The 144,179-nt window shown below is 34.0% G+C and overlaps 1 protein-coding gene across 1 annotated transcript; it reads left to right on the top strand.

Annotated features, from left to right (window-relative positions):
* The first annotated feature begins 38,927 nt into the window (after nt 1–38,927).
* Nucleotides 38,928–132,413, top strand: TMTC4 (transmembrane O-mannosyltransferase targeting cadherins 4). The gene is made up of 18 exons (XM_012546242.3): nt 38,928–39,122; nt 51,906–52,121; nt 59,878–59,993; nt 61,454–61,667; nt 69,688–69,775; nt 93,458–93,558; nt 99,347–99,439; nt 99,682–99,846; nt 100,725–100,927; nt 103,010–103,181; nt 103,260–103,391; nt 113,671–113,750; nt 113,997–114,104; nt 114,211–114,352; nt 121,389–121,503; nt 123,535–123,647; nt 131,004–131,073; nt 132,101–132,413. Exons 1-18 carry the CDS (start codon nt 39,015–39,017, stop codon nt 132,247–132,249), a joined length of 2,385 nt encoding a protein of 794 aa, XP_012401696.2. The 5' UTR covers nt 38,928–39,014; the 3' UTR covers nt 132,250–132,413.
* The last annotated feature ends 11,766 nt before the right edge of the window (nt 132,414–144,179 follow it).

Below are 144,179 nucleotides of genomic sequence, written 5' to 3'. Positions count from 1 at the left end.
AGAGAGTTAATGGGCAAAAATAATTGATAACCATGTAATATCAATAAAATCAATTATTGAACTATTAAATGAGTATTGAAGCATTAAATGAACTGGAGATTAACAAAAACCTTATATTTCATTGCATAGAATAATAGACCTGATAGGATCCTTAAAAATCATGGAATTCAAACCCCTCATTTTCTAGATGAGGAAACTGAGAGTGAAATGAGACAATGTGAGACAGGGTAGCAAAATGGATAAAATATTGGATTTGGAATCAGAAAGACTTAGGTCTGAATCTTCTTCCAACATTTACTTATGCTATACTTAAGCTTTCTTAATGTTAGTTTCTTTATCTGTAAAATGGGCATAATAATATTTGTAATAGGTACTTCATATGGCTGTTGTGAGGCTTAAATGAAATTGTATATGTTAACCATTTTATAAGCCTTTAAAAGCTTTTTAATGTGTCTTAAAAGTCTTAGTTCAGTTTTAAGGTTTAACAGCTGTTGGGAGACTCCAAATATGTATTAGCTATGTTGATGATGATCATAAGTTGACTTGCCTCTAGTTCACCCAGTTAGTGCCTGAGCTAGGATGAGAACCTCAGTTCTTTGACTCCCCATCAAATGGCTTATTCAAATAATAGTATTGCATTATATAGCTGGAATCTTAAGATATGAGAGTTTAGAAGGTGAAATCTTTTCTTCACATATTATTATAAAGGATGAGAATAAAGGAATACAGAGGGAATACAGCAGGAAGTAAATGATGTAAAAATAAAAGCTATCAGGTTTTTTAAAATTCTCAGTAAAAAAAAAAATTAAAGATTGTAGAGGTCACCCATTTTAATCTGTTTCTGAAGAATAAGGCAATATTATTGATAAATAATGGTTCTATTTGATGACCTTCAGCAAAAAGTAATTCTATTTTATACAACTAGAATTGTAAGTAAATTTTTCTTTCTGTGGAGCTGATATTTTGCTCCCTATAACTTTAATCTTATTATTTTACTTCTACCCCTAGAAATAAATAGGACAAGCCTAATTAAGACAGGGATCATGCCCTAGATCTTTTTTTGTCCTAAATAAGTATCCTCAACTTCAACTAATCCTCTTACAGGAAGGTTTCCATCTCTTGACCCTTTTGCATCCTATGAATTTTTATAGAATCCTGGGTATGTGGATATAGAAAATAGGTATACAAATAAAACATTTAGTGATAATAAATTTCACAAACCCCACTTTCAGTTTTACAATACCATGTGGGGTCATGACCCACAGTTTAAAAAGCTTTATTTCAGGGCATGGTTTTCTTTTTCCTTTTTTAAAAAAATTTCAACCATATTTTGTTTTTCCAATTATATGCTAAGATAGTTTTCAATTTTAATTTTTGGAAGATTTTGAGTTTCAATTTTTTTTTCTTTTTCTCTCCCTTACCTCCCCTTCCCCAAGACAGCAAACAATCAGATATGTTACAAATTACAATCATTTTAAATATATTTCCATATTAGTCATATTGGGAAAGAAAAATGTGAACGAAACGGAAAAACCATGAGAAAAAAATATAAGAAAACAAAAAAAGGAGAAAATAGTATGCTTTGATCCATATTCAGTCTCTATAGTTCTTTCTCTGAATGCAGATGACATTTTCTATCTCACCTCTATTGTAATTGTCTTCACTGTATCGCTGAGAAAAGCTAAGTCTATCATAGTTGATCATCAAATAATCTTGCTGTTACTGTGTACAGTGTTCTTCTAGTTCTCTTCACTTCATTTTGCATTAGTTCATGTAAGTCTTTTCAGGACTTTCTGAAGTCAGACTGCTCATCATTTCTTATAGAATAAAAATATTCTATTAGATTCATATACCATACCTTATTCAGCTGTTTCTCAATTGATGGTTCCTTGTTACTACAAAAAGTACAGCTACAAACATTTTTGCACATATGGGTCCTTTTTTCTTTTATGATTTCTTTGGGATACAGACTCAGTAGTGACACTGCTGGATCAAAAGGTATGCACAATTTTATAGCTCTTAGGGGATAGTTCCAAATTACTCTCCAGAATGGCTGGATTAGTTCACCATTCTACCAAAAATACATTAATGTTCCAGTTTTCTTAAGGCACAGTTTTCATTAAACTCTCTACCCTAATCAATTTCCTCTGGACATACTCCAATTTACTAATGTTGCTTCTAAAATGTGCCATCAGGAACTGAATATATGATTTTACATGTGATTTGAGAAAAGCATAGCTTTCTTTCATTTTGGATGTTATGTATTTTTTTAATTAAGATACTAATAACTACGAAGATTCTGGGAAGATGACACAATAGGTCAGAAAATTTCAAACTTTCCAGATTTTGCTAAAAACAGAACAAATTTGCACCTCAGACCAGTGAAAAACAAAGAAGATGTGAGGCAGAACAGGGGTCCTTCCAGAACAATAAAAAAACAAAAACAAAAAACAGAAGGTCCTCAGCACAGGAGGACCTCTAGGCTAGCTCCATAGAACCAGGAAGCTGAGAGCCCTGGAGCTAGATAGATTCAACAGGAGCCTCTGCCTGATCCATAGGAATTTTCACCCCTCTGAACAGCTAAGGAAGTTGAGGGTCTGAGTCCAGAAAGACTGAGGGAACTTCTGCTGATTGGGAACGCCAGGCCCTATTGTAATGCTGAGATACATCCCTGAGAGAGAAAGAACCAGCACACCTGATGAGTGCAGAAAGAGTGGGACAGGATTGGCTTTTGGTTGGAGGCACTTGCAGAAGAGTGGAGCTTTTGTTTTGGGGTTCTGGTCAGAGGAAGGAGATGAAGTGAAGCTAGAGACACCATCCCCCCAACTCCAGATTTTGAGGTGTAGACACTGTCACTTTTATTTTTAAAAAAATGAACAGTCAAAGAAGAAAGAAATCAATCATAGAAACTTTCTATGGAAATAGGGAAGACTGGGCTTCATCTTCAGAGAGAGATGGTGAAGTAAAAAAAAAAAAAAAAAAAAAAAAAAAAAAAGCTTCTTCTTCTATCCCAAAGAGTAATATTAAATGGCTAGCTCTCCAGAAAGAATTTATAGAACTCTAAAAAGACTTCAAAAATCAAATTAGAGAGATCAAGAAAAAAAAACTAAAAAAAAATAATAATAATTAAAATGAAATAAGAACCATTCAAGAAAACAAGATTATGATAAAAGTTAATCAACTAGAAAAGGAGATAAAGATTCTTAAAGAAGAAAATTCTTCTTAAGAAAATTAAGTAATATGGGAGCAGCTAGGTGGCACAGTGGATAAGTGCACCAGCCCTGAAGTCAGGAGGACCTAAGTTCAAATGTGACCTCAAACACTTAACCCTTCCTAGCTGTGTGACCCTAAGGCAAGTCACCCACCCCCAATTGCCTCAGCAAAAAAAAAAAGGAAAGAAAGAAAGTTAAACAATATATTAAAAATGAAAAAAAAATAGAACAGAATGTGAAACATAAGAAAAACAATCTGGAAAACAGATCAAGAAGAGAAAATATAAGAATAATTGGACTACCTGAAAGCTATGACCAAAAAGAAGAACCTTGACACAATAATGCAAGAAATAATCCAAGAAAATTGTCCTGGAATTATAGAACACAAGGGAAAAGTTGAACTAGAAAATATCCACTAATCACACCTCAAAGAGATACTACATGGAAAATATATAGGAACATTATTGCCAAATTTAAAAACCCTCATATCCAAAAAAAATTTTTGCAAGAAACAAACAAAACATGCTAGAGCTACAATTAGAATTGTACAGGATTTATCAGCAGGTACAATAAAAGATCATAGGTCCTGGAATAAAATATATCAGCAATCAAAAAAAGTAGGTCTGCATCCAAAAATATCACATCCAACAAAACTAACCATAATATTAAATGAAAAAAAAAAAGGGCATTCAACAAAAGTGCAGATTTCTAGGATTTTTGTCTCAACCAAACCAGAAATGAATAGAAAATTAACATAGAAGAGCCAACATAAAAGATTAATTTCAAGGGACTCAACATGGATAAGTTGTTTATTTTTTTTCATGGAACTTCAATATGGAATTGCATGGAAATGTATATCATACTTTAATATTGATACCAGTTATTGGGTAGCTCAAAAAAAAAAGATTGGGGCAAAGTTGAATATGATATGATTCTAAAAAATAAAATTGTCTACAAAAAGGTAAAAATAGTAATTATGTTATACGAATGAGGTACTGAAGAAATTCTTCAAGAGAAGCATTAGAGAGGGGAGGAAGGCTAGTAGTTTTAAATGGGTTAAATAGGGAACACCACCATATATTACATGAAGGATATAGCACCCTCCAGAATCTATAAAGAAATAAGTGGGAAAGGAATAGATTAATGTAGAATATAGAAGGAAGTGTAGACTTATGACAGTGGGACAAGATATGTAGATTAATGGCGAAGGGATAAAGACTAAGGTGGGGTATTGAAGAGTGTATAGAGTTCTAGTAGTGGAACAAGGTGTGTAGATTAATGGGAAATGGAAAAAGGTGGCATAGGATAAAGTGGAATACAGAAGGATGTTTAGATTTAATGGGAGTGGGAGAAGGTGTGTAGATTGATGGGAATGGGATAAAGACAGAAGAAAGGGGGGAGAAGATAAGAAAAGAATACATGGGTAGGGGAAGATTATGTAATAGTAAGGCAAATTAAAGACTAGAATTAAAGTAAGAAAGTACTTACTTATCCCTATAAGCAAGGATAGGAAAACACAAACACTATAGAATTTATTAGAAACAAACAAACAAACAAAAAAAGAATGGCTAAAAATCACTGACCTCAGATAAAATCAAATTTAAAGATTAAATTAAGAGAAAAATCTATGTCAGCCATATTAATATTATTTTAGATTCTTGCTTACATATGTACAAATGAATCTGCATGTCAGCCATGTTAATGTTTTAGATGCATGTTTACATATGTGCAAATGAATTTGTTTAAATATTTGCATGCGTGTAAGTATATGTATGTGGGTGCTGATGTGGGTGTATGAAGTGTGGCTGGGGTATGTATGAATATATATGTATATGTGTGTGTATGTGTTTGTATGTATATTTAAATATATATGTCCTTCACTATAGATTGCTTAGAGGAGATGGGGGGAAGAAAGATGAAGAAAAGAATAAAGTAAAAAAAAAAGTGCACAGCAAATAACAAAAAAAAAACCTACAAGGAAGCAAAGAAAAAATAGAGAGTCATAAATATAATTTCTTCTATTATTATATATGTTTTCTTCAAAGGGATTATTGCATTTATTTTTACATATTTTGAATTCTCCCTGATTTTCTGCTAGTGATATGACCTTTTGTTTTATTTTTTTAATTTTCTTTTTCTGTCTTTCTTTTTCTATTTTGTTTTTTTAATTTTGTATTTAGTTTCAAATAAATAAATATTTTTAAAAGATGATAATAACTAGTGTTAATATAGTACTTTAAGGTTTGTAAAAATGTTTTTCACAATTGATCTTCACAATAACCTTCTGAGATAGGTAATCCCATTTTACAGATGAAGAAACCGAGGCCAGGAGAGGTTAAGTGACTTGCCTAGAGTTATACAAAGTGGCTCTGGGAGTATTTGAACTCAGGTCCTCAGGGTCCAACCCTCGAGCTACCATGTTACCTAGAGGTCTAGGTTGCATTCATTTTCAGGGGCTGTCACACCCCATTGTTGATTTGGATTTAGCTGATAATTCACTAAAACACCTAAGTCATGATCACCTAGACACACCTCCCATGTATTGAAACTTCTTCAACTGATAATTGAACCTAAGTGAAGAAAATGCTAATTAAATTGCATTTTATTAATTTTGCATTGTCCCAGCCTGTTGGCATCTATCTGGATCCAGATATCCTATCTAAAATATTAACTATTTTTCCCAGCTTTTTCATCGGAAAATTAGATAAGCATTCTACCTAATCCTTCATTCAGGTGTCTATGAACAGCCCTAACACACTGGGGGAAGCTGGACCAGCTTTGGTATCCCAAGCTAAAGTCTATAGATGTTCCCAAAGGAGTCCAATAAAGGACTGTAAGCTTTCTGCTCTGGAACTTTTCTCTTGACCTGCCTTGTTTCCCAACTTCCTGGTTTAATGCTTTGGCACTCAGTTCTGATTTCCATCTCTACTCTTGTTTTCCCTCAGCTCTTTGCTTTCTTCTACTTTTTGATAAATTACATAGATAGATTCTTTCAGACTCTATTTGGCAGATGTGTGGCTGCCCTCTTCCCATACAAATAAGCCCCAGCTTCTTTGTGAAGATGGTCTTACCTAATCATGATGATTTACTTGCCCCAAGGCCTTGATACTCTGGCCCCACATGGGTAACCGACATTAACTGACAATCTGGAAGATTTTCAGCTATTTTAACCTTTAAGTATTTAGTATTTAATTAAATATTTAGTATTCTTAGTATTTAAATATTTAGTATTTGTAGTATTTAACTATTTAGCATTTGTAGTGCTCAAGTATTTAGCATTTTTAGTATTTAGTTTTTAAATTAGTATTGAGTATCTAAATTAGAAGAGACTCTAGTGATCATTTATCCCAGGCACTAGACTGCACTTTCCCTGTTTTTCTATGTTGTTCAGTTATTTCTCAGTTGTGTCTTATGTTTCATGACCCCATTTGGGGTTTTCTAGGCAGAGATATTGGAGTAGTTTACCATTTTCTTCTCCATCTCCAGTACATTTTACAGAAAAGGAAACTGAGTCAAGGAGGGTTAAGTGATTTAAGTATCTGAGGCTAGATTTGAATTCAGGAAGATGAGTCTTCTTGAATCCAAGTCCCTGAGGCACTTAGCTCTGACAATATTGAGAAAAATATTCAACAGAAGAGAGCCCTGCAGAATTCCACTAGAGATTCTTCTTACCTTCCATCAACCACCAGGTTGATATCAAATTATTAGGTAACACTCATGGGTTTCCTAACTCACCAAACTTCATATGCCTTCTTTGAATTTGATTCTGTATGCAGCTTTTATGTATCTGGTTATTTACATATCTCACCCATTAGAATATAACACAGGTCTGTTTTTGCCTTTTATTGTATGATTAAATCAACTTGTATTTATTAAGTGCCTACTACAGGCACTGTGCTAAAATCAGGGATACAAAGAAAGTTAAAATATAATCCTTGCTCTTAGGTTGCTCAGAATCTAGCATAGGAAACAGCATATATACAAATGAGATTGTATGGTGCCTGGCACATAGTAAGCACTTAATAAATGTTGAAGATTAGGATATGCAATTTGAAAATGTTTTTTAAATCAGCTTATCATCTCTTTGACTCCCTTGCTTCAAACTGTTAGAAATAGGAATTACTGCCTTTGAACTCAGGAAGAAAGTGAAGGTCATAGATTTAGAGGTCTCATACAGCACTTTGAGTTTTTCTCTGCTGAAATAACATAGTTTTGGATGATGAAAACAGAAAAAAAGGAGAATGAAAAACTAAGGTCATCTAAGGTAGAAAACAACAGATATAATCCTAGGAAATAAGGCATCATTTATTTACATTTCCACTCAACCTTAAAAGTGAATAATGCAGCAGATTAGATGAAACTTAGTTCAGCACAAAATGGAAGTACAATAGAATAAATAGAATAAGAGATGATAGAGTTGTTCCTAGAATAATTATCTACAATTAGGAAAAATATTTTTAAGCATAATTATGTGTGATTGCTTCATTATACAGTCTTTTTAACTAAACTTGTTACAACTTGCAGGATCTTTTATAGCCAGAAGTTCCAGGACTGTGTACCAATAATCCTGCTATGCAAGAAAAAACAGCTTTGAAAGAAAATCAGGATTTGTTCTTTCAAGTTGTCAGAGAACACAACTATGTAGTTCTAGTTCTTTTTTTTTCCATGCAGTAAATCAAAGAAAATATTTTGAGGATATGGACTCACTTTGAAAACAAATGTTATGGAAAGGTTTTTACAAATTAAGATTTTTACGGATTGAAAACCAATCCAAGTTCATCCTGAAAAGAAATGGCCATAGCGTGAAATTTGATAACCCTGCTCTCATGAAAATCTGGAACTAGTCTTAGAAGGCCAAAATAATCCCTTCAAGAAAGACAAGCAAAAACTAGAAAGTATATTGAAAAGTAAACATTTGACAAAAAAAGAATCACCTTCTCTGTCTGTCCAACATTTAATAGTGAAAATTATCTAATGACTGTAATAACAAGAAAGATTATGTAAACCTTTGGAAGAAAAATTCCCAAGGGTAAGAAAAAATTATCTTATCTTTGAGGCTAAAAATGATCATGTATTCTCTGTGACTATGGATATCCCACTGTACTCAATGAAATCAGAAGGGAAGAATTAGATTAAAAGATCTCAACAAAATGTTGCTAACCCCAATTCCCTCTTATGTTTTCAAAGTATTCCATGGGATTGCTGTCCTGAATCTGTCCCACTGATTCTGGGAAATGTCTACTTCTGCTCACTACCTTCTAAATCAATGGCATGACTATAGTCTGAAATAGGTATTGGAAATTGAAATTCCTGAAGTAAATAATTAGGTGTTCTTATCCCATATCATAATTTTTCATTCAGTATATATTTGATAGCTTTTTATTGGTAGTTGTAGTGTCTCAAAACTATGATTTCATTTATAGTGTGGGGAGATCCCATAAAAGAAAACAACTGACATTGCTAAGTAATTATTCAATAACTTACTTTGGGATTCATCAGGGTACTGAAAGGTTTAGTGTCTTGCTCCAAATAAAACAGTATATTTTGTCACAAAAATATTTAATCTGAAAAGACCCTTAAAGATTATCTACTCCAACTCCTTTATTTAACAGATTAAAAAAAAATGAGGCCCAAGGGGGATAAATGGACTTACTTAAGATCACAGTATTATTTAGAAAAAAGATCTCCTGTCTCAGAGTTCAATTTCGTTTTACTACCTCCTCCAATCATTTTAGACAGTCTAAGTGCCTTAGGATTTAAATATTAGAATTAAATATAATTGCATAGGTTTCAAAAGATTATTTATTTTATTTAATACCCCCATATTTCATATAAGAAATTCTTAAATTAAACTTATACATTTATAGAATCACAGCTGAGAACAATGTGATAGAAAGTAAGTATGAGATGAATAAAAGAATTTCTGTGCCTACTATATTATAATAATATTTATATTATTAATAATAATTGAAAGAAAATCAGGATTTGTTCTTTCAAGTTGTCAGAGAACACAACTATGTAGTTCTAGTTCTTTTTTTTTCTATGCAGTAAATCAAAGAAAATATTTTGAGGATATGGACTCACTTTGAAAAATGTTATGGAAAGGTTTTTACAATTCTAATATTCTAATAATTTGGCCTAATAATAATTATAGTAGGCCTAATCTATAGATTTTATAAATTTTCTGCTGGGGAAGAAACTTAAAGGCATTTGAAATGCTTTGAATTTTAGCTCTTGTAGGGAAAGTAAAGGGAACAAGCATTTATATAGCACCTACTCTGTGCCAAATTCTTTGAATTTAGAAATATCTCATATGATTTTCACAATAACTCTGAGAGGTAGTTGTCATTATTGTCCCATTTTACAGTTGAGGAAACAAAAGCAAACAGATGAAGAGACTTGCTCAGAATCACATATTTAGAAAATGTCTGAGATTGAATTTTAATTTAGTTTGTCATGATTCCAGGCCTCCCACTCTATTTAATGTTCTACCAGCTTCCATTAGAAGGAAGTGTCTGTACAAAGTAAAGGTCAATATGAATAACAAAGTCAAAGGAAATTGTATGACTTTTCAAATAGATGCAGAAAAACATCTTTGACAAAATACAATACCCATTCCTGTATATATATGTATGTATGTATTAGAGAGCATAGGAATACAGGGAGCTTTCCTTAAAATGATAAGGAATATTATTTATTAAACATATAAACATATACTTATGTTAAAATAAATATGTGTAAACATATTTTAAATATAATTCTAATATTATTGGCTCAAATTCTAGTTTGAATACATACTTTGTTTTGCTTTTGGATCTGCTTATTACATCCACTTTTTTTTAGCTTCTTAAACATTTGCTAATTTTGAACCAGAAGGTTAGCTGATCTGATCCCTGCAACCTGTGAACTCTTTCATAAATTTTTGTTTAATTTAAGGATGTATCAAAACAAATGCCATCTATGCATTAAAAAATATAAAATGAAATAAAATGATAAATAATATTTATCTAAAACCATTGGCAAGCATTATCTGTAATGGAAATAAGCTAGAAATCCTCCCAATAAGATCAGGGATGAAATAAGGATGCTCATTATCACCTCTATTAGTCAATATTGTACTAGAAATGTTAGCTGTACCAATAAGAGAAGAAAAGAGAAATTGAAGGAATTAGAATAGAGAGTGAAGAAACAAAACTATCACTCTTTATAGATAATATGATAAAACTTAGAGAATCTTAGAGACTACATTTTAAAACTACTTAAAATAATTAATAACTTTAGAAAAGTTGCAACATATAAAATAAATCCAGTAATACTCATCAATATTTCTACATATTGCCAACAAAATTCAGCAACAAGAAAGAGAAATTACATTTAAAATAACTTTAGACAGGGGCAGAGCCAAGATGGCAGAGATTCTTCCCCTGTCTAAAGTGAATCTTATTTTCATCAGATTTGGCCCAAGGAAAGAATATTAGCTATATTTGGTTTCACCAAGAAACATCTCTCATCTTATAGAAAAGTGGGAGGGAAAAGGGGAAAGGAAAGGGGTGGGCTAAATAGAAGGGAAAAGAGAAATAGTAGTGGAAAGATATAAGAAAGGAGGAGGATCTCTAAAGGGGGAGGACTGCTTGAGTCAAATAGTGCTCATAAGTAAAACTGGGGAGCAGAAAAAAGGGAAAAGGAAAGAGAAAAGTATAATTTGGGGTTAATAAGATGGCAGGAAATACAAAATGAGTAGTTTTAACTATAAATGTGAATGGGATAAACTCTCCCATAAAACATAAGTGGATAGCAGACTGGATTAAAAGCCAGAATCCTATAATATGTTGCTTACAAGAAACACATTTAAAGCAGGGTAATATATACAGAGAAAAGATAAAAGACTAGAGTAGAATCTATTATGATTCAGGTGAAATCAAAAAAGCAGTGGTAGCCATCTTCATCTCAGATCAAGCAAAAGCAAAAGTTGATCTGATTAAAAGAGATAAGGAAGGAAATTATATCTTGCTAAAGGGTACCAAAGTTAATGAGACAATATCAATATTAAACATATATGCACCAAGTGGTATAGCATCTAAATTCCTAAAGGAGAAGTTAAGAGAGTTGCAAAAAGAAATAGACAGCAAAACTATAATAGTAGGAGATCTCAACCTTGCACTCTCAGAACTAGATAAATCAAACCATAGAATAAATAAGAAAGAAGTTAAAGAGGTAAATAGAATCCTAGAAAAACAAGATAGGATAGCTCTTTGGAGAAAATTGAATGAAGACAAAAAGGAGTACACTTTCTTCTCAGCAGTTCATGGAACCTATACAAAAACTGACCATCTATTAGGACATAAAGACCTCAAATTCAAATGCAATGAGGCAGAAGTAGTAAATGCATCCTTTACAGATCATGATGCAATAAAAACTACATCAATAAAGGCCCAGGGAAAAATAGACCAAAAAAGAAATTGGAAACTAAATAATAATATCCTAAAGAATGAATGGGTGAAACAGAAAATCATAGACACAATCAATAATTTCATCCAAGAGAATAACAATAATGAGACAACATATCAAAATTTGTGGGATACAGCCAAAGTGGTAATAATGGGAAATTTTATATCTCTAGAGGCCTACTTGCATAAAATAGAGAAAGAGAATATCAATGAATTGGACTTGCAACTAAAAAAGCTAGAAAAAGAATAAATTTAAAACCCCCAGTCAATTACCAAACTTGAAATTCTAAAAATAAAAGGAGAGATCGATAAAAATTGAAACGAAAGTAACTATTGTATTAATAAATAAAACTAAGAGTTGGTTTTATGAAAAAAATGACAAAATAAATAAGCCTTTAGTTAATTTGATAAGAAAAAGGAAAGCAGAAAATCAAATTGTTAGTCTCAAAAATGAAAAGGGAGAATTATCCACCAATAAAGAAGAAACTAGAGCAATTATCAGGAGTTATTTCGCCCAACTTTATGCCAATAAATTTAACAATCTAAGTGAACTGGAGGAATACCTGCAAAAAATATAGAATGCCCAGGTTAACAGAAGGGGAAATAAATTACTTAAATAGTCCCATTTTAGAAAAAGAAATAGAACAAGCTATTAATCAACTCCCTAAGAAAAAATTCCCAGAACCAGATGGATTTACATGTGAATTCTACCAAACATTTAAAGAACAATTAACTTCAATGCCATACAAACTATTTGAAACAACAGGGAATGAAGGAGTCCTACCAAATTCCTTTTATGACACAGATATGTACTGATATCTAAACCAGATAGGTTGAAAACAGATAAAGAAAATTATAGACCAATCTCCTTAATGAATATTGATGCTAAAATCTTAAATAAAATATTAGCAAAAAGATTGCAGAAAATTGTCCCTAAGATAATGCACCATGACCAAGTAGGATTTATACCACGAATATATCTTTCAGAGGTATGCTAGGGCCAGCTTAAGCCAGTTCTAGAGAGCTGGTTGTTAAATTTTCAGTGTGAACATTTATGCCATGAATATGAGCAAATTCTACAAATTGGACCCTTTATATTGTTGATTGTCTTGATTTAAGAAAGTGATGTAGAAAATGTTAAAAAAAATATACAGATTAAATTTAAAAGTGTCAGTGAATTTTTTAACCTTTCAGAAAATCAGTTGTTAAACATTTACCAGCACACTGCTGAATCTTCTATAGATTCTTTAGCCTATATGTTTTAATATTTTTCTATAATAAACTTATCTTGAAAGAAAGGCCTAAAATGTCAATACTAGAAACACCTGTTCTGACTCTCTTATATAGTCAATCTATTTTTGTTTTTTTGAAAAGCATAACAACAGGTATAGGAGGTTCAATTCTACACAAATTCCAGTACTTGGAATTGGATAATTGTTTCTTTAGGTAGCAGCTGTATAGTTTCTAAAAATAATAATTTAAATTATGTTGTTCTTAAGCTTGGATAATTCATAATTTAGTGCTTTATAGAGAGGCACAAAAACATTTAAAATAGTTTTTCTGGCACATATACTCTAAGTGCCTCTCTGTTCACATCATAGCTTTAAAAACTAGGGCTTAAAAACAAAAATAGGTCCAACACTTAAGTAAATACAATTTCTAACCACCTGCTAAGTGTTTGAGTACTTTAGTCTGCAGAATTGCACCCTAGCCAATGTTTTCTTTTTAAGTTTTAAATTTTAAAATGAAAGTAATTTGTTAGGAAGAACCTGGGTTTTTCATAATGTTGTACGAAGTATAATTTATCTATAATGCTGCTTAAGGAAATTTCAGATAGAATCTTTTCTGAAAAAAGAGCTTTGTTTTTAACATTCTATCAGAAATTTTGGAAAGGTCAACACGTTTGCAAAGTGTTTTAAATGTATTTACTGTTTAAAAAAAAAACCTTGCATGTAGAAAGCAGAGATGACTGTGCAATCAATCATTCAACAAGTGGGGATACAAAGACAAAAGGGATAGCCATCTCTGCCCTTTAGGAAATTACTGTCTAAGCAAGGGAAACGTGTGTATAAAATATATCAAGCTGATGAGGACTGGCTCAATATAGTCTGTACATAGACTATAACAAAATTATTTAGCAGATGCAAGAATCAGGAAGGTCTTTATATTAAAGGTGGTGCTTAAGCTGAGCCTTAAAAGAAATTGAAGATTCTCAAAGAAGTCAGTGAGCTGGGAGGGATTCTTGGCATGGGAGACAACTAATACAAAACCTGGAGGTAGGAGGTAGATTGTCATATTTGAAGAACAATAAAAAGCTAATTTGACTGGATTCTGGTATATAAAGGTGGGGGGGGAAGGCTGGAAAGTAAGTTGATACAAGTTGTAAAGGGTTTTAAATGCAAAATAGAGGTGTTTGTGATTGATCTTTCAAGTGACAGGAAACCACCAAAGTTTATTGTGAATAAGAGAGTAACACAGACAGTTAGATGACACAGTGGATAGAGCACTGAATTTGGAGTGAGAAAGACTCATTTCATGAGTTCAAACCCAGACTTGGAACTTACTATGTAACACATTTACTTCAGTTGTTCATTTGTAAAATGGTCTAGAGAAGGAAATGGCAAACCACTCTAACATTTTCATCAAGAAAATTTCAAAATGGAGTCACAGAAAGTTGGATGTGACTGAAAAACACTAATCAACAGCAACAAGAGGTGGAAACTGGATTTTATGAAAAAATCACTGGCAGCTAAATGGGAAAAAAAAGATTGAAGTAAAAAGAAGAGATGAGGTAGATAGATCAATTAGGAGGCTATTGCAATAGTCCAAGCAAGAGACACTCAGGGTCTCATCTAGGAAAATCACTATGTAAATAGAGAAAAGGGAATGGATATAAGAGATGTCATGGACATAAAAATGATAAAATTTGGCAGTTCATTGAATATATAGATATAGAGTCAAAGATAGTACCAAGGTTAAAGCTGGTTTACTAGAATCATGGTGGTACTTTAGACAAAAATACAGGTTTATACAGGCTATTCACCAATTGATAAATGATCAAAGGATATGAACAGGCAGTTCTCAATGAAGAAATTAAATGTAGAGGGCCACAGATAGTGGGGAACCCTGGGGAAGGTATAAGATCCTTTAGTTCAGTCAAAGGAACCTGCTGACAGTGTCTGGTTCAGCTCCCTATCTCTCCTAAGAGCTCTTGGCCTTCCTGAGAAGTCAGAGGGTGGTGACAATCTGTATTGTAGTTGAAGCAGAGTGATACCAAGTGGCAAAGAGTCATCTATACACTATAGCAAGTTGTTTATGTAGTCCCGCATGGGCAGTACATATTTAGCACATGCACAGTATGCTATAATTATATAAGAGTATTAGGGTATATAAGGCTGAGAGAATTTGGAATAAATGGACTCCATGTTTGACTATCCTTGTCAGTACCACCTCTTCATTCCTCTTCTAAGATCATGACCTCAGGCTGGTACTGAGATCCTCCAGAGAGCTACTCCGGGCATTACAATTAAAGCTAGCTATTGTCATGTGAAAAATGCTCTAAATCACTATTGATTAAAGAATTATACATTAAAACAACTCTGAGGTACCATCTTACACTTATCAGATTGGCTAAAATGATAGAAAAGATAAATGATAAATGTTGGAGAGGATGTGGGAAAATGATCCAACCATTCTGGAGAACAATTTACCACCCATGCCCATAAGGCTATGAAACTGTGTATATCCTTTGATCCAATAATACCACTACTAAATCTATATCCCAAAGAGATCAAAAAAGGGGGGAAAATCCACATGTACCAAAATGTTTAAGCTGTTCTCTTTCTAGTGGCAAAGAATTAGAAATCAAGGAGCATAAATTGGGGAATGGCTGAACAAGTTGTATTACATGAATGTAATGGAATAAATGCAATGTGCTATAAGAGATGATGAGCAAATGGATTTCAGAAAAACCTGTAAAGACTTACATGAAGTGATGCTGAGGGAAGTGAGCAAATCTGAGAGAACATTGTACACAATAACAGCAAGATTGTGTGATGATCAACTTTAACAGAATTAGCTCTCCTCACCAACCATTGATAAAAGACACTTCCAAAAGATTCACAGTGGAAAATACTATCTAGATGCAGAGAAAGAACCATGGATGCAGTTTTCACGATTTTATTGTTGTTTTTTCTTTCTCATGGTTTTTCCCTTTTGTTTTGATTCTTCTTTCACAACATGTCTAATGTAGAAATGTTTTTAATATGCTCATATATGTATAATTTATATCAGATTTCTTTCCATCTTGTGAAGAGAGATGGAGAGGAAGAAGAAAAAAGAAAATCAAATTTGAAAAAAATTGAAAACTCTTTTTACACATAATTGGGAAAGACAAAATACTATTAAGTGAGAAAAATTTAAAGCAAAAAAAAAATGTTGACAAAAAAATCAAAAAAAGGGAAAGAAAGCAAATGCAATGAATGAATAAATGAATGTACTTAATAAATGCTTTCTATGTGCTAGAGCTACGGAAAAAATATGAGTATCTAAAAGAGATATCCATAAGTGGATTGAAATAAAAGAAAATATGTTTAGTTCTGGACACGTGAGATGCCTATAGGACATCTAGTTTGAAATGTCAAATTAAGCAGCTGTCAATGTGGGACTGGCATTCTGAAGAGACACTAGGACTGAATACATAGATCTGGGAACCCTCAGCAGAGAAATATGAATTAAAGTACTTATGAGGTATGAGTGAAAGAGAGAATAGCTAGTCAAGACAAGTGCCAGGATAGAGCCAAGATTTACATCAAAATTAAAAGATGAGATATGGATCCAACAAAACAGACAGAAAAAATGGTCAGAAAATAGGAGAACCAAAAAAGAATTGTATCATGAAAACTCATAACTGGGTTTTATATAATGTGAATGCCTAAATAAATGAACTCGAAAGCATTTATTAAAAGCTTACCATATACTGAGCATTGTAGAGTTCTGGGGATATAAAGACCTAAATGATGGAAGTCGGTGATGAGCTGCTTGAGCTCCAAAAAACAGAGATGACACTACCCTTTGATCCAGCAGTGTTACTACTGGGATTATATCCCAAAGAGATTATAAAGAAGGGAAAGGGACCTGTATGTGCACGAATGTTTGTGGCAGCCCTTTTTGTATTGGCTAAAAACTGGAAACTGAATGGATGTCCATCAGTTGGAGAATGGCTGAATAAATTATGGTATATGAATATTATGGAATATTGCTGTTCTGTAAGAAATGACCAACAAGATAATTTCAGAAAGGCCTGGAGAGACTTACACGAACTGATGCTGAGTGAAATGAGCGGGACCAGGAGATCATTATATACTTCAACAACAATACTATATGATGACCAGTTCTGATGGACCAGGCCATCCTCAGCAACGAGATCAACCAAATCATTTCCAAAGGAGCAGTAATGAACTGAACCAGCTATGCCCAGAAAAAGAACTCTGGAAGATGACTAAAAACCATTACATTGAATTCCCAATCCCTATATTTATGCACATCTGCATTTTTGATTTCCTTCACAAGCTAATTGTACAATATTTCAGAGTCTGATTCTTTTTGTACAGTAAAATAACGTTTTGGTCATGTATACTTATTGTGTATCTAATTTATATTTTAATATATTTAACATCTACTGGTCATCCTGCCATCTAGGGGAGGGGGTGGGGGTGGGGTAAGAGGTGAAAAATTGGAACAAGAGGTTTGGCAATTGTTCATGCTGTAAAGTTACCCATGCATATATCCTGTAAATAAAAGGCTATTAAAAAATAAACAACAAAAACAACAAAAAAAAATAGAGATGACACTCCTTTTTAGAGGAATGGTAGTCAAGCAGGGAAATTTTGGTTGGAATATTATAGGGAGGATGAGTAGAGGAAATAAAGGCAAGTAAATTGATATATCTTTTCCAGGAGTAATGACAAAATTAATGTGACTATGATCCCAGAACTGGAGGAAATGTTGGAAGGTGAAAAGAAGTCCAGGAAGGGAAATAAGTCTGGTATACATGTAGTAAGCAAATGAAGCAACTACTAGTCAGGTACTAGGGTAGGAGTTCTGTATGTGAAATGGTTAAGTCCTCTAAAGCTAGCTTCTGAATTGGATGGCATACATAGATAGCTTAAGAAGAAAAGGTTTAAAATAGCTTCAGTGAGGAGTGGAATAAACAAACAATTAGGAAGGAGTAAAAGAATTGACTTGCAACAGCAAGGATTCCATAGAGGTTAAATAACATGTGTGCCTCTGAACACAGCACAGTTTCATGTCCTTCTTTAGTTCCATTCACTAGCAAACAGGTAGAAAAAGAGAAGGCAAGGAGCAGCTAAGTGGTGCAGTGGATAGAGCACCAGCCCTGAAGTCAGGAGGATCTGAGTTCAACTCTGGGCTCAGACATTTACCACTCACTTCCTGGACAAGTCACTTAACCCCAATTGCCCCAGCAAAAAAAAAGAAAAAAAGGAAAGGAGAAAGTACATAGATGGTCTAGGCAATCCAGGGTTTGCATTTGGTAAGGTATGTGTGGCAACTAATCAAGGGAGAAAGTTTGGAAAGCAAAGAACAATATGGAGTTAAATTGATTAATTTAGAACAAGATTGGGAGGGGGGAGAGAAGAAAGTAAATCAGAATAGAGGTAATGATCTAGAAAAGTACTTGGGGAAGAAGGTATTCAAAGTTGTTATGACAACAAAGATCAGTTTTAGAAAGAACAACGAGAGTTAGAATGATAGGTTATGATAAAAAAATTTTTCCTTCTTTTTCAATGAGAAGGAAGAAGGGAAAGAAAGAAGGGGAAAGAATTTGGAACTCAAAAACTTTTTAAATGAATGTTAAAAATTATTTTTAAATGCAATTGGAAAATTAGCATTTTAAAAGATTATAATCAGGTAAAGGAATTTTTGAATTCTTAATCATGGACATGGAAAAATTGTTGATAATGGCAGTATTATGGGTGTTATCATCTCCATGTATAGTGAGATACAGTGGAGGAGTAGATCACAGGAAAAGGATAGCTTGAGGAAGTGAGAAAGTAGAATGTTTGAAAGTATGGAAACATATTTGTTTAAGTCTCCTGATATAATGAAAAAATAAAGGGAATAAAATATTTTATATCATCTGTGTCAGGCACAATGCTTTTTATAAATATTATCCCATTTGATAGAAGGGCAGTAGTTAGGATAAAAAAAAAAAAAACACAAACATAAGACATATAATGAAGTCCTTGAGAAAGGAAGGAGAATGACCTGAAGATCAGTAGATAGATAACAGCCAACAAAATCTGACTTAGGGAATACATTTAGATAAAATGAATATCAGAAGAAAGATTGCTGAGTGCTGGTGATAGAGGGAAAGTCCACAAATGGCAATGGGGAGTGTATCATGGCATATGAGGGAAGGTGCAACCAGTGCTAAAGAGTATGGCTAGGATTGTAAAGTATTTGTGATGATATAAATCCATGTGATAGCCAGAAGATAGAAGGAACATGAAAGAAAGACAGAGGTCTAAAATGAAGAAAAATGTGTTAATTGTGAAAGGATAATTCCAGAGGATATAGTAGATGGAATGGTAAGAGCCTCAGGGTAAGGTTAGAGTAGATAGAAAGCAGAGATTAAGAAATAGGGTTTGGGGAAGAAGATAGCTTACTCTTAGGAGCCAGAGCATTCAATATCAATGAGACTATGAGACTAGGTAAAAAGGGATGGTGACAAAGAGATCATTAAAAAAAAATGGAAAAGGACCCATGTGTGCAAAAATGTTTATAACTGTCCTCTTTGCAATGGCCAAGAATTGGAAATTAAGGGGATGGTCATAAATTGGGGAATGGCTGAATATACTGTAACATATAAGTGTAACAATACTATTGTGCTATAAGACATGATGAGCAGGCTGATTTCAAAAAAGTTTAGAAAGACTTATATGAACTTATGCTGAGTGAAATGAACAGAACCAGGAGAACACTGTATACAGTAACAGCAACCTTGGGCAGATGATCAGCTTTGATACACTTTGTTCTTCTCAGCAACATAATAGCCTAAGACAATTCTAAGATTGATAATGGAAAATGATATCCACATCCAAAGTAAAAATTATGGAGTCTGAATGCAGATTGAAGCATAGTATTTTTACTTTTTTGGGGTTTTTTTCTTTCTCTCATGGTTTTACACTTTTGTTTTGCTGCTTATTTCACAATATTATTAATGTGAAAATATGTTTAATAAGATTGTATATGTATAATCTATATCAGATTGATTGCCCTCTTAGAGAAGGATGAGGGGAGGGAGGAAGATAAAACGTAAATCAAAATTTTATAAAACTAAATGTCAAAAACTAATAAATATTTTTAAAAGAATGGATGAAAGGCCTAAGTATCAACATGGAATAATTTGAGATTTAGTGCTTATGCTAATTGGACCTATATTCCTGACAAATCAGATCCAGACACACTTCTAGAGAATCCTAATACACAATCTTGGTTGGTGCCAACTAAATACTAAGAATGTTAATATCTCTCACTTCAATCCCATAAAAATCTGTCTAATCAAGGAAATATCAATGTTTACTCTCTATATATAATGAGAGCTACTTAAATTTTTTCCTCTCACAACCCCTTTTTGCTTAAGAAATTTTTATGTGATATCAGGTATATAGGTATACAAATCAACACTTATTGACATACATCATAATTTCACAACTCCCACATTCAGTTACAAGACCCTATAAGAGATAATGAATCACAGTTTAAGAAGTTGAGCTATATATCAGTGTCTACCTTATTTTGCTTTCCTTCAAAAAGACCCTCAGTTCTCTTATAAAAATTAAACTAATAAAAGATCACAGATAGCATGATATTATTTGACCCAACAAATAATGCTGAATAGGTTTGAATCTGATCATCATGAAAAGTTTCTTCTCTACCTTCCATACAATACTGAACAAACCATTTGTAGATCTCACCTTTTCCTGGAAACTTTATAGTCCACATGACACACAATATCAACAAGGGTACAAATACAGGTTGCTCCTTAAAGCAAAAGTCCTAGATGTATCCTATGAACAAGAAAAAAGGGGCTAATTTACATTCATAATCTAAAGATCTGTCACAAGGCCTTCTTTATCAAAAATATCACCCATGTTGATCTGTTACATGGCTATTTCCTTGATTTGAAGTCATTTGGAGTATAGCAAATTTTCTCTCTCAGCAGCTGAAAACTACTTAGAGAAATCACGAATTGGGCTCTGATTGGGCCCACTGCAAATTTATTTCATCTAATTTCATTTAGGTCCATTTTAATGCACAGAAATTCTTTTATTTGCATCTTTCTAACATAACTCCTGTCCCAAATGATGTCATTTCTCATTAAGCCCCCTTCTCCACCTCATCTTTCTAGCACACAATCCTTTCTTACTTTCCTGAGATTAGACCATTTGATATGAATACATTCTTAGAAGCTAAGTTGTTCAGTGGATAGAACACTGGAACGAGAGCAGGAAGTTATGAATTCAAACCCAGCATTACATCCTTAATTACTGTGTGAGCCTCATATAACCTCTATCTGCCTCATGTAAAATGTGAATAAATAACAACATCTTCCTCTCAAAGAGCTGTTGTAAAGGTAAAGCAAAATATTTGTAAAACATAATACTCACTAAAATTCTCTTCATCTTTATAAAACTTTTTGAGAAATATATATTTGTGTTTTAAGAAAAAACAGTTGGCAGGCTTTCCACAAGAATTTCTCTATAATACTATATATTTTTCCACTCATATATTTACTGAAGGGTACCCCCAAATATAAGATCCTGTGTATTTATTATATAGTTTATCAAGTGAGCATATAGAACAAAATGCAGCCTTAAAATCTCTCCTCTGTATCCTTGGGATCTCTTTTATTCTCCTTCTCAATCTCATTATTATTAGTAGTAATATTTTATAGTCTATTTGTACCCATTATGACCTATAATTTGATTCTTCTGAGATTGTGGTATTCCATAATTGGCAACTAGCTAGCTGGGACTTGTAGGAAACCAGGGAAGTCAGGAAGTAGAGAGGAGGAAGAAGAGCATTACAGGTATGAAGGATAGTCAGAGAAAATTCCCAGACCTAAGAGATGTTTTGATAGTGGAAAAGCAAAAGGCTAATATTACCGAATCAAAGAGCATAGGGAGGATGGTAATATGTGAAATGATTAGAAATGTAAAAAGGGACAAATCATGAAGGTCTTGAAGGCCAAATAGAATATTTTGTATTTGATGCTGTAAATGATAGGGAGTCATTGGAGTTTATAGAGTAGGAAATAGCATGGTCAGGCCTGCACTTCAGGAAGTCACTTATGTAGCAGAATGGAGGAAACATTAGAGCAGAGAAGAACTGAGGAAGACAGACGCACCTACAGGCTTTTGCAATGGTTCTAACATGAGGAGATGAGGACTTGTTCTAGGGAAAAGGGGTGTTTTAGAGAAATGTTACAATTGTCAAATCAACAGGCAGAGATAAAAATAGGGGTGAGAAATAGTGAGGAATGGAGGATGACACCTAAGTTGCAAGCCTGGGAGATTCAAAAGATGGTGATATCTTCAGAAGTAATAGGGAATTTGGAAGAGGTGAGGGATTTCAGGGAAAAGATAATGAGCTTGTTTTAAATGGGTTAAGTTTAAGATGTCTGTTGGACATCCAGTTTGAAATAAGTTGGAGATGTGAGTCTGGAGGTCATTAGACCTGAGCTAGATAAGTAAATTTGAGAATAATCATCAGAGAAATCAAAATTAAATCCATAGGAACTGATAAGATCAAGTAAAATAATATAAATGGAGAAGAGGGCCCAGAACAGAGTTTTGTGGGATACCCAAAAGTACTGGGTATGACATGAATGAAGATCTAGTGAAAAAAAGCTAGAAGGAATGGTCCCATGGGTAGGAAAAGAACTGCAAGAGAGTAGTGTCCAGAAAACTCAGAGAGAAGAAAGTATCAAAAAGAGGGTCATTGATGGTGTCTATTACTGCTTTAGGAAAGAATTATGAATATGAAGAATTCAGAAAGACATGAGAGGACATAAAGTGTTGCTAAGTGAAGAAATCAAAATGAAGTATGCACAACATATACAAGTAAAGAAAACACTAAGCAAAAACAAAACTCACATCATGTACAATAGACAGTGCTGTTAACCACTTCTATTTCTCCTGTTAACAATCAGTAGATTACAAAGGAGAAAGGAGCATGTGCTATCAGTCATCATTAAGCATCAGGCAGTTTTGTTTAACTGTTTTCAAGGAATGTACTTTCTAAGGGGTGATATATGGGGCAGGGAAAATAGAAAGCATCTGTTGTGTCAAAACAAAGTGTATCAAAAAATATTATTCAATAGGTATCTATGAAGTCTCCACAATGTACCATATCTTATGCTAAGCACCAAGTGTATAATACAAAGAATGAACCGTGCCTACTCTGAAGAAAGTTATAATAAACACACACACAAACATACACATACAATTGAGCTTTTGCATCGGGGAGCCATTTGAAATCATTGAAAGGTATGGTTCAGTTTTCACAAATGTTATTCATCCTAATCTCTTATTCAGCAATAGGCCTAGATCATCTGCAGTATGTAACAAATATTTGTTAGATTGAATTTACTTGAACTCTATTAAATAATAAGAATATTTCTAGGTAAGCATTCCTTCTCCTTCCCAGCATGAAAACTATGTTCCCTTCTTTATCTACAACTATTTCCAAAGTAGGCTTTTCTTTCTCCCATTCCTTCTTTTTTTTTTTTTTTATTTAATAGCCTTTTATTTACAGGATATATACATGGGTAACTTTACAGCATTAACAATTGTCAAACCTCTTGTTCCAATTTTTCACCTCTTACCCCCCCCACCCCCTCCCCTAAATGGCAGGATGACCAGTAGATGTTAAATATATTAAAATATAACTTAGATACACAATAAGTATACATGACCAAAACATTATTTTGCTGTACAAAAAGAATCAGACTCTGAATTATTGTACAATTAGCTTGTGAAGGAAATCAAAAATGCAGGTGTGCATAAATATAGTCTCCCATTCCTTCTAACATTCAGTAGGTGCTTCTTGCTTCCTGGTGCCACATTCAGACCATAATTCTACCAGTATCACTCAACAAAGTCTCCCTGAAGAGTGGACCAGTTACTTATACCTATCACCTTCCAGGACCCTCCTCCATGATTCTACATTTCTTTTATTATCCTTTTCTTCCTTCCTTTATCTCACCAACATCCTTGAGGATACCAATATGCATGTTAATGACTTATATACTATACACACTAATGTATAAATTCCTTGGTTTCAAATCTTAGGATTTTGTCTCTAGCTATTTACTGGTACAGCTATCTAAGACTATATTATCACTCAATTGCTTTTATCTCCAAGAGGTCAAGCACCCTCAGCATAACCACAATCCTTATATTAATCATCTCTTCTATTCCTTTATCATTGTAAATCTTGTTCTTCATTCTCATAGCAACTTTGATTCCCTTGACTCAGGGTATACAGAAGACAGCTAACAATGGAACCAAAAGCCAATTGTTAATTTTTTCAGTGTGAGCATTTATAGTCATGGAGAAAATGTTAGTAATGCAGATTTAACTGACAAGTATGTTGAATAGAAAGTTGGTTGTTAAATATTTACCTTGGTCCATGTTTAGTTGCCTAATCTATTAGCCCATTTTTGACTGCACTTGCTTCCCACACAGATTGAAGCTCGTAATGTCATATCAATAGTACACTATCTAGAACCCTAGAATTCTTTTTCTCTCCCTCTACTTTGTCCTTCTGCCCTTCCTGTTATGTAATTTAGTGTCTAGATCATACATTCTTCACTTTCTTTACTTCAGATTTTGTGTTCTGAGAAAATAGTGTAAAATCATCTAAAGTTTATGCTATGTTACCTCAACTAACCCTTATTGCCATCTGGTGGTCCTTTTTTAATGTTTATCAACTTGAATTCCTTATACCTTCTATTCCAAACTTATTCCATATTTCTCAGGGTTCTAATACTACTCAATGTCTTCATTATCAGAAGACCTTATTTCCTACTTTAATGAGAATGCCATACCAACTAAAGTCTATCATTTTTTCGACTCTACACTTGTTATCATACTTACTTCACAATCTCAATTTTTTTTTCTGAATCTTTCACTAAATTTTCTTTCATTCCTTTTGTCTCAGAAGAGGAGCTTTTGATTCTACTTTTTCTGATCTCTTTGAATACATTTTTCACTAATTATTTTCAAATCTTAGTTTTACCTCCGTTTTCATCAGCTCCATACCCTCAATCCTCAAGCATGTTCAAGTCTTCCCTATCCTATATATTTTTTTCAACTCTGCTACTCCCTCTCCTCTCAAGGTATCATTCTATTTCTCTTCCTCCATTTGCCAACAATACTCTTGTATAAGCAGTTTATCAACTAAAGTTAAGTAAATTTCAGCACATTGATATAATTGGATATCATTGCACATAAGAAATGATGAAAGAGACATTTTCAGAAAATTCTGAAAAGATATATCAACTGTACAAAATGAAGATAGCAGAACCAGGAACACAATTCATGAAATGAGCATAACATTGTAAAGGAAAACAATTTGCAATGATCAACCATGAATTCAGAAGACTAGTTACAAATCATTCTTCCCAACTCTTGGCATAATAGCCATGGATTATATAATGGAATATATATTTTCAGGCATGAGCATGAGGCATGAGACTTGTTTTGCTTGACTGTTCTTATCTTTTATAAAGGAGGGTTTTCAATTTTTCTTGGTGGGATGAGGAGAGCTATTCAGGATATCAAAGAAATAGTATTTGTGATGGCCAAAAAAAAAAAGAAGAAGAAAAGTAAGTCAAAGAAATATTTAAAAGTACACAGAAAATAGTAGAAGTGAAAAAGGGCCCTCAGACAAATGGACAGTATGAATACTTCCATGTTAATTTTTATCTATGCATTTATATTTTATAAATCAGGCTTGATTTGTTGTTTTACTGATTTTCTACACATAAGAAAATGACAGATAAAATGTCAATAATGCAGATTAAATTGAAAAATATGTCATACTTTTTTTCCCTTGGGAAGTCATTTGTTAAACATTTACCAGATTAGAAACTAAAATATCTTAATATTATGAAAATAGTTTTTACTTTATGGATCCCCAGAAAGTGTCAAGAATCTTTAAGGATCTATGGGTCACACTTAGAGATCCCATTTAACTATGATAATCAGATTTTTACTGCAATCTTATATGGCCTCCAAGTATATTAAAATCACAAGGATTCTAACCAAAAACCCATTTGGAAATTGTTTCCAGATTTCTCCTTGGACCTGCTCCATGCCTAGAGCAGGAAAAGTGTCTCAAAGAAGATTGTCCTGATAGGACTTCAATTTTGATCCCTTGGAAAATATCCTCCCTCTCTCTCTCTCTCTCTCTCTCTCTCTCTCTCTCTCTCTCTCTCTCTCTCTCTCTCTCTCTCTCTCTCTCTCTCTCTCTCTCTCTCTCTTTCTCTCTCTCTCTCTCTCTCTGTGTGTCTGTCTGTCTGTCTCTCTCTCTCTGTCTCCTCCTCTTCCTCTCTTCCCCCTCTCTCTCTTTTTCTCTCTCACAATAATAATGATATTTTATTTTTCCCCAATCACAGGTTAAGACATTTTTTTTTTTACAATTTGGAGGGGTTTTTTTGTTTTGTTTTGAATTCCAAAATCTCCCCTCATACCTGTCTCCCTACCTGAGATGGTAAGCAATCTGATTTAGATTATACATTTACAATCATGTAAAAAATTTCCATATTAGTCATTTTGTAAAAAATAGAATTGACTAAAAAAAGAATGAAAGTGTAAAAATCCATCTATGTGTTTTCAAATCAAACTACATGAAATTGAAAATCTTAGTTTCATGTACAATTCCCTTTGTTTTTTGTATATACATTGGTTTATGTTTCCTGATGCTTATCAAATACATAATATATTTTTTAGAAAAAAGATAAATTAGATACTTACTACTTCTACTTGTCATACCCAATCTATCTAGTATCTGATTTGAGAGAAATATGTGAAAGTAAATAGTAAAGCCTGATCCAAATGTAACATATTATCATTCACCACCAGGACTAAAACTGCCCTTTCAAAGACCAAAAATTATCTCCCAATCATCCAAATGCCATGACATTTTTTCAATCCTTATTGAAATCTCTGCAGTATTTTGACACTGTTTACAAACCCTTCTTCAAACTTTTATCATTTGATTTCATTGTGACAATTCCTCTTTCTCTTTAACCCGTTGTCTCCTTCAATCCTTCAAAAGTGAGCACACCCCCAAAGTTCTATTATCAATTCTTTTCTCTATTTTCCTTCCCTTAGTATTTTATCCATTCTCTTAACTTCAACTATTGCTCCTATGCCAATGACTCTCAAGTCTTTATCAGCAGCTCTGACCTCTTTCCCAAATTCCAATCTAGTCAATCTTCAGTTGCCTGCAGTACATCAAAAAAAAAAAAAAAAAATCAAATTAGTTATCTCTTTAGCTTCAGATCTAAAACCAATTCCACTTGACTCCCCATTTCTAATAATGTCACATTTGTAGTCATCCAATCTCAAAACTCGAGTTTTGGGGGTTTTTTTATCCTTCTCACTCCTTTGCTTCCCACTTTTAATTAGTAAACAAGTTCTACATATTCTTGTTTTCTTTCCTGTGATCATCATCTTAATTTGTCTTTATCACTTTAAACCTATGTTATTAAAATAGTTTTCCATTGAGTGGATGTCCGCCAAATGGGGAATAGCTGAATAAGTTGTGGTATATGAATGTAATGGAATATTATTGTTCTATAAGAAGTTTTGAACAGGATGATTTCAAAAAACCCTAGGAAAATTACATGAATTGATGCTGTGTGAAGTGAGCAGAACAAGAACATTGTACACAGAATTAGTAAGATTGTGTGATGATCAACTATGACAGACTCAGCTCTTCTCAGCAATATAGTAATGCAAGATAATTCCAAGAGACTGGGAATGGAAAATGCTATCTGCATCCAGAGAAAGAAATATAAAGAGTGAATGTGTATTGAAGAACACTATTTTCACCTTTTTTTGTGTTTTTCTTTCTTGTGGGTCTTCTCTTTGGTTTTGATTTTTTCTTTCACAACATGACTAATATGGAAATACATTTTAAATGATTGTATATATTTAACCTATATCAGATTGCTTGCTGTCTTGGGGGAAAGGAAAGGAAGAAAGAGAGGGGAAAAAATTGAAACTCAAAATATTACAAAAGTGAATGTTGAAAACTATCTTTGCAAATAATTGGAAAAAATAAAATACCATTAAGTGAAAAAAAAATAGCTTCCTAACAGATCTCTATGCCTGTTCCAATTTATGCTGCACAGTGAGATTATATTAACTTTCTTAAAGCAACATTCTGATAATAACATTGTTCTGGATTCCACATTGCTTCCAAAATAAAGCCCAGATTCCTTCCCCATGAGAGGCATAGAAAAAGCATTGAACTTGCAGTTACAGGATCTGAGTTTGAATCTCAATTACTACCTCTGGAGACTTTGACATATCACTTAATCTCTATTGGCTTCAGTTTCCTGATATTTAAAATGAGGAGTGAAATAGATGACCAAGAAGTTCTCTTATAGGTCTAGATATAAAATTCAATTTTTCCAGGTTTATCTTCCATTAATTGCTCAACACAAATCTTATGCTATAGCTGATGGAGACTAATTACCATTTCCCAAACATACTTCCTTCTTCTGAGACTTTGCTAATGTACCATGAGAGAGAAGCTAAAGGTGTTCTCATGGAAAAAATGCTATAATCAGAATCAGGAAGACCCGAGTTAAAATCCTGCTCAGAATTTCACTAGCTATATGACTCTAGACAAGTCATTTAACCTCTCAGTTTCCTCATTTGTAAAATGGGGATAATAATAGTACCTAGTTCCCAAGAGTTAATGCAATAAATATGTAAATCTTAAAGTACAATCAAGAGGGCTACAATTTTATATTAGATTATGCACTAAAATAATTTAATAGCTATTAAATTATTATATATTAAAGTGCTACTAGTATTGTTATTGTTATTATTATTCCCAAACATCCTCTGTCCATCTTCATTATTAAAATCTGGCTCATGTTTCAAAGTCCAGTTTAAAAGCTTCCTTTTTTGGACCCACGTGTATAAAAATATTTGTAGCAACCCTTTTTGTAATGACAAGGAACTAGAAATTGAATGGATACCATCAGTTGGGGAAAGGCTGAATAAATTATGGTATATGGATGTAATGTAATATTGTTGTTCTATGAGAAATGATGTGCAGGCTGATTTCAGAAAGCCCCGGAAATGAGAGGAACCAAGAGAACCTTATACACAGTAACAAGAATATGTGATGATCAACTGTGATGGACTTGACTCTTTTCATAATGAGGTCATTCAAGGCATTTCCAATAGACTTGTGATAGAAAGAGCCACCTGCATCCAGGGAGAGAACTATGGAGACTGTATGTGAATCAAAGCATAGTACATTTTTTTGTTTTTTGTTATTGTTTGTTTACTTGTTTTTTTTCCTAGCTTGTGTTTTTTCCCTTTTGATCTGATTTTTTTGTACCTAGCAAATATGGGAAAATGTTTAGAAGAATTGAACCTTTAATCTATATTATATTTCTTGCTATCTTGGGGAAGGGGAAAGAAGAAAAGGGGGAGAAAACTATCTGCATATATTTGGAAAAATAAGTATAATTTTTTAAAAAAAAATTTCATTTTCCAATATTTTCCCTCTAATCTCTCAACCAGAGGTGATTATTCCCTCTGCACTGAAACAGTATTTGTACTGTTTATACACTGTTTGTCACACTCTCTTTGCTATTATAGATATCAATGTACTGTCTTGGGAAAAGGTCTGGTTTTGGAGTCAGATGACCCAGATGCGAATCTCAGTTCTGTTACCAGACAATCACTCTAATCTTTGCTGTAGCCCAGAGAAGTCAGGATAGATGATTATTAGATGAATCCAAAGATCCAATATTTCTCCATATGCCCTAGCTTCTTTACTAAACTACTACTGAGAATTCTCCCTTTTATAAGAACTTCCCTTCTATAAGTAATCTAAATAATCTAATAATCTAAATAATATATTGGGACATAGTCAGTGCCCAAATGATGTTTGTTCAATGAATGATATGCTACACAATAGTTAGAGGAAATAAATAAGCATTTATGATGAAATGCCTGTTTTGTGCTACTTACTGTGCTAAAGTGCTTTTTACAAATATTATCACAACAATCCTGGGAGGTAAAGGCTTTCATGACCCATTTTACAGTTGAAGAAGCTGAAGCAGACTGAGGTTAAGTTATTTGCCTAGAGTCACACAGCAAATAACTATCTAAGAGTGGTTTGAACCAAGATCTATCCTGACTCCAGGCCTAGAGTTCTATGCACTGCACTGCCTATCTGTCTCCAAATAGTGATTAAAACAGCTTGAACAAATAAAGTACCATACTGGGGACCCTACACAATTAGGAGACAACATGAGAATTCTAGTACAAGTTTGTGGTATTTGGTAGAAATGTATGGAATAGATAGAAAGACTACGCCAGCTAGCAGAGAAATATTTTCGGAACCTATTGTTATAGTCTAATTTTATGTAAGGTGATAAAAGCTTGAATTATAGTGGTAAGGGAAGGAGAAAAAAGGAAGACTAGACAGGATTTGTTTACTGATATCAACTTTTCAATCTCAACTTTCCTAGTGAAGATAATATAATATTACTTATCTGGCTACCCTACAAGATAATAGGTATTAAGTAGTAAGCCATTAAGGTTTACAGTTTGTTCTAAAGTCCCAAACTTAATGTGTTTTTATCAATGACTTCAGTTAATTTTTCCTTTTTAATTTCAATACTGCATTATCATAACAGAATATCATAGACACAGAATTGAATGCTGAATCTGTCATTACTTAACTGTATGACCTTGGCCAAATCCTCTATTTCTCTGAGCTTCAGTTTTTTTCTTCTGTAAAATGGTGGTTAGATTTATATTACCTTCTTCTTAAGGTTCATATGAGAATCAAAAAAGTTAATACATGAAAAAGTAAATAACAGGATTTCTGCAAATGTTTTCAACTAGTTTCTCAAAAAAAAAGACTTTTTCAATTTTACCTGTTCTACCATGAAAGACTGTGTATTTATTATAGAGGAGAGGGAACATAGTAGAAATGTACCAAGAATAATGGATAGAATGAGAGGGTGGAGTAAGAAAACTATTAACTCAAATCCGGCCTCAGTAACTTACTGGTTAGGTGATACTGGACAAGTTACTTAACCTCTTTTGGCTTCAGTTTATCATCTGTAAAATGAAGGGGTTGGCCTAAATTGTCTTTAAAGTCCCTTCCAACTCTAGATCTATGACTTAGATTGGGTGTCTTCCTTCAAAGTTTCAGTTCAGGTATCACATTTCTGTTGAAGTCTTTCCTGATCCCCTAATTAAAATATTTCCCTTCTCGAATTTTCTTAGAAGATTTTAACTGGATCTCTCTTTTCCTCATTACTTTTTGCCCTATCTTATGTACAAGTCATATTTCTTTATTAGATTTTAAGCTCCTTTAGGTTATTTTTCATATTTTTGTGGAATCTGGGACCACTAGAAAATTATTTCAGTTTCAAGATCCCTTTTATCTTTCTCTGCCTCTTTCTAGTAAGGTGTACTGGTTAGGATATTTCTTCCTGTTGAGGAGAAACTGTCTATCTTTTAGAGCATAACTATAGCTAAAGGCCATCACACTCAGCCAGACAACTATTAAAGCTACTAGATTTCATGGCTCCTTTCAAGTCTCAGCAGGAGCCTGAGGAGGGCCTTCCTGGTACCTCCCTAGAGCTAGTGCCTTCCCTCTGAAATTACTTTCCATCTACTTTGTATACATCCTATATATACATAGTCATTTGGATCTTGTCTTCCCTTATCGCAATATGAGTTTCTAGAAAGAAAAGACATGCTTTTGCTTTCTTTGTATCCTCAGCACTTAGCACATTGAGAGTAATGAAAGCTTAATGAAATCTTGTTGACTGACAGAATTTGAATTCATCTGTCTGAAGTCCTCTTTTTATAATTAAGTTTCCTTTCCTTTACATGACCACCATCAAAATTCAAGTTCTTATCATCTCTCGCTATCAGTAGTGAAATAGGTCCCAATTTGAATCAATCCCTCCCCTCTCCAAACCATGCTGAAACAGAAATTTCATAAAGCACAAGACTTTCACTTCCCTGCTCAAGAAACTTCAGTGAATCCCTACTGCCACTGAAACAAAATACAAAACTTTTCATCTTGGCATTTAAAAGTCCTTGAACAGTCTGTCTCAAGCATAAATATCTGTTTAATTTTTGTTGATGAGTTAAATCCCAGGAGGACTCTAAGAAATTGTTATTCTGAGAAAGAAGTTACTGCTGTTTTGAAATAACAAGCTGGGAGATGTGGCAATCAAAACTTATGATTTGGGGAACAAATGCAGGGTCTGTTGTTAATGACTTTCTTAAAATATACATATAACACTTTTAAATTTAATATGCATTAAGTTTTTATCTGTCATTTTAGACAATCAACAAAAAACAATAAATCAAGCCATGATTTGCAGCATTTGTTGATTTCCAAAGAGTAAATACTCACACTGACATTTTAATAATCAGCTCTTAATAATGAGCCTGTCTGAGATGACTTCAGAACAATTCTGGACAAATGTAACTTGATTATTAGACCAAAAAAATGAGAATTCCTAATTATGAAATGAATTAGGTTCATTCATAAACAAGATCTAAAGTCCAAATCAAGAAAGATAAAAAAGAGACAGAGAAGTGAAAAGAGTATATTTCCAGAACTGTATAAGCTAAGTTTGAAGTTAGAAGTGATAGATATTACAATTGCTATTTATAAGAATGTTTAAGTGAATATAATTGATTGTAAGAAAAGAACCATAGAACTCATTCAAAATATCAATTAGTTTGGCTGAAGTGTTATTTCTATCAAAGTGTCAGTCAAGCATAGCATGCAGTCTAGTGTGGAAAGAAAGGAACTTTTCTGAGCATTGTCTTGAGACCAAAAAAGTACTGAAGTTTATAAACAGTTCTGGAGTTGTGATTTAACTTGAATATATGGGTTTTCCTCATTCATGTATCTCCTAGGCAAGTTTCTGTAATTATGTGCTCATTCTTCCCCACAAATATTGAATACATTAATAGGACAGTCCAGTGCAGATATCTGAATGGCCTGTATTTTATGTATTTCTTATACTATTGTTTCATTATATAGTCATGATATTATTATTTATTTCCTTTTATTGGTAAGTAAATATTTGTTTAAGAAGTAGAAGTATCATTATAAGGAGCTGATTGTGACAATAGAAATGCATCACTGGGAATGTGGGAGTGAGTAGCAGGAGCTTATTTTCCTTCAGCAGGGTTATTCCTAGAACTTTGAAAGAACTGAAGTGTAACTTTTTGATGCTAATCATTCTCTGGGAACCTGGACTTACTCTTATGAAAATGAGTGATGTTTTAAACTTTTGTTATTGATACAAGCAATTATGTTAATAGTTTTCCTTATGTTAAGCCATCCTTACATTCCTAGTGTAAATCTCAGTATATTCCTAGTATAAATCATAATGTATATTCTTTGTAATATATTGTTGTAATCTTTTAGCTAGCATTTTATTTAAGATTTTTGCATCTGTATTCATTAGTGAAATTGGTCTATAATTTTCTTTCTCCGTTTTTATTCTTCCTGGTTCAGATGTCAGTATCATTTGTTTCATAAAAAGCGTTTGATAGAATTCCTTCTTTGATTATTTTTCCAATAATTATTTAATATTTGAATTAGATGATCTTTAACTGTTTGATAAAATTAATTTGCAAATCTGTGGGAGAGAAAAGAAAAAAAGGGAAAAAGGTACATGAAAATTTTATTATATATTTTAAAATAATAGCAATATGTACATAATAGATTTGCAGCTTCATCTTTTTTAAATTATACCATGTTATAGAAATGCTTGTTTTATTCTATAAATTAAAAATAAAATGTTTTAAATTCTTTTTTTTAAAAAAGTGAGACAGCCCAGAGTGTGAGTAGATGACCACATGTTCAAGTTGGAGGTGTGAAGTTCTACTGTCTTACATACACCAGTTACATACATTTACAGGTTTATTTTACATTGTAAAATATACCTGTAAGATGAGCAAAAAAAAATGCTCACCTTAAAACACTCTACATTCCAGTCAAACTGGCCTGTTTATGATTCCCTCCACTTGGGATTACCATATTCTTCCTCTGTACTTTTGCAAAGGTTCTTTCCCATGACTAAAATGCATTTTCTCAGTTCTGCCTTTCAGAATCTCTACCTTCCATGAAAGGCTCAGTTCATATGCCAGCCCTATGAGAAGCTTTTCCTGATTTCCTGAGTTATTCGTGCTCTTTCTCCTCAAATTGTATCCTACTGAAAGAATGTAACTCCCTAAGACAATATCCAATTTTCTTTTGTCCTTGTATCCTCAATGTCTAGCAAGATACCTTTAACATAGTAGGAACTTAATCCGTGTATTTTTTAATTAGATTCTGTCACTTGTTGGGGGAGGTGTGGGAAAGAGAGAGCCTTCCTACGTGTTGCTGCTGTCTAGACTCAAGCAGAACCTGTATTCATCTTGAAATTAGCTTGATTCCAAAGAGAGGGAATCAGGCTTCTCTTGCACTCTTGGTTATGATTCCGAGAAAAAGGTGTAAAACAAACTTAATATGGCTTATGTCAAGGGTTTCCTGAAAAGGAATTAAAAGACAGAAAAGGAAAATGACAAATGTTGGAGGGTGTGTGGGGAAAATGAGATATAAATGCACATTAATGGAGTTGTGAACTGATTCAGCCATTCTGTAGAGCAATTTGGAACTATGTCCAAAAGGTTATATAACCATCATATCCTTTGACCTAGCAATACCACTAGTATATCTGTAACCCAAGAGATAAAAACAAAAAGGAAATGGCTCAATATATGTACAAAAATATAGCAGCTCTTTTCAGGGTGCAAAGAATTGGAAATTGAGGAGATGCCTATTAATTGGGCAATAGTTAAATAAAATGTGGTATAAAATTATGATGGAATACTATTGTGCTATAAGAAATAATCAGCAGGATGCTCTCAGAAAAACCTGGAAGACTTTCATGAACTGATACAAAGTGAAATGAACTGTGTACAAAATAACAGCAATATTGTAAGGTGATCTCAGATGTGAATGACACTACTCTCAGCAATACAATCAAGACAACCCTGAAGGATTTGTAATTTTAAAATGTTATACACACCCAGAGAAAGAATCGATGGTATCTGAATGCTGATTGAAGCATACTTTATTTTAACTTTATTTTTCTTGAGAGTATTTCTTTTTTTGGTCTTTGTTTTCTTTCACAACATGACTATTATGGAAATGTTTTGTATGACTACATGTGCCCTTCATTCTTGAAAAGGACCATGACATCAGGGAGGTAATGCCATGACACCCAAGTGAATTGCCTCACTTTCCCCTCCAGAGCTCCTTAATCCAGTGGCAAAATATAAATCAAGTCTACTGCAGTATTCTCAATGAAGGGGAATGGGGAGGGAGGAAGGGAACTCAGTGTTTTTTTTAATTATTAAAGCCTTTTATTTACAAAACATATGTATGGGTAATTTTTCAACATTGACCCTTGCAAAGCCTTCTGTTCCAAATTATCCCCTCTTCCCCTCACCCCCTCCTCTAGATGCCAGGTAGTCCAATACATGTTAAATGTGTTCAAATATATGTTAAATCCAATATATGTATACAAATTTATATAGTTATCTTGCTGCACAAGAAAAATCAGATCAATAAAGAAAAAAAACTGGGAAAGAAAACAAAATACAAGCAAACAACAACAGAAAGAATGAGAATACTATGTTGTCGTCCACATGACTCTCTTCATCACTGAACAATTGGAATTGGTTTGAATCATCTCATTGTTGAAGACAACCACGTCCATCAGAATTGATTGTCATATAGTCTTGTTGCCGTGAATAATGATCTCCTGGTTCTGCTCATTTCACTTAGCGTTAGTTCATGTAAATCTCTCCAGGCCTCTCTGAAATCATCCTGCTGGTTGATTCTTACAGAACAATAATATTCCAAATCATTCATATACCATAACTTAGTCAGCCATTCTCCAATTGATGGGCATCCATTCAGTTTCCAGTTTCTTGCCACTACAAAAAGGGCTGCCACAAACATTTTTGCACATGTGGGTCCCTTTCCCGCCTTTAAGATTTCTTTGGGATATAGGTGCAGTAGAAACACTGCTGGGTCAAAGGGTATGCACAATTTGATAGCTTTTTGAGCATTGGAACTCAAAGTCTTAAAAGAAAATGTTTAAAATTGTTTTTACATGTAACTGGGGGAAATAAAATACTACATCAATTTAAAAAAAAAGGGGACTAAAAGGTTTCTTCCCAGAAAAGGTATTCAATATACAGAATGAAGATAACTTAGAGGAGAACTATTTCTTTTCCCATAGGAAAAAAAAGTTTAAAATACAAAAGATTCATTACCCTGCATCAACAATACTTAAAACATAAGAAAATAACCCATTATACCTATTATAGGAGATAAAAGCAACAATGTGGGACTGCCAAACAGATATTTTCTATTCACCTGGGAGCTATGTTATCTAAGCAACGTACAAGTTGCAAATCTTCTGTCCAGTCAGAAGTGGACTTTTGGTCCTGTGTGGCATGGCAAATACAATTTACAAATACTCAGAGATATTTCAAGTGACGAACAGAAGTGTTTATTCTAAGAATCTTGCAAGAAGCAAACTTCTCTAAACTGGAGTTTTTTACTAGTAGAGAGAGGTTAATTTCCACAGAGATTGAAATGAGTTATATAATTGTGATCATAAGAATAATGCTTGGAAGTAACATGAACTTGTTAAATTTTGACCTCAATTTTATGTTGGTCAGTTTTGCAACTGCTTACAACTGTTTATCCTATTTCATTTCCCCAGATAAACTAAATCTAAGTTATAAATTCAACCTACCTTAGTTAATGTTTTTATAAGAAACCATATAATCTCCCACAAAAAGGAGATTTGTTTAGAGGTAAGTAGTTCATTAAATTAAAATAACTAAGGAGATTTAGTTTACCTCAGGTTTCCTCAACAAATTGAGAGTAGCCACTTTCCTCTTAGACTGTCTCCAGGTTATTAAGTTAGACTCTTCTCTAAGCAGTTAAGACCCAGGAAATCAGATATTTCTGCTGGAAGAGCAAGTCTTTTTTCTCCTTCCCAAAGCCTTAATGATTAACAGACCCTTGAAATTGGGTCTAGAATTATCAAGTGAGAGGTCCTCAGTTTCCCCATTACACTCAGTCCCTTCTGGTTCTGTTTGGATTTCTCCCCCAAGTGATATAGTTGCAAGAAATACCTCCTGCTGGGTAGTCAGCATGTCACAAAGTGACAATGTCCATTTCTTGGACTTAGAAGTTTGGTGATCTGTGTTCCTTATTTATCTATGTGCAATGTAGGTTCTTCTGAGGTAGAAAAAAATTTTTCAATCCCTAGCACAGTACCTTCCACATAACCGTTACTTTTTAAATATTAAACTAAAAGCTGCTAGTTTAAGGATCCTGAAAAAGGCAGAACATAGCCAAAGATGGGAAGAAATAGGATTTCAATAGGTGAAGGGCTAGAGAGGACAAAACAAATTAGATTAGAGATGGGATATTAGTTTAGTTGTAAAATAACAGAAGTTTGGGAGTAATATGAAAGAAGACTGGAAAAATATGTTAGAAAGACTGGGGCAGAGCTTAACAACCAGGATATAGAGTAGGCATTTTACCTCATCAGGAGGGTATCACTGGGTGGTACCCAGAAACGTGCTAGTGGATATTTAATAATGGACTTCCCAAAAGAAAAAAAAAAAAAAAAAGTATGGAAAAAAACCTTTTAAATTGCATTTGCATTATCAACATTTTCTTCATCATTTTCTTAAATTAAGAAAACAAACAAACAATAAAGCCCTGATTTGTAGAGTGTGACAATATCTGAACTACAAATACTCAGACTGAAAATTTAAGAACCAGCTGTGCTGCCTCCAGCAGGGATGCTATCGTATTTGTATATTAGGAAGATGACTAGCAGAAGACAGAAATTAGGAGTCCAGGAAAAAGATGATGGCTGCAGAAAGTTATTGAAAGAGATATTGTAGATAGAGAATCATCGGGCGATGGCTGACAACTGTTGGGGAATCGCTGATAACTTTAGAGTTTTGAGCCTAGATTGGGGAGGATAGTGGTGTTATCCACGGAAAACTGGGGAAAGTAGCTGAATTAGCAGAGGAAGACCATGAGTCAGTTATGGACATGGGGAGGACTGGCCATTCAGAGCTGTCAAATGTCAGATGTAAGCAGAAGGGATGGTGGATACAAGACGAGGAAAAGAGAGCGGGGGCGGAGGAGGGGAGATAGAGGCTAATTTTTAAAAGCTTTTTAAAGCTTTGGCGCAATTCTCCCTGTGCAACAAGAGAACTGTTTTGGTTCTGCACACATACATTGTATCTAGGATATACTAGGACATATTCAACATGTATAGGACTGCTTGCCATCTAGGAGAGGGAAAAATCGGAACAGAAGTGAGTGCAAGGGATAATGTTGTAAAAAAATTACCCTGGCATGGATTCTGTCAATAAAAAGTTACTATAATAATAATAAAAAAAAAGAATACCTTTAAAAATTTAAAAAAAAATTGAAAAAATAAAGCTTTGGAGGAAGAGAAATAATGGGTGGCGGAACGCTGGAGGAGTGGGGAGGGCTGGATGAGCAAAGCTGACACACGCTGACACAAACCCAGCGCCTGACTCCCAGGGTTTAGAAACTCTCTTCTTTTGCATGCTCCTGCCTCTTCCCCGCCTCCTGCCACCACCCCACCACCCCTTCGAGCCCCGCTCCCCAAGGCAGCCTTCACTCTCCCTCCTTCCTCTCAGCGAGACTATTCCCCTCCCTCTTCCGTCTCCCCTAGACCCGCCTCCCTGGCCCAACGTCAACAGCACGTTATCCAATGAGCTGGCGGAGGACCGGCCGGCCGCCTAAAACAGACAAGCCTTCCCAGCCAATCAGAAGGGAAAGGAGGCCGCACGGAGGCGGAGCCCGGGTGTGGGTGGGTGTGGCTGCGTGTGCCCGCGCGCCGGCGGAGGGGCTCTGGCCGTAGCGCGCGGCAGGGGGCGGGGGGAGGGAAGCGGCGCGCGGGATGGCGAGCGAGCGGCCCCTCCCCCCTGCCCTGCTCCGGGGCGCTGAGAGCGGCCGGGAGTTTTCGCACCCGGGAGGCAGATGCCGCCCTGGCTCGGGTTTGTTGCAGGTAAAGCTCGGGGCGGCCTCCGGAGCTGGTGGCGGCGACGGCTCCTCCGGGGGATGTGCGAGGGGGAGGAGTTGGGGCGAAGGAGGGGGAGGAGTCGGGGCGAAGGAAGGGAGCCCCGCACTCTCGCCCCGCAGCCCCTCTCTGCCCACCTGAGGCGGGGGAGGCGGAGGCGCCGAGGGCTGCGGAAGGGCCTCTGCCAGGGCTTGAGTGAGGAGGGCCGGGACGGTCTCGCCCTTTCCCCGGCGCCGCGCTCGGGAACTGAATGAGTTGGGCTCCAGCCCTCCTGCTCCCTTTGCCGCCCGCCGCGGGGAAAGGGCTGGGGCTCTGGAGAGCCTGGGCGGGCTGCGCGAGGAGCTCCAGCTGCGGTAGTGGTCAGAAGGCTCTGACCCAGGCCGGGGCGCGCCGGCGCTGAGCAGTGCGCGGTGCACGCTTCCCCCGGACAAAGGAAGGATGGAAGGGCGCTCTGCCAGCCACGCGCCGGCCCCGTCCTCCGAGCTCACCTCCCCGCTCCGGGCGGGAGCGCGTCCGCGGGAAGGGGGGCTCCGCCGCTGCCAGCCCCATTCCCCCTCCCGTTTAAATCTCCCCGCCTCCCCACTTCGAGCCGGACAGCCCCGGAGACTGGCCGAGTCCGACCAGAAGGCTGGCGAACTTGTGAGCCACCCGCCCCTTCCCACCGCGTTCCCATTGTATTGCTGCCCTCTTCTCCCGGGGAGCCAGGGCCACCTGCTTGTCACCGGCGTTTCCCCGGTGCTGCTTCCTGGGCCGTGCCCCCGAAGCCACTGCATTATCGTCAACAGTTCTCACAGAGAGCTGGCTAAACTGGTGATGGATAAAGCCCAGGTGCTTGGCCCATCGCCCCTGGGTAAAAGGGTTTCTCTCCCACCCGCCACCAGACAGTATGAAGCCCCACTAGAAAACAAAAATAAACAAAAAAATAACAAACACAAAGGAGCGTGCCGCAGCTTACAAACCAGCGAGTTATAGGGGTGGATTTGGACTTTTTGAAAAGGAGAGCAGGTGCTGCCACCATCCCCTCCCATCAAGCAGGCTCTGCGTGGCTCCTATTTTGGTGCGGTTTACTTGGGTTTTTGTTTTGCTTTTGTTTGGTAGGAAGACAGTGTAGAATTGTCATCTTGCCATAAAAAAAATGACTAAAATGAGTGTGTGTCTCCCATTTCCCTGTGTCGTAGAGTGGGTAAATGAGTTTCTTAAGAAACATTTAACTAGTTCCCCCGTCCTATTTGTTCGACCCATTTTTATTCCCACAGCGATGCCTGTCTTTGATGGAGGTGTAATTAAATGATGCCAGCTGACTGGCCTGAGAAAATGGCTACAAGCTAGCAAACTGGAAACTTTCTGGGAGAGTTGAGTTATGGACAGCTGCTTCATTGTGAATTGTTAACAGTCCCTTGCTTGAGTAGCATTCATCTTTTTTATTAAATTTAAAACCATGAGCATGATTATGAGAGAAAGAAATGTTGTCTTCTAGTAATACAGTTTTTTGTTCAGCACTGCTTGATGAAGGGTGGGTAAGATAGAATTTTCTCTGGCTTTGACAGAGCTGATGATTGTTACAGTCCAGACAAAAAAGTAGTTCTTCAAGGTGCCCAATAGAGCCCAAAAATGAAGAGCCACAGTTGAAGAAAGTCAATGATTATATTAAAAGAAAGATATTATTGAGTGATATTCTGTTTCAGTGAATAAATGTGATTGAAACACATGAAGATTGCTCTTGGATTAGGAAAGTGACCAGTTTTTGCAGGTCCTATCATTGTCTGTGTCTATACTTCAGTCTGATAATTTCTGCTGACTTTTCCTTAGGTTACTCTTTTTGCTTCAGTTATTTATTAGCAGTTCATAGAACTGCTGGATTTGCTCAGTGGATATTCTAAACCTGTTCTTCTTTCCTTTCATCATTAGCATTACTCTCTTGCCTTCCTATTTCTTACAGGAAATCAAAACTCCACTCCCTCCATTTCTCTTAACTTCTCAGCAATGTTATCTACTAATTCCTTTGGTTACCAAAGAATTCTCCCTAATATTCATTAAAACAAATTCTTCTGTTTGTATCTTAAGTCCATCAACTCTTCAGATCTTGCTAATAGTTCTGATCTATCTCTAAAATTCCAAGCCTACATAGTTACAGGCCATCTCCTCCTACCCTTAAATTCAGTGTGTCCCTAAATGAGCTCATTTTCTTTTTTCTTAATCCTGCTTAAGGATTTCCTTATTATTTAACTGTTGTAATTTGTCATACAACCACCATTCCTTCAATCTCTCAAATTCATAATCTGTTTTACCCATTCTCTTACTTTGATATCTAATTAGTTGTCTAATCCTGTCAACATTACCTTCACAATATCTCTTGCAATAGACCCTTCTTTCTTATCATGTCTATCACCTTTGCAGATGAAACTCTCATTTGTTTTCTTTTCATCTCCAGTGTGTACTACAGTGCTATACTTAATGAATGCTTTTTTTTTTTCATTAGTTCAGGACCTTATTACTACCCACCCAGGCTACCTTCTTATCTTTTTATCTTCCTTCCATTTCCTTCCTTCATGCTACTGCCAGGATAAACTTCTGTTCTTTCAATGTAACTCCTGCTCAAAAATCCTTAGTAACTCCTCTTTCCTGCTAAGTGACAGATCAAATTTGGCATTCAGTGAATCAGTAGTGGTGTCAAATTCAAATAGAAATAGATCCATACTGGAGCATATCAACTTAGAAAACCACAAATTAACTATTTCTGTGGGTATTCCATTTTTATTTATTTTATTAAAACATCCAAATTACATTCAAATTTGCTCAGGCCCCACTGGGTAATTTTACCCTTAAGTTTGACACCTCTGATCTAGAGCCACCCTTTCTTGCCTTTTATCACATTATTCCCCTTCATGTAAAGAGCACTCTAGCCATCCTGTATTCTTTTCTTTCTGGAAGGTCTGCACTATCCCACCTCCATAGATTGACTCATGCTGTTATCCCTAGATTTTGTATTTTCTGCAGCTTTCTTTGTAGAATTCCTATCCAAACTTTAAAGACCAAGTCATATGCCAGGTTTTCCCCAAGAAATCCCCAATCTCCCTTGTCCAAAATAACTTGCTTATGAAGAACTCAAAAAGCACTTTGTTTTATAATGTTATGTAATGCTGTTTATCATAGTTATCTGAGGTTTATTTATTCCCCTATAGACTGAAAGCTTCATGAGGGCATGGATATTTTATTACATAAACTTTGTCCCCCCAACACAATACATTATATAGAATAGGTACATAATAATGTTTGCCAAACTAAATTGTTTAAAGCTACATATTATCTCTGATTGTATTTGTACTTTATATCTTAGGAAATTTGCCATATGAGCCTGTTACATATTTTTTTAATTCACATTCTAGCTATAACCAGATTCTTATGACTCTTTTTTTCCTGACATTGGCTCTGGAGTCAGAATCTGGGTTCAATTCTACTTTAGATTTCTATGCCTTTGTGACTTAGTTTCCTTATTTGTAAAATGAAGGGGTTGGATTAGATTACCTCTGAGGTCCTTTCAGCTCTAAAGTTCTTCTAAGTACTCTCTTGTTGTGGGCCAGAACTCTGAAACAAAGATTCTTTTTTTTTTTTTTTTTTTTTTTTTTTTAATAGCCTTTTATTTACAGGATATATACATGGGTAACTTTACAGCATTAACAATTGCCAAACCTCTTGTTCCAATTTTTCACCTCTTACCCCCCCCACCCCCTCCCCTAGATGGCAGGATGACCAGTAGATGTTAAATATATTAAAATATAAATTAGATACACAATAAGTATACCTGACCAAAACGTTATTTTGCTGTAGAAAAAGAATCAGACTCTGAAATATTGTACAATTAGCTTGTGAAGGAAATCAAAAATGCAGGTGGGCATAAATATAGGGATTGGGAATTCAATGTAATGGTTTTTAGTCATCTCCCAGAGTTCTTTTTCTGGGCATAGCTGGTTCAGTTCATTACTGCTCCTTTGGAAATGATTTGGTTGATCTCGTTGCTGAGGAGGGCCTGATCCATCAGAACTGGTCATCATATAGTATTGTTGTTGAAGTATATAATGATCTCCTGGTCCTGCTCATTTCACTCAGCATCAGTTCGTGTAAGTCTCTCCAGGCCTTTCTGAAATTATCCTGTTGGTCATTTCTTACAGAACAGTAATATTCCATAATTTTCATATACCACAATTTATTCAACCATTCTCCAACTGATGGACATCCATTCAGTGAAACAAAGATTCTTACAAGGTGTTAATAAGTCAGTGGAATTGATAAAGATAGTTTAGCATAGTGCTCTAGTTAAGCACATGTACTTAGTACTTAATATAGTTGCACAAGATTCACACCTATGATAATGGAGTATCTAACAGCCAGCAAGGATCCGAGAGATTCAATTCCATCTTCCCTCAGGCTCCCGGTGGCAGGCCCTCCTCCTCCAGTTCTCCAATGAGACCAAGGCCATTTAAAAGGCTCTCCAGAAAACTGCCCAGCCCCAGGCAAGGAGATAATAAAGGATTTGGACTTTAGCACCTAATAGTAGAATAGTAGGCTATTCAATATTCTATTGAAAAGAAGGCTGCCCCAAAGACCCCCAGAAAACTGAACCAAGAACTTTACACAATTTCTATAGCAATTTTTTTCATATTCTTGCATGCTTTTTTCCAACCTTTACCTCCTACCTCAGCTCGATGCTTTTCTCACCATTCTATCCATTTCTCAAATCATCTTAAATGTAACTACTAAATAACTTTACCAAATACTGTTTATTCTAGAATGCTTTCCAATAATTACTAATAAGGAAATTTATTGTATAAAGTATAGCCTTTCATCATCTAGATTTGAGTCAGTCTTCAATCTCTTTGCAAGAAGAATCTAAAACTGCCCTTTTTTCCTCTCACCATGAGAATTCTTCTATTTATAGCAAAAATGAGATATATATAAAATGAAGTCAGGTAGCCCAGTGAACAGTGTTGAACTTGGAGCAGGGAAGATTTGAATTAACTTCTCTCATCCTCAGCTTCCTTAATTGTAAAATGGGAATAATAATGCAAGGTTGTTGTAAGGATTCAATGAGATGACATATGTTGTATTTTTATTTATTTTGTTAAACATTTCCCAATTACATTTTAATATAATTCAGGCTGCACTAGGTAAATACACACCTCTAATCTAGGGCCACCTTTTCTTCCTACTCTTATCTCACATTACTACCTTTCATGTACAGGACAGTCCAGCCATGCTATATTCTTTCTACCTGGAGTGAGCTTTGCCTTCCCACCTCCATGCCTTTGCCTGGCTCCCTACCTTTCTGTTAACACTGCTCTCTGGCTAAGCTAAAGTTTCTTACTATCTCACTCATAGTGTATTTATTCCTACCTTCATGTCTTTGCATGTCATTTTCTTTGCATAGAATGTCTTTCTTCCTATACAAAGTCATATTCCCTCTTCTTAAAAATCTAGCTCAAAACATTTCCTTGGGAATTCTTTTATAATTGACTTCTCATAAGGACTTTATTTTCTTGGTACTTAGATATTTGTAGGCTTGGTGGTTTAGAACTAGGAGGGACCTTAGGGACCATCTAGCCAAACACTTCATTTTGTATGTGTAAGGAAACTGAATTTGTAATATATTAATCTTTATTTATTGGCATATTGCTTTAGATATATTTTTCTTCTCTATTAGACTAAAATCTATGAAAACAAAGATCATGTCCCATCTTCCATTACTATACAACACTAAGTACAGTACTCTGTACCTCATAAGCTAATGCATTGAGTTGCTAACTCCTTGATTATATATGTTATCCCTACAACAACCTATGAATTGGGTACTATTATTATCCCCATTTTACAAATAAGGAAACTGAAACTAGGAGAGGTCAACTCAAATCTTCCTAATCCTAAATCCAACATTCCACTGGATTACCTGGTTGTATCTATATCTATTTATCTATATGTGTGTGTGTGTATGTATATGTATATATATATCTTCTCATTTTATTCTCACAACTGTAAGACAGTGATATTTTGTTCACATTACACTACTCAGATGAACAAAATGAGACTAAATAAGTAACTTTCTCAGGATCATGTATCTAGTAAGGATCTAAGGCAAGAATAGAATCCACATCATCCTGATTTCAAGTCAAGCCCTCTATCCACTATAACCTATAACTTCATTCTCTCTAGTTTTTTTAAACTATATATTGACCCTTTAGCTATTGATTGTGGAAAGGGAATTGTATGTGGAATGTGTATGTGGAAGGGAATTGTATTTACATTTATGTTCTGTGTATCTGTTAAAATGCCATTTCTAATAATAGTGTTATTGTGATTGTATATTTAATTTGATTTGTTCTCTAATATAGTTTAATCATTTTGCTTTTTCTTCCTGGTTTGGTTTGCTGCTTATTAAGTCTTCTTTATTCTTCAGGAAATTCAAACAAGAATGAGGTAGTTAAGCTTTCTTTTTGAAAGGAGTCTTATCTACATCTAGGCCTTTCCAAACTGTACCTCAAAGATATATTTGGTTTTTTAATATATATGTGTTTACATATAGACATATACACATAATGCTGCTATTCAGATCTGACTCTTTGTGGCTCTGTGGATCATACTGTACATGAAGTTTTCTTGGCAAAGATACTGGAGTGGTTTGCTGTTTCCATCTCTAGTGAATTAAAACTAACAGAGATTAAATGACTTGTCCAGGATCTGTCCAAAACCAGATGTGAACTCAGGTCTTCCTGATTCCCACCCCAATGCTCTATCAATTGAACCACCTAGCTGCCTACCTACACATAGACACACACACACACACACACACAAACACACACATGTGTGTATATATACATATACATAATGTGTATATAGGTAGATATGTATATGTAAGTATGTGTATATGTATATATTTAGTCAATACCTATGTTTTCAGGAGGATTCTGGGAACATGGCAAAGTAGGTTGGTAAATTTCAGGCTATCCAGATTTCCCCCACAAATAAATCAAATTTATGCCTTATGTTGAACAAAGACTGGTGAAAAATCAAGAAGATTTGGGACAGTATAGGGATTCTCTAGGTACAACCCGAGATAACCTGAATAAAACCCCTGGGCCAGGGATTAATTCCAGTGAGTGCAAACACTTCAAACTAGCTTCATGGAAACCCCAAGTGAGGAACCTGAGGTGAGCTGGGTGAGACTGAAGCCTCTGCAAGAACCACAGAAACTTTCATCTCCTGGGATTTGAGTAAACTTCAGCCGATTAGGAAGGCTTGGCCCAGCTATGCTGCTGAGGTGCAGCCTGGGCAAGAAGGAACTAACATCGGATGCTTGTAGAAGCGGGACAGGGATGCTGCTATCTGTGGGCACTTGCTGGAGAGGAGAGCTCTTGGTTTGGGGTTCCTGATCAGAGGAGAGGGCTAGGGTAAAGCCAGAGGCCCCATTTCCCCCTCTCAATTAGAAGTGCTTATACTAATACCTCTTAATTTAAAAAAAAAAAAATGAATCAGCAAAGAAGAAATAACCCCACCATTGGAATTTACTATGGGAACAGGGAAGACCAGGGTTCATTTTCAGAGGACAGTTTTGGGGGGGGGGGGGGGGGGGGGGGGGGGGGGGGGGGGGGGGGGGGGGGGGGGGGGGGGGGGGGGGAAGGGAAGCTTTTATCCTTAAGAGTAATGTGAAATGGCTCCCTGCGGAGAGAGAATTTATAGAAGAAAAAGAATTTTAAAGTCAAATGAGAGACATTGAAGAAAAACTAAAAATACTTGTGATTTCATTGTTGTGGAGAGCTTCATTGCAAACTTCCCTCCAGATGCAAAGCAACAATTCTACTCCAAGAATATCTTAGCTATATTACATATATCATCTCATTTGAACCTCATAACCACTTGGAAATAGGTGCTATTATCCACTTATATATTCAAAGAGATTGTGGTGATTATAACTTCTTTCTTATGATTGACTTTCAAATGCTTATTGCCACTCTGTTAATAATCTTTTGATTCTGAGGTAACATAATTTAAGGAGTAACAACTTCTTGATTCTATGCCTTGTTCCCTGAGAAAAACCGGATTTGGACTCAGGTCTTCTTGATTCCAAATCTAACATTTTATCTACTGTGCCATATAAATGTGAACGGTTATTATGCTTTATATAAGTGCTGACCTCAATTTTGTTGTTCATTCATTTGTCATCTCTTACTCTTCTTGACTGCATTTGGGGGATACTGGGAAGGTTTACCATTTCCTTCTCCAGTTTTATTTCACATTTTACATAAGAAAATTGAAGCTAATAGGTTTAAGTTTCTTGCCTTGGGTCAAACAGTAAGTGTCTGAAGTTAGATCTGAAGTCAACAAGATGAATCTTCCTGGTATACTATCCATTGCATCACCTAGCTGATCATGTGTAATCTCAGTACTTCACTGCATATTTTCATATTAGAATAATATGGTTTTATAACCTTCATAGTAATTTTTTTAATGTAAGGTCAAAACTTTCATTTTAAGTTTTCTTCAGTTTTTAAAATGATATACTTTGACTGACTAACCATATGGCCTTTTAATATTATAAGGAACCAGTAACTTCTTCACTAAGTTGATGCATAATGTCTAGGGCATGGAGAGTCTTTTTTTTTTTTCTTTTAAAGATCCAATTATTCGTGAAGATAATTTTCAACATTAATTTTTGTAAGATTTTGAATTCCAAATTTTTCTCCTTACCTCTCCCATCTCCAAAATAGCAAGTGATCTAATATAGTCTATGCATGTACAATCTTGTTAAACATACTTCCATATTAGTCTTGTTGTGAGAGAAGAAACAGACAAAAGGGAGAAACCACTAGAAACAAAAATCAAATTTTAAAAAGTGAAAGTAGTATTCTGTAATCTGCGTTCAGACTTCAGAGCTCTTTCTCTAGATGTGAATGATATTTTCCATTGTGAATCTTTTGAAATTGTCTTAGATCACTGTAATGCTGAAAATTGTCATAGTTGGTCATTGCACAATGTTGCTATTATTTTGTACAATGTTCTGCTAGTTTTGCTCACTTCACTCAGCATTAGTTCATTCAAGTCTTTCCCAGTTTTTCTAAAATTTAGCTGCTTATCATTTCTTATAGCATAATAGTATTATATTACATTCATATGCCATACTTGTTTAGCTATTTCCCAGTTGAGAGTATCTCAGTGTCTAATTCTTTGCTACCACTTTAAAGAGCTGCTACAAATATTTTTATGTAGAGCCTTTTCCCTTTTCATGATCTCTTTGGGATACAGACTTAATAGTTGGATTAATGGATCAAAGGGTATGCACAGTTTTATAGCCCTTTGAGCATAGTTTTAAATTGCTTCCTGGAATTGTTGAATCAGTTCACAAGTGCATGGAGAATCTTACATAGAATTTGGATACCTGACAGATGACTTTCCTGTTCATTGCCAGGAAGAAAGGCAAAGGAGATAGTAGCTGGAAAATTTCCTGGCAGCTCTTAAGAACATGCACTACTCTAAACTGAATGTTTCAGAGTATTGTCAATGAATGAGAAGCCAAGCTTTTCATCTCCAGGTTATAAATCTAAATGTTTCTCAGGCTGCTAGAAATTGAAAGGTGTTACTATCAGACGATGAGTCTTCTCCCTTGTTTGATTTTGCATTAAGGAGCTTAGTAAAAGTAAAAGTCTAGAGTAAAGCTATTTGTGCTGGACAACCTTTGTTGAGTCATTAATTGTCTAGTTTGCAGAATTAGCATAGGAAATGAGGTTTTAACAGATCTAAGTTATTTTCTCAAAATAAGCATGAAGGTACTGTCCTCTTTCAGCTGCTCAATTCTAGTAGGAATACCTGAATGCAGGTCAAGTCCCTTTGTTAATCAATAGCATGCAATCAGTTCTGAAGCTCTTAATCTGTCATGCTATTCACAGCTTATATAGAAAAGGATGAGAAGGTGGGAAGAATCCATTCTTTCCCTTGACCTTATTGTAGATAAATCCAAAGACAAAACCCAAGAAGAAATAAGATATGGGTGCCATTTATATTGAGATTTTTATGAGTTTTTTTTTTATAAGATTCAGTGTGGGAGATCATAGAATCATTTTGATTTCAAGGTCATTTAGTCTGACCTCCCCCCTATTGCAGAAATCTTTTTATTCCAGTATAGCACAGTAGAAAAAGCACTGGAAATAACTGGGATCATTTAATTCCAGTCTCATCTGTATTTCTGACTAGATAGATATATGTCCTTAGGCAAGTAATTGCCTAAGGACATAGGCAAGTAATTTAAATTCCTTGGGACTCAGTTTCCTTGTATGTAAAAGGAGAGAGTTTAATTAGGTGATCTCCAGTGTTCTGGCTCTAATAATCCATGAGTGCCTAATTGTTTCTGCCAAAATACTCACAGTGATTGGAAATGAACTGCCTCCTAATGTGGCCCTAGTCATTTCTCTTTTTTTGCCCCAACTTTTAAACAAAATCTCTTTGTGGCATCTATTCTCTGGTGCTGGTTCTGTCCTTCAGAGCAAAACAAACATCCGCTCACTCTGTCACTACAGCCCACTGGCTATCATGTCTTCCCTTAGATCTTTCTGTTATAGATTAGTAAACATCACCAATATTTCATCTGTTTGAGCTATAGAACTGTTTTTAGACTCTATCACTACATTAAGTTTTTTTCCAAACACACTCATTTGTCTATCTGTCTTCTTTTGGCATTTTAAGAAAATTTAGCTTGGCTCTAACTAGTCTTTCCAATCTTATATATTACTTTTCTTGTACTCTTAGTTTAGCCAAACTGACTTTTTTGTTCCTCATATATGATAATTGATCTCCTTTATTTGTTTTCCTAGGCTGTTCTACATTCATCATTACCATGCTTAAAATATCCCCTCTTCCCACCTTAGCCCTAGGATCCTGAATTTCCTCAAATCAGGGGCCACTTCCTAAATTTGTCATTGTCTGATATCCTTACCTTTTCTTGCGAGACTAGTGCTTTTTACCTTTAAAGTTACTCTGTTTTTATTTTGTATATATTTAAATGAATTCATGCTATCTCCTCCATATGATATAAGCTTCCTGAGGGCAAGTATTGTTTCATTTTTTATCAGTGTTCCCAGTCCCTGGAATACTATCTGACACATTGTAGACATTTAGTAAATGTGATTGGCTATCCTTTCTTTCCATTGCCACCGCTACCATTAGAGTCTATATCTCCTTAAAACAAATGCCATCCCTCTTGCCAAGAATCTATTAGAATGTCTATACTCCCCTGCATGGCACTCTCAGCCTTCCATCACTTTATCTCACCTTGGTAAGGCAAGATTACTTCCTCCCTACTCTCCAAAAAAATCCTTTTAAGCTCCAGTTACATTAATGTCAATCACTGACTTGAGTCCTACACCATATTCGTTCTTGCTCTCCTGACTTTGTTCACTTCTTTTATACTAAATACCCTTCCCTGTTCTCTTTACAAACCTAAATCTTAATACTTCTTTCAAGATTTAATTCCAGTCCCACCAATTCCACAAAATCTTTTGATTACTTCATATATAGACAGAGCACTAGCTCTGGAGTAAAAAGAACCAGAGTTCAAATATGACCTAAGACTCTTGACACTAGCTGTGTGACCCTGGGCAAATCACCTAACCCTAATTGCATTGTTAATTGGGTTACAAATTCCTTGAAGGTAGAAATGATGTACTGTACTTTTTTGTGTGTATTTCTAATAATGAGCATTGTATTTTGCATCCACATATAAATATATATGTATGTTTATTTCATATATTCTCATATATCCTCTCTCTATATATATGTACACACACACACGTATTCATTTCATGCACTCAGTGGCTATTTTTTGAGTATCCATTATGTTGGTTAAGGAAAAGTGTCCTTTTTGAATGAACAGTGTCCTTGTTTCCTGACATATACTATTCTCCTCACCTTTTCTCTACCTATGAATCCTTCAGAAGAAGATTGTTTACATCTTCCTTCCATGAAGCCTTGACAGACCAATTCAATGTCCATAATTAAGAATAATTAATCATAAACTGTCTTGTAACCTTTTTATATTGAGCTGTAATTTATTTCCTATATTTTGATTTTTATGTGATTCTACCATCTACTCATTCATACAACATCTACTGTGTGGAAAATGGGAGTACTCATACCACTGCATTGATAGTTCTTGAAATATCATGATATAGTTGAAAGAATGCTAGATTTGGAATAAGAATTTGGAGTTAAATCCCAACTCTATTATTTAGTATCTGGATGGCCTTGGAAAGTTATTTAATCTCTCTGGCGCTCAATATCTCATCTATACTTCATGATCCCCAGGTTTCTCCTAGCTATAAATAAAATTCTAAGAAATAAATAATATTTTTCTTATTCAAAACAGGAATCTTATCTTATACCTTTTTTCCTTACAAAGTCTTGAGCTCAATATCTTACAAAAATGGACATTCGGTTGATTGGCTTAGAAGGCAGGTATCTAGATATTTAAAAAAAAAAATCTAGATTTTTAAAAATAACACAAAGTCCTAGGACTTTGTAGTGATGAATCAATTACTCTAATGGTTGGTTACAATTGAGAGTCCACTGAAATTTCATGATTTGATCTTATATGATTTATTGCCAATTTAATGTGTTCACTATTAAAATTATCATAAGTAATATAGTCTGTCCATTTAATTTTTACATTTCCTCATGAATTTACTTAACATTAGAATTTCTTTTCTGTTAAAATATCTCTTCTATATATTACAGATTTCTAATCAACATAATGCTGAAGCATCAATATTGGAACCAACACTTTTCAAAATGGCTGAGGTGGATCTTAATTTGGATAATGTTATACCAACAACCATTCTTCCCACTTACTGGGCTAAGCTTCTAGTGGCATTTGTTTCCTTTGTGTGCTTTGCCCATAGTTATGATGGAGATTTTGTCTTTGATGATTCAGAAGCCATTGTCAACAATAAGGTTTGTACTCATTATGACTGTTAAACTGATGTTAACAACCAAACTAGGCCCCAAATACAATACCCATTCTCGATTTGACATAATTTCTTTGTTTTTTAATAAAGTATTGTTTTTCTCCAATTATATGTAAAGGTAATTTTTGAGATACACTTTTTTTTTTTAATTTTGAATTCTAAGTTTTCTCTCTCTTTTTCTATCACCCCCACTCTCCCTTGAGATAATAAGCAAATTGATATAGGTAATATATGTTCAGATTCACAAAACATTTTAAAGCCATATTAATCAGAAATAGATGCTGAAGAAAAATAACCATGAAAAGAAATACAGAAAATGAAAAATAGTATGCTTCAGTCTGCATTCTGATTCCATCAGTTCTCTCTGTGGATGTAGATAGCATTTTTATCATGATCACTTTGGAAGTATCTTGGATCATTGTATTGCTGAGAATAGCTAAATCATTCATAATTGATCATCATACAGTATTGCTGTTAATGTGTACAATGTTCTAATTCTGCTCATTTCAATTTGTATCAGTAAGTCCAGATTTTTTTTTAAATCAGTCTGCTCATTTCTCATAGCACAATAACATACCATTACAATCATGTACCCCAACCTATTCAGCCATTCCCAATTGATGGACATTCCCTCAATTTCCAATTTTTGTCTCTACAAAAAAAGCTGCAATAAATATTTTATACAAATGCATCCTTTATCCTACCTTCCTCCCCCTTTTTAAAATCTCTTTGGGATACAGATCTAGTAGCAGTTTTGCTGGATCAAAGAATATTCACAACTTTATCGCCCTTTAGGTATAGTTCCAAATTACTTTCCAGAATGGTTGGGTCAGTTCACAACTCCACCAACAGTATATTAGTATCCTAATTTTCCCAGATCTTCTCCAACATTATTCTATTCTTTTCTATCATATTAACCAATCTGATAGGTTTAAGGGATTGCCTCAGAGTTGTTTACAATCACTAGTCAATAGTGATTTAGAGAGTTTTTCATGGGACTATAGATAGCTTGGATTTCTTTTTCTGAAAACTGCCTGCTCATATCCTTTGACCATGACTTATATTCTTATAAATTTAACTCCATTCTCTCAATATTTGAGAAATGCAACCATTATCAGAAATATTTGCTGTAAAAATTGTTTCCCAGATTTGTTTTCCTTCTAATCTTAGTTGCATTGATTTTGTTTGTGTAAAATCTTTTAAATTTAATAAAATCAAAAAAATCAAAATTATTGATATGATATATTTTATGGGAAATGTTATCTCTAGTGATTGAATGTTTCCCCCATCAGTTGGGTTTTTTTTGGATTGTGCATAAAATCTAATTTAAAATTTAGTGTAATACCACAAAGTGTGATTCCCTTTTCACTTCTACTGGATTCTTAGGATCATAGAATCAAATCCAGAAGAGACCTTAGGTTATATCATCAAGTTTATCTTTGTGTTTTTTTCTGCTTTAAAAAAAATCATAACTTTACTCTTAGGGTCATGGAATCATAGATTTAGAACTTCCCACAGCAATCACCAGTTCATTATCCTTATACTTTTACAACTTGCCAAATTTCCACATTTGTTCCAGGTTCAGTGGAAAAATTTTGGAAAGAGAATAATTAATTATTATCATAAGGGAACATGATGACTCTCCTCAAGTATTTGAATAGTTAACATATGGAAAAGTTAAGCTTGTTCTACTTCGAATCAGGAATGGAACTAAGAACAAAATTTTAGATGCTACAAAAAAAACATTTAAAGTTGATATAAGACAGGAGCTTCTAACAGTTACAACTCCAAGTATAAGGGCTGTTCTGGAACTTTATTAAATTTCCTATAAACAGAATGTGATAAGGGCTAGATGGATAACTTGGACAGGTCTTATAGAAATACATATAGAGAGCACAAGAATAGGTTATCCTAGATGAGCTAGGTCTTTTCCAACCCCAAGAGTTACTGTGACATTACTTCTAGTCTCTGCAGCTGTCAGTCAAGCATGGCAGCAATTCAAATGCTTCAGGTTATAGGAAAAAGTGATATGACAGTAGGAAAAGTTAGGATCATGGCCATATGGCACCCACTGTCATTGATATCAGGACATTCCATGCTGACTGTTGCAGGTGAAAATGTAGTTAGCCATTTCTGTTTGCTATCTGACTTTTACACATTTTGTATCTTGAGAATCCAATTGGCTAGATGTGTAAGGTCTTCATCAATTTATTTATCAGTGGATGGTGAGTGTGAAATGGAAAATACTATTCTTTTTCTTTTATCTGCCCATGAGAATCAGGAAAAGAGTGGGGAATGGTTAAATAAACAAACAAACAGTTACAGGAAAATAAAAAGCCAAATAAAAAATAATAGACATTAGCTTTGAAGACATTTAGAAGGGAACAACATCTGGATTTGAAATCAAGTCCCTTTTGAACACCAATAAATTTCACTTATGACATATTGTTTCTATTAAATCTAGTTGTATTCAGGAGAGTTTTTGCGTCTTGAACTTTAAACTTTAAGAAATGCATTCACCTATTTTTGCTGTGGAAGTTTACATGCATTTGTGGAATTCTCTCGAAAAACTTAATGAACTTATTTAAAAACTCAAGGTGGTGAAGAATTCTTATGTTTATGAGACATAAAAGTCACCTTTATACTCCTGAAATACTTCACAAGTTGATAAATCTCTTCATGAAAACTGGTTATTTGTAAAAAAAAAAAAAAAAAAAAAAAAAAAGTAAATTTTGAGTGCTTCAGCATTTAGTGGTTTAGAAAGAAATAAAATATATTTTCCCCTTTTTTTTTTTTTTTTGAATGTAGGTAAAGATAACAGACTATACCATTGTTGATGTTTGGTTTTGGTATGTTCCTTCAATAATAATTTTCCTCCAAGTCATCCAGCAGTTACTGACAGATGTTATTCCTTCAATTTATTTTTTAAAAATAAAGGAGGAGGAAAATTAAGATTGTGGCTACAGGCAAGTATATCAAATTAAATCAGTTGTTTAACTAACTTTACTCATTCACATATAATGCTTTTTTGAAAACTAGAAGAAAGTTGATTTTCAAATTAATTGTTTAAAAAAAATATGTTCTTTCTTTTGGTTGGATTTTGATTAGGACTATCTCATAAAAAATATTAACTAAGTGCCAGAACAAAAAAAAATGGCCAAAAGATAGGGAAAAAACAGAGCAAAAGTGTTTTGGCTTTATTAAGCTAAGTATTTTCAGTTCTTTTCCTTGTGAGATGCAGCAGATGAAGTCATTTTGTATATCTATTGAGCTATTGAGTATTGTTTTGCCAGGGTTTTCTAGGGCACCATACTGTGCCCCTTTTGTTAACTTGCAAGCCCCCCCCTTTTCTTTCTTTTTTGTTTAATGAAAGATACTCTGTTCATTGGCACAAAGCCTACCATAATGTGAAACAGGCTGTTACTGGATTTTATTGGTGTTAAGGACTCTGTTCCAGATGCTTCCTTAAAATGTTGAGCTGGGTTTTTTGTTGTTCACTAGGATGCTTTTCTTTGAGACAGTTGAGTTAGCTGGAATTTCAGGCATAATACATCTTTTATATAAATCATTATGGAGAAAAATTGACCTTTCTTCAAGTATTGCACCCTGCTGTGTATAGACTGTAGCTAATCAAATATTTAGAGATTCTTAAGTATTCATTTTCTTTTTAGATGAGAGAAGCAAGCTATATAGGATCTTTTCTCAACTATATACCCCAATATGTGACAAAGTAAAATAGGCTTTTGAGTTTTGTTTTCAGATAAACCCATAGTAGTATATAGGTTTCATATCCTTTTCAATTTCTGACTAACTTTAATATGAAACAATTCACCATGTTTATAAAGTCTCTGGAGCAGTTGTACTTGGTGGCTGTGAAATTTAATCACTAAAAATAGTATTAAATAATTAGCTCTAACTTTAAATACATTTCCTATTGAAGATTCCCTCCCTTTAACATAGCAACAACAAATATTTATTAAATATATATTTATCATCAAAAGAATTCATACTAATTTTCCTCTGTTTAAAAAAAATCCCTAATTAACATTCCTTTTGAAAAAGAAAAAAATTTGTTTTATATTTAAAAATTATGCTGGAACTTGAGGTTTTCCTTGTTACTTTTATGAGGAGACTATGGAGTCCAGTGGATAGAGCATTGCCTTGGAGTCTATTTGGAAGAAGACCTAAGTTCAAATCCTGCGTCAGACATTTATTATCTGTGTGACCCTGGGCAAGTTATTTCATTTTTCTCGCATTCAATTTCTTCATCTGTAAAGTTAGGATAATTATAACACCTATCAGAAAGGATTTTTGTGAAGATAAAGCAAAATGATATATCTAAAGTTCTTTGCAAACCTAAAAGTATTATCTAAATACTCGTCGCTTTTTATTCTTATTAGCTGATTTCTGAGAATCATTTTAGAATGTTTGAACTTCAAATTATTTGAAAGAAATTTCATTCTAGTACCTATGCAATACAAGTGCTTATATACTTAGAAAACTTTATAATATAATTTTGGGTTATTAAGGGTTGAATTATAGGTTTTAAACTTTGTGGGGTTATTTTTTTAAATTTCTACAACTTCTTTAGATGACTTTCTTTCTCCTTCCCATAATTGATTCTCATGTACAATCAATAATGAAGAAACTTTAAAGAAAACAGACTGCCCTCAAGAATAGTTTATTTAGATAGAGAATTACAATTATTTTAATGAAATGTTTTGGTAAATGGACCATAGCTTTTTATGTATATGATTTAAATTGTTTTATTATTTGAATAGAAAACAAGGGAACCAGGACTGTGACTCGCTGCTTTCCTAGCTCTTTTGCTGTATCAGAGTACTTATTTCGTTAATGATGGATTAGCTATCTAAGGATGGACTAGAGAGCTGTCCTTAGTAGCAGAATTTCTGAATGAAAGCCTTTCTTTGTCTTCAGGGGTAAAAAAAGAAAAGAATGAAGCAATAACTAAATAAAATCCTAATTAGGTTAAAATTTCCAGAAAGCAGTATTATTTTTATTCTATCTAGGAAAGGAAGATTTTACTTGATATGGGAATATGGATAGAGTCATTTCTAAAAATTTGGCATATTTCATTGGTCATGCATTCTTGTTAATCTATATCTAATACTTTCTCTTTGTTGTTTTTTTACTTTTACTTTCTTAAGAACTAAAATTTTAGAGTGCCTTAATATTTTTCTATAGCATATAGAAGATAGATACAGCATATATTATTCCCACTTGACAGATTAACTGAGACACAATATTCTTTGATCTGAATCCCAAAGAGATCATAAAGGAGGGGAAAGGCCCACATGTGCAAAAAAGTTTGTAGCAGTACTTTTTGTAGTGGCAAAAAACTGGAAATTGAGTAGATACCCGTCAACTGGGGGATGGCTGAATAAGTTATGTGAATGTAATGGAATATTATTATTCTATAAGAAATGGAGAGCAGATTATTTCAGAAAAGCCTGGAAAGACTTACATGAACTAATGCAGAGTAAAGTGCAAAAGAACATTATATACAGTAACAACAAGATTATGTAACTGTGATGGATTTGGCTCTTTTCAACAATTAGGTTAATTCAAGTCAATTCTAATAGACTTGGAATGGAAAGTGCCATCTGCATCCAGAGAGAGAACTATAGAGACTGAATGTGGATCAAAGCATAGTATTTTCATCTTTTTGTTGTTGATGTTTGTTTCTTTGCTTAGTTTTTTTCCTTGTGTTTTTTTTTCCCTTTTAATCTGATTTTTCTTGCATAGCATGAAGAATATGGAAATTTAGAAAAATTGCACATATTTAACCTATATTGGATTGCTTGCCTTCCAGGGTGGGGAGGAGAAGGAGAGGTAAGAGTGGGAGAAAAATTTGGGACACAAATTTTACAGAGGTGAATTTTGAAAACTATCTTTACATGGATTTGGAAAAATAAATATTATTGAAAAATATTTAACAAATAAGGAGGAAAAGGGAAAAAGTAAAAACAAGAAATAGGCACAGAAAGGTTAAGCGATATGACTAAATTAATAGGAGATCTATGCTCTGGAGCAGTAGACTATAGTTCTCATAACTCTACACATATTCTTTCCATTACATTATTCTACCTCTATTTTCATTAGTATTCTGATTAATCCATTCAGCTTTATCTAGGTCATTTTTATGTTTATGCTTCATAAAAATGTCATAATGTAATTTCTGTGGTGAGAGTTAATTTACTCAACTAAATGATAACTATTCTTTGCTTAGATTTGTAGAGCAGCATGTTGTAATAGACCACTTGCTATAGAAATAGATAATCTGGTCTGCCTCTGCCAAGATGCATGGCTTAAACAAATCATTGAATGTTCTTGGGTCTCAATTTTATTATCTGTAAAATGTGGAATTTGAAGATGATCCCTACTCTAAGATTCTACCCAACTCCAAACCCCATGATCCTGTTCTTAAGCATCTATATATGTTTTTTCCAAAATTTTCCCCCAAATTTTCCAAAATAAATTCTTAGTTGTTATATTTAGTGATGTGATCAATAACTTATCATTAAGTAATCTTCCCCATGAGATTTCATTAATTTTTCATTACTGGCTTGCCATTTTTTATTTTTGTTTCTCTTATCTAGTGTGGTTTCCCTGATCTGGGAATAGAAAAACAGCAGATTGTTTTCATTGTACCTCAAGTAAAATATGTGAACAGAAAAGATGGACACATTTTTTTTTAACAAGCATTCGGAAGTGCTGAGTTTCTGCCCTAACACATCACATCTTCCAGATGCTATGTAATGAGAAGAATGCAGCAAATCCTTACTTATTTCCATTGAAGATGGAATTTTTAAAAAAATATTATGGGTCAGATTCTGATTCCTTTTTCTTTACCTTTTGCTATATTCAGCATTTCCTCTGAAGTCTATAAGTATTCTGTGCACAGAGGGAACATGTCAGGTATAAAGAGGCATTAGTGCTTAATTATTGTAATATCTTATAGTTACTGAATGTCAAAATGAATTAGGGTTCTTTTGTTTTTAATGTTTTATTGATGTTTTTTGAAACATCATTGTCACCTCCCAATAACCTTCTTCTCCCATAGAATCTACTTTTGTGTAAAGAAAGCAGCTAGGCAAAACTAACATACCAACCATTACTGACAATGCATGCAGTTTTCCCCTTCATAGCCTACTGCCTTACCTCTCTGTCAAGGGGAGGTAAATATATTTTACCACCAGCTATTTGGAATTAAGACATATTAACATTGAACTAATCTGAATTCAAAGATATTAAAGTGTTTTTTTTTATTCTACTAGGTGAGCATTGTGTATATTCTGTTGATTTTGCCTTATTCTCTTAATATTCATTCATGTAAGACTTCCCAAATTTCTTTGACTTCTTAATATTTTTCAGTTCTAAAAATGCTACAATATTCCATTATGTTAATAACCCAAAATTTGTTTAGCCATGCCTCAGTTGATGGATATATCATTATATATTTTTGCTATCATGAAAAGAGCTAGTGTGATCCTTAATTGATTTCCAAAGATGGCTTATTTTCAAAAATACATATTAGCTTTGGCTATTGATAACACCATTCTTAAATCTGTTAACAAGAACTTTAAAATGTCAGTTGATTGAGCTTTTGCTTTTTATGTGTTAACTGCCTTGGGTATGTCAACTCCTATTCATTTTATTAGACTAATCTGGAACATTGTGTGATATGTTTTGGATTTCTTTGTTGTTTAATTTTCTTGTAGGATCTCCGAGCAGAAACTCCACTTGGTGACCTTTGGCAACATGACTTCTGGGGTAGTAAACTTAGCAGTAACAATAGCCACAAGTCTTATCGGCCACTCACTGTCCTGACTTTCAGGTATGCCATGCTGAAACTCACAGTGATTCTTGGTTGTTCCAAGTTTGTGTGTATATGTGTGTGTGTGTGTATATATATATCTATCTATCTTTATCTTTATATCTTTATATATGTATCTATCTATCTATATATATGTGTGTGTGTGTGTGTGTACATACACGTATATATATATATATATATATATATATATACGTGTATGTATGTGTGCACATGTATGTATGTATAATAGTGTTTTCACATAATAAATATTTTTAAATGGTGGTTAAATGAATGAATTATGATTCATGTCTATGATTCTAATGTAATGATAAATTAGTTTAACTATTGGTTTCTCTATTGAGAGTTGACAACATATTAATGGGGTTCTGGAACAGGTGTTTTTCAGACACTTGAAACATACAGCACTTTTCCTGGAGGTCATAAAAACATCAATTGTATATGTATATAAGCAGACTTTGAGTCAACATTCCATTTACAGTTCCATATAATATGAAACAACCTGTAAAAAAAAATCCCAAACAAACCCTTGACAAAGCATTGTTGTTATGACCAATTCTTCATAGCACACCAATGCTGTCCATGGGATTTTCTTGGCAAAGAGGAGTGATTTGCTATTTCCTTCTACAGTGGATTAAGACAAATATAGGTCAAGTGACTTGCCCAGTGTCACACAACTAATAAGTGTCTGAATTCAGCGTTTGAATTCAAGACTTCCTGACTCTAGGCCCAGAGCTTTGTACTGACCCATCTAATTGCTTCACTGTCAAAGTACAAGCAGATGTTATTTTCATTACAGTAAGATTATTCACTGCAAAGAGGTTGTTCTAAATCTTCAGTGCCTCCATGTGTGTTTATAGATCATTTACTTCTTACTGTAGAAACATAAAGTTTTGAGTTACTGGAAATTAAAGATCAATTGAAAATTAAAATCTCAGGATAAGATGAGTCATTTGAACAAATGTTTCACTTGACAAAAAAAACTAAAATAAAACTCCAACAATTTATTCACTTTGTGGGGGACAGTTAGCTGATGCTAATGTAACATATACACACAGAATACCAGTATTTCTCCTCTTTAGATGTTTATAAATAGTTTTTCATAAACTGGCACATTCCCTTAATTAAATCCTCAATTTAATTTACCAAGTATCATCTTTTTTATTTTAGACTGCTCTGTTAAAACATATAGTTTTCTGTCTTTTCCATTTCCTCTACTGTTTTTGTCTTTTTTATATGCCCTTTTCTTCCATCTCCCCTGTGAAACTAATTATGTTCATACTTTTCTTGTTCTTTGAATTGACAGATTTATTCATTTTAAAAGTAGTTTTATCCCCAAATGCACAAAGTATTTCTTCTTATTTTAATATTTTTATTTGCAACCATTTTTCTCTAAATTATCAGCTTTTTTTTTTTTAATCTAACCTGAACATTCTTTTTTTTTTTTTTTTTTTTTGCTACAGGATCAACTACTATTTATCTGGAGGTTTCTATCCAGTGAGTTTTCATATAGTCAACATCCTTCTGCATTGTAGCATTTCTGTCCTAATGATTGATGTCTTCTCAATATTATTTGGTGGTCTACAATACAATAAAGGAAGGAGATTAAACCTGGCTCCCAAATCTTCCCTTTTAGCAGCATTATTTTTTGCTGTTCATCCAGTGCATACAGAGTGTGTAAGTACTTAGCTATCGCATCTTCTTTCATAAAGGAAGCTATGAGTTCAACTATTTACATATTTCTATCCACTTTGATAAAATGATCATTCTGCAGTTCTAAAATTATAAGTAATGTGCTCTGTCATCTCCTGCCAAAGGTGAAACAATCAGGAAATATATTTATTAAGTACTTAAAACATCTTGGTAGCAAATAAATTAAAAGTAAGCTTAAGTAAGAAATTCAAAATATTGTTAATACCATCTTCTTGGCTAATTTAGCAATACTGTGACATGAATTTCCATATTCAGTAATGTGGAGTCCTTACATTTATATGGTGCCTTATGATTAAAAATAGCTTTTAATAGAATTTCATTTGATTCTCAAAACTACTTTTATGTTAATATTATCAAAAATCATAATATGTTAGCATTATTGTCCCATTTTACAGATTAGGGAACTAAATATTTGTAAGGTTAAATTGTTTACCCAAGGTCACACAGCTATTAGGAAGCAGCTTGCTGACTCAAAGGATATAGCTCTGGATTTAGAGTCAGGAAGATCTGAGTTCCTAATTTGAACTTCAAACACTCTAGGTATGTGAACCTCAGCAAATCATTTAACCTTTGTTTATCTTAATCCACTGGAGAAGGAAATGGCAAACTGCTCCTGTAAGCAGAAAAACCCATGAATGTTATTGGCATGCTATGGTCTATAGACTTGATTGAATTTACTGAACAACAAGAAGTTATTAACACAGTTATTAAGTATTTTAAATAGCTCTCAAACCTAGGTTTTCAGGTATTAAATCATATTCTTTTTCTTTCCTTCCTTTCCTTTCCTTCTTTCCTTCCTTCCCTCCTTTCTTCCTTTCTTTCCTTTCCTTTTCTTCCTTCTTTCCTTTCTTCCTTCCTTCCTTCCTTTCTCCCTTCTTTCCTTCTTTCCTTTATTTTTTCCTACCTACCTGGGAATATGGATCCATAAGCATATTTAACACATATTTGTTTATGGAGTATATACGTATATTAATTTTATATTTTTATATATGCTATTATAGGGCAGCTAGTATGATAGAATGTTATGCCTGGAGTCAGGAAGAATTATATTCTTAAATTCAAATCTGGCTCCAGCCATGTACTAACTATGATCCTGAGCAAGTCACTTAACTGCTTGCCTCAATTTCCTCATCTGAACAAAGTGAACTGGAGAAGTTAATAGCAAACTACTTCACTACTTTTGCCAAGAAAACCTTAAAATGGGGTTATGAAGAGTTAGCTTGACTGAAACAACTGAACAACAATATGCTATTATTCATATTACTCTGCTTGCACCAACATGAATCAGAGACATAGAAAACGTACGTGTCTCTTTTCTCCCTGCTTTCCTCAATAAGTTAATTATCAAAGTTATCTGGACCTGGTCTTGTCTGGCAGTGTAATTTGCCATCACCTCAATAGAGTAACTGAGGGTATCTAGATTTTTAACTACAGGTTAAAGATTACTTTGTGACTGAGTAACACATTTAAACCTTCCCCAGCTGTCTTATTTTTAAAGGAAATTAAATGAACTTGATTCTCAGCTCCATAGACTATTGTGAACCCAGTGAGGAAAACTCATTGTGGATTGATGTAGGATGAAGAGAATCTTTGCCTAGTCTTTGTCTAGGTGCTGTGTGCTGCTCTTTATCACAAGTAAAGGTATGTTTTTGAGTAGCCTGTTTGGAGACAGATGTACCTGTGCTCATGCTTAATTATTTCCTGAGTAACATTTTTTGGGCTGTCCTGTGGCTACATTAGCTCACTGGGCACAAGGATGTGACTGGTCTATAGTACTGCTTTCTCTACAATACTGATTCAACTGAATGCTGCAAAATACATCTAGCACTAACTGTATTAGCTAGTGCTATTCAGGAGAGGTAGCTGGGGATGAGGGCTAGGTTTCCATTTGTGTGTGTGTGTGTGTGTGTGTGTGTGTGTGTGTGTGTGTGTGTGTTTATTACAAAAACCGCTTTGTAAATCTTTGAAAATTATTGTTTGAGGGACAGCTAGATGGTGTAGTGGACAGAGTACTGGTCCGAAGTCAGGAGGACTTGAATTCAAATGTGGCCTCAGACACTTAACACTAGCTGTGTGACCCTGGGCAAATCACTTAATCCCAATTGCCTCACCAAAAAAAAAAAAAAAAAACTGGAGGAGGGAGAGGGAGAAAAAGAAGGAAGGAGGGAGGGAAGGAAGAAAAAGAAAGAAAGAAGAAAAGAAAAGAAACTGTCCCTGCCCTGAACAATCTACCATTATAATGAGGATAAGGAAGGGGATGAAAAAGGAGGGTGTAACAATGTATAAACAAATAAATAAATTCAAGATCTAAATCAATTGGGCTAGTGGCTCAAGGGATTCTTGCCAAATACATTTGGGGGCTATATGACTTCTCAATCCTCCTTGAAATTTAGTGATCATTGACTCTAGCATTTTACTTTTACAAATGAGATTTGATACTTAGTATAAATAATATATTAATGCTTCTTTTAAAGTTCTATTCTATATTCAGCTAAATTACTTCCTGAATACAGTATACTGAATTTAACACCTTTAAATAAATTTATAAACACTTATAGAATTTCTTTTAGAGGCATGGTTTATAATAGACAAAATGAAATTTGGTTAAAGAAACAATATTATTTAAAAGCTGCTTGCTTATGTTCATTTTTTTTATTAGAAAATTCATAAAAATCCAGGATTCCACAGATTAGAAACTGCTTTTAAAGTTTTTTTTCTTTCCTTTCTTTTTCTTTTCTCCTTCCTGCCTTTCTTTTTCTCTATATGTGTGTTTACATTTATATATGCGTGTGTATACATACACACATAATATGTATATGTATAGATATACACACATAATATGTATTGTTATGACTTATCTCTGTTGCCTAAGCTACAAAATTAAACCACAAATGTCTTGAACAAATTTTCTCCAGATTAGAGAACTTTAGAGCTACAAAAGAATGTAGGTAGGCAACCAGGATGGTTAGAGAATAAGAGGCCATATCATGAGATTTAATGAATCTGGGAATTTTTAGCTTGATAAAGAAAAAACTTTTTGGGAAGAAATGATAACTCTCTTTAAGTATTTAAGGGATTAGACTTGTTTGCTTGACCTTAGAGGGTAGAACTTAGAGTAATGAGGGGAAGTTGTGATGGAGAAGAATTCAGCCAGTTTGATCTAAGGAAAAGGGTGGTAGGTTCCCTGATTCTGCGTCCTTGGTAGTATCCAAACAGTCCCAGTGACCACTTATTTCCTAGTTATGTACCTAGTTGTATTAGATACACACTGATTATGACCTCTAAAGTCCCTTACAGTTCTGAAATCAGTCCTCTCATCTCCCTAATGAGAAAGCCTTAGGCATCACATCTTGTTAGTGGCAGAACATAGGTAATCAATTGTTCTTTCTACTACATCTTATTTTCATCCCTAATGAATAAATGTAATGCTTTGCTTCTAATCTAATTCATTTGTGATCACAAAAATGGAACCTTAAAACACCAGAAATTAAATGAAGCACTGAAGAATTGATAAAATTCTGATTTTAAATAATGTCATATTTATATATTGGCAAGTTTAAGCATTTTTTTCTCACAAATAACTTTGTGGAAGGGGTAATATAAATGTTATTAACCTTATTTTATAGATGGAATAGTTGAGGGTCACAGAGGTAAAGATACTTCTCCAGGCTTGCATAGCTGTGTGTGAGAACAAGAATTTGAACTCGGGGTCTTATGAGAACTTTTTCTAGTAGATGATACTGTTTTGTAGGTCTTTGAAAAATTTTTCAAATGCTGATAATTGTTAAATGTGTCTGTTCATACCATTTGGGATCTAATAAACACTGTCAATGCCCCCAAATAGTCTACAGTCCTGGGGAATATTCTAAAGCTGTTAGGTAAGCATTCTGGGGCATTAGGGAAGACTTTGAGGTAATCCTAGCCACAGGAAGAAAGTGATTATTTATAACTTGTTTCAGGCTGGAAGATTTCTTAAAGACCTCACTATCAATAGTTATACGTAATACAATGTCTTGCACACAGTAGTTACTCAATAATGATCTGTGCAAAACAACAACAATAATAATAATGGCTAACATTTATATAGCATTTACTATGTGCCAGGCACTGTGCTAAGGTGTTTATAGTTATTTCATTACATAAGAAATGTCTATTCGCAATGATAAGACATTTATGGCTCCGTGGAACAAACTTCTATAAAATGAAATGGTTTAGCTGCTTTAACTTAACAATATTCAACCTTCAAATCTACTTTAGTTTTCTTTTTTTTTTTTTATTTCCTTGCCCCATTCCCCATTCAAAAAGGATTTTTTAAAAATGAGCAAAATTAGAGCTACCCAAGAAAGCCAGTGAAAAGACAGCTTCCCAAACAGTTTCCAGGGCCAGCCTCTGTTAGCAGCATTGTTTTCTTCGGCTATTGATCATACTATTTTCATAGATTGACAGTTTTAGGACACGATGTTGCCAGATTGAAAATCATTCTTTAGCTGCCCTGATATAAGAAGAACAATGATTTGAATAATAAATATGCTGCTGTTTACTTTTAGCATAAGAGTACAAGAATAGGATGTCCCATTCTGGATTTGCTTAGTTTTCAAGAAAGTTGCCATATTTATTATTCAAATCATTGTGGTCTCAAGGCTTTGCCTGCAGAGCATAACCCCTAGCAGATCTAACTGAGCTGGAATAGCTTCAAGTAGGGGACTGGTGATGGACTGTTCTCTGTCTCGGGTTCAGCCTAACTAAATGCGGAGAAGTCATGATTTTTTTCAGCCACAGCAACTCATAAAGATCACTTACTAAAGTATTTGATGGCTGTGATTTCTATTAATAGAAGTGCTCCATCAAATGAAATCATGGATCTTTCAAGTATGTGCCAAAGTGCAAAGAATTACTGTGATGGAACTAGTAGGAAGAAGGGGAAAAGAAAGTCAAGGAAGAGGAGAGGAAGGAGATTCTTAAGTGGGTCAACCATTTGTGCCTTAAGTTATTTCTGTAAGACCCAAGAACAATTTGCTGATTGTTGGACTGGAGACTCATAGATGAGGCTGCTCACCTGAAACCCAACCTTTAACTTAACTGGGATGTTTTCTATCATCAATTAATTGACAAGGATCTATTGAAGTCCCTACTATGTGCCATTAACTGGAGGTACAAAGACAAAGAAAGAATGAAATATTTTATTCTCAGTAGAAGTTCAATCTGTTTTCTGGGTTAGTGCCCAAAGCTACACTATACAAATCAAGAGTTGGCAGTAGTTAAGCTTGACAGAAAGTAGCAGATCATAAGGCCCTTTTTCAAAGTTTTTATACTCTGCCAGTAATAATATAGTGCATTTCAAATCATGATGAAATATTACCTTGCTTAAAGGATAAAGGGTAACACTTGGAAAATATTTTCTACCAGAAAGATAAACTTTAGTGTTTAGATCTTCACACTAAGTAAAAATTATGTACCCACATTTAGCTTGCACAAGGTTCAGTCAATTTGTATATGTGCTCATTTATTCAAAGTAATTGTATTTGGGGGGGGGGGCAGTTTATAGCTAATTTCATTCTACTAACCTTTTCTTTTATCCTTCATTATATTGTAGGTTTTTATGTTTTTTATCATATTTGATGGTAGAGATTGAGACATATATGTTAACCTTCAAGAATTTCCATCAAAAGTATGTTATGCTTTAAAAGGCTTATAGATAAATACTACCTTTAAAGGACTGTTGATTTAAGCATTGATTATCTAAGCTTTTGATTTGGATATGAATATCTAATAGTTGTGGACATATAGATATATTCTTCATTTTCAGTTATCGTTGCCTCATTGCTAAGGTAGAATCTGTTAACAATGCATTATATCTTATGTTTTAGTCTCTTGAAAATTTTAATTAACTTTGTTTTATTGCCCCTATTGATCAAAGAGTCAAAATTTGATGATATCAATTAAAATTTTTGTTATTTGAAATATTGGGAAAACAGAATATGCCAATTAATCAAGAATTTCATTGACCTAAACTTGTATTTACAAGTAGGTTATATCATGAATTACCATGGGTCCTTTGGAAAGAACTAATTAGATAATCTGTCTTAGAGGGACAATGATAAAAATATCCTCCCTTAACATCAATAATTGGTTCCATGAAAACATACCTTTTGGTGATGTTATAGAGTATTTTCTGTAAATACAATGTTGTAAGTGGGTAAACAAGTAAATTATATTGCAGTGACATTTTGTAACATTCCAGAAGGTATAGGATAAAAAAGGAATGAGACAGGTATGGGTTAGATGAGTGTATGATGATAATTTTATGTAACTATTATATGAAATAGTGTTTTGTGGCATCCCTGTAGTTATCTAAAATTTTTTTTGGATCATTTAGCTCAGGAAAAGAAAGAGTAATTTGACTAAGAATAGAGTCCATTGGATGATAAAATACCTGGAGAAGGGCTGAAGTTGAAGATACAAGGTTTCATTTCTTTGACTAGTATTTACCAAATACTTCTGAAAATTTCTGCTTTCAACCCCATATGTGACTTGATCTGAGTAGGAAAAACTGTTTTATTATTCTACTTAAGTAATTTAGAGGCAATATCAATTGCATTTCTATGATTACCTCTCTGTAACTTTTTTTGAAGGAAATGACATTTATTTTCAAAATATAGGCATAATTTTCAGCATTCACTCTTTTTTGTTTTTTTATTTTTATTTTTTTTTTATAACTTTTTATTGACAGAACCCATGCCAGGGTAATTTTTTACAACATTATCCCTTGCACTCACTTCTGTTCCGATTTTTCCTCTCCCCCAGATGGCAAGCAGTCCTATACTTGTTAAATAGATTACAGTAGATCTTGGATACAATATATATGTGCAAAACCGAACAGTTTTCTTGTTGCTCAGGGAGAATTGGATTTAGAAGGTATAAATAACCTGGGAAGAAGAACAAAAATGCAAGCAGTTTACATTCATTTCCTAGTGTTCTTTCTTTGGATGTAGTTGCTTCTGTCCATCCTTGATCAATTGAATCCTTGATCTAACTAAGTTAGATCTTGTCTTTGTTGAAGAAATCCACTTCCATCAGAACACATCCTCATACAGTATCGTTGTTGAGGTATATAATGATTTCCTGGTTCTGCTCATTTCGCTCAGCATCAGTTCATGTAAGTCTCGCCAATCCTCTCTGTATTCGTCCTGCTGGTCATTTCTTACAGAACAATAATATTCCATAACATTCATATACCACAATTTACTCAACCATTCTCCAGTTGATGGACATCCATTCATTTTCCAGCTTCTGGCCACTACAAACAGGGCTGCCACAAACATTTTGGCACATACAGGTCCCTTTCCTTTTTTTAGTATCTCTTTGGGGTATAAGCCCTCAGCATTCACTCTTGCAAAACCTTGTGTTCCAAATTTTTTCTCCCTGCTTTCTCCCCACCGCCTCCCTTAGACAGCAAATAATCCAACATATATATATATATATAACTTTTCTTTTAAGGAAAGCTTTATAATCACCTCATAGTTCTTCAGTTCTATTATTTCTCACTTTTTCTCAATAAACTTTATTTTTGAAATATGAAAAATGTTTCATGATAATGAAATCATATTTCATAATAATGAAGAATTATCATGAACTTTCTTGTTCAATATTTATGTTAGAGGATATCAATAGTGACAGTTTCCAAAGCATTTTTTTGATAAATAATATATAAATTAGCTTTCTCAATATTTTAATACTTCAAAGTATTTTTCATTAGGTTCAAGAAAAGCCCATTTTCATCTGAAAGTAAATAAATCAATTCTTATTACCAAAAATTGAAACTCCCAGTGATTGTAAGATAATACCATAAGATGAAACAATTTATCAGAATAGTCTTACTTTGTTTTTAATTTCATGTTTCTAAATAATTATATTTATGAATTTCCTAAGATTAGACTTTTGAAAATGCATATTTTTATGAAAATCTTTTTTCTCTCTTGTTAAGGTGGCTGGTATCGTTGGCAGAGCTGACCTCCTGGGTGCCCTCTTTTTTTTGTTATCTTTTCTTGGCTACTGTCAAGCATTTAGAGAAAGTAAGTATTATTTTTTAACTTTTTAAATTGTATATCTTATTGATAAATTTTTATTCAATTAAACTAAAACTTGATATGTGTATCTTCTAGACTTTTAAAAGTCTAGGGAAATACTCAATTTGGGGATCAGTTGTGGAAAAGATGGTTCTAATAGCACTGCACAATTGAAAGGGACCTCAGGCCTCATTTGTAACAGTTCCATCCCAAAGTATGAATCACATCTACAAATATTTATCCAACTTTTCCCTGAAGACCTATTGTGATAAGGAACTCACTGCTTAATGAGCCACGCTCTATTTCATCTTTGGATAGCTTTAGTTCTTAGAATTTTTTCTGTATATTAAATTGAAGTTTTCCTCTCTGTGAATATACCTCTGGTTCTGGTTCTGTCCTCTGGGGGCAAACAGAATAAATTTAATTTCTCTTTCATATGATAATCCTTCAGCTATTGGAGACACTTGTCAAATCCTCCTAATATATTTCCCTTTCCTGGCTAAATGTCCATAGTTTCTTCTACAAATACTTTTACAGTATTGTTTCAAGTTCCTTCATTATTCTGATCTTCTAATACATTTCATCTTGTCAACCTTTCTTCTAAAATGTGGCACCCATAATTGTACATGGTACTAGATATGTCTGACCAGATATATACTAAGTAGAAGCGACTTTCCTTGCTATGGTCAATGTACTTGTCATAATGTAGCATAAGTTTGCATTATCTGACTGTCATATTACATTGCTAATTCATGATGAATCTGGAATTGACTAAGCCATAAGGTTTTTTTTTTCATATAAATTGCGTTTAATGACATCTTCCTCAATTATTTATTTATGCAGTTGACTATTTTTAATCAAATATAGAACGTTTTTTCATTATCATCAGCTTTATTTACCTTTCTTGCTAATCTTTCTGGTTTCCATCCCTCATCCAAACTACTAGCTGTCATTTCCAGATTCATGTCTGCAAGTTGAATTGCCAATTATGCTTTCCTCCAAGAAGTCATTAATAAAAATGTCCGGGCTAGAGATAGAGCTCTGTGATGCTCTACTAGAAACTTTTCTCCATGTTAACATGGATCCATTATTCTTCATTCTTTGGGTTTAGTGAGTCAACCAATTCTAAATTTACCTAACCTTTGATATCCTGCAATATTCTTTTCACCCAGATCTCTTAGCTTCTTTTTTGATATTTAATCTGGTCTTTTCCCTGTCTTTTTCACTGAAAGTATTCATATGGAAGCAGGTTAACCACTTTTAAGGGATGTTGGTAGTGAGGATTATTTCTTAGGTAGCAAATGAACTCTACATGATTTATGAGATCCCTTCTAATTCTGAGATTATTATTGACTACCCACAGGGGTCCTCAAACTTTTTAAATAGGGGGGCAAGTTCACTGTCCCTCAGACTGTTGGAGAGCCGGACTATAGTAAAAACAAAAACTTTGTTTTGTGGGCCTTTAAATAAAGAAACTTCATAGCCTTGGGTGAGGGGAATAAACGTCCTCAGCTGCCACATCTGGCCCACGGGCCTTACTTTGAGGACCCCTGAGTCCTATACGAAATCATATTGTGAATAGATTCATAGAATCTCTTCAGTTAAATTTTTTGGGTACCATTCTAAATTAGTTAACTTTTTAAAATTGTTTTTTTCTAACAATATTGGGAAAAGAAAAATTTTGTAAATGCTAAAAACTCTTGGAGAGAGATGCAAAAATAATTACAGCATTTCTGTAATTATGGGGTTGGATTTTTAAACCAAACTATTATTTAAATATCATGTCAATGAAAATAAAATAAAATTTTCATATTAAAACCATTATCAGAGTTTTCCAGATTCAAATGACTGATTAAAAACATGGAAATTTGAATTGGAATTATTTGTTTATCAAGAGATGGTAACATTTTTAGATACAATCTTATATAATTCCAGTCAAATCATGTCTCCCCTCCTCTTCTACTATAGATGCCAGAATAGAAGAGAAACACTGATTTTATCCAGTTTTGTCCATTCCATCCCTAACTTTCCCCATGCCCCAGAATTATTCATATATATCTATAGTTTTAAAACCACATTTTCCATAAATAATTTATTTCTCTAGAATATATATGTGGGAAATAGGGATGAAATTATCTTGTTTTTATTCTTCCTTTTGCTCAACTGTTTTATTTTAATTCCCAAGGAAGAAAGTAAGTTCAAACAACTAAAGATCAAGAGACTTTAGTTTAGTGAGTTTAGTTTATTTTCCTCAATGAAGTGATGCAAAGATGATAAAGGATGATACTCCCTCTATTATCTTCTTTCAAAAACTCACATATGGTCTTCCCAAATTTTTACCCATTGAGATGATGACACTTGAGATCTTGAATTTTTGCCCCTCACAAAAGTTTCACATCTCAAACCACTGATTACAAGATCCTTTTTATGATCAATTTTACCCCTACTGTGATTATAAGGCTTCATTTTAAAGGAGACCAGCTAATTACATGACTAATCCAATGTAGTCATGTACATTGACTTGTTATTATGAATCACTGATAATGATGGACAAACTTCCTACCACCCTTTTCTGTTAAATATTATATATTAGTGCTTTACTTGTGAATTAAATAAATAACACAGTCACATGGTATGAAAGATTTACCAGTAGACACATTTTTCTTGAGGAAAAACAATTTACCATTTTTTACTCTGCAATAACTGTAGATCAGTGAAATATTTTATTAATTTTAAATCATATCTTTTCTAAAGTAATTATCATATCTAATTCTATGTCAAGGAGAACATGTAAGGAATTTCAGTACCTACAAAGTAATAAATAGAAATTTAACATTTGGGTTAGATCATCTGAGAGATATATTTTAAATACATCCTTTGGTTCATTGACACTTTAAAATAATCTGAGAAATCATGTGATTCTTTAATAAATTCTATTTTGGAAATTAGGAAAGTAGCAAGTTAAAGATTCTTTTATCTTTTTGTATGTATGACTATCATTAACATAACTTTTCTTTTAAATCTATTTGCATTGTTATTGTCTTCATCTTTTTCTTTTCAGAAAGATTTGGTGTTTTTTATTTTAATAGTATTTTATTTTTCCAAATGTAGATAATTTTCAACATTTATCTTTGCAAAATCTTGTGTTCCAAATTTTTGTCCCTTTCCTCCCTTCTCTCCCCTTCCTAAGACAGCAAGCAATCAAGTATAGCTTAAATATGTGCAATTGTTTCAGAAAGTTTGTTAAACTGATTAGACATTCCTCAGAACAGAAGGAGAGTTCTGAATAATGTGATTTAGGAGAGAGAGGAGATTAATAAACTACTAGATTAGGATTGAAATTTTTATACTAACCTCTCAAGGACAAGCTGTTAATATTTTACAATTCTGCTCGCATTTCTTAAAATTGGATAACCTCCTTTCTACTGTACTTTCTGGCAAAAGAAAAATTTAAACTAAAACTTAGTCTTTGGCATTGTTGCACAGTTAGTTTCAAGTTTCTTGTAGCTATTAACACCTCTTTCCTTGGAGAATATAAAGCTTTAGGATGTTCCAGGAGTACTACATTTCCTGAAGAAACTTACTCCTCAGGACTTGTGGTTACTAGACTTTTAGGCTTATTTTTTGAAGACACAATCGTTATCCTTTAACTGTGTTCATGTGCCAGGGAAGTTCTGAATTATAACCTTACTGTAATAGTGGTTTTGCTTTAGAGTTGGAAAGGTATTTAAAATGTTACATGGAAGTGAAGGGTAGTTATTAATTTAGTTTCCATTGCTATTTTCATTTTGGACTCATTATTTTCAGGCCACATACTATTGATAAAGTTATAAATGTAACCTGACTAAAACAGCTCCATCCCTTTCAACAGAGCCTCTAGGTTTTAGTAATCCTTTTTTAATTAATAAATTTTCTATTAGAAAATTAACTGTGGGGTGTTGAACTTTGAGTCATTGGAATAATCTCTAATCTTCGTAGTAGCATTCAACTCCATGTCTGTGACAGCTCCCTAAATGTTAAACTTATGAATATCAAGTGAATCTTCCTTTTATGATATATTCCTACAGAATTCATTGTGGTGGTCCCTGAAACTTCCAGTTTCTGTCATATTTCTGCATGATCTTTTTCTGGGACTATTTTGATCAAAGTCAAGTGATTTATATTCTTTATTTATTTCCATCACATCAGAGTTGAATCTAAATTCCTTTTGCAGATTCATATATACATATTTTGCTTTTAAAGTTCTTGGAATTGATTCATATATTTTCAAAACAATTCCACAAGTAGGTTTTCCTTTACTGGCTTCTTGTTTCATGAACTAAAGGAATATTTAAAAGCTTCTTTATTGGCTGAGCAATGAATACCATGCCAAAAATTCCTATGCTGGGTGATAACATATTCTCCCATAGCAACATACTGGACAGTAGCTGTAGTTTGCCACAAGGTGTTCAGAATGGCGCTCTCATCACAGGGCTGCTTAGTATTCATGATGGAAAGGATACCAGTGACTATAAATACTGAATGTGGCTTAATGTTTATTGGGTAGCCATAATAAAAGACCTGCTGTTCATACTTATTAGATTGAAACATAAATTAAGAGAAAGAGCCAATATTAGCTATAGACAAGCTTGAAATATGGGGGAATAGAGTTTTATAGAAGAGAAATTAATTATTTGAAGATCATTTAAACTAATAACTTAATAAGTTTTTGAAAGCAATTCTAGAGAATAAATTCCTTTCTAGTAATCTCATTAAATTCCTTTAAAGAAAAAGAGGAGATGGCTATATTATAAGCCTATGTATAAGCAAAATAACGTTTTGGTCAGGTATACTTATTGTGTATCTATTTTATATTTTAATATATTTAACATCTACTGGTCATCCTGCCATCTAGGGGAGGGGGTGGGGGGGGGTAAGAGGTGAAAAATTGGGACAAGAGGTTTGGCAATTGTTAATGCTGTAAAGTTACCCATGTATATATCCTGTAAATAAAAGGCTATTAAATTAAAAAATAATAATAATAAGCCTATGTATATATCACTTAAAACTGGTTGGATTTATTATCAAGTAATTTTGCATTAAACCGCTGGAATCCTGGCATTTTCATCAAATGAAAACTTAGTGAAATAACATTTCTGGTGCCCTGCCCTTTTTTGTGGGTGCTTAAATGGGATGTCACCAGATAAGATTCTTAACAACAGGGTTTTATGAAAAGAAAATGTTTTATAAAGGAATCTTACCTTTCCTTGATATAGCCTGTAAAGAAGAAAGCTTAATTCATTGTAAAAGAAAATTTAAGAAGATAATATTCAAAAACTTTATTCACTACAGTTTTTCAAATTCCCTTGTCAAAAAAAAGGTATCATTGCTTGTATGAAATATCATTTAATATTTGCCTCTATCCTGAAATTTCATTTTTCAGATAGAAACATTTCTACATTTCTGTGTAATAGTTCCATATTTTTACTATCAAATTGACCAAATTCACTGTCCAGTTTCTCTTCTAAGGAAATTGTCTAAAAGTTCTACTTAGTGGGCATTTGAGAAAGGATCTGGTTTTATCTAGAAGTAAATATGAATATTCTCAAATCTTGTGGAAGACAGGTATTTACCTTCTTAACCTTTTGTTTTTCCCAGCATATCTAAATCCTGGTGTCATTCACTTAAAAAAAAAATGATCTAAGATAATAAATAGTCCCTTAGAGATACCTTAAATTCCATTCTGAATCTAGCAACACTTATACACACTATTAGTACAGAATAATCTAAAATGTGTTAACTTTCACTCCCAATATTCATTTTATTTCCTTTACTTGGTTAATTATTTCTTTTAATCTTAAAGCAATTAAAAGCAAAACACGTTCATATAGTACTAGGAAAATGTTTTTAGATTTTTGTCCTTTATTGTCATGCATCTTTGGTACTGGCATTCATATGGACATTGTCTTCATTCTGCAAATTGCTTTGGGTTGCAATATTGCCTGCATTTTCCCAAATGATCCTGCATTGAATGAGAATAGCAGTATCCGATTCCCTTCTCTGTAGGCTTAGAAGCACTACTTGGACTGTTCCAACTTTTTGAACAGGAATCTGATGCTCATTGTGTTTCTTTGGCATTTATACAGTCATGGCCATCTGTTGGGGTGGCATTGTTCCCACTTACAATATGATGTGCCAGTTTCAACTTGGCATATGTGCCAACCATATATTTGTTGAGAGGGTATCTTGTACTATGTGATGCTTTCCATTGGGAAGTTCTTTCAGAAAAAGTAATGCCAAACCAGGGGCACATGCTTCAATGAACTGATCACATCTGTTGGCACTTGTGGGTGTTAAAATTGAAAAGTACCTTAATGCTGTTTTCCCCATGTTTCCCCTCTCCATCGCCCTTTACCTCAGCCTTCCCAAGGGATTTTTTCCATGTTAAAAACCAGAGATATATACTTTATATCATGACCATTTTGTAAAAGTGGCTCTATTTTTTAAACATTGAATCATAATTTGGAAATTTGCCAGGACTTTGTCATTTAATATACCTGAGGAAAGTATCCTTTTAAGAATTAGAGAACAATTGATCAATAATTCACTTCCAAGAAGGAGAATATGGCTTTTGTTTTTGTTTTTTGTTTTTTAACTTTTCTCCTGGGCCAATGGAATCTGAACTTTAATAGGCTAAGGTGGACGAAGAAGACTCAGAGCAAAGATGAAGTCCTGGGATGTTTTAATGATTTAAATGTATACAGAAGTAAAATTCAGCAGTTTGGGAATTTCTCTCCTAAGAAAGATAATTCTACATGAATTTTCTTTAATTTATTAAAGAATTCTTTAATTGTAATAATTTCTGTTGCATTCAACTTAACATTATTACTACTTGATAGTTTAAATTCAAGATTTTCATATATCATAAAAGAAGCATTGTCCTTCCATCAGTGGAAGATCTAACCTAAAAGTCAGTAGACTTAGCTTCTGTTCTCATTCAAGATAATAATAATGGATATTGCCAAAAAATTTATAAATTTGACTTTCTTTTCTCAAATTAGGTGAAACTAAAGATGATACTACCGTGAAATAGTTGGTATAAATAAAGCATATTATAGCACAGGGCTTAATAAATGCTTGTCAAATGAATGTTTTCATTGTTTTATTAGGATGGACAAATGTAGATTTATTTAAACATGAAAATATGATCATTACAATGAAAATAACATAAAATTTCCTAATGAATTTCTTCCAAAAAGACAGGAGGATGGGAAGGATGAAATGGAATTTTATCATCATGTCACTGCTGTGTGAGTAGTATTGGGAGAAGTTTAAGAACTCAAATAATTATTTCTGAGTTAAGGCCTGCTTTTTAATTCATGGGCTAGGAACTTATTCTTTTTGGTTAAAGGCAATTGGCTAATGGGGGAAAAATGGAAAAGTTTGAGCCACCCACAAACAAAAAGCAATTTTATCTAATTTTCTAAAGATAGACCAAATACATTGTAAAGGCAGCTATTTTAAAAAAAAATTTTTATTATAACTTTTTATTGACAGACCATATGCATGGGTAATTTTTCAACATTGTCCCTTGCACTCACTTCTGTTCCAACTTTTCCCTTCCCTCCTTCCACCCCTCCCCTAGATGGTAGGCAATCTCATACATGTTAAATATGTTAAAGTATATCTTAAATACAGTATACGTGTACAGATCCATACAGTTCTCTTGTTGCACAAGAAAAATCGGATTCAGAAGGTAAAAAAAACCTGGAAAGAAAAACAAAAATGCAAGTAGTCCACATTCATTTCCTGATATTCTTTCTCTGGGTGTAGCTGATTCTGTCCATCCTTGATCAATTGGAACTGAATTGGATCTTCTCGTTGTCTAAAATATCCACTTCCATCAGAATATATCCTCATATAATATTGTTCTTGAAGTGTATAATGATCTCCTGGCTCTGCTCATTTCATGTGTAAGTCTCTCCAAGACTCTCTGTATTCATCCTGCTGGTCATTTCTTACAGAACAGTAATATTCCTTAACATTCATATACCACAATTTACCCAAACATTCTCCAACTGATGGACATCCATTCTATTGCCATTTTCTAGCTACTACAAAACGGGCTGCCACAAACATTTTGGCACATGCAGGTCCCTTTCCCTTCTTTAATATCTCTTTGGGATATAAGCCCAGTAGCAACACTGCTGGATCAAAGGGTATGCACAAGTTGATAACTTTTTGAGTATAATTCTAAATTGCTCTCCAGAATGGTTGGATTCGTTCACAACTCCACCAGCAATGCATTAGTGTCCCAGTTTTCCCGCATCCCCTTCAACGTTTGTCATTTATCTTTTCCTGTCATCTTAGCCAATCTGACAGGTGTGTACTGGTATCTCAGAGTTGTCTTAATTTGCATTTCTCTGATCAATAGTGATTTGGAACACCCTTTCATATGAGTAGGAATAGTTTCAATTTCATCATCTGAAAATTATCTGTTCATATCCTTTGACCATTTATCAATTGGAGAATGGCTTAATTTCTTATAAATTAGAATCAATTCTCTACATATTTTGGAAATGAGGCCTTTATCAGAACCTTTGACTGTAAAAATGTTCTCCCAGTTTATTGCTTCCCTTCTAATCTTGTTTTGATTAGTTTTATTTGTATAAAAGCTTTTTAACTTAATATAATCAAAATTTTCTGTTTTGTAATCAATAATTATCTCTAATTCTTCTTTGGTCACAAATTTCTTCCTCCACAAGTCTGAGAAGTAAACTATCCTATGTTCCTCTAATTTATTTATAATCTCGTTCTTTATGTCTAAATCATGAACCCATTTTGATCTTATCTTGGTGTACAGTATTAAGTGTGGGTCAATGCCTAGTTTCTGCCATACTAATTTCCAATTTTCCCAGGAGTATTTTTTCAAATAGTGAATTCTTAGCCCAAAAGTTGGAGTCTTTGGGTTTGTCAAACACTAGATTGTTACAGTTATTGACTATTTTGTCTTGTGAACCTAACCTATTCCACTGATCAACTAGTCTATTTCTTAGCCAATACCAAATGGTTTTGGTGACTGCTGCTTTATAATATAGTTTTAGATCAGATACACCTAGGCCATCTTCATTTGATTTTTTTTTTCATTAGTTCCCTTGAAAGTCTTGACTTTTGTTCTTCCAGATGAATTTTGTTTTTATTTTTTTCTAGGTCATTAAAATAGTTTCTTGGGAGTCTGATTGGTATAGCACTAAATAAATAGATTAGTATAGGTATTATTGTCATCTTTATTATATTTGCTCGGCCTATCCAAAAGCACTTAATTTCCAATTGTTTAAATCTGACTTTATTTGTGTGGAAAGTGTTTTGTAGTTTTGCTCATATAGTTCCTGACTTTCCTTTGGCAGATATATTCCCAAATATTTTATGGTATTGACAGTTATTTTAAATGGAATTTCTTTTTGTGTCTCTTACTGTTGGATTTTGTTGGTGATATATAAAAATGCTCAGGATTTATGTGGATTTATTTTGTATCCTGCAACTTTGCTAAAGTTGTGATTTTTTCTAATACCTTTTTAGTAGAATCTCTGGGGTTCTCTAAGTCCATTATATCATCTGCAAAGAGTGATAATTTGGTTTCCTCATTACCTACTCTAATTTCTTTAACCTCTTTTTCATCTGTTATTGCCGAAGCTAGCATTTCTAATACAATATTGAATAGTAATGGTGATAGTGGGCAACCTTGTTTCACTCTTGATTTTATTGGGAATGGTTCCATTTTATCCTCATTACATATGATGCTTACTGATGGTTTTAAATAGATGTTCCAGACTATTTTTAAAGAAAAGTCCATTTTTTCCTGTACTCAAGTGTTTTTAATAGGAATGGATGTTGGATTTTATCAAATGCTTTTTCTGCATCTGTAGTATTGTAACAAAAAACATGAATCAACATAAGAATTTATACATGTCCATAAGTCCTAGAAATTGCCCAAAAAGAATCCATTGTCCATTAGTTCATGTGCCAGGAATCCAATAATTCCTATAAACTCTGAAGTATTTCAATAGTCTCATCAACAATTTTTCATATCAAGGAATCCAATGATTCCTACTGGTTTTGGTTCATCTTGTATTAGGGAATCCAATGATTTCTGAAGATTTTAAAGTTCTTTTAACACATTGTCAGCCATGCCCTTTCAGTGTCAGATGTTTCTTAAATCTTCTCCTTTGTTTTGAGGTTTTTCTCTTTTTCTGTTTCTCTCTGATAGACAAGGCGAATACAGCTTGTTGGTACCCATCTGATTCCTTCTCCATCTGTAGAAATACAAGCAAACCCTCTTCCCCAAGCAGTTTACCTATCTGGTCCCTTCCATTCACCACTTTCTGGATCTCTCCACATTACCTGGCAATTATCTAAAGATAGTGGAGCTGCTCACACTGGACACTGCCCTTCTGGTGGGTTATAAAACCTGTCTGCCGGAGCCAGTGCATCTATTACTACTAGCCCAGTTAATTTTCTTAGAGCCTTGCTTCCTCCTTGGCTCCAAGAGTTCTTGCAGTTGTCCTTTGCCTCTGCTTTCTTCAGCCTCCAGCCAGCACAAAAGTGGAAGATGGAATGAATCTGTCTTGCCTCTGAGACAGGGCTTGTGGGCTTCTGTATCTCCCAGAGTGCTCCTCTCCGACTCTTGGCAGTGTTCTGAACTAACCAACCTGAAACTCTAAGAGTTTCTATATATATGATCTCCCAAAGGTTGACTCTGAGAGAGTGACTTTGTGGGATCTGAGAGTGGGATTATGGATTTCCTCCCAGAGTGCTCTCTGGCCCTAAAAGCTTCTTGCTTATATGAGCTCTCTAAAGGTGTGAACACAAACATTATTGTTTATCAGTTCTACTTAGTACCTTGTTTCAAGTTCTGGCCCATAACATCTCCTCGTAGGATCAGATCAATCATACTGAACCATGCTAAATTAGATGATTATTGTCTCTATCAACTCTAATGACTTAACACTTTGTGAGGATTCCAACATATTGAGATGATCATATGGTTTTTGTTAATTTGGTTCTTGATATAGTCGATTATGCCGGTAGTTTTCCTAATATTGAACCAGCCCTGCATTCCTGGTATAAATCCTATTTGGTCATGTGTATTATCCTAGGGATGATTTTCTGTAATCTTTTTGCTAATATTTTATTTAAAATTTTAGCATCAATATCCATTAGGGAGATTGGTCTATAATTTTCCTTCTCTGTTTTCAACCTACCTGGTTTAGGTATCAGTACTATGTCTATGTCATAAAAGGAATTTGGTAGGACTCTTTCAATCCCTATTTTTTAAAAATAATTTATATAGCATTGAAGTTAATTGTTCTTTAAATGTTTGGTAGAATTCACATCTAAATCCATCTGGTCCTGGGGATTTTTTCTTAGGGAGTTGATTAATAGCTTGTTCTATTTCTTTTTATAAAATAGGACTGTTTAACCAACTTACTTCTTCTTCTTTTAATCTGGGAAAACTATATTCTTGAAGGTATTCTTACATTTCATTTAAGTTATTGAATTTATTGGCATAAAGTTGGGCAATGTAACTCCTAATTATTGCTCTAATTTCCTCTTCATTAGTGGCACGTTCTCCTTTTTCATTTTTAAGACAAACAATTTGATTTTACTCTTTCCTTTTTCTAATTAAATTTATGAATGGTTTATCTATGTTGTTTGTTTTTTCATAGAACCAACCATAAAACCTCCTAGTTTTATTAATTAATTCAATAGTTTTTTTTACTTTTAATTTTATTACTCTTTCCTTTTATTTTTAGAATTTCAAGTTTAGTGTTTGACTGGGGGAGTTTAATTTGCTCCTTTTCTAGCTTTTTTAGTTGCAAGCCCAATTCTTTGACCTTCTCTTTCTCTATTTTATGCAAGTAGGCCTCTAGAGATATAAAATTTCCCCTTATTACCGCTTTGGCTGCATCCTACACATTTTAGTATAATGTCTCATTATTGTTATTCTCTTGGGTGAAATTATTAATATAGTGCCCTTCCTTATCTCTTTTAATTGGATCAATTTTGCTTTTGCTTGATCTGAGATCAGGATGGCTACCCATGCTTTTTTGACTTCACCTGAAGCATGGTAGATTCTGCTCCAGCCTTTTACCTTTACTCTGTATGCATCACCCTGCTTCAAATGTGTTCTCTATAAACAACATATTGTAGGATTCTGGCTTTTGATCCAGTCCACTCTCTGCCTCTGCTTTATGGAGGAGTTTATCCCATTCACATTTATGGTTAAAGTTACTAATTCTATATTTCCTGCCATCTTATTAACCCCAACTTATGCTTTTCTCCTTTCCTTTCCCCTTACCCCCTTCCCCAGTATTAAACTTGTGAGCACCACTTGCCTCACATAGCCCTCCCTTTTTAGGATCCCTCCCTCCACCTTAGAATTCCTCCTGTTTTCTTACCCCTTTTCCTCACAATTTCTGTATTTCTATATTTCCTTCCACTTAGATTACTCCTTCCCTTTTCACTTTTCAATTAGGTAGGAGAAGTTTCTCTGTAAATCAATATTGACTCTTTAAGCCAATTCTGATGAGAGTAAGATACATACTATGTTCATCTCCCTTCCTTCTTTCTCTCAGCTATAATAGGTTTCCTTTGCCTCTTCATGAGATGTAGTACCCCCACTTTACCCTTTTTCTGGTACAATTTCCTTTCCACCTCTAGTTTCTTTTTGATATTATAACAGTAAAACCAAATTATACATGTATTCTTTATGTGTACTCATAACAGAAATATAGTTCCCACGGTTTCTTTTTACCTTTTTATGTTTCTCTTGAGTCCTATATTTGGAGATCAAACTTTTTGTTTAGTTCCAGGTTTTTTTTGTCAGAAATAGATGAAATTCACCTACTTTATTGAATATCCATCTTTTTCCCTGGGAAAAAATGCTCATATTTCAGATTCCAGGCCCTTTAGTCCTTTAATGTGGACGCTGCTAGATCCTGAGTAATCTTTATTGTGGCTCCTCTGTATTCGAATTTTTTTTTTTCTAGCTGCTTGTAGTATTTTTTCTTTGGTTTGATAGTTCTGGAATTTAGCCATGATATTACTTGGAGTTTTGATTTTGGGATCTCTTTCAGTAGGTGTTGATGAATTCTTTCAAAGTCTATTTTACCCTCTGTTTCTATAACATCTGTGCAGTTCTCTTTCATGATGATAGTGTCTAGGCTCTTTTTTTCATAATTATTTTCTTTTTTTCTTTTTTTTTTTTTGATTAGAATGGTTACTTTTACTTTTTTTTTTAATGATTATAACTTCTTATTGACAGAACCCATGCCTGGGTAATTTTTTACAACATTATCCCTTGCACTCATTTCTGTTCCGACTTTTTCCCTCCCTTCTTCCACCCCCTCCCCCAGAGGTAAGCAGTCTTATACATGTTAAATATGTCACAGTATATCCTAGATACAATATATATGTGCAAAACCTAACAGTTCTCTTGTTGCACAGGAAGAATTGGATTCAGAGGGTAAAAATAACCTGGGAAGAAAAACAAAAATGCAAACACTTTGCATTCATTTCCCAGTGTTCTTTCTTTGGGGGTATCTGCTTCTGTCCATCATTGATCAATTGGAACTGAATTAGATCTTCTCTTTGTCAAAGAAATCCACTTCCATCAGAATACATCTTCATACAGTATCATTGTTGAAGTATATAATGATCTCCTGGTTCTGCTCATTTCACTTAACATCAGTTCATGTAAGTCTCTCCAAGCCTTTCTGTATTCATCTTGCTGGTCATTTCTTACAGAACAATAATATTCCATAACGTTCATATACCACAATTTACCCAACCATTCTCCAATTGATGGGCATCCATTCATTTTCCAGTTTCTAGCCACTGCAAACCGGGCTGCCACAAACATTTTGGCACATACAGGTCCCTTTCCCTTCTTTAGTATCTCTTTGGGATATAAGTCCAGTAGTAGCACTGCTGGATCAAAGGTTATGAACAGTTTGATAACTTTTGGGGCATAATTCCAGATTGCTCTCCAGAATGGTTGGATTCGTTCACAACTCCACCAACAATTCATCAGTGTTCCAGTTTTCCCACATCCTCTCCAACATTCATCATTCATCTTAGCCAATCTGACAGGTGTGTACTGGTATCTCAGAGTTCTCTTAATTTGCATTTCTCTGATCAATAGTGGTTTGGAACACTCTTTCATATGACTGGAGATAGTTTCAATTTCATCATCTGAAAATTGTCTGTTCATATCCTTTGACCATTTATCAATTGGAGAATGGCTTGATTTCTTATAAATTAGAGTCAATTCTCTATATATTTTGGAAATGAGGCCTTTATCAGAAGTTTTGACTGTAAAAATGTTTTCCCAGTTTACTGCTTCTCTTCTAATCTTGTTTGCATTAGTTTTGTTTATACAAAAACTTTTTTAACTTGATATAATCAAAATTTTCTATTTTGTGATCAATAATGATCTCTAGTTCTTCTTTGGTCACAAATTCCTTCCTTCTCCACAAGTCTGAGAGGTAATCTATCCTATGTTTTTCTAATTTATTTATCTTATTCTTTATGCCTAAATCATAAACTCATTTTGTTCTTATCTTGGTATACAGTGTTAAGTGTGGATCAATGCCTAGTTTCTGCCATATTAATTTCCAGTTTTTGTCAAACAGTTAATTCTTATCCCAAAAGCTGGGGTCTTTGAGTTCGGCAAGTACTAGATGCTATAGTTATTGACTATTTTGTCCTGTGAACCTGACCTATTCCACTGATCAACTAGTCTATTTCTTAGCCAATACCAAATGTTTTTGATGACTGCTGCTTTATAATAGTTTTAGATCAGGTACACCTAGGCCACCTTCATTTGATTGTTTTTTCATTTGTTCCCTTGAAAATCTTGACTTTTTGTTCTTTCACATAAATGTTATTTTTTCTAGGTCATTAAAATAATTTCTTGGGAGTTTGATTGGTATGGCACTAAATAAATAGATTAGTTTAGGTAGTATTATGATCTTGATTATTTTCGCTCAGCCTATCTAAGAGCACTTAATATTTTTCCAGTTGTTTAGATCTGACTTTATTTGTGTGGAAAGTGTTTTGTCGTTTTGCTCATATAGTTCCTGACTTTCCCTTGGCAGATAGATTCCCAAATATTTTATACTATCAGCAGTTATTTTAAATGGAATTGCTCTTTGTATCTCTTGCTGTTGGATTTTTGTTATTGATGTATAAAAATGCTCGTGATTTATGTGGATTTATTTTGTATCCTGCAACTTTGCTAAAGTTGTGATTTTTTTCTAATAGCTTTTAGTAGAATCTCTGGGGTTCTCTAAGTATACTATATCATCTGAAAAGAGTGATAATTTGGTTTCCTCATTACCTACTCTAATTTCTTAACCTCCTTTTCATCTGTTATTGCCGAAGCTAGCATTTCTAATACAATATTGAATAGTAATGGTGATAGTGAGCAACCTTGTTTCACTCCTGATTTTATTGGGAATGGTTCCTGTTTATCCCCATTACATATGATGCTTACTGATGGTTTTAAATAGATGTTCCAGACTATTTTTAAGGAAAAGTCCATTTATTCCTGTACTCTCTAGTGTTTTTAATAGGAATGGGTGTTGGATTTTATCAAATGCTTTTTCTGCATCTATTGAGATGATTTTTGTTAATTTGGTTATCAATATAGTCAATTATGCTAATAGTTTTCCTAATATTGAACTAGCCCTGCATTCCTACTTGGTCATGGTACATTATCTTGGGGATGATTTTTTGTAATCTTTTTGCTAATATTTTATTTAAGATTTTACCATCAATATTCATTAGGGAGATTGGTCTATAATTTTCTTTATCTGTTTTCAACCTATCTGGTTTAGATATCAGTACTATATCTGTGTCATAAAAGGAATTTGATAGGACTCCTTCATTCCCTGTTTTTTCAAATAGTTTATATAGCATTGGAGTTAATTGTTCTTTAAATATTTGGTAGAATTCACATGTAAATCCATCTGGTCCTGGGGATTTTTTCTTAGGGAGTTGATTAATAGCTTGTTCTATTTCTTTTTCTAAAATGGGACTGTTTAACCAATTTACTTCCTCTGTTAATCTGGGCAACCTATATTTTTGAAGGTATCCATCTATTTCATTTAGGTTATCAAATTTATTGGTATAAAGTTGGGCAAAGTAACTCCTAATTATTGCTCTGATTTCCTCTTCGGTGGAAAGTTCTCCTTTTTCATTTTTAAGACTAACAATTTGATCTTCCTCAACTTTTTCTAATCAAATTTACCAAAGATTTATCTATTTTGTTGGGGTTTTTTCATAAAACCAACTTTTAGTTTTATTTATTAATTCAATAGTTTTTTTTTTACTCTCGGTTTTATTAATCTCTCATTTTAGTTTTAGAATTTCAAGTTTAGTGTTTGATTAGGGGTTTTTAATTTGCTCTTTTCCCTAGCTTTTTTAGATGCAAGCCTAATTCATCAATCTTCTCTTTTCTCTGTTTTATTCAAGTAAGTCTCTAGAGATATAAAATTTCCCCTTATTAGCATTTTGGCTGCATCGCACACATTTTGGTATGATGTCTCATTATTGTTATTCTCTTGGGTGAAATTATTAATTGTGTCTATGATTTGCTGTTTCACCCAATCATTCTTTAGGATGAGATTATTTAGTTTCCAATTGTTTTTTGGTCTATTTTCCCCTGGCTTTTTATTGAATGTAATTTTCATTGCATTGTGATCTGAAAAGAATGTATTTACTATTTCTGCCTTTCTGTATTTGAATTTGAGGTTTTTATGTCCTAATATATGGTCAGTGTTTATATAGGTTCCATGAACTGCTGAGAAGAAAGTGTACTCCTTCCTGTCTCCATTTAGTTTTCTTCAAAGATCTATGATACCTAATTTTTCTAGTGTTCTATTTACCTCTTTGAACTTCTTTCTTATTTATTTTGTGGTTTGATTTATCTAGTTCTGAGAGTACAAGGTTGAAATCTCCCACTATTATAGTTTTGTTTCTATTTCTTCTTGTAGCTCTCTTAGCTTCTTTTTTAGGAATTTAGATGCTATACCACTTGGTGCATATATGCTTAGTGTTGATATTGCTTCATTATCTATGCTACCCTTTAGCAAGATATAGTTTCCTTAATTATCTCCTTTAGTCACATCAATTTTTGCTTTTGCTTGATCTGAGATCAGGATGGCTACCCCTGCTTTTTTGACTTCACCTGAAGCATAGTAGATTCTGCTCCAGCCTTTTACCTTTACTCAGTATGCATCATCCTGCTTCAAATGTGATTCCTGTAAACAACATATTATAGGATTCTGGCTTTTGATCCAGTTTGCTATCTGCCTCTGCTTTAGGGGAGAGTTCACCCCATTCACATTTATGGTTAAAACTACTAATTCTATATTTCCTGCCATCTTATTATCCCCAGATTTTGCTTTTCTCTTTCCTTTCTCCCTTACCCTCCTCCCCAGTTTTAAATTTATAAGCACCATGTGCTTCACACAGCCCTCTCTCTTTAGAATCCCTCCCTCCCCCTTAGAGTCCCTCCTCCTTTCTTAAACCTTTCCCCTACTATTTCTGTATTCCCTTCTATTTAGTCTACCCCTTCTCCCTTTTTTTTTCCCCCTCCCACTTTTCAATGAAGTGGGAGAAGTTTTTCTGTAAACCAAATATGTCCAGTATTTTTCCTTTGAGCCAAATCTAATGAGAGTAACATTCACACAATGTTCATCCCCCTCCCTTCTTTCCCTCAGATATAATAGGTTTCCTTTGCCTCTTCATGAGATGTAGTTTCCCTCTTTTTACCTCCACTTTTCCCTTTTTCTGGTACAATCTCCTTTCTACCTCTAGTTCCTTTTTTATATTATAACAGTAAAACCAAATTATACATGTACTCTTTGTGTATACTCTTACCAGAAATACAGTTCTCAGAAATTCTTTTTACCTTTTTTGCTTCTCTTGAGTCCTATATTTGGAGGTCACATTTTTTTGTTTAGCTCTGGTTTTTTCATCAGAAATAAATGGAATTCACCTATTTCATTGAATGTCCATCTTTTTCCCTGGAAGAAAATGCTCAGTTTAGCTGGGTAATTTATTCTTGGCTGCATTCAAAGTTCCTTTGCCTTTCGGAATATCAGATTTCAGCCCCTTCCATCCTTTAATGTCGAAGCTGCTAGATCCTGAGTAATCCTTATTGTGACTCCTTGGTATTTGAATTGTTTTTTTTCTGGCTGCTTATAGTATTTTTTCTTTTGTATTCTATAGTATTTGGTCTGATAGTTTGTGAATTTAGCCACAATATTCCTTGGAGTTTTAATTTTGGGGTCTTTTTCAGTAGGTCTTTGATGAATTTTTTCAGTGGCTATTTTACCTTCTGAATCTCTGACATCTAGACAGTTCTCTTTGATGATTTCCTGAAAAATAGTGTCTAGGCTCTTTTTTTCATCATGATTTTCAGGGAGTCCAATAATTCTTAGATTATCTCTCCTATATTTGTTTCACAGGTCTGTTGTTTTCCCAAGTAGGTATTTAACTTTTCTTTTTTTTTTTTTTTTTTTTTTTGGTTTTGCTTGACTGATTCTTAATGTCTCCTCAAGTCATTCATTTCCATTTAGTTCTGATTTTTAATGAATTATTTTCTTCATTTACTTTTTAAATTTCTTTTTGTATTTGTCTAATTGAGTTTTTAAATAAGTTGTTTCATTCTATGGAATTTCTTTCCATTTTGCCAATTTTTTTTAAGGAGTTATTTTCTTTTTCCAATTCACAAATTCTGTTTTTAGGGAGTTGTTTTCTTTTTCCATTCTATCTTTTAATGAGTTACATGCCTAATCCAGCCCCTCTTGCAGAGTTTCCCTTTCTTTTCCCCATTCTTCTTCTAGCTCTCTTTTAAAATCCCTTTTAATTTCTTCTATGAGAGCCTTGTGTGGTGGGGGCTAGATCATATTCCCCTTTGGGGTTTCATCTAGACACTATCGGCTTTTAGTCTCCTCAGGGTTTGAAATCTGCTCTCTTTCATTATAGAAGTTATCTATAGTTAGAGCCCGCTTTGCATTTTTACCCATTTTAACAAAAAGAAAAAAAGAAAAAAGAAAAAAAAAAAAAAAAAAAGGCTGCGGTCTGCTTTGGGGGCAATGAATGCTTTCCAAGCTTTCTTAACAGACAAGAGGATGTGACAGTGGAAAAGCAGCAGCAGTGCTGGGATCGGGCTGAGTCACTCCTGGTGTTTGGTCAGTGTGGCCAGGTCTTGTGAGATTCCGGGGCTTTGGGGTATACTCTTTACCTTCTATGTTTATGTTGGAAGTTTTATGACTTCTCTACTGATCTACTGGCTTGCTGCTAAGTCAGAGTAGCCAACACTGTCATAGAATCCTCCCCCATAGATTTTCCACCTGCAGAGACCACACCCCACCCCTGGTCTTCTCAGCATGAGCTGTCCTTCTTGCTCTGCCTGCGCCTGGCCTCCTCCCGTGCCTGTGTCCAACCAAAGTCCTTTCCTGGCGATATTTGATATTATCTTTGGTTGGTAATGTGTTGTACTCCCAATATTCGTGGGTTCTGACAGCCCAGCACAAATTCAGAGGCTGCATTTTGTAAACTAGAGGATAGTTTTAAAATGAGGGGAGCTCAGAATGAAGGATGTGTCTTCTCCACCATCTTGGCTCTGCCTCCCATTTGGAGTTTTTTTGACAAAGATAACAGAGCAGTTTGCAACATTTTACAAATAGGGAAACTGAGGGAGGCAGGATTAATTGTCTAAGGACATATTTGAGCTCAAGAAGAGGGCTTCTGACTCCAGGCCATCATGCTGTCTGCTGCAACTCTTAGCAACCTCAAGGTTAGAATATGTTGCTTTTATGAAGTCAGAAGTTCCTTGATACTGGAAGTACACAAATTGAAAATAAATAACTATCTGTCATGTATGCTAAAGGAAAAATTTATGCAGTGGGTGGGAGGTTTTGTCATCCTTATATAGCGTGAATCACAATTTCTATATCATTTTCACTCAATCTACTCTTCATAAATTATTTTGGTACATTATATTGCCCATGTTCTATTATTGACAGATGACATGGTAACATAGGCTTCAAAGCCAGAAAAGAGCTCAGTTAAAATTCTATTTCTGATAAATACTGGCTATGGCTCTCAGCAAATTAATTAACTTTTCAGAGTATGAGATGATTCTTTAAGACTACAGTTTTGCATAAAAGTTGCCAACCTTTAGAAGTTGATGACATTTCTTCACCTGAGAATTCCTTATACCAATGAATTCACAGGTTGAGTTCTTATTCTCATCCCTTTGATATTGTATCCATTTTAAAAAAATACATATATATATGACATTTTGAAAGAATTAATCTCAGACTGCTAAAGTTTTTCTGGAGTTAGAGACGTTTTGGCTTTATGACAATTCCTAAAACCAAAAATTTTTAGAGCTATAGATACTTGTTTCATCTCCATGTCTGCAGGATGAAGTTACCTGCCTGGACCCAATGGCATAGCTCTGAACATCTTCTTAGTCACTAGCAGGCTTTGATTTGATTTGATTGATGTGTATAGACTAACATTCTTTGACTTCCCCCCTCCCTGAGAGATTTCATTTTTTTTATTAAAGCTTTTTATTTTTAAAACATATGCGTTGATAATTTTTCAGCACTGACCCTTGAAAAACCTTTTGTTCCAAATTTTCCTTTGGAAAATTTGTGTTTCCAGATCTTCTATGTAGAAATATCTCAGAGAAAATCACAGTTGGTCAAAGAAATGCTAATTAAAACAATCCTGCAGTACCACTACACACTCTCAGATTGGCTAAGATGACAGGAAAAGATAATGATGAATGTTGGAGGGGATGTGGGAAAACTGGGACACTGATGCATTGGTTGGCAGAACTGTAAATGGATCCAACCATTCTGGAGAACAGTTTGGAATTATGCTCAAAAAGTTATCAAACTATGCAAATCCTTTGACCCAGTAGTATTTCTAAGGCTTATATCCCAAAGAGATACTAAAGAAGGGAAAGGGACCCACATGTGCAAAAATGTTTGTGGCAACCCTTTTTGTAGTGGCAAGAAACTGGAAACTGAGTGAATGCCCATCATTTAGAAAATGGCTGAATAAGTTATGGTATATGAATGTCATGGAATATTATTGTTCTATAAGAAACTATGAGCAGGATGATTTCAGAGAAGTCTGGAGAGACTTACATGAACTGATGCGAAATGAATGAGCAGGCCCAGGAGATCTTTGTACATGGCAACAGCAAGACTGTATGATGATCAATTCCCGTGGACGTGGCTCTTTTCAATAATGAGATGACTGAGGCCAATTCCAATGATCTTGTGATGAAGAGAGCCATCTACACCCAAAGTGAGGAGTGTAGGAACTGAGGGTGGATTACAACATAGCATTTTTACCTTTTTGTTGTTTTCACCTTTTTCTTGTATTTTTACTTTCTCACTTTTTTTCTTTTTGATCTTATTTTTCTTGTGCAGCAAGATAATTGTATAAATATGTATACATATATTGAATTTAACATATTTTAACGTGTTTAACATATATAGGGGAGTAGATGAGGGGAAGGGAGAAATTTGGAATACAAGGTTTTGCAAGGGTCAGTGTTGAAAAATTATCAATGCATATGTTTTAAAAATAATTTTTTATAATAAATTTAATTTAAAAAATGAAATCTCGCGGGGGGGGGGGGGAGTCAAAGAATATTAGTCTATACACATCTATCAAATCAAATCAAAGCCTGCTAGTGAATAAGAAGATGTTCAGAGCTATGCCATTGGGTCCAGGCAGGTAACTTCATCCTGCAGACTTTAAGTGGGAACCAACTGATTCTAAAAGTCCATTCTGCTTATTGTATATGAAAAATCCTGATTTTTGCATGGTTCGGGGTACTCAACTGAGAACAAATTCACCTCATGCAACTAAATGTCTCAGCTCAATTAAAACAGCATAATTTGGAGGCTGTGAAGGATTCATCCTGAGTATTCAGGTGGTATGAGCTATGTGAAAACAGTGGACTGACTAGACTTGAAAGTTTGCATCTTGGAACAATTTCTCTTGTCCTCTTAAGGACAGTCTTTTATGTCAGTCTTCTTTCTGCCTGTCAGGCTGTTGATTACTTGGCTGCCCTTTCCCTCCTATAATAGTATATTATCTTTTCTACTTGGGTCACCTCAGATTTAGAAAAAAAGCCGTAGGAGACTTTTTCTCCATATGAAATTCCTGATACATGTTGCAATAGCAGGGCATTGCAGGATTGTTAAGATACATAATATTGAATCTTAGAATTCTTTGATAGGCAACACCCCTATACATAGTTGTACATATCATTTACAAAGACTAGAACCACATCCCTCTACAAAAATGTCCATTGCCTTCCCTCACATAGTGTGCTGACTGTAGAGAACGAGGAAAGAAAGCTCTTTGTACATTTATATATTGTATGGAGTTTCTCCAAAAAGCTTTGTGAAGTTACCTCTGCAGCCTTCAGACATCTAGGTGCCTCTGTAATGGTAAACCCTAGTGCCACCTTAGGAAGGTTTAGGATAGATTCTTATCATTCCCATCATGGTGGCATTCCTGCAGGAATCATCTTAACACCAGATGGACCCTCAAAGATCATAGCAGGAATTCCAGAATAACCTATTAGGTGGTCGATATCTTAGAAAGAGACAGGTTGCCAACTCTCAAGGCTTATGTGAAAGAAACTTTGTTGCCAGGGCTAATTTAATCAGCTTTTTGAATATGTTTTTGAGCACATGATAACAATATCAAAACCTGAGGAGTAGAAATCAGCATTACCAGGAGGTTATTTCTAATTAATTATGGGTGTCAATCAACAATTTAGTACCCATTCTATGTCAAACACTACTTAGGCAATTAAAATTATGATAATAAAAATGATTCAGGGAGATTAACTGCTCTCGGGGAGTTTACATTCTATTGTGGAAAACACCCTGCCATATACATATATGTGTATGTGTGTGTATGTATTTACATTTGTATGTATGTACATATGTATATACGTATTCATATACATGTGTATGCATATATATATAAAATACAAAATAAATACAAGGCAGTATAGTCAGGGAAGGCAGTAGCAATTAAAAGGAATCAGAAAACCCCTTGTGTAGAAGGTAACACTTAAGATGAGTCTTGAAGGAAATAGAAGATTATAAAGTGGAGGGGAGGAGGAAAAACATTATAGTCCAATGGCACAGTGATGGGAATGAAACAAAGTTTATAAGGAACAGTAAAGGTAGTTCAAGTAAATCATGGATTGCAGTAAGGGGAATTAACATAAGTATATTCTTGTGTGTATTTTTTGTTTCTACTGAGAAATAAAAACATCGGGAAGAAACTTAGATCATAAACCTGAAAAAAAATTTAATCCCTTCATTTTACAGAGTGGAAAATTAGACCTAATTAAATGATTTGCCCCAAGACATAGAGGTAGCAAGTAAGTAAACCAAGATTAAAATGTGGTATCACCTGACTCCAAATTTGGTGTTCTTCCTACATCATTTGGCTCCCAGAGACTGATAGAAATTTCTTAAACAGCGGTTACCCAAGGTAAATGTTTAGGGTCTCTTTTATAATTCCTCATAGAGACAAATTTCTAAATTGCACCAAATAATCTTTATAATTTATCTTAATTGACAGGTAACAAGGAAGGAACTCAATTTTCTATATTCTGGGTGCTGCTGAGTATTCTTTTGAGTGCCATGGCTATGCTATGCAAAGAACAAGGGATTACAGTACTGGTAAGGACTCTGCCAGTTGTTTCAACTCTCATGTTGCTGCCACTTTGTGACAGAGTTGCCCTTTTATATATATTGTTATGACTCATCCTGGCATTTTGGTCAAGTTTTCCTAGTAACACATATTGAGTGAGTATAGCCACCAATTGAATTCGTTGTGGGTTATTAATTCATAGAGTATATTTCCTCATGTAAACAATTTAATTTATACTTGTATATAGTATGTTCTTTCCCCATTCCTTATAGAATGATACTGTAAGATGCAAAGCTTTTCTTTCTTTCATCTATATCTGTATTTGAATGCCTATTTGAAATCATGATTCTTTCAAGAATAACTAGTTGTGGTCTTCTAGTGATGATGAATATTACTTTAGATAGAAAATTGGCTGTAAGCTGTAATTTGTAAAGAATGATCAGCAAGAACATTTCAATTTTAAAAATAACACTGATCCATTACAAATGTCTCAAGAAAAAAGAGAGAGAGGAACTACCACGAAAATATGATTGTTTTCTAATGGACTCAAAATTTTTAGAATGAATCATATGGGATTGATAGGGTGGCTCTTTAAGGTAATTCTTTCTCCTTATTTCTTATGGCAGTAATATAGCAAAAGCATTTTCATTCCTAGCAATGAAACTTCATGAGTTTAAGCTGATAGTTATGAGAGATTGATGAGGCTGGCTCTGTCACTGAATTTTGCCCTATAAGTGGGGCAAGTCACTTAATCTTTGTTTTTGTTAGTTTCCTCACCTGTTAAATTAGGATAATAATAACACTTATCTCCCAAGGTTGCTGTGAAGATCAAATAAGATAACTTTAAAGAGCTTAGCATAGTACCTGGCACATAGTAAGTACTCTATAAATGTTGGCTATTATCATTGTTATTAAAAGATATTTATTCATTAATTACTGCATGCAAGACATTGTACTTCATACTATGATTGCTACTGAAATCTTTTAAGAAATCTTTCAGGCTAAAACAGTATAAAAGAAGTCAGTTTCTAAGTATTAAGGAAACTTGGCAGAATTTTTTTTTAAACAACCAAACAAGTGTTCTAAATAGGTTAAATTTTATAATACTATTCCAGCTTAAACTTTATAATACTGCTCCAGCTGGAGGTAGAATTAGGGGAAAGAAAGACTACTACACTTTCTCCTAGAGAGTGAAGTGAGGAAAAGCCTCACTTAAAGCCTTGCTTAAAAAGAAAACCAAATAGTGATGTTAAAGGTATCAGAGGAAGAAGAATCTCTTTTCTGCTCCTCATCCACTTCCTCGAAGTTTTTGCCTCATGATGTTGAGAATAGGATTAAGGATTTGGAAAGGGGGTAGATTTAGGGGGAATGAGAAAGAGGTAGGACGTGGCTAGCTCAAATTGAAAGTTCTTAACTAAATCATGGCACTGATGGAGCTGCCAAGAAAAGTTTGATAGCAAGTTAAGATTAAGTAAGTGATATTAGCATCTTCTCATCAGAATCTCTGTATTAAATTGTTAAATGTTAAAAGGTGATGATTTATATAGATTTGCATATTTAATAATAAAGACTAGCAGTTATATAGTACTTTGTATGGTGCTTACATTTAAGTCTCACAAAAACTATGTGAGGTAGATTCTGTTACTATTCCCATTTTACAAATGAAGAAACTAAAGGTAAGATAGCTAAAACCATTTGTCCAGGATCACTCAGCTAATTAAGTGTTTGAGAAAGGATTTGAACTTAAAAGTCTTTCTGATTCCAAATCTAGTATTCCATCCATTGTATATAAGATAAAGAAAAAAGGATACAAGAAAAATAAAAATAAAGTTCAAAGGAAATAGGAAAGGGAGGGAAACAATTTCTTTTTTCACATTTTAATAGTATTTTATTTTTCTAAATATATGCAAAAGATAGTTTTCGGCAGTTACCTCTACAAAACTTTGTGCCCCCAATTTTTCTCCCTCTCTTTCCCTCTCCCCCCCCCCCACCTTAAGAGAAGCAATTTTATATATGTTAAACATGTGCAATCCTTCATGCTGTGCTGGAAAAATCAGAGCAAAAGGGGAAAAAACACAAGAAAGAAACAAACAACAAAAGGTGAAAATGTTATACTTTGATCCACATTCAATATCCATGGTTCTTTCTCTGGATGTAGATGGTACTTTCCAATCACAAATCTATTAGAATTCCCTTGAATCATCTCATTATTGAAAAGAACCAAATCCATCACAGTTGATCATTACATAATTTTGTTGTTACTATGTACAATGTTCTCTCTTGGTTCTGCTCACTTCACTTAGCATCAGTTCATTTAAGTTTTTTTAGGCATTTCTGAAATCAGTCTGCTCATCATTTCTTATAGAAGAATAATATTCCATTACATTCATATACCATAACTTATTCGGTCGTTCCTCAACTGTTGGGCATCCACTTTTCCAGTTCTTTGCCACTACAAATATTTTTGCATATGTGGATCCTGGAAAAACAACTTATAAGCTAAAAACTCAAAACAAAAACTTCATGATGAATGGAGAGAGAAATAGAGAATATTTTTAGAACATTTATTCTGTTTCTCAAAATTACTATTCCATTTAATGAGAAAACTTTTTTATTATATCTTTGTCTTATTACTTTGTCTAATCTTCCTCTTCTAGAGGATATCCCTATATCATAATTTGACTACAAATACAAATTAAAATTACAAGATTTTTTTCATACTTGCATCCTATTATGGTAATTCAGAGATGTTCCAGTATGAATATATTAATAGATTTAGTCAAAACAATGTCAAGAAAACTATCAAGTGAGAACAGACTATTCTGATATATTCCATAATAAGGAAAAACTTCCAGGTATAAGCCATAATCATATAGTCACAGGGTAACAAACGTAAGGCTCAGGAATAACCAGGTTAGGGAAATTTCCTCTTCATAAAAGAAATAGAAAAATTGGGGAAATAGTTAAGAGGATCTTACCTTAGGTCATTTCAAAGTCATCCCCTCAACTTTTTCTCAGGGATGGACATCCCGCAACACATGCCATTTTCTACTATTAACTTCATGACAATTCAGACAACCATTCCTGTAATCAGGATTCAAAACAGCAGTAAAATAGTCAAGATTTTTTATCACAAATAGCAAAATTCCACTAGCCACAATTTAGGGCTTGAATACTATTGAATACTGATTAATTAATATTACTAACATTAATTGACTAGTATTATTGAATACTATTAATACCGATTAATTAATATTACTAACATTAATTGACTAGTATTATTGAATACTATTAATACTGTTTCCCTACCAGTTACATTTCATTCCTTTAATAAATTAAAACTTACCACATCCAGGAGTTTCAGACCCAACAAATGCCTCATAATTAACTTAGGTTGATGTATTTAAGTTAAATCTTTAAATCACCCCTATACATTTTATTTTCATAATTTTTTATAAGTGGTAGCCAGTGCTTTTTTTTTTTTTTTTTTTTTTTTTTTTTTGCTGAGGCATTTGGGGTTAAGTGACTTGCCCAGGTCACACATCTAGGAAGTGTTAAATGTCTGAGACCAGATTTGAAATCAGATTCTCCTGACTTCAGGGCTGGTGCTCTATTCACTGCGCCACCTAGCTGCCCCAGCCAAAACTTTTCAAATGAAAACTCATTATTATAGGAAACATCATCATCATTATCTATTTTAAGACAAAATATATTCCATTAAGTATTTAATTTTCAAATATATTTTTATTACATTTTTTAAAAAATTCAAATAATCTCATGGCATTCAAATTTTTTTAAAAGTTGTTTTTCTAACAGGATTTCTGATATAACGGTTTTTCCAAATTTCACAATATAAGAAAAATTTAGAAATAAAATAACATACACAGTACTATATATTTGCAACATGAAATAAAACATGTTATTAGATGATATCAATTCTGTTGAATGCAGTTACATAAAATATTATTAACCTTATACTAATTACATCTAAAATCTAATATCCAATTATATTTAGTTAAGAAATAATAGCAATAAGCAATAGTCAACATATATATATATATATATATATACCGTGCTTACCATATGCCAGTTGTTGTTTCAAACATTTCATCATCAATATATTACTTGATCCTCATAACAGTCCTGGGATTTGGGTATAGTTTATATTTTCCTCCTTAAAGATCAGGAAACTGAGACAAACAGAGACTTGCTTAAAAATTACATGATAATAAATTTCTGAGACCAGAGTATAAGGTAGATTTCCCTGCATTTTTCCAGCTTATTTTCAAATCTTTATTGAGATGAGAAAGGTTAACAGGGTCAGAGGGGGAGGATCTCTGGGCTGGGGGAGTCACAGGGAGTCTTTGAGCTGAGTTCTCAGGGATTCTCAGTGTGGGTAGGAGTCAAAGAGGAATTTCTGGTCTGGGATGGAAGTGAGGAGAATCTCTGAGCTAAAGTGGGCGACTTAGGGAGTTCTTGCTTTGGGATAGAGGTCAGAAGAAGATCTGTAATTTAAACATTTTTTTCTCTTTTCATGAAATTTCCTGAAATCAGAGAAAGAGGTATCCCATATGACTGTGGACAAATAGGAAATATCTCTAGAACTTCCCTTCCTGTTAACCATAAAATTAGGAAAATACCTGAAGGATACTTAACTCAGTTTTGTTGTGAATGAGATGATGTGTTTGCTTTTCAAAGACTATATTATCAATTATTAATCATATTACTCTAGTCACTATGGGGTGTGCAAAAAAAAACCCATTTAATTCAGAAGCATGTATTCATGATACTGTGCATGCCCTCCTTTCACATAGACAAAGACATGGAATACTGTATATTCACAGATTAGTAAACTCAAAGTACATACAGGGTAAATTTCAGTGAGAGAATACTTGAACTTTTTTATTGAGGAATGGATTTATGTAAGAGTGGGCATCTTAATGAAACTTTAAATAAAAATAAGATTAGTAAGGGGAGTATATGAGGCATACAGAGGCTTTGTACAGGGAATAGCAAGTAATTCATTTTGGTGGCAGGAATACAAGAGATATAAAGGAAAATAATGTGAAATAAGAAAGTTATCATAGGATCATAGACTATCTAATAGGGCTATCCTCCCTCATTTTATAGATGAGTAAACTGAGGCACAGGAGAGAACTAGAAACTTTCCTCAAAGTCTCACAGATGGGTGGACTTTAAAAAACAAACACAAAAGTTTGCATTTTATCAGAGGCAATAAGGAGACACTAGAGCTTCATTCATAGGGGAATTACATTTAAATCTCTGCTTTAGGATCACTAAATCTCCTTTGATCTCCTACAAGCTTGCCCTTCCACTATTTTTTCTCATGCTTTTTGAACATTTCATTTCATCTTCAGTCTTTTTTTTATCACCTCTGAACATTGAGATGAACTGGGGAATGCCAATGGAAAGGTACACAAGAGGAGGAAGAAAAGGAGGGAGGAAAAGAGGAAGGAAGGAAAAACGGGAAGGAAGGGAGGGAAGAAAAGGAAGGAGAGAGGGAGAAAAGGGAGGAAGGGAAGAAGGGAGAGAGGGAATAAAGCTCAAAAGCATTATGTGATATTAGTACAGTCACAAAGTGATAGAATATTTGATGAAAATTTGACATATTAATTGATTCTGAGCTGCTGTAATGTAGAATTATAAAATTTATTTTTTTGAGAGATAAGTAAGACCTTATCAGCCTTGCAATCTAATCCTCTACTTATTGGTCTATTTTACAATAATGTTTGCATAGTGATATAAAACAGAGATCAATTTTTCCATAATTAATTAGTATATTTGTTGTTTTGATAGGGTTTCAATGCTGTATTTGATGCCCTGGTGATAAGTAAATTAAATATTTTAGAAATTGTTCAGAAGGTACGACATAAAGAAAAATCATTGGAGGTAAGTATGTATATTCTCTTTACTCAAGACATCTAAAATGTGAAGTACTACAGTAGATTAAAATTCTGTCTTCATTATGTTTAATGAAACTTTTGCATTTTAAAAATACAATAATCAAAGAAGTTAAGGCAGAATTGTCTTGTGTGTTTAACTGCACCATTGCTGCTTGGCTATTACTGCAGTCAGTATTAATATCTTTGTTTTTTTTTTTTGTTTGTTTTTTGTTTTGTTTTGTTTTTTAGAATATTGGATGGCTTAAGAATGGGAGTCTTCTCTTCAGACTGACTCTCCTGTTTTCTGGAGGGGCAACAATACTTTATATGCGCTGGAGAATTATGGGCACTGGGCCACCAGTCTTTACTGAAGTTGACAACCCAGCATCCTTTGCAGATAGCATATTTATCAGAGTGAGTCTGGAGATATGCCATTTGGGTTTCTTTGTTTAAAAAAAGATTCCCATTCCTTGATTGGTAATGAGTCCTTCAGATCTACCTTTGATAGCATAGTTAGTGCTTATTTTTTAAGATTAATGATTATTCTTAGAACTGGTTCTCGGCACTAGGAGTTAAGGTAAGAGACTGTTATTTTTTTTTATTTTTTGTGTTTGAAAGAAAAAAGTTATTCTTTCTTTTAAAAAACAAGGTTGTCTTCCTGCCTTAATGGATTTTTAGTACTCTTAATCCTCCCATTCCATCTTCATTGAAGAACATTTTGGATTGATAATAGGTGTCAAGAGACATTAGTTTTATCCACCAATAATATGAAGACCTTTTAAAAATTATTTGGATTTACTTCATTTTTCTAAAAGTCAAGAGGAGGAAAAAGGGAGGTGATCAAATGGCAGTTTTTTTCTGTGCTATATATAACAAGAAGGATTTAAGAAACTATAGTAGAATTCCATTACACTGCTGCTTTCGGGGACTAGAACAAATTTCCCCCTTTTCCCCTTCTCCACCCTCCCCCTCCCCCCGCATCGACTTTTTAATGTTACAAACAGTATATGTCACTGTGTACATAGGGATATAATTTGACCTCAGGTTAAAACAAATTGCCTTTTTTATTCTGGTACTTTTAAAATGGGGATTGTTTATTTTATTTGTTGAAATCTGAATGTAGTTTTGCCAGATTACAAAATATTGTCCCCTGTCCCAAATAAAATCTTATAGATTTACTTCATCCAACTTTATTTTTTAACAAGAAACATCTTAAAAACCTCAAAGTGAAGATAGGATTTTTTTTTTAAGTTCAGTATCAAATAAATGTTTGTTTTCCTTTTGACTGACAGGCTATAAACTATAATTACTACTATTCATTGAATGCATGGTTGCTGCTGTGTCCCTGGTGGCTGTGTTTTGATTGGTCAATGGGCTGCATACCCCTTATTAAGTCAGTCAGTGACTGGAGAATAATTGCACTAGCAGCACTTTGGTTCTGCCTAATTGGTCTAATATGCCAAGCTCTATGCTCTGAAGACAGCCATAAGAGAAGGTAAGAGGCAGTGCTGAATTTTAAACTCTACCCAAGGTTGAGTCAACAGTAATTCAGTACTGATCATTTTAATGATTCAATGGAAACAATATCCAGAATTATGTTTCAAATAAATATTCATGTCAATTACTACAGTTTCATCCCAGTTTGGGCCCATCACCAGAAATGACTAGTGGGATACAAACTTGGAGGAAGAGGTATGGATGGCTGCTTTATTTTTTTAAATCCCCATGAAGTGGCATTTTGAGATCCTTAACACCATAGGTGGTAAAGAGTAATTTATGGTCAGAACAGAGAGTGTAATTGATGTGTGTTGTGGCCATCATTTCACAATTCTCTTTTTAAAAAAAAAAAATACCCTTATGAAAGCTGTAGTGATTCTGTCATCATGGTTTGATACAAAATAAACTGCTGTCCCAAAGAGAGTATTCTTTATTTCTAAAAAGGTTATTGAGAAAATAATTGGAAAAAAACAATTGTGTTTTGTGAAGAAGAAAAGTAGGTTTACATCCTCCTGTAAGCAAAAGTCTTTTTATTGTTATTAAATTATTAGTTTCTCAAAATAAATTAAGTTCTGAGTTTGCTAGTGTTTTTAAATTGGTTGTAGTTTTAAAGAAAAACAAACTCTTGTCCTCATGCAGTCATTTCTACAAGGGATATGGGATTGGTTTTTGTAAATATCATAAGAACCAAATACATAAAAGGCGGCCTCAAATTTGATCTAACTTATAATCACTCTGTTTCCATTTACTGTTTGTAATCATCTCTTTCACTCAGAAACAGTAACCTATTTCCACAATTATGTTTGAGTGACTAATACTCTTTCTCTTTGCTTAAGAATGTCGAAGGTGATATAGTCCCTTCATCAAAGAAAGACACAAAGCAAAACATATTTTCACTTATCATATTCATGATTCTTAAAATAAAACTATGTTATATGAAGTATTTTAATGAAGTTTCTAAAACAATTATTTATATTTAAACCTACATTTTTATTGAGCTACTTCTGGACTTAAATGGTATAAAGTATCTTAAGAGTATTCTTGTTAATAAGCTTACAAAAATGGACCCATCTTTACTTAATTTTTTAGAGTATTAATATTTGTAAATTTTGGTGTTCTGTGTTTCAAAGTAATTTTCTCAGACAATTAGTAGAAAACACTCCACTATCAAAAAAGTATTTTGGGGGGCAGCTAAGTGGTGCAGTGGATAGAATACCTGCCCTTTAATCAGGAAGATCTAAGTTCAAATGCAGCCTCAGACAATTGATACTTACTAGCTGTGTGACCTTAAGTCACTTAATCCCCATTGTTTTGCCCCCAAAAAAAGAATATTTGAGGTGTGTTAAGAGTACAGTGGAAGGAACAGTGAATGTGGAATAAGAAGTAAATTCAAAATCTACTTCTTCCACTTAGTACAATATTAGGGAAATCATTTAATCTCTTTAATCATTGATTTTTTTTTTTTTACCTATTAATAGGGGGTTAGATGAGGGGGCTTTGAGTGTTATGATGTGCTAATGGGTAAACTTTCATTTGTACATTTTTTTATATACTAATTTGCTATGTCATATGCCAAGTACAATAATTTGATCTGAATTATTGGTAGACATAGTATCCCAGGTTGTATGGTTCTAATATCATTAGTTGATGACTGACAATAATATATCATATATTCTCCAGGTCATCCAAACAATATATGCTATTATAAGCTGGCAATATACATTCTTTTAACATTTTTGACACTGACAAAAAAGAACAGTTATGATAACAAATCATTTTATTTATACTTACAGGATAAGGCTTCAAGATCTGAACAAAATAAAAGTCAACCATGAGGTTAAAAATTAAAGTTTACCATGAGGTTTAAAAAAAAAACACCTCAAGAGTATCTCTTATTCTTTACTTTCATTGCCACATTAAACTCCCACTGATGATAATTGTCTTCATACAGCTTTTCTGATGATAGATAGCGTGACATAGTCTTCAAAGTGGTTAATTTAATACTTACAGTTTATGACAAAAATGCATATTTTTCTTCTGAAGCTTAAGTATAGCCATTCTACTATTCTTTAATTTCTAGAATCCTCACTCTGGGATTGGGATTTCTCATTATCCCATTTCTTCCTGCAAGTAACCTGTTTTTCAGAGTGGGATTTGTTGTTGCTGAAAGAGTCATCTACCTCCCCAGTATTGGATACTGCGTGCTTCTAACATATGGATTTGGAATACTAAGCAAACATACTAAGAAAAAGGTATTACCCTTGAAGCTTAATAGAGTGGACTATGGTGGATCTATTAGTGAAATTTAACACATTTCTCTTTTCTTTAAGAAACTCATTGCTGCAACTGTACTAGGGATTTTACTCATAAATATGGTACGTTGTATTACCCGCTGTAGCCAGTGGAGAAATGAAGATCTGCTTTTCAAGAGTGCCCTGTCTGTGTGTCCTCTCAATGCTAAAGTAAGTTGATGAACATTTGAAAATAATATTTAAAGGAATATTTAATAAATTAAAAATACTTAATTTTCCTTAAGGGCATTTAAACTCAGCCATCCAAATGAGAAAAAGTTTGTTTTTTGCACAGCACCAAGCACAGCACCATATATTTTAAAAAGTATTTAATATTTTCCCATAACTTTTGTAGTTACTTTGTAAAATTCAACATCATCAAAATGGTTATTCAAAATAGCCATGTGTCAAAATGTTATCTTAAACAAGTATTCATATGAGATCAAATTGACCAAATTAGCCATTGAAATAATTGTAGGGGTGGTGGCATTTTGGTGAAATCACCTAAGGGGAGCTTAGTTTTATATAACCATGGCACTGAATTCCATGAAAATAAAGTCACAGACTGTTGTAGTTAGTAGAGATAACTATTAGTCATCTGGTCTAAGTTCAGGACTTAGTGGTGGAAAGGAACTTTAGAAATCATCTACCTCAACATCATCATTTTATAGGCAAGGAAGCTGAGCTCAGTCAAGAAAGACGAAGTGATTGGCCCAAGAGCCTGGCCTTAGGAAGTGGCCAGGCTATGATTCCAACCCCCAGTGTTTACTCAAATCCAATTCCCTTGTTTTACAGATGAGGAAATTGAGACCTGGTAGCATATTCAGTTCTCAGATTGAGATCTTCAGACCCCAGTTCAGGGGTTCTTTTTACTAAACTTTGTTAACTGACTTTAGTCAGGCAAACGTCTAGTAACTGGTAGAGAATCAGAATTCAATTATAAGAGCCTATGTAAATTGTAAAAATGTTCATATTTTTTCAGACCCCAGTTCAGGAGTTCTTTTTACTAAACTTTGTTAATTGACTTTGGTCAGACAAGCATCTAGTAACTGGTGGAGGAGCAGAATTCAATTATAAGAGCCTATGTAAATTGTAAAAAGTTCATGTTTTTCATCAATTACCATGTTCTACCCTTCATCTTGATGAATTGTATATTTTCCTCTAACTCTTTGTAATGAATTCCCTTTAAATATTTAAGCTATAGTATGGGGGGGGGGGGGGGGGAAGAGATCAGAATAAAGGGAACCTTGTGATCTTCTCCAGACATGGACCCTGGGGTTTGTACTAAAAGCTATTTATTTACTTTTCTCCTTTATCAAATTTGAAGCTTTTTGAACTAAGAAGCTTTTAAAAATTTTATCCTTCTAATTTCTCCATAGTAACTAGGATAATGCTATATATATAGTAGGCATGTAGGATCTGTTTACTACAGATTGAAATAAAAATTTTAAAAATAATTTTAAAACATGTCAGGAGCAAAAGAAAAACTAAATCTTTTTAATGAGATTAACAAATCCTCAAATACCTGCTCTATATAAGACTTCCAGCAAAGTGCTGTTTGAAAAAAGAGAATTCTGAAACATGAATAGTGTATACCAAAGAATAGCTTATCTCTTTCTGAAGAACAGGCAAGGACTTTTAATGTTGGGGTAGTTTTAAATCTTCTGTTCTACCTCTGGGCCTTCAAAGTAAATAACTGACATTACTTCATTTCATCTATTTAATTAAGGTCTTTAAATATGTTATCTATAATATTTTAATTGAAAAACATTATAATTGTATCTATGTTTTCTTTGGTTTTACTGGAGCTTTAGATTTGATGCCAGTTACTTTTTTGTTTATGGTCACAGTCTATATATTTGAGCCAGTATTTTTACAAATGGATTCTTTGGTTACTTCAGAATTCTTGAACAAGGAAGTAGAACTCTTGTGGATATTGGATTTGTCCAACTCTGTATGGATGTAAGCTGAAATAGAAGAATACAGCTGAATAGATGGAAGAACTGGAAAGTTAAGGCATTTGAGGGAATATCAATATGTGTCTTGAAGTCGTCTATAATTTATGAGGGCAGAAATTGGGATAGAATGATTGTTGGGCATTGAACTCTTTGAAGAAGAGGGAAGAATAGCCCAGAGTTTTATAGATGGTGACTACCACAGTTTGAAAAAATCTGCATTAATAACCAGCTGGAAGATCATGCCCTAAAGTCATTACCAATAAATGTCTAAAATAAACTGACACATCATTTAGAGGCTCAATAGAACTTATATGTCATATAAAAATTATGAAGTAGAATGGATAAACTCATACTCTTACAATTTCATATGACTCCAGAATGATCAGAATATTCTCTTTTAACATGACTCCTTTAAACTGAAGAAATGCCCAAAGAAACAGTAGTTTCTTTAGACTGAAAATAGGGCATTTGATCTGGAAAGAAAAAAAATTGCACAAATTATAGATGCATGAACAATTTATGACAGAAAAAGTTCTGGGAGACTTAATAAATGGAACATTCACTTTGAGCCATTCACATAGCATTTATAGTTTAACAGATATTTAACTGTAGTAGATAAAAGAGAATCATGTTGTTATTCTTATTCCTGCTCAGGTATGGTATAGAATGTAAGTCTCTTGACAATTAACATTATTTCTCTTTTTGTCTTTGTATTGTTGGTAACTAGAACAGTGCCTTGCATAAGATGCTTACTTACCTGATAGATCTTTTTAATTAAAAATAGGCTTCATAGCTTTAACAAAATTTGGAAAAATGTGTCAGAAATGATTAAAAGTTTTAAAGTAAAATTTTCAATTCAACAGACATGCTTATTAACCACCTATTCTATGCACAACACTTGGGATACAAAGACAAAAATGAAATTCTTCCTCCTCAATGAGTTTTCATTCTACCAAAGGGCTACAACATGTGCACAAATTAGCAAATACAAAATTGTACTATATAATTTTAAAAGGGAAGGAAAATATCAAGAAAAAAAATTTGCAATAGTTTCAGAAAGAAACTAGAGGTGAGGAGAGAATTAAAAACTAGAATTGGTTTATTTTTGCCTTTGTATGCTAACATTTACCACAGTACCTAACACATTAAATACATGATTAAGAATATTATAGTCACAGTTCCGAGAATAATTAAAAGACCATTTTAAAGAGAATACAGTAATGGGAGCAATAGGTAAGAATTATATTGCAGAGTGCTTCAGATACAATGTTGATAGCTTTGCATTTTATCCTAGAGGTAATAGGAAGCCACTAAAGGTTTTTCAGTTGATCTGTATTTTAGTGATATCTTTTAGAGTCAGGGAGACTATTAGAAGGCCTTCCCAGTAGTAGTTCAGGAAGAAGTCATGAGAAATTAACATTGATATAGATCTTTAAAGTCTTCAAAATACTTTTCAGACATCATCTCTTTAGAGCTTTACAACAACCTCAGAGAATAGGTATTATGTTTATTATTATCCTCATTTTACATATGAGGAAACAAAAGATCAAATGACTTTGCCCACAGTCACACAACTGGGAAGTGTCAGATGTGGAATTTGAATTTGAGTCTACCTCACTCCAAATCCAGTATATATTCTATCTAGCGTTCTTTATGTATGTTGTCATACAATAGGTACAGAAGGCAAATAGAAGCTATCTGAGTGAAGGAAAGAAAAGGGATATATGAAAGACATGTAGTAGAAATTGAATGGACAAGACCTGAAGTTTAAAAGAAATGAGATTATTATCTAGGTGTAATATACATATTGTAAATTCACATTGTAAAGTGACGCAATAATGGGTCAAGTATAGTAACTCTTCATTTAATAAACCTTGGGAAATTGGGTGTTCTGGTTAATTGAGTTTTCCAGCCAACTGATAAGTTAACCTAATGAAGCTGCCTACATTAAAAACACTACTGCATAAGATGATAGGATTTGTATCTTCAGAATGCTTTCGGCAACACATATTTGTATAGCTCTAAATTGCATATTTGGTGATGTTGATTTTTTAGAAAATAGTACTTTACAAAACAAGTCTCCAGTCTAGTAACCAGTCCAATATAGTGTCAATGTGCTTGAAAAGGAACCTCATAAAAGCACAAAGTTAAAGCTATCTATGACTTTAGCAAAGCCAAAAAAGGATAAAAATCTTTCCCCTAAACTCATAAAACAGTGAGGAAGGAAAGGAAGCAGAAAGCTTTAGAAGTCTATAAGAAGTGACAGATTTTAAAAAAATAATTATAAAATTGTATCTGAAATGAAGGAAGCTAAATTCTGAAAATATCAGATATTTGGAAAAAATTAATAAAAGTACTCAGGTTGATATAATCTTGGAAAAGTAAATTTCAAGTTGTCTCTATGGTCTTAGCTACCAGAATATTCCCAGAATAAAAGCTGAAGCCATTTCCCCCTCAGAGGTCTATGTTTAAAAAAAAAAAAAATATATATATATATATATATATATATATATATATATATATATATATATATATATATATATATATATGAAGTCTTAAAAGTTTTGGAAAGTGACTAGTGAATAAGTTATGTGACTCTATAAATAACTATGACCCTGTTCCCCCAAGATAGGAGAGATACTATGTATTTATTATAGAGCTGGACTTTGTGGTCATTCCACTACCCCTTGATTATTGAAAGACTTTGATTACAAAGTGACTTTTTAAAACTCCCTTTCTTCTGAAGACTTGAGACAAGCAAATGTCTATTTCTTGTCTATCTCACATGAGTTTTCAAGTCTTCTGAGCACAGACCACTCATAACTTCTATTCATCTCACTGTAGAATAGGCAGCTAGAAAATTCTGGCTACTAGAATGCTCATTATTATAAGTGAAAAGTGACAGAAAAGAATTACCATATACCTAAAACAAACAACAACAACAAAAATAAGGCCAAGCTACAGCATTAAATAATAATGGTAATTCACACTTCTATAGTACTTTCATAGGGTCATAGATGTTATTGTTATCCATCCTTTGTTCTTGAACGAGGAACCTTGAAGGGGACTGATGACAAGGTGATGTCTTGACTTGCAAGAGAATTGGATTTAAGTGAGATTGGACTGTGCAGTCATCAGCCTAACTCTTACCTCCAGAATCACTGGAGTTCAGTGGCAAGATATAGGTCAAGAAGATTGATGAAGGCCCCCCAGAAGGATCAAAGACTGAGAGCTGTCAGGGATTTTAGAAATCATCTCATCCATACCCTTTACTTTATAGAGGAGGAAACTAAACTTCCCAGCCCTGGGAGGTAGGTCCTTGTGGAAATTATCCTTGTTTTACTCTTAAAGAAACCCAATACAAAATCAGAAAGTATAAAAGATAAATAAGAATTGCTTGAAAATATATATTATCAAATATTGAAGTGGGCTATTAAGAGACATTGAATTTCAGATCTTTAAAATATGGATTTCCATCTTTCTAGAGTGTTATAATTGTCTTGCTGCCAAATTAACTTAAAGTTCTGTATATCTTTTTAGATTCTGTCATATTAACAAGAAAATAGTACTTCAGGGAGAATATGAAATTATGTTAAAAGGTCTGATAAATAGTTGGTCTTTTTATGAAGCTAAAGAAAAGCACAAAAGGTGCTTACTTGGGCATCAAGGTATCTCAATAGCTATAGAAGCGAGCCTCAATTTAGGAAAACCAGAGTTCAAATCCTTCCTTAGTCATTTTACTTAGCTCTGTAACCCTGGGCAAATCATTTAACCTCTGTCTACTTCAGTTTTCACATAATAATAGCACCTATCTCCTAGGGATGTTATGCAAATGAAGTAAAATAATATTTGTAAAGCACTTTGCAAACATCAAGGTACTATGTAAATGTTAGCTATGTCATTATGCAATTTGGAAAGTCAACCAAAGAACAATGAATTCCTTCAAGCGTCTCCCTAATTTTACTTGCTGACTTGTCTTTTTATTTTTAATATCACCAAAAATAAATTGCCTATGATTTAATTTAATAAATGTTAATAGATCTGCTTTTCTATTTTAGATACTAATCCCTTAACTCCCTATTTATTCCTCTCCAGGGATCCAAGGAATCTCCAAGGATTCCTCTCCAGATTTCTTTGGAGGATCTATATAATTCACTTTCATTATCTTCTCTGAATAATTTAGTTAAAAGAAAGATAATATGATCTTCATATTCTTTATTTTTCATATTGGAAAACTGAGGCATCAACAGGTTTATTGACTTCATCTGTGTGGATTCCAAAAGGATTGAGCTGTGAAGGCTAAAACAACTCCAACCTGTAGTATTTCCTCTAGATCATAAGATCTCCTTTGTAAATAAAGGATCTCATGATATTTGTATATTTAAGGTTGAAAAAAAAATCCAAGTAAATTCTTGCATTGTGCAATACTAAATTTAATGTGTGAATAGCTTTTAAAATAATGGGAAGCCCAATACATGGGGATGTAAAAAGGAGTAATAATACTCCTTTTTAAGAAGTGATACCAAAAAACATTTGAATTCAAATCTGACCTTAGACACTTACTAGTTTTTACACCTTGGTCAAGTCATTTAACCCTGTTTATCTCAGTTTCCTCACCTGTGAAATGAGCTTGAAAAGGAAATGACAATTCACTCCAGTATTTTTGGAAAGAAAACCCCAAATGGGATCATGAAGAGTCAGATATATGTGAAACAACTGAATGACACTCAATTACAACATGGTGATTATTGCAGACAAACTGGATAAATGCTGAATTAAATTTTTTTTTTCATTTAACTTTATGTTAAAATTGCTATTAACTTACTCATTTTATTGTTAATCACTATTAATTTTGTAGTATATTGAAGAACCTATTTGAGAATTATCTTTCCCATTTTTCAAAAGAACTTCAGTTAGAATCAGTAAAAGCATCACATATGGGAAAAACCACCATAAGCTGAATTTGTCAACCAACACTTATGTCAACACAAATATGCAAAAATAAGTAGTTTTTTCTCTTCTCAAAGATATCAAATAATTATGTATGCATTTTTGTACCCCACTGGTCCATAACACATTTACAGGCAGGCAACAATCATTTATTAAGCATTTATTTGAGCTAAGTACTGACGACCCCAGGAGAAAGTCATCAGTGAGAGAAAGGGATTACATGGCAGATGGATCTTTTAGGGTGAGAAAACTGAAGGTCTGAGAAATTCCAAGGTAAGATTGCAGCTGAGACATCATGGTAAAGTCCTAAAAGTCGGAAGTATACCTGGGAAGGGATTGAAAATAAAGCCCAGCCTTGGCTCTTCCCCAGAATGGAAGCCCCAGGATGAAATCACCATTAAATTCTTATGGAATTTAATTGAATTTAGTTATTCAGTGTGCATTATTAGGTACTATCTGTCTGTGGAGTGCTATTTAGATGCTAAGTAAAATTTAAGTGATAATGTCATTTTAGTGTAGAAGACACAAGAATATGATGGAAAGACTATACTGGATTTAATCAAAATCACATTCATGCTCTGCTACTTATTACCTTTGTGACATTAGATAAATCAACTCTCCCCCTCCCCCATGATACTCTCCCATCCTAATTTTCTCAGTTGTAAAAAAATGGAATTGGACTCTTAGGATATCTTCTAGTTCTAATTTCTAAAATTTATTAAAAATTAAACATTTATAAATTATTTTCAACTTACTATAGCATTTTTATTTTTGTTTGTTTTTATCTTATTTACAAATTATTCCTGATTTGTGAGAGATCTCTTTTGTCAAAGACCAACAGTTATGTAAAACCAATAATATAACAACTTTGTCTCATGCAGCATTTTACATTTGTAGAACCCTACTACTTCTCTATTTTCAAAAATTAATAAATCTATTTTCTCTCTTCCTTTAGACCTGGAGAGGATCTTAGAGATCTAGTTCAACTAGTTCATTTTACAAATAAGAAAACTGATGCTCAGCAAGGTTCAATAATTTGCCTAAAGTCAATCAGTTAGTATTGTTTTTAACAACCTTTATTTAAACATTGAACCTAAGTGATTTATAAATTTCTTTTCATATGTTTTTAAATTTAAGATTCAGTTTTTTCACTAAATGTAAAAAACAGTATTCAAGATTTTTATTTTAATAATGCATGTAAACATTTATACTTTTTTTACTCCACATGTGTCATATTTTACTGAACTGCTTTAAGCATTTCAATTTCCTAGGCTTTTCACACTAATTGCGATTGCAATTCAGGGATTGCTGGGAAAATTGAAAATTAAACTTTTTTTTCTTTTAAATTTTATAGAAAAGAAAAATTACTCATTCTCTAAATACCCTTTTAATAAACTACCTGATAATAGGGTTGTGTGATTTGTGTACAATATGTCAACCCAGATCTGTTCTCGCTGCTCAAATAATGCATGCTAAAATGGCATGCATGCTAAAGCTGACCTCTGGGTAACTGTTTCCTAGATCTTAATTATGGGAAATGTTTGAAAGTACAAATTATGTTCAGGGTTCTGTAAGACTTTCAACTAATTATGGAGAGCCGTAGTTTTTACTTAAGAATTGTGATTTTTCTTTCTTGGAGTTATGATCTTTGGTCCTCTGTGCTTGCTACAGAAAGCTGTCTGTACTGCAGAGGGCAGTTGAACTCTTTGTCTGAGCTTTTTATTTAGAAAACAGAATTTCACATAACAAAGGAAAGCAGCAGGAGCTAGAGAATGGAAGAAGCTGGAGTCATGTTGAAATCTAAGTTGAAGCTGTATTTGTATTCTTGTTGTTGCAACCACAGCAATAGAGGTTGGCTCCAACTGCCTTCAGTCCCTTTGGGCTTGCTGGGATGTTGGACCAACAGGGCAGGAAGGAAAGGCAAAATTATAGCCATTTAGAGCAGATTTTTAAAAATGTTTGTGCTACTGTTAGTTCTCTTCCAAGATGTAATTTTAAGACAATAATATCAATGAATGGACAGAAATTTATACCAAAAAGTTTAAATTATACTTGATGATTCACAGGAGAACCTACTCATGTCTTCTGTGATTTGTAATTGTCACATAACCTTGTAGGATTAGGTAACTTAGAATTCATGTATGTGCTTTAAAATATGAAAGAAGATGAAAAGGAAAAAATGTAGCTCATTGTTAGTTGATATCCTCCCAGAAAATTCAAATTTTTTATGTTTTTTCTTTTTTTCCTATTTATATCTTTGACTTCTGTTTAGGAATCTTTCTCCTGGCAAGTATCTCCATTTACCTGTGTAGTTCAGCACCTTCTTTTATAATTCACCATTACAGAGAATTGCCTAGGTCGCCCATCATTATGTTGCCAGCATATATCGCACAGGATTTGAATACAGGTTTCCCTGACAGCCAGCTCTCTGTTACACTGTGCAATTAATATAATGTAATTACAAGTTAATCTAATTAATTTTTTAATTAAAGTGCTTCATTTATATCTGCATCTACATCTATAATAATAGATGATAGGATTTTAAAAGGCAGGGTTCCTATCTAATTTGCTTTATATGTTAGTCCTTGCATTAGGTACTCAATACAAACTCAACCTAATGTTGCTGTGTTTTATAACAATTTGCAATGATAACATTAAACCATTGTAATCTAATCTCACTGTCAATATTATTTAAGTAATTGCTCATTCATAACATTTGTTCCTATGGAATCGATTGTTCTCATGATGTTGTTTTCTTAATGGCATATTTTTGTGGAAACAACAGCATCAGGCGGCATAAATTCTTTGTCTAAGTGTGTTTATGAGGATGATGATAGAAGTTTGGTTTCTTCTGAACCAATTATTTACTGTATAATTAACTTAGGTCACAGATCTCTAGTTTTTAAAATGAATATATTAATGTTGCCTTTCAGGGATTCTCAAATTCAGAATTCTTGATAAAGTTTCTTGTCTCCCCTATCTGTTTTTTTTTTAATGAATAGGAATATTTCCCATCTTTCCAGGTTGTTTGTTTTGTTGTTGCTAGTTGCTGCCTTCTCTTGGGGTTTCCTTTGCCTCTGATTTATTAGAATAGAACTAGGAAGCAATGTAGGATAATTAAAAAGGAATTAGAAATCAAGAGCCCTGAATACTGGTTCTGGTTCTGCCACTAGAACCATAAAGTCTTAAAGTTGGAAGAGAATTCTTAAGTTGATAACTGAATTTCTAATTCAACTGAAACTTCATCAAATAATTATCCATTCATTAATCATTAGTCATTTTGGCCAGTCTTCCTTCCCTAGACTTCTCATAAAGGGAGGAAAAAATAAAATTGTGACAAGGATATATTAAAGTATCAAAAAAGCAAAGTCCAGGGATTCTCTCCATCCCTAAAGAACTTGACTAAATCAAGGTAATCCATTTCTGAAGTATTTCATGTCTTCGGTTGAAAGAAGCCATAAATGCTAGTGCTATAGATTTAAAAAAAAAAAAAATCTAGCCACCAGTTGGTACAGTTATGATTTGTGGTTTGTTTGTTTCAGGTACACTACAACATTGGCAAAAACCTGGCTGATAAAGGGGACCAGATTGCTGCCATCAGATATTACAGGGAAGCTGTAAGGTAGTGAGAACAATACTTCCCTGGATTGCTTAAAGTGTATGTGTGCTTGTGTGTGTGTGTGTTTAGTTATATGAGAGTCTATACAATAACATAAGCATGTACACTATTCTGTCTTCTCAGATTTATAGCATTTAATTTTGAATGACCAAATTACAAAGTATTATTGGCATTTCTTGATTGCATAATAAAATTACTAAGAATAAATGGTTTTCTGTTTGTGTTTTTTTTCCCTCCCTTATAACTCAGATTGAATCCTAAATATGTTCATGCCATGAATAATCTTGGAAATATCCTGAAAGAAAGGAATGAACTACAGGAAGCGGAGGAGCTATTGTCTCTTGCTGTACGAATACAGTGAGCAATGTTTATAACAGAATATAGCATTGACAGAAAACAAAATTATTCTTTACATTCTGGGGTTTGAACCTTTTTTTTTTTTTTTTTTTTAATAATTTCCTAGACCAGACTTTGCTGCAGCATGGATGAATTTAGGCATAGTACAGAACAGTCTTCGGAGGTTTGGAGAAGCTGAGCGAAGCTACTGGACAGCAATTAAATACAGAAGAAAATATCCAGACTGTTACTACAATTTAGGCCGTTTGGTAAGCTTGTAATTTACATTTGGCAGAAGAATGTTCATATGTGTGTATCTGTGTATCTGTGACTATGTAGGATGTAGGAGTTTAATTTCTTTTCTTGAAAATCTTTCATTAAAAAAAAACAAATCCTTAAATTAAGAATGTTTCCAATTTGATTTCAGTAAAATTGATAGAAAAGACAAATGCTATAGGTTAAACTAGAGAATAAGTTACATTAGGAGAAAGACCCTGTGAAGCCCTTTCTTCAGCATCTTCTTGAAACCATCAGTTTCTGTTGTTTTATAACTTGAATGAATAAAAGCTTAATTTTTTAAAAAACTCAAATTCTTTGCTCAATCTTTCCTCCATCCTAAAGAGGCTAACTGTATTAATAATTTAACTCAAAGCAGGGATTTGTTATTTATCTGAAAATAGAAATATTGATGTTTGACTCAGGGATATCAAGTCAGGGATGAACTCTTGTCTACAAAGTGCTTAAAACTATTTGATAAGAATCAAGAGACAATTAGTTTACTTATTGATTTATTTTTCCAAGTCTTAAAAAAAACATTCATTTTAGAGCTTGATACGTTTTCTTCTTCCATAAAAAGTAAAAGAAAAAAATGTCTGTCTGTGTGTGTGTGTGTGTGTGTACACATACACACAATAAAATATAGAAAACATACCGTATCTTTAAAATGTTTCTTAGCATTAACTTCCTATGAATCAAAGCATTTTATTTTTAAGTCCTAATTCTTTGTCAGAGAAAATTATTTTGCCAAAACTAGATTATAGTCTTTTTTTATTATGTACTCAATATATCATAGAGTAATAGACAGTCTCTCATTTATTAACTCGGTATACCCTAAGGAAGATTATATCTAAATTGATTTTAAGCAGATACTTATCTTGCCTTAAACATCTATGGAGAAAAACTTCTGAATCACAAAAGTTCTTATCTAAGTTTTTCAGTACTTCAAATTAAACCCATTTTTTCCATCTATCTTTAGGGAAACTGAGAAAAAGCTAAACACTATTCTGAACAGCTGAATAGCTGAAAAACCATTCTTACATTTGAAGAGTGTTGGTGTACATTTGAACCTTGTCTAGGCTTTTGGTTTTTGGCTTAGAGCACTCTCATTTGAACAGTAGAGTGGAGAGAACACTTGGCAACAGTGAGGGACTAAAAGGTCTAAGCATTGGAACACAATTATGTATGGCATGAATTCTAATCTAGCCTGCTACTTAAATAATAAAAGTAACTATAGTTCTGCTGAATTTTTCCATATTCAAATTTTTAAAAAGCTATTTTTTTAATGAGGGTGATGAAAAATAATTGACAAAAAATTAAACTAACTGAAGCATTAAGACTTTCACTTATTTCAAAATTATTTTATAGAAAGGTCTGAGTTATTTAATTGCTCTTTTGCTTTCAAGCTTATATCTGTATATTTGTCAAATCTTTTATCATTAATCATAAAATTTAAAACATTTACAATCTATTATATTGTAATGACATTCAAGTTGTATCAAAGGGCTTCATAATAATGATTTACTGAAGTACTAAGGACTTCATATAACTCTTCTTATAATTTTTTTTAATATCCATGCTTATTTGTGAGGTTTTTGCTATCTTGAAGTTTGGTAGTTTTAGAAAAGCTAAAAGTTAATGTCATATAACTTTTGGCAGTTTTTTATCAGCTTATCTTCTGATGCATATATTTGAATTTCATTTCAGTATGGTTCTATCCCAGATAGGTGTCCATATAATTTGTTCTAATTTGGGGGGAAGCTATCTCTTCCTTTTCTTTTAGGATAATGTCTATAAAAGTGAAGACTTCATGTAGTTTTTTATCTTGTACTTTAAGGTCCTTTTACTTTGCAATTTATTGCATTATATAACTTTCTATAGTATCTCTGGTAACTTTGTCACTTTAAGTCCTTGGAGTTGTGGAAGAGAGATAATTTAGTCTATATACATTTTATGTAAGAGTCACTTCATAAAGAATCTAATATAGAATATAAATTTTATGTAGGTATTTGATGACTAGTATATAAGTGCCTATCTTAGAAAAGTGTTTTATATTAAATATTGCTTATTAATTATGATGCTGTGAAATTATCTATGTTGCCAAATGTTTTTGCTATTAAATTTTAAAGATTTTGTTCTGCATTGCTGTTTTATGTTTTTTGTATTCTTGATATTTTTTAAATCTCAAAGCTAAACTTCAGTCTCTTTTAGCAGTTAAAACTTTTAAGTGAATTAAAGAATTGTAGAAGCCTGATAACTTGAAAGCTCATTTCTTGAAATACTCTTTTGCCAAAAGAAAAACCTTGAGAGAAATTTGCTGCTTTCCCTTGCCTGATTAACATTTATTTGTGCAGAGCAAGTATCTTTAATGGATTGGATCAGCTAATGGATAAATTTGTTTAAACAAATATTATCAGCTAGGCCTTACACAAAGCCTTCCCTGTTTACTGCATGACAAGGTGAATTTGACATATTTTCCAAAAAATATTCTTGGATCTTCCTAAACCACTCGTTATTCCACAAAAGATTCTACCTTGATGATTCCTCATGTCATGGAAGTAACAGAGTTCTCAAAGGCTATTCTAGCACAACAGGAACTTTGTCATTACCTTTAAAGACGGAAAGGTTTCCAATAAAAGCCTCAATATAGACTTTTGATTTTTGTATCTTACCAAACTAAGAGTTATTCCAAACAAGATTTATTTTAAGTGGTATTGAATTTTTTTACCATCATAACATCCTAAATTTTCCTAGATAATCTCATGGAAAAGACATAATGACTTGGGTCTTCTTATTTCTTTGTGGAATAATTATTTGTTGAAGACTTTATAAGTTATGATTTCCAGATCAGCACAAAAAAGGAATATCATTCTCCATAAAGCTGGCCTGCAAGTTTTTTTTTCTGTTGTGATATCCCATTAGTTTAAAAAAAAATCACACGTATACCCAAATATATATGTACTTGTGTCATATACATTCATGTTCTTGTATTATTAGACATTTTAAAAATGAAATAAAGATAAAATTTAAAATATTTAAAATTTTCATTTTAATGACATAAAACAATTCATGTTTACTAAATAATAGTTTTTCATGTTAGTAGTATATAGCTTATATTATTTCATTTTGCTTATTCTGTTACTAAAACTTGCATTGACAATATTATTTAGTAAGGTCAGTCGATGGTAAACTTCTTATATTTGAATCCACATGTAATTGAATATTTTTTAAATTCTAGGTCTGACATTTTGTGATGCATCAATTCAAAGTTTGGTTGTAAATTCAAATTATTTTTTATTTGATTCTTTTGTTTATCATAGCTGGAAAGGTTGCTTCACATAGATATGTAGTTCAAATGTAAGAAGTATACTATTGACTTTTCTTACTTAAAACATAATTCTCAGTTTTCAATTCTAGTCACCAATTAAAGGTTTTTGTGGAAATTCAGCTAATAAATTTCCATGTTCCTGATGTTAGTTACTATTGTGCTGCATTTCTATATTTTAACAAATGAGTTCACAAAACACTGAAGCTTTTTGTTTGGAAGATTTTTAAACAGGTTAGAAAGTTCTTTTTCTAAGTTTTTCAGGTGCAAGTATAAGTGTTTTTATAGGTAACATTTTGTGGAAGTATTTCCAAACATATATTTGAAAAATGTTTTCTCCATAGCATGCATTTCTTTCAAAAAGTGGGTTTCGGTCACTGTTAAAATGATACCTTTACTTTGAAGAAACAAATTAAGTTTTTTTTTTTTTTTTCCAAAAAAATGTTTGCTAAATATTATATTACTGACAGCCACTTGTCAATATAAAAAGGTCAGCAAATTGAAATATTTTTTTATTAAAGAATGCATAGGATAACTCACCTTTTAATTTGATGACTTTTGTATGCTTGGTCATGAAATAAACAACAGACTTCTATATATTAATGACAATAATAAAGGTAGTTAACATATGCTTTTAAGGTTTGCAAAATGCTTTGCATATATTATTTTATTGAAAAAATTTGATATGAAAGGATTTTTTATGATAACACCCCCCCCCATTGGATTTCTTGTCAGATCTGATTAAATCATAATTTCTTTTATTTTGTAATGCGGCTAACCAAATAGCTTATTCTAGGAATAAAAGTGGCAGCTCCACCATTTTCTTGTCTGCTTAGACTCATATTGTCTGTGTTACCTTCAAACCATGGATCTTGGCAAGAATCTTTTTAAAACACTTGCTTATATTGTGAGGGTTATTTGCTTAAAAGTAAATAATATCATGCATAAATCCATTTAACCAGGCACCCAGAAATTGTAATTCCAGTATTCTTAAGCAAACAAATGATTATTGACATCTTGCATTCTATGTGGAACATGTGACCATTTGATACACAGATAGATTGAAGGTGCCAAATACTGTCAACCTCTATATTAAGTATTAACAAAGCTTAATTTTTCTTTAATAAAAAATGTAAATTCTAATGTTTTCTTAATGCATCTTATGATTTAGTTCATACCCCCATTCTAGGGAGCAATGATCTAGAAAAAGCTATCCAGTAAGAAAAGAAGTACATGGTTTTATAGATTCAGAAATAGAAGGAACCCTAGATATTAGTCCAACTGAAGAAACTGAAACCTTAAGAGTTATTTAGCATATCCAGATTCACACAGCTCATAAGCTTTATGGTAGGAACAAATCTTGCTATCAAGTCTACCACTCTATCCACTAGACCATACTACTGGATTAATGCTTTAAGAGTTAAGGTTATATTTTATAGTACTTTACCAAAATTTCACCCAACTCAACCTGCTCTCAACTTTAATAAGCATTGCACCATGAACTAAGCATTTTTAATTGCTAAAATAAGTTTGTTACTGGTCATGTTAATAAATCATATGATAGTGACTTTTGTCTTATTGATTTGTTCTAGTGACTCACTTCAATTGACTAAGCATACAAAATTCTTCTTGTCATTTGCTTATGAAAAGATGTGGTGGAAAGATTAATTATGTTGCCCATTTGACACAGAAAGGAAAGTAAATGTTGATTTAATTGAGATACCTGTGTTTACATTACTTCCTTTCCTTTTGAACTTTTCACCTAATTTCTGTCAAATAAGGGAGGAAATGCTGTTGCTTTAGTTTCTAAGTAAAGTCATGCAAGAAATTATGACAGCACAAGTAAATGGGAGTTAGTAAATGTCTCCATAATTCATTAAATTTTTCTTTCTTTTGCATAATATGTCATTTGTTTGCTATGAAGGTCACAGGGCAAGTCAAAATGTTGCTGTTGTCTTATGAAAGGAAGACAGACTAGACAGTTTGTACTAGAATATGTACCATCCTTAAATCCTGATAAATTGCCATTACTGGCACCTTCACCAGAGTTAAAGAAACAAAACTACATTGAGATAAAGCTCTTATTAGAACTTAGTTAAAGAGGGCATGGGGTTAGACTCAAAGAAACCCATCTTTTTTAAGTATTTTGCTCACCAGTTATGCAAATTAAGAGACAACCATTTTGAATTCTAATGACTGATTTAAAAGTAAAATGAAACATAAAACCTTCTACCTACCCCCCAAAAAAAGGAATTTTTGATTTAAATGTGGTTTTGACACCCAAATTATAATTGTAAAAATTATAGAAAATAATGAGTGTAGTTTAAGGCATAATTTTTGAGAATTTTTTTCCACAGAGAATAGAAAGTATGCTTATTATAAAACTCAAGGATTTTTATTTTTAGTACAGTTATAAAGGAACAACAAAGCTTAAGAGTCATTGATTAGTAACTAGAAAAAACTTTTAACAAAGACTCAAAGTTGACTTACTTTCTAAATAATATTACTGTATGCTTTTATCTTAAAAAATAAAAAACTTATAACTCATCAATTCAACAAATATTAATTCAATATGCATTTTAAAATGCCTACTACATAAAAGGCACAAGGCAACCTCAGAACGAGGAACACCTCATTCTGTCTCACCTCTGACAAACTAGTAGTCTGACCCTAAACAAATAACTTACCTACAAAGTTGCCCACTCAAAGTTAATTCTTAAATTTTATTACCAATTGCCTGTCAGTGGTATAAATTCCTCCATACCACTGAATTCAATACCTAATCTGTATCTCTCACACACACACATATATGAATAGGCAGCATAACTAGTTACTAGGGGATACAAAGAAAAGCACTTAAAATGTTTACCCTACCCTCAAGGAATTTAGAATTCATTGTTGAATACAACATGGAAACAAATAAATAGACTAAAATATGAAGAGGCAGAGAGCACTGACAGCTGGTAGGATCAGGGAAGGCTTTTCATGGAATATAAAATCCTTGAGCTGTACAGGAAGCTAAGGATTCTAAGAGGCAGTAATGATGAAAGAAGGCACTTTAGCTACGCAAAACAATCTGTACAAAGGCTTAAAGGTTGTAAAGGAAATGGCCACTTCAGGGAACCACAAGAAGGAAAGTTTAGTAGAAACATAGGAACCACAAGAAGGAAAGTTTAATAGAAACATAGAATGTGCTAAGGGGAATATTAGGAAGTAAACTTGGAAAGGGAGGTTGGAGGCAAATTTTAAAGGACTTTAAATACTGTAGGCTTATGTATGTATTACAATATCAATTCAGAAGTTATATGCTAGATCTATTAGACAGGGAAAGAGATTAGACAGGGGAATCAATTGGGAGATATTGCCATAGTCCTGGAGAAAGATAATGAGGACTTTGAACAAGGATGGCTGTCATGAAAAGAGAAAAAATAGATGAGATAGATATTGTAGACTACTGATACTTTGCAGTATATAGTGTATGGGCAGTGAGGAAAGAAAAGAATCAGGCTTTCAACTGACTCCCTTTCTATAATGTGAATATATATATATATTTAAAACACAGCATCATTAAATAGGAATTTTTTTTTCATCTTAAATGATACTTGGAAAATTCAGTCTTCTAAATTTTAATTTAGTCACAGAAACTTAAAAAAAGAGAATTGAAAATAAAGGGAAAATCATTTAAATTGTTACATTATTTTCAGTATGCAGACTTGAATCGTCCCCTAGAAGCATTGAATGCGTGGAGAAATGCAACTTTTTTGAAACCAGAGCACACTTTGGCTTGGAATAATATGATCATACTGCTTGATAATACAGGTATAGTTATTTTTAACAATGTGTTTGAACTTTAGTGATGGTGGTTCTATGTAAATTCAAGATAATAACATAGTTATAATGTCACTTAATAAGAACTATATGTGACTCATTTGTTTGCTTTTTTAAGGTCCCAGATTAATCAGATTAATGTTTACTAAATAAATGAAGCTTTCTTTTCTATCTAATTTTTAGCCATGTAAAATAAAATTTTTGAGAAAACTAAGATACCATTGTAGCATTGTAAAATTTAAGGCTGATGCATTCACTTATTTGACAACTTTAGTCATCTGTCTAGACATAGCCAAGAAACCTTAAGTAAGGAGAAAAAAAATTTTTAAAAAAGCTCTTGCAAAAATTGATATACCCAAGCTTATGAACTTTAATCATGAGAGTCCCTTGGTCCATTTGTTTGTTATTTCCATTTTAGAAACAGTTGTAACAGACTTAGTTAATCTGATATTCTAGCCCATAGGAAATTTGAAGGGTTAGGAAGATTTATTGACCACAGGAACAATGATCATTGTTAAAGAGTGATAGTTGGAGGCCTGTTAAAGGTCTATAACCATACTTTGAAGTTTTAGAGTCACTGCCACATTTGGGGTTGCTCAGTCACCCAACATGTTTTTATGTATTCCATAATTGTTTGTGAGACCCCTTTAGTAAAAGATTTCTGCATATAGACCTAGTCTGAAAGCAAAGGAAAGAAAAGTAAAACTACAAATTCAAAGAACATAATAGGCTAAGATAATTAAATGTTGACATAAGTACAGACCTAATAATCCTTACCATATTAGGAAACAGGTAAAAACCTGATGTGATTGTGTATTCATACCTTTTCTTGATTGAATAATGCTCAGTATACTCTCAATAATAAAAGAAAATAGACAATATATTTAGAGAGATTGCCATCCAAATTCTTTTTTAAGTTTGAAAATTTTAAAGTAGCTAGTTCAGTCATTTGACTTATTCAGCCTTGATGCCGGAGTAGTAAGGCACTGAAAAACCATGAAGAGATGAGAGAATTGAAAAGATGATCTAATCACATAGTTTTCATGATTGTTATTTCTAAAATAAAAAGCTAACAAAGAGATCTGTTGAGTTGCCTATATTAGTCTGTGTCTCTTAAGAGAATAAAAATGGATGGGGCAGCTAGATGGGGCAGTAGATAGATCCTCCTGAATTCAGGGCTGGTACTCTGAGTTCAAATTTGATCTCAGATACTTAACACTTCCTAGCTGTGTGGCCCTGGGCAAGTCACTAAACCTCAATTGCCTCAGCAAAAAAAGAGAAAAAAATTGAATAAACATACATACATATATATGTATATTTAAAGTTTTCAAGTAGGAATATTAGAAAAGACTTATTGAAAGTTTTATCTATTCTACCTTTTTTATTATAACTAGCTTCTGTAAGGAAATACCTTCATATTACTTCTGAAGACTATAAAATATCCTTTAATCAAATACTATTTGAATATGATTACAATTGAGATAAATTGCAGAGCTGTTTCCCATTATGAGGACCAGTTTATGTAAACATTCTGCTCCATTCTCCATTATGGATATATTATTATAAATTAATCACAAAGATGTAAAATCTTTAAATCTAAAGTTTTCTTTTTTCTAATTATTTTATGTGTTGCTTTTTTGTGTGTTCTTTTGGATCAGCCTACCATAAAGAAGAGAGCTGGCCTCAGGGCCAAGACTAGTACTCATTGTTCTATGAAATTCTTTTAAGACTATAACTTGTCTTAAGAATTATACTATACTGATGTCACCTGCATCAGTAAAGGGAGTTCTACTATACAATTCCTCAAGGGAATTGCCTATAACAATGAAATAAAAGGTCCAGACCTTATTCTTATCCTTTGATCTATATTCTCAAGTTTCTTAAAATAAACAAATAACTTTTTTCTTGGCAATTTTGATTCGTTTGTATGCATAATTTTTTAATTATAGGAAGATAGATCAAATACCAGGAAATATTTTAAGGTGTAATTCACTTTGTTGTTTTTCTTTTTCATTATCCTAGGTAACTTAGCCCAAGCTGAAGCAGTTGGAAGGGAGGCATTAGAATTAATACCCAGTGATCATTCTATTATGTTCTCATTGGCAAACGTACTGGGGAAATCCCAAAAATACAAGGTTTGTAAACTGTAGTTCACTAGATTTTCTGTAATTAGAAATAGCATCTAATAAAAGCCACCAGTATTACTTTTGCATATAATGAAATCCAAAGTTAGTCCAAAATTATAATAAACTGGTTTTACGAATGGAATCTACAGGTTTATTAGACAATGGTATACTTGGTAGAGCATAATCAGTTTGTATCTTGAAGAAATTGTGCTAAAAGCAAATCTTCAAGATGGAAAATAAATATATGTATTTTCATGTCAGAATTCATGCCTCTGCTTGAAAGGGAATAGACACACCAAAGGAAGGCTGTATATTTTAAGAGCCATGAAAAAAGAAAAGCGGCTCAACAGATCTGTGTTTTCCTTTTTCTACAAAGGACAGGTTGCAGAGAAAGAATCCTCATGTCCTAAAGGACTCTCCCTAAATGAATCTTTCTGATAGTAGAGATATGCACTCATAGTATGGCTGCAACTAACCCTTTCTAGTCCGAGTGCTTGGATTTGTTTGCTTCCATATCAGCCAGCCCTTTGGATTTTGTTTATGGGGTGACATCTTTTACAAAAATCATAATATAACCCAGGGAGCATAAATTAGGCCTACATATGATTGGTTCTTGTTCTCCTCATCTGAGATACATGATAGAGTAGCTGTGACCATTTAGAATTAGAAACACACACATGTACACACTCACACATACCTACATACTTACACACATAAAACCCTTTAGCACTGATACTGGCACTAAATATGAATCCAAAATATACTACAAAATGAGTTTGTGTCATGATCACAGGATTAGAGATCCAAAGATGGAAGGGACTTCAGAAATAGCCCAACCCTCTACTTTTATAAATAAGGAAACTTAGTGCCAGACAAATTAAATAACTTGCCTGATATCATACATATAACAAGTTTCAGAGGCAGAATTTGAATCCAGATGCTATGACTCCAGAAAAGGATGCTTAACCATATTTGTGTCTTGGACCCCTGTGATCATTATGGTAAAACCTGTGGACCCCTTCTCCATGATTCTAAATCTATAAAAGAAAATGTGTAGAATTATGAAGAAACAAATTATATTGTTACAGTATCAAAATATTGTTCAATGTATCTTAGTTAAGACCCTCTGCTCTAGAACCAGAGCTCTGAATCAATCATGCTACTAGAAGATAGACTTCAGTTCTCAGTATTTTCAAGAATAACATGCCTTCCTTACATTTTCATGGAAAAAGTATCTTCTGTTTCAAAGTTATCATCTTCTTTAATAACTAATATAATGAATAAAAAATATCCATTCATAATATTTTAAATTTGATTCCTTTTGTCTTTCAGGCACTATGAACTTAGCATATGGTATTTGGAAAATGTTGACTGATTAACTGGTTCTGCCCTATTCTAGAGTAATGAAATATTCCATTCAATATAAACTTTTTTTCTCAAGAAATTATCTTTTTTTAAAATAATAGCTTTTTATTTTTCAAAAACCATGCAAAAGATAGTTTTCAACATTCACCCTTGCAAAACCTTTGTGTTCCAAATTTTTCTCTCTTCCTTCCCCTCCCCTAGACAGCAAGTAATCCAGTATAGATTAAACATGTACATTTATTCTAATCATATTTCCACATTTATCATGCTTCTCAAAAGAATAAGATCAAAAGGGGAAAAAAGAAAAACAACAACAACAACAACAACAACAAGGTAAAAATACTATGTCATGCTCTATATTTAGTCACTTTAGTTCTCTCTCTGGATGCAAATGGCTCTCTCCATCACAAGTCTTAGAATTGGCCTGAATCACTCTTTTTTTTTAAAGGGCCACATCCATCACAGTTGATCATCACATAAACTTCTTGTGACTATATACGATGTTCCCTTGGTTCTACTCACTTCACTTAGTATGAGTTCATGTAAGTCTTTACAGATCTTTCTGACATCACCCTGCTGATTGTTTCTTATAGAACAATAATATTACATAACATTCATATATCATAACTTATTCAGCCATTTTTCCAACTGATGGGTATCCACTCAGTTTTCAGTTTCTTGCCACTACAAAAAGGGCTGCCACATTTTTTTTTACAAATGTGGTCCTTTTCCCCTTTCTTTGATCTCCTTGGGATATATACCCAGTAACCCTTTGAGCATAGTTCCAAATTGCCCTCCAGAAAGCTTGGATCAGTTCACAACTCCACCATCAATGTTCACTGTAAAATTTCTACCACAATCATAAATTTAGCCCCATTGCTCATACTTATTATGACTGATAGTGTCATTATTGCTTCCCTGTGCTTTAAAAAATAATAATCTTTCTAATTTTTGCTTAGGTTTTTTGGTCGAAACATCCTTATAAAAAAGAAAAAAAGTGAATTTTTTTTGTCTTTTGTTTAAGTTCATATGTCTAGCTATCTGTGTTAGGGTATGTCAGTTTTAATCCCAGAAACCCCATAGACGTAGATCTTTATCACTGTATTGCCTATACAGTCATTGTTATTTTTTGTCATCTCACAGCCTATAAATGGGAGCTTTTTGCTTTATGTATTTCTTTTGATTTCCACTTCATATTGCATTTTTTTTTTCAGATGAAATTGAAAATGCCTTGTAAGGCAAGGGAAGAAAGCCAGGTTTCCCATTTCCCCAAACATCTTATAGTATAAATATACAGAACATTGAGAAAATATAATATAGAAGAAAAAAATCTATTACAAAGAATTTTAATGTGCATTTCATTGGGGCAATGGATATAATATTTATGTGTACCTCCTTGAACCATGATACTAAATGAGTAGTGTGGCATTTATTAAATAGTTACAAGTTAAGAATTCAGAATTTTTGTGAATAAATTTATTATAATAGAAATTTGTCATGCAATTTCCTCAGGAACACAATGCAATGGGTAGAGTGCTAGGCCTGGAGTCAGGAAGACTCATCTTCCTGAGTTCAAATCTGGTCTCAAGACACTTACTAGCTGTGTGACCATAGATAAGTCACTTAACCTTGTTTGCTTCAGTTTCTTTCTGTGTAAAATGAGCTGAAAAAGGGAATGGTAAAAATCAGTCCAGATTCTTTGCCAAGAAAACCCCAAATGAGGTCACTAAGAGTTGGGCACAATCAAAAGGACTATAAACAACAACAAAAAATTAATAAATGTATTGACAAGTACATCTAATGCTGTTTGATCATCTACTTCCCCTTTATTGCTTTATTGTATTCCACATGTGGATGATGTGGTGCTGGATTATGAAATCGACTTTTGTTTTTGTGTCATAGAATGGCAGGAGAATGGGAATTCTGGGAAGAACCCTCTCGCCATTAAGTGACTCTGATGCTAAATAACTGTAAATATCAGAAATCAAGTGAGCACACCACTCCAGCCTTGCATACTTCTCAGAACTCATAACATCCATTGTAGGTGCCACTAATTTTATTATTATTAGAATAACTGATGTGTATATAAAGCACTTTAGGTTTACAAAATGCGGTAGAAACAATCTGGCATTTCACAACAACCTTGTCAAGTGAGCACCAGATATTTTCATTTTTCAGATGTGGAAACTGAGATTGAGAAATTAAGTGACTTGTCTTTGGTTTTTGTAAAGGGAAAATAATGAGACTACAACATACTACTTTGGCAATTATATAAAGTTGGTTAGGATTTTATTGGTTTACTCATTTCTCTCAAAAAAAAAAAAAAATACAGAATGCCCATGCTCTGGAGCACTTATAAGTTGGGTCTCCAAACTATGAGAGTTAATTCTTCCTGCAGGGTTCTGTGAGGCCAATTTTATTTTGATTTGAAGTATCTCCAAAGCCCTTAATGTTTGGTTTGTTTTTTTTTTGGGGGGGGGGACGACATTGTTTGTTTTCTGGTTATACATGTACATTCATTTTTTTTTAACACATTTCTTTATGAATCATGTTGAGAGAGAAAAAATCAGAACAAAAGGGGAAAACCATGAGAGAGGAAAAAAAAAACAGAAAAAAGTGAATAAAGCATATGTTGATTTATATTCAGTCTCCATAGTTCTCTCTCTGGATATAGATGGCATATTTCATTCAGAATTTATTGGGATTGCCTTGGCTCACTGAGTTGCAGAGAAGGACCAAGACTTTTATAGTTGATCATCACACAATCTTGCTATTAGAGTGTACATTGTATTCCTAGTTCTGCTTGTTTTAATCAGCATTAGTTCGTGTAAATCTTTACAGGTCTTTCTAAAATCTGCTTGTTCATCATTTTTAATAGAAAAATAATATTCCATTACAAAGTCCTTACTGTTGTACTTTTTTTTGTCAATTGGTATATCAATTGAGAATTAGTTAGATATGCCTGACTAACTTTAGAAGGGAGTTTTTACTAAGATGCTGTAATAAGATTAAGTGCAATAAAAAATCCTCCCAAAAGTTAGTGACACAATCTTCCACTAGTATGTGGTCATCTTCTAAAATGGGTTCTTATCATGGGATCAGCAAAAACTTTTTAAGAAAATATTTCAATAACTATATTGCAAAATATTTGATTTCCTTTGTAATTCCAGTAATCCCATGTATTTTATCATATGCATTTAAAAACATTCTGAGAATATTAACAATAACAATAAAATAACATCTAATATATAGCCCCTCTTAGAGAATTAATACTGTACTAAATAAATGCTTTACAAATATCTTGTTTTATCCATATAACAACCCTGGGATATAGGTGCTGTTATCTCATTTTACAGGGAAGGAAACTGAGGCAAACAAAAATTAAATGATTCACCCATTGCCACACAGATAATAAGTATTTATAGCTAGACTGAACTCAGACCTGCTTCATTCCAACCCCAGGGTTCTATCCACAACACCATCTAGCTGCAGGGTTTCCCTATTCTGCCAAATAAGTAAATGATGAAAAAAAAAAGTTTTAAAACCCTTGTTCTAAAATATGGAAATTAACATAGGAGTTAAAGCAATGCCCATGAAACATAACCATGTAATTTGTCTCCATCAAGAAATACCAGATTACCTGGTGTTAAGGAAGGCCATTTACCCAACCCTTTCTTGACCTCCAATATCATATTTCCAAATACATATTGGATATCTTGAATTGGTTATCCTGTAGACACTTCAAACTCAACATATCTAAAACTGAACTCTTCTTTCCCCTCCAAATCTTTTCTTTTTCCTTACTTCCCTATTATTTTTGAGGTTACTGCCATCCCACCCCACCCAGTCACTAAGGTTTACAGTCTAAGTGCCATTCTCAACCCCATCTTGCTTCCCATATCCACTTTCAAAAGCCGATCAATTCTTCCTTCATGTTATCTCTCTTCTATGGCTCCTACTCTCTCCTGACACTGCTATCCCCCTGGTGCATCCCCTCATTCTTGGACTACTGCAGCAGCCAGTTGGTTGGTCTTACTGCCTCCAATCTCTAGCCACTCCAGTCCATGCCCTACTCAGGGGCCAAAATGATTTTCTTAAAGTAGAAGTCTTACTGTATCGCCTCACTGTTATCTCCAGGATCAAAGATTAAATTTCCAGTTTGGGTTTTAAAGTCCTTCATAAACTGGATTTTTCCTACCTTTCCAATATTCTTATACCATATTCCCTTAATATTTAGTGACACTGGCTTCTTTGTTCTTCCTCAGACAAGATATTTCGATTCCCAACCGCATTTTCACTGACAGTCCCTCATGTCCAGAATTCTCTCCATCTTCATCTCTGCCTCCTGGCTTCCTTCAGGTGCTAAGTAAATATCCAACCTTCTGCAGCCTTTCAGAAAACTTTTTTCTTAGCTTCCTTAATACTTATGCTTCCCTTCTGAGATTACCCTGACTGTCTTAATTGTGCATTATTGCTTGTATGTTATCTCAGAGTGTGAGTGAGCTCCTTGAGAACAGAACCTGGAGTTTTTTGTTTTTGTTTTTCTTTAACATTCATTATATTTTCAGTGTCTTAGCACAGTATTTGGCACCATCTCCCTTTCCTACTTTGTCCTCAATTTAATTCCCTTCCTTACCACCTCAATGGGAATCCTGCCATTTATACTTCAGACAACACCATCACCACCATATTAATCTTCTTAAGATTTTTTTTGATCATTGGTATATTGTTAGCATAGGATTTTTTTGTTTTTTTGTTTTAGTAGTAGACTAATGTTGGTCCGAATATAAGGATCACAGGCTAAAATAACTTTATAGATATAAACAGAATTTTCAAAAGAAGAAATTAAAACCATTTCTAGTCATATGAAAAAGATGCTTTAAATTACTGTTAGTAAAATGTGAATTAAGACAACTCTGAGATACCACTACATACCCCTCAGATTGGCTAAGATGATAGCATTTAATGCCAAATGTTGGAGGGGGTGTGGGAAAACTGGGACACTAATACATTGTTAGTGGAATTGTGAATGGATCCAGCCATTCTGGAAAGAAATCTCAAACTCTTCCCAAAGGGCTATCAAACTGTGCATACCAATTGATCCAGCAGTATTCCCAAAGAGATCTTAAAGGAGAAAAAGGGACCCACATGTGCAAAAATGTTTGTGGCAGGTCTCTTTGTAGTGGCAGGAAAATGGAAACTGAGTGGATGCCCATCAGTTGGGGAAAGACTGAATAAGTTATGGTATATGAATGTTATGGAATATTATTGTTCTGTAAGAAGTGATCAGGAGGATGATTTTAGAAAGGCCTGGAGAGAGTATGAATTGATACTAAGTGAAATGAGCAGAACCAGGAGATCATTGTACACAGCAACAATAAGACTCTACTATGATCAATTCTGATGGATGTGGCCCATCAGTGAGATGATTCAGGACAATTCCAATGGTTTTCTGCTGGAGAGAATCATCTGCATCCAGAGAGAGCGCTGCGGGGACTGAGTGTGGATCACAACATAGTATTTTAACCTTTTTTGTTGTTTGCTTGCTTTTTGTTTTCTTTCTCATTTTTTCCCTTTTAGATCTGATTTTTTCTTGTGCAGCATGATAATTGTGGAAATATGTATAGAAGAATTGCATATGTTTGGCATATATGCCAATTGGATTACTTGCAGTCTAAGGGAGAAAGCGGGGTAAGAGAGAGAAAAAAATTTGGAACACAAGGTTTTGCAAGGGTGAACGTTGACAACTATGCATATATTTTGAAAATAAAAAGCTTTAAAAAATAAAAATAAAGAAATTTGCAAACCATGGACCACCGAGGCTAATATGCTTTCTTGTTGTTGCTGTTGATTTTTTTTTCAGTTCCAAATTCTCTCTCTCTCTCCATCCACTGCTCCCCCACTCACTGAGAAGACAAATACAATTCCCATTATAGTTAATATGCTTTTAAATAATCTGTACAAGTATTTTGCGTTTTGACATCTCAATTATTTACTTAGGAATCTGAAGCTTTATTCCTCAAGGCAATTAAGGCCAATCCAAATGCTGCAAATTACCATGGTAATTTGGGTAAGATACTTTTTTTTTCCCTTTATGAATCTTACGATAGTATAGTTTCTAATGAAGTGATTTCATTACTTAAAGCAGTGTTCAGAGAATTGTTTTAGACTTACTTGTCTGTGCTGCCCTCTAAAAACAGAAAGACAAAAATGCATACTTCAGGATTCCCTTCATTAAGTTTCCTTCATTTCGTTATTGCAAACATGTTTCAGATTTTTAAACCTTGCCATGGTTGCCATGACCAATAGATAAATTCATCACCAATTAGATATTAAGGTTTTCATGATGATTCTCTGTAGTTACACTGGTCCTCAGACAAACAAGTCTATCAAGGAAACTGTATTTGAATCCTTTCCAGCATAATAGAAGCTCTCAGAATTGGCACTTTTGGCTTTACTTTTGAATGCCTAATTAAGCACATGCTACAATGAAGCATTAGAATTAATTGTTTTGTTCTTTTTTTTAATGGGTGCTGAGGCCTCATCCTTCCCAAGTGATATGGGAATCTTCTAGATCTTCTGTCTTCAGGTTTAGGATAGGGGAGATGTTTGGGCCCTCCTGGAACATTGTATTGCTCGTCAAGTCATTACAACATCTAATCTATTTATAGAACTGGTAGCATTTTAAATTCAAATTTATATAAATGAACTAATGACAATGTTTTAGAATCAAATTATTTCTCTACTTTTTCATTGCCTTGTTATTTTTGAAGTCCCTACCTTTCAGTTACAGAATATACAAATATTATTGTGCTTAGTTAGAGATAGCTAGAGAAATCTTGATTGAAAAATAAATTTACGATAGCTTATTTCTTGTGTTACATATTTTATTTATATGAAAAAATGACCACATGCCTAAAGCTAAAAGATTAAAATTTTAGCACAATCTAGGAAAAATCAGTACTAGCCTTAAATAAAAGTTTGCCCTGTATCAGTGCTATGATGTATTTTAATGTTTTTTTCCTTCAAGAAATGATTGAAAGTTTTGCAAATTATGCAGAAAGACTTCCAATAAAAACTGCTCCTTGCTGTTTCAGCTGTGCTTTACCACCGTTGGGGAAACTTTGACTTAGCCAAGAAATACTATGAAGTTTCTCTGAAGCTTGACCCTCTGGCACCAGGGACCAAGGAAAATTACAATCTACTAAAAAGAAAACTAGAACAATTGCAAACAAATAGTGTTTGATCATTCTTTTCTCTCTCTTTTGTCTCGCATGATACAGATCATTAATGTCTTATGATTTTTTTAACCATGTAAAAAAGTTTTAGTAAATGGTGTTAAATTTGTTTTTTTTATATGAAAATAAAATAAAAACATGAACATACCAAAAAACTATTGCAGCTCCAACAATATGCTTGATGTTTTTATTGGAAATGCATTTTTTTTCAGCCAACTTATAGGTTCTAAAAATTCAATTCTAGGATAAAGACGTTTTCTAATTTAAAAAGAAAAATATCTTGAGCTAACTTTTAATTTCTACCAAACCAAAATTTACAATGGGCATGTGAAAAATAGTTAAGCATCAGTGAGTACTATGAACAACATCCATCATGATGGAGAATTGACAAAACTGATTTGAGAAATTTACACAAATAGCACAAATATTTCTCTATCTGTATATTGCTTTTTTTATTTAGTGACAAAAAATGAACAGTTTTTTTGTTTGATCTACTCTTTGTATAGTATACTTGATAGCATACCATAAACATTGAAGGAAATGCTTTTGTGTGTGTGTGTGTGTGTGTGTGTGTGTGTGTGTGTGTGTGTGTGAGAACGGGGAAAGAATAATTGAGCCAAGAATTAGAAAGTTTAGCTTCTTCCTCTGTTCTAAAAATTTTCTTTAGGAAGAAATTGACTCGTGCAATATTTGTAAATATTCCTATTTGTGTAGTAGAACTTTATGGACTATCCTTTATTGTTTACATCCACATAAAAATTCAAATTAGTTTCCTGGGGAAATGTATAGCATTTCTTAGATAAAGATCAAGATTTTTTTTTCATTAATGTCTTAACTAGGGTTGAGGGTTATATTCATAAATATGAATAGTATTTCATTTTATAATTTATAATTCGACTCTATCCTTCTGAATAATATGTTGCTTTATGGATTGTAGACGTTGATATTTCTAAAATCCACAGGGAGTAAATTTCCTCCCCAAATGAGTTTTGGAGTTTATTGGAGTTTTCCAGTATTCAGAAAGAATGGAAACCATTTAATCATACATACTGGTTGCTGATTGACTTTTCTTCAATTAGTGTGTGCATCTTTTTAAATTACCTTATTATATGCTATTGACCTACTAGTTCATACCATCTCTGTAATTCTTCAGTCAGTAAAGTGGTTACATAAAGTGTTGGGTTTTTATTTTATTAAGTGCCTATGGTATTCAAAACATTGTGCTAGGCATTTTGGCCACAATGATAAAAATGAAATTGTCTTAATTCTTAAGGAACTTACAGTCTCCTGGGGGAAGATGAAGGTATAACTTGTAAACAAGTAAATGTAAATTATATGCAAAATTTAAAAAAAAAAAGCTCAAGAGGAAAGAATATTATTTATAACTAAGGGGAGTTGAGGAAAACCTTGAATGGAATATGGCATCTGACCTGTGCTTTGAAGGAATTTCAGTCTTGAAGAACCACCTGTGAAAGGCATGTGAGTGAGAAATGCAGTGTCCTGGGAATAGCTAACAGAGTAGTTCGACTGGAATGGACAATACTTGAAGGAGAGTATAAAATCAATACTGGAAATAACTATACACTTTGTCATCTAAGTTGATGTAAATGGAGATCTATGACTGACATATGCAAATCAACTTTGAGGGCCTTCTGGAAAGAAGGGGGTTTGGAGAGAATTGGCTAGGAATGAGCCAAAAGTTGCCTCAAGGAGCAAGGAAAAGTGTAATTAATCCTCCATACAAGGGTAATAAATCAGTTTCAAATTGAAATTAGGAATTTAAGAATTAAGTTATTCTTTCCATACTGAACAACTGCTTACAAATCTGATTCCTTCTGGTATAACTTTTATTACTGTTTCTCCTCTTAGGATTCCTGGAATCCTTTAATTCTTGTTAGGGATATATTCCCAAAAAACAACTGTTCTTAATTTTTATCAATATATCATATTGAGTATTATGCCTCTGCAAATTTGTGGCAATGTAATGTAGTTTGAATTGGGGGCTTTTTCTAATTCAATAGCAAAATGGTCTTAATCCACCAAAGTAAAGTGGATCCTCAAACCTGTTTAGTGGAAGCTAATTTTTAAAATGAGAAAGTGAGACATGAAACTGTAAATCCTTCAAGAAGTTTTCAAAAGTATAGGGTATAAAAGAATGTGATTCATTCCCCAAAGTTATATTGACATCTCTCCCATATTTTCACTTTCATTGTTATTCTTAATGTTTTTTTTTAATAGCCTTTTATTTACAGGATATATGCATGGGTAACTTTACAACATTAACAATTGCCAAACCTCTTGTTCCAATTTTTCATCTCTTACCCCCCCACACCCCCTCCCCTAGATGGCAGGATGACCAGTAGATGTTAAATATATTAAAATATAAATTAGATATACAGTAAGTATACATGACCAAAACGTTATTTTGCTGTACAAAAAGAATCAGACTCTGAAATATTGTACAATTAGCTTGTGAAGGAAATCAAAAATGCAGGTGTGCATAAATATAGGGATTGGGAATTCAATGTAATGGTTTTTAGTCATCTCCCAGAGTTCTTTTTCTGGGCATAGCTAGTTCAGTTCATTACTGCTCCATTAGAAATGATTTGGTTGATCTCGTTGCTGAGGATGGCCTGATCCATCAGAACTGGTCATCATCTAGTATTGTTGTTGAAGTATATAATGATCTCCTGGTCCTGCTCATTTCACTCAGCATCAGTTCGTGTAAGTCTCTCCAGGCCTTTCTGAAATCATCCTGTTGCATTTCTTACAGAACAGTAATATTCCATAATATTCATATACCATAATTTATTCAGCCATTCTCCAACTGATGGACATCCATTCAGTTTCCAGTTTTTAGCCATTACAAAGAGGGCTGCCACAAACATTCGTGCACATACAGGTCCCTTTCCCTTCTTTATAATCTCTTTGGGATATAATCCCAGTTGTTATTCTTAATGTTATAGTTAAAAAAAAAAATCTCATCTGATGTGTTTAGTGTAAAATTTCTATTTGTAAATTGTGGCCAAATACCTGAGACTCTGGGTGCTTAGATACATTAACCATGTTTGATTCTGGAGGCAATCCCATGAAAATCATTTTGGTCTGTACTGCCCAGATTGGGAGTTTCTTCTGGGAAAGCACAAGCGATATCTAGAACCTGAATCTCCAAAGCCTTAGAAAAAGCTTTGCAGATTTTTGTACCTCACGTGCATAAAGGCACTCTTTATTCTACACTCAGAGAAAATATAAAAAATCATAAAGTACTCAGAGTAGTTCATAAATACTTGGTATCTCTTCACTCACCAGTGAATCAGAATTGCCAAGTTTTCTACTCTGGTATCAAACTCATTGCCTGAAAAACTCAGAATGAGTCAGAACCAGATTAAAATGTAATTGGAAAATGTTTAACATGTGTTTGTTAAGCATAGATAATGTTAATCTGTGGTTTTCTAAATCAATATATTCTCCTCTTTCTCTCCCCTTCATCTGTCTCTATTTGAATTTGACACTGCTACTAGTACTACTCTGGATTGCACTTGCCTAGGAAGGAAAACCATTTGGGAAAAACTGTTCTATGGGGAGGTGTCACAGTAGCATCCACAAAAAACAACAGAAACTGTCAGTAAGAAAAAGCAAAAAGGGGGTTATTACTATCTCGCTAAAAAAAAAAGGACATCTTCCTTCTGACAGGGTGTTTTGTCAGCAAAGAATTGCAAAACTTAAATTGAAAAACACCAGATTAAATAGCCTGAAGGCAGAAACCCCCTACCCCCTCTTTTCTCTTATTGTTTAGGGGAGTCCAAACTTACATTCTAATTGCAGAAATCTAACCCAGAAACAAAAGAATACAAGTCAATAATAATAAACTCTTAATTTAAGTTTCCCTAGAGAACTGCTATACAGAGAATTCAAAGCCTTCATCACCTTTAAAAGAAGTACTTAAATGCTGATTAAGAGATTTATTTATTTAACTTTATTACTTATTATCATATAGTAATATGTAAATTTATTGATATATTATTGTTTATTTAGCTCTATTGTTATAAAGTCTCAAATCACAATTATAGTTTAAGGCTATCTTCACACGCTAATGTCTTCACTCAGTTAATTCCATATAATCCCTCAGCTTTTATTAACCTTTGAAGACCTCTCACACCATTCTTAATCAATTTCCTCAACCAGCTTATTTTCATTCAGTCTTCAATCCCTGGGGACCTAGCTAGTCCTTTTTGTCTACTGGGGTCCATCCTTATCTAACTGGACCTCCCTCTCAAGGTTGCTCAATCTTTACAAATTGGAGTCCTGTGCCCCCAAGTCCTATCTGGGGCAATCTATCACCCCAACCATTTATGTCCCCAGTAAGGTGACCTTTCACGAATAAAAATGCCTATCACTAAAGTCAGCAACAACAGAAATGCTATAAGAAACGGACAGATCACAAACTTCCTACACATCTTTTCAAGGCTCATGTAGGCACCCAATGGGAGGTCACCAGGATGGTTTGCAAACACAGTCCGCTCATAGGAACAGTAATTGCTCTTAGTCTGAGTGTGGTGAGTCCAGCCTTTCTCCTTGGACCTCACAGTGGTGTCTGACATCTGTAAGACTTGGAAAGGTCCCTCCCAGGAGGGAGCTTTTCCTCTTTCCACACAAATCAGCACGCAGTCCCCAGGCTGAAATCTGTGTACAGGAAATCCTAGAGGTGGAGTCTGAGCAATCAGCCCTTTATTCTGCAATACAGTCAAATGGTTTTCCAGAGAACAGACATATAATGCCTTATTTAGTGAGCTGCCTCTTGATCTCCTGGTTCATTCTTTCTACCTTACCCAAGGAAGGAGTATGAAACTACCAGGTAATATCCAAGGCCTTTGCCAGAGACTAGAGTACCTTAGAAGTAAAATGAGCCCCCTGGTCCGAGTCTTATCCTCTCCACCATCCAATCTCTGAGAATAATTTGTTCCAATAAGATCTGACTAACAGCCCAGGATGTAGTTTGGGTCACTGGAAAGGCCCATGAGGTCAGATGGTCTATTATGACAAGCGGGTATCTGAGGCGACCTACCAAAGGCAGCTCAGTAAAGTCTACTTCTATGCTCTGAAAAGGTCTAATTCCCCGGGGGCCCTCCTCCTGCTAATGCCTGGTCCTTGAAATAAGGTAACCCATCCACTGGGGGACAGGCAGGGGCATACAGGCCAGGAGAAAAGAGCCGAGTCAAGACTGCATTGCACAGGTTTTGGATGTCCCAGTGGCTGCTCTGCTCTAAAACTGGCCTCATACCAGCCTTATTCAGCCTTTCCCAGCCGTCGGGGAGGTACCATCTACCATTACAGTCCTCTTGGGCTCCCAAAGTTTCTCCTTTTCTGACAAAAGTGGAGCAGCTAGACTTGGGGGAAAGGCGGGGATCAAGACCAATGGGAGTCAGCTAGTTCAGGTTCCTCATTCCCTGATCTTCTTGCTTCCTCATCTGCAAGATGGTTTCCTCTAGCCTTAAAGGATGACCAGGTTGATGCTCATTCACATGCCCAACATCAATCAATAGTCTCAGGTAGTAAGAGGTTAAGACTTGTAGAAACAATATAGTGGGGGCTGATTCCATACCCTTGCTGTGCACCACCCATAGCATACGTAGAATCAGTATAAATGTTCCCTTCCTTATTTTCCACTAATTTCAGGGTTTGATTGAGCACATAAAGTTTACTCCCCTCACTAACTAGGTGCCCCAAGTATCTTACTTCCTTTTCCACAAATTGTAGCTATCCCTTTTGAGACTCTGAGCTCCTTCTTCCTTAGGTAGTTTAGCAGTTCAATGCAGGCCTTACTGAACTCCTCTTTTTCATCAACATATATGCAAGATCTGGGTCCCCAGGGAGCCTTAAATTTCCCCAAAATAGTTTCTAGTATTTGCCCCACCAGATTAGGGGATTCTGTATATCCCTGGGGTAGAATGTATCACCCATACAGCAGTTTTCTTCCAGTATCCGAGTCTTCCCATTCAAAGGCAAAGATATCCCTGCTTTCATAATCTAGCAGACAATCCCAGAAGGCATCTTTTAAATTTACACGCATCTCTGGGACTAGCAGGAATTTTGCCAAAGTCAGCACCCCAGCATATTCTAATTCCAAAACCTCAGCAAGAGGTACAATAAAATTTTCTCCTTTTACATCCAAAATTAAGAGAGTTTCTCTGGACAATCTGCACCCCCAGGGCAATTAAGTTACAGAAGATCTAGTAGCCCCAGTATCTATCAAAAAAAAAAAAAAAAAAAAAAAACCAATTCCTCTTTGGTCCCATCCTTAAATTTATCAAAGGCTCTGGGTGGATTCTTTCAGTGAGCCCCTGACACCCCTTCTCCTTTTCTATCAAAGAGTAGATCTTTTGTTCCCTCTTCCGTTGTGGGCAATCTTCATCTCTCATTCTAGTCCACAACTGAAACAAGTTAACAAGCTAGTCTTTATAGGGAGTGCAAAGTTTTCTTGATCCTTTGATACTTGTTTAAGCTCCCTCCGAAGAGGGCCAGGAGGAGAGGAAATAGTTAATGGTTTTAAAATCAATTGAGCTTCCTTCTTTGACTCCTCCCTGGAGTGGATCAAGGAGGGGAAGTTCTGGAGCCAAAGCCTTAGGAATGGTGGCCAACTGGAGGTCATAGAGAGGGGGTCCTAAGGATCTCCCTCCTGCCTCACAACAGATTGTCCCACTCTCAGCAATCACAAGTCTGCATATTCACTCTCCCCAGAATTAACAGGCTCCTTTGAATTTACATACTGATTCAATTTTTGGCTCACCCAGACCTCAGAAGATCTGTATCTTGGCCAAAAGACATTTCCTCCGAGCAGGGCACCTACCCAAACAAAATAACAAAAACTTAATTTTCTTTTTGTCCTTCCCTGTACATTTTGGTACTTTATCCCAGTTCTTAAGCTTATTATCGAATGGGCTATCTTCTGGAATACTATATTGGTTCTCAGAGCCAGCTACTTTAGATTGTTCCTTTCCCATGATTGTGTTGTCCTATCTAATGGAGGACTCCTGACCTTACCAAAGGAAAATAAGAAAATCCTTATCGAATGAACCGCCTAGGATTTTCCTGTTAGCAAAGAGAAATGGAAACCGGCCTAAATTATCCGAAATCCCATCCTAGTCATTCAGATAGCTCACCAGTTTTTGGCAAAATCTCTCCTCCCCTCACCAGTTCTTGCCTTTACCTGAGATATGCAACTAATTGCAAACTTTTTCTCAACTGATTTATCTCCTGCGCCAAATTAATCCTCTATTTTTGCTAGCTCACTTCCATTTTTGCTTTCTCCGAGTCTTCCTCTTCAAGAGCTTACCTGATCAGAGCGGGAGTTTGTGAGTTAAGTCCAAGGACCACTAGAAAACTCTCTGGAGGGCATCTGCCCAAGGATTTGGTACAGGAGAGACCCCTCACAAACAGGAAATATCCTGAAATGAGCCCTCAAACTGTGTGGGACAGTAGCATCCACAAAAACAATCAAAGACTCAGAGTAAGAAAAAGCAAAAAAGGAGTTTATTACTATCTCACGAGAAAGGGCATCTTCCTTCTAACAAGGTGTTTTTCAGCAAAAAATTGCAAAGTTTAAATTGCAAAACACCAGATATATATAATAGCCTGAAGGCAGAAGCCTCAACTCTCCCCCCCTCCCCAAAACTGCCTTTTCTTCCCATTGTTTGGGGAGTCCAAGCTTACATTCTAATTGAGGAAATCAAACCCAGAAACAAAAGAATACAAGTCAACAATAATAAACTCTAAATTTAAGTTTCCCTAGAGAATTGCTCTATAACCAGATATCTTTAGATAAGAGAATTCAAAGCCATCATCATCTTTAAAAGAAGTACTGAAATGCTAACTAAAAGGTGGTGGGAAATAGGAGACAAACACCTGCAACTTTTAGCTATAGTTCTATTTGTTATTAAAAAGTCTTAAATCGGATTATAGTTTAAATCTAGATTCACATGAGAATATCTTCACTTAGTTAATTCCATACACTAATATAACAATTTTTTCCCTTAGTGAATTTCTACAAAGTAACTATACTTATGGTACTCTGAACATTTAGAATTCTCCAGAAAAGAAATTTGGAATTTTTAGGCAGATTAGACCCCTTCCAATTGGGTCTATTCTTATTCTCTGAGGTCATTTTCATCTCTAAATCTGTGATCCTATGAATATTAGTAGTGAAGGACAAAACACTCTTAATTTCCTAATATTGTGGTTTAAACTCTCCAGCTGCTTTTCCAGCTTTAGGTCCCATATGTACCTAAATCTTTTTCCAAGAGATGCCCAGAAATTCCCTTTCTCTCTTCCAAGAAGCTGGTCCACAGGAAACTATTCTCTCTCCAAAAGGTTAGCACTATCAAGAATTTGCCCTTCTCTCTAGAACAGATTTTGAAATTATGCTTCCCAGGATATAACTTCTTTCTAGACACTTCAGGTTCATAAAGTCTACTTGATTTGTGCTTCCCTTCTCAAGCAACATGTTTAGAGCATCTTTGCTTCTAATTTTACCTCTCCAAGTTTGGGTCCAGGAATCTTCAACACTCCAATAAAGCCCCAACTGGTACCACCTCTGGGATTAAGAATAGTACTGTTGGTCAGTCTTTAGAGGAACCAAAGAATACTCAAAGTGCATGACTCTGCAAATGTTGCTTTTTTATAGGATAGCACAAAAAAATTACCTCAATCCCTCAAAATGTTCTAAGCCAGTGGATCCACAAAGAATGGTGGGTTAAATGGGTGTGTTCACATCCTACTTATGGTGATATCCTCAATTCAATAAACAGTAGCCTTTTACTGCCTATAAAACAAAACATTAACTCTTCTGCTTAGTTTTAAAAGACTTTTTACAACCTTATGTCCAAAAAAATCTTTCTTTTTTTTGTGAGGCAATTGGTGTTAAGAGACTTTCCCAAGGTCATACAGCTAGTATGTATTAAATGTCTGTGGTCAGATTTGAACTCAGGTCCTCCAGATTCCAGGGCCAGTATTCTTACCCTCTATACCACCTAGTTGTGATAAGGGAACCAAAATGATATTAGGGTTTCTGATGGTCAGGGAGTTAAATGATAAGGTCTAGTGGCAGGTTTGAGGTTCAGGGAACTAAATGGAGAGGTTTGGCTCCCTTGTACCCCCTTGGGATTCGGCTCAAGGGTAGGGAGTTTTGGGGACTCCCTTCTAGCAGTGCAGAGGTTCTCTGTAAAGAAACTTACAGACCCGAAAACCTAGATTGAAAAAAGAGAATTATTATAGGGATTGGAAAGTTCGGTTAGAAATACTAACAGAGGCATTTTCTGCTTAGGGAAATAGGTGAGGATAAAGAGAGGATAAAACTGGAAAAGAATATTATTCCAGTGGGCAGATCTATGGCTATGGAAAAATGGAGTTTTGTTCTGAGAATGCAGTTCACAGTGGACAGAAGGTCCTGGCAGCAAAAGGAGCTGCCAAGGTCCATCTGGAAAAGACCTTAGTAGATGGAAGCTTATTATATTGGGTCTTTTAGTGGGGGTTGAGACAGCCCGAGCAGATCAGAACCAGTGAGGGCTGGGAGAGCCCAAGTTGGCTCAGACCCAGTGGGGGCTGGGACAAGCTCGGATCTCCTATTGGAATTCAAAGGGATGCTTTTTGACCAGCATTTATAATTGAATCAAAGGCTCTGGCATCCTGGAAAGAACTTGTCTGGGGAGGATATGCCTCAGCCAGGAGGGGCTGGGAATCTGAAAGGAATCACAGATCAATAGGAAACACAGTTTCTTAAAGGGACCATAACCCACTTCAGTTGCCCCTCCTAGATGATCCTAGATGGTTAGCCTTATTGCACTTTACTCTTTCCTTCTTTATATTCTGCAATCTAGCCTAAATGGCCTCTGTTCACACTTTTGTACTAGCAGTGTCATCACATCTGAAATGTTCTTCCTTAACTCCCTCTCCTAGAATCTTTTTCTCTTTGCCTTTCGTGATTCTTTTAATTGCTAAGGTTCTTTTATTTAACTAATTTATAAGTCACTGGTCATAGCAAGGGTTTTCTCAACAACCCAAAAGACTACTCTATACATGGATGGACATCACAAGAGAGTCAATATTAAAATCAGATTGATTATAACCAAGTGAGATATAAATTAGTTAAATCTATATGCCAGTCAAAAAACAACAGTTAGAACTGAATACAGAGTAATTGGTTGATTTAAAATTACAAAAGGAATACAAGACTACATACTGTCATTTATCTAACATATATGCAGAGTACATGATAAAAAATGCCAGGTAGGATTTATCAAAAGCCAAAATCAAGATTGCTGGGGAAAATATCAACAATCTCAGATATGCAAATGATACCACTCTGATGACAGAGAGTGAAGAAGAAAAATTAAGAAGTCTTTTCATTTTTAATTTTAATATTTATAAAAACTGGCTTGAAGTTTAACATTAACCAAAAAAAAAAAAAAAAAAGAAAGAAAGAAAAGAAAACTTAAGATAATGACACCTTGTCCCATCCCTTCCTGGCAAACAGAAGAAGAAATGGAAGCAAAAGAAATAGAAGTCAGATTTTATATTCTTGGGCTCAAAGATAACAGCAGACAGTAACTGTAGCCATAAAATTAAAATACACTTGTCCCTTGGAAGGAAAGCTATGACAAATCTGGACAGCATACTAAAAAGCAGAGAAATCACCTTGCTAACAAAGATCCATAAGTCATAGCTATGGTTTTCCCAGGAGCAGTGTATGGCTGTGGAAATTGCACTATAAAGAAAACTGAGTGCTGCAAAATCTACACTTTTAATTGTGGCAGAAGACTTTTGAGAGTCCCTTTAATGAGGTTTAGGTTTTGGGGTTCCAGGAACCACAATATGATGAGGTCTAGATTTAGGGTTGTCAGGGAACCAAATGATGAGATTAGATTCAGGGAACCAAAATGAGATTAAGATTCCTGGTGGTCAGGGAGTTAAAATGATGAAGTCTAGTGGCAGGTTCGGGGTTCGGGGAACCAAATGGAGAGATTTGGTTCCCCTACACCCCCTTGGAATTCAGCGCAAGGATAGAGAATTTGAGGGACCTCCCCCTTCTGGTGGCACAGAGATTCTTCATAAAGGAATTTAATAACCTGAAAAAGCTAGATTGGTAAAAGAGGTTTATTATAAGCATTGGAAAGTCAGCCTTTGCTAACGTCTGAAATCCTTAGTGGCAAAGTCCCAAAAGTAGTGGAGGAGTCCTGGCAGAGAAGTAAAGTTTAGAGAAATCCCAATAGAGGAGGCATAAAGTCTCGTTAGGGAAATAGGTGAGGGAGATAAAGAGAGGGTAGTGTTGAACAAGAATATTATTCCAGCGGGCAGAGGTTTCCTTGGCATAGCATGGCATGGCATAATATGGCATAGCATAGCATGGCATGTTGGGACCTCTGCAAAGAAATGAGTTTAAAATTGCTGTTTTTTTATAAAGAAGTCTTTGGCTACAAGCCAAGGCCGGCACCCCCTCCAGATGAGGCTGGTGGGTAGAGTTGGAATTGAATAGAAAATCTTCAATTGCATAGGGTGTTTCTCCAATTCAATAGGATTGTTATCTCCAGCTCTGAATTCAACCAGCCCCACCCAGACAACAGAATGAAGCTGCTTGTCCTCGGGTGGGGTTCCCACAGTGGCAGGATTCAAGGAGAATTTGTCCATCAAAGAGTTTCAAGTGCTTTGCTTCATGGCTCATTCCCAAAGTCAGAGAGAGAGAGAAAGAGAAAAAGTTTGGGGGCTCCCCTCGTCACCTTGAACAGCAAGAAGATTAAATGAGTCAATAATTAAAAGAAATTCAGACTACTCATGAGAAAGACAGACTGAAGGTGAAGTTTAAATACTTTGGCCACATAATGAGAAGGCAAAACTCATTGGGAAAGATCCTGATGTTGCAAAAGATTGAAGGCAAAAGGAGAAGAGG

Source organism: Sarcophilus harrisii, chromosome 3, assembly GCF_902635505.1.
Source record: "Sarcophilus harrisii chromosome 3, mSarHar1.11, whole genome shotgun sequence".
In the NCBI taxonomy this organism is placed as follows: Eukaryota; Metazoa; Chordata; class Mammalia; order Dasyuromorphia; family Dasyuridae; genus Sarcophilus; species Sarcophilus harrisii.
The sequence above is the reverse complement of the archived record's forward strand: the minus strand, read 5'-3'. Positions and strand labels throughout refer to the sequence as shown.

Coding starts and splice junctions, on each gene's coding strand:
- TMTC4 (XM_012546242.3), top strand. CDS start 39,015: ATGGCGAGCGAGCGGCCCCTCCCCCCTGCCCTGCTCCGGGGCGCTGAG. Junction 69,776..93,457: donor CTGTCAAGCATTTAGAGAAA/GTAAGTATTATT, acceptor CTTAATTGACAG/GTAACAAGGAAGGAACTCAA. Junction 93,559..99,346: donor AACAAGGGATTACAGTACTG/GTAAGGACTCTG, acceptor TTGTTTTGATAG/GGTTTCAATGCTGTATTTGA.